This window comes from Capra hircus, chromosome 19, assembly GCF_001704415.2.
Source record: "Capra hircus breed San Clemente chromosome 19, ASM170441v1, whole genome shotgun sequence".
Lineage (NCBI taxonomy): Eukaryota > Metazoa > Chordata > Mammalia > Artiodactyla > Bovidae > Capra > Capra hircus.
The window spans coordinates 26410607-26550266 of NC_030826.1; the positions used below are offsets into that span (position 1 = coordinate 26410607).

At 47.7% G+C, this 139660-nt stretch overlaps 7 protein-coding genes and 1 pseudogene across 14 annotated transcripts; 5 read left to right on the forward strand and 3 right to left on the reverse strand.

Annotated features, from left to right (window-relative positions):
• Positions 6419-11535, reverse strand: ZMYND15 (zinc finger MYND-type containing 15). Its single transcript, XM_018064541.1, has 13 exons — positions 10928-11535; positions 10314-10548; positions 10068-10223; positions 9653-9813; positions 8988-9140; positions 8587-8667; positions 8334-8450; positions 8126-8214; positions 7940-8038; positions 7608-7761; positions 7467-7525; positions 7074-7234; positions 6419-6718 (listed from the first exon to the last, which is right to left on the reverse strand). The coding sequence occupies exons 1-13, from the start codon at positions 11508-11510 to the stop codon at positions 6547-6549; spliced, it is 2220 nt and encodes a 739-aa protein (XP_017920030.1). The 5' UTR covers positions 11511-11535; the 3' UTR covers positions 6419-6546.
• On the forward strand, positions 11494-16091 carry CXCL16 (C-X-C motif chemokine ligand 16). The gene is made up of 6 exons (XM_018064531.1): positions 11494-11562; positions 12586-12748; positions 13086-13224; positions 13535-13617; positions 14951-15370; positions 15802-16091. Exons 1-6 carry the CDS (start codon positions 11509-11511, stop codon positions 15861-15863), a joined length of 921 nt encoding a protein of 306 aa, XP_017920020.1. The 5' UTR covers positions 11494-11508; the 3' UTR covers positions 15864-16091.
• On the reverse strand, positions 16445-18247 carry MED11 (mediator complex subunit 11). The gene is made up of 3 exons (XM_005693467.3): positions 18092-18247; positions 17799-17929; positions 16445-16957 (listed from the first exon to the last, which is right to left on the reverse strand). The coding sequence occupies exons 1-3, from the start codon at positions 18174-18176 to the stop codon at positions 16820-16822; spliced, it is 354 nt and encodes a 117-aa protein (XP_005693524.1). The 5' UTR covers positions 18177-18247; the 3' UTR covers positions 16445-16819.
• Positions 18359-66704, forward strand: PELP1 (proline, glutamate and leucine rich protein 1). Of its 4 annotated transcripts, XM_018064497.1 has the most exons (19): positions 18359-18616; positions 30288-30484; positions 38213-38294; positions 53507-53571; positions 53953-54058; positions 56795-56944; positions 57176-57247; positions 61785-61844; positions 62107-62257; positions 62449-62578; positions 62659-62746; positions 63153-63241; positions 63320-63436; positions 63556-63703; positions 63808-63967; positions 64569-64624; positions 64750-64956; positions 65054-66460; positions 66558-66704. In XM_018064497.1, exons 5-19 carry the CDS (start codon positions 54005-54007, stop codon positions 66648-66650), a joined length of 2982 nt encoding a protein of 993 aa, XP_017919986.1. In that variant the 5' UTR covers positions 18359-18616; positions 30288-30484; positions 38213-38294; positions 53507-53571; positions 53953-54004; the 3' UTR covers positions 66651-66704. The 4 variants fall into 4 exon arrangements, with proteins under 4 accessions (XP_017919986.1, XP_017919985.1, XP_017919987.1 ...); XM_018064496.1 differs by lacking the exons at positions 18359-18616; positions 30288-30484 and adding an exon at positions 35241-35420; XM_018064498.1 differs by lacking the exons at positions 18359-18616; positions 30288-30484; positions 38213-38294 and adding an exon at positions 45656-45942.
• On the forward strand, positions 25576-26557 carry LOC102178566 (annotated as a pseudogene). Its single transcript, XR_001919690.1, has one exon. The product of XR_001919690.1 is annotated as a cytochrome c oxidase subunit 7C, mitochondrial pseudogene (transcript).
• On the reverse strand, positions 31847-40454 carry ARRB2 (arrestin beta 2). 2 transcript variants are annotated; one of them, XM_018064524.1, is made up of 15 exons: positions 40199-40454; positions 37098-37128; positions 36516-36576; positions 36361-36405; positions 35941-36137; positions 35615-35674; positions 35178-35245; positions 34932-35067; positions 34623-34707; positions 34260-34332; positions 33843-33980; positions 33033-33116; positions 32851-32930; positions 32685-32739; positions 31847-32406 (listed from the first exon to the last, which is right to left on the reverse strand). In XM_018064524.1, the coding sequence occupies exons 1-15, from the start codon at positions 40219-40221 to the stop codon at positions 32313-32315; spliced, it is 1230 nt and encodes a 409-aa protein (XP_017920013.1). In that variant the 5' UTR covers positions 40222-40454; the 3' UTR covers positions 31847-32312. The 2 variants fall into 2 exon arrangements, with proteins under 2 accessions (XP_017920013.1, XP_017920012.1); XM_018064523.1 differs by having other exon boundaries at positions 32685-32772.
• LOC102179132 (arachidonate 15-lipoxygenase) lies at positions 93844-103774 on the forward strand. Of its 2 annotated transcripts, XM_018064503.1 has the most exons (14): positions 93844-95340; positions 96729-96933; positions 97195-97276; positions 97362-97484; positions 97643-97746; positions 97929-98089; positions 98946-99089; positions 99249-99458; positions 101030-101116; positions 101201-101370; positions 101545-101666; positions 102214-102314; positions 102436-102603; positions 102708-103774. In XM_018064503.1, exons 1-14 carry the CDS (start codon positions 95206-95208, stop codon positions 102885-102887), a joined length of 1992 nt encoding a protein of 663 aa, XP_017919992.1. In that variant the 5' UTR covers positions 93844-95205; the 3' UTR covers positions 102888-103774. The 2 variants fall into 2 exon arrangements, with proteins under 2 accessions (XP_017919992.1, XP_017919991.1); XM_018064502.1 differs by having other exon boundaries at positions 95254-96933.
• On the forward strand, positions 122150-131351 carry LOC102178853 (arachidonate 12-lipoxygenase, epidermal-type). 2 transcript variants are annotated; one of them, XM_005693470.3, is made up of 15 exons: positions 122150-122259; positions 122490-122655; positions 123036-123237; positions 123424-123505; positions 123590-123712; positions 124226-124329; positions 124472-124632; positions 125448-125591; positions 125687-125896; positions 128731-128817; positions 129283-129452; positions 129574-129696; positions 130269-130368; positions 130476-130643; positions 130736-131351. In XM_005693470.3, the coding sequence occupies exons 1-15, from the start codon at positions 122165-122167 to the stop codon at positions 130913-130915; spliced, it is 2115 nt and encodes a 704-aa protein (XP_005693527.2). In that variant the 5' UTR covers positions 122150-122164; the 3' UTR covers positions 130916-131351. The 2 variants fall into 2 exon arrangements, with proteins under 2 accessions (XP_005693527.2, XP_017919989.1); XM_018064500.1 differs by lacking the exon at positions 122150-122259 and adding an exon at positions 122330-122389.

Here is a 139660-nt window from a genome sequence, read left to right on the forward strand (position 1 = left end):
TTATATATATATAAAACACTTACCACCCACCTCCTACCACCCACCTATATATATATGTGTATGTGTGTGTGTGCTAAGTCGTGTCCTGCTCTTGGTGAGCCCATGGACTGTAGCCCGCCAGGTTCCTCTGTCCCTGGGATTCTCTAGGCAAGAATACTGAAGTGGATTTTCATTCCCTTCTTCAGGGGATCTTCCTGACCCAGGGATCGAACCTACATCTCTTGTGTCTCTTGTGTCTTCTGCATTGGCAAGTGGATTCTTTATCACTGTGCAACCTGGGAAAACCCTTGTGTATTACTTACTTAATTAATATTAATTTATTTAGCTGCATTGAGTCTTAGTTGTGACATGTGGGAACTTATTGCCTGACCAGGGATTGAACCCCGGCCCCCCTGCCTTGGGAACATGGAGTCTTAACTCCTGGACCATCTGGAAAGTCCCCAAGTTTCTGTTTTTAAGGCCACTTCTTCTCTCTCGGGCCCTCATCCTCTCTCCTCTTTGTGTGAGTTCCCTCTCTCACATGTTAACTGCCTACCAGAATTTCTACCATGAGTTTCCACGAGCATTTCAAACTTAACATGAATTTATTACCTTTGTCTCCTTCTCCTTCCAACCTCTCTAGCTCCACCGTTCCACCTCCTTCCATCTAGTTGCCCTGACTAGGAACCTACAGCTCTTTCTCTGCCCCCCACCTTGTTCCAATATGATTGCTCACCACCTGTTATTTCTACCTCCTCATTAGCCCCAGGATTTACCTGTCTCCAGCATCAAGGCACTGCCAGCTCTTGCCTATATTATTACCCAAAACTCCTAGCTCATCTGTCTCAAGTCTTATTCTTTCATAGTCAATTTTCCCTCCAGTATAGCAGGAATAGCTTTCTAAAATTCCTCTGGAAGAACTTTCCAGTGGTCCAGTGGCTAAGACTCCACACTTCCAAGGCAGGGAGACCAGGTTCTATTCCTCGTCAGGGAACTAGATTCCACATGCTGCAACTGAAAAGATCTGTGCCCCAGTCCAGCCAAGAAAAAAAATACTTTTAGTAAATGCTAAGTGTCTACTACGTCTCAGGCACTGTGCAAGGGCATAGTTACAATCAGACTGGCAAGGTTTCCCCTTTTATGGAATTTGGTTTTTAGTGTGTATTGGAGGAGGAGGGGTAATAAACATAAATGAATGACACGATAAAATAACTGTGACACAAGCTCAAAGAAAATGCAAGAGTAGAGTGATGGGGGTAAGAGGTCCTTGTAAATTTCACGGAGGCAAGGACCAATCTTTTGTGTTTTTTCCCCTTTGCATCTCTAACACAAAACCGTGTGTGCATTCAATCAGTATTTAGTAAGTGAATTATCAAAGTAGGCAGTTTGTAATCTAAACATTTTTATTACGAAAGTACTGTGTGTTCATGCAGGAAAAATGAGCAGGACAGCAAAACGAAACATAACGCTACCGCTTGGAGATAACAATATGCTTTGGTACTTCTATGTAGGACAGCACAGGAACTTAGCGAGAGATTATTTTTCTGGCCAAGGGAGTGACGAAAGTTCTATTTCCCCTCAATCCATCAGGGACCTAGGCTGCCCTTTTATGGCATTAGGAGACACACAAGGTACTAGGGAAGGGGTTCTACCCTCATCTGGGGTCAAGGAAGGCTAGCCTTCTAAGGAAGTGACCTTTAAGCTGTAAAGAAATTTGTTGTGCAGGAAAATGGGAAAGTTCACACTGAGAAATGTCTTCATTTAGAGCTTCTGGCTCCAGGGTAGAGATGGGGGCAGGAAGTGGAGTGAAATTGCCTTTGAAGGTTCGCAGGGACCGCATTAAAAGAGCATGTTTATCTAGCTCTAACTGCCAGTTTTCAGGAACTAAAGAATACAGATGCACAGATTAAAAAAAAAAAAAAAAAAAAAAAAAAACCTCCCAGAAGAAGTAATCAGCCCGATCCAGAATGAGGAACATTCTACAGGACAAATGATTTAGTTACTCATTTAGTTACTCATTGACTCAGCGTGAATGTAAAAAAAGGGAAGGAGGCTTGTTATAGGAAATAAAACAAAACACCCAAACTTAAGAGACATAACAACAAAAAGCCACCTGTAGATATTCTTTATTTCTTTGTTTTAAAATTTTAATTTATTTATTTATGGATGTGGTGGGTCTTCATTGCAGAGCTCGGGCTTCTCATTGTGGTGGCTTCCCTTGCTGGGCTACAGGACACTAGAGCATGGGCTTCCGTAGTTGCAGTACATGGGCTAAATAGTTGAGGTTCTCAGGCTCTAGAGCACAGGCTCAATAGTTGCGGTGTGAGGAGCAACAAATCTGTTGCTCCATGGTATGTGGGGTCTTCCTGGACCAGGGATCGAATCCATGCCTCCTGCATCGGCAGGCGGATTCTTTACTGCTGAGCCACCCTTATTTATTTCTTGACTGTAACACACCAACTGTAAAAGGCAGGTTGGAGACAACTGAAGAAACGTGAACATGAACTGGGTACTATGATAAGATACTAAAGAATAATCGTTAATTTTATTGGGTATGATAATGGCATGGTGGTTACACTTTTTTAAAAAGGCCTTATTTGTTGTAGATGCATGTGAGACAACTGATGTCTGCGGGTGTGTTTTACAACCCTCTGGGGAAAAGCTGGGGGTGTGTGATATTTTGATATAAACAATATATATTTGGGGGACCTCCTTGGTGGTCCAGTGGTTAAGGATCCACCTTCCAATGCAGGGAACTCAAATTCTATCCCTGGTTGGGGAACTACAATCCCACAAGCCTCTGGACAACTAAACCCGCTTGCGTTAACTACTGAGCCTGAATTTCCCAACAAAGACCCATCACAGCCAAAAAGAAAGAAATACCTTTTGGCCTTTGTCTCATATTCCTAGCTCAAAATTGTACGAAACCCTTGAAATTTTCCTAAGTGATTGAGAGGAATGTCTTCTGCTATTCATTATAGACCCCTTTCGACTATACCTTAGTTTATGCTAATGAGGTGACTCAATGGTTCCCTGGTTATTCCTCAGGAATAACCTCCTGTGTGTCTGGATGGTGTAGAGCCATCTGTGATTGTTTAACAGGGACTTGTGGGTCCTATATCAACCCAAACATACTCTTCTGCACTGCTGCATTTACAGCCAATGATGTTGCCCCTAAATTAGTCACTCTCACAATCCATTTTAGTAAAGGTCCTTCAGGAAGCTGATGATACCAGTCTGAAAAATGAAGCAGCTAACTCCTTCACAACTATATTCCTGCTTTCAGGAGTTTCTTGGTTTTTGCCCTCCTCACCCATGCTAACTTCCCAGGTGGCTCAGTGGCAAAGAATCTGCTTGCCAATGCAAGAGATTTGGGGTTTGATCCCTAGGTTGGGAAGATCTCCTGGAGGAGGAAGTGGCAACCCACTCCCAATATTCTTGCCTGGAAAACCCCATGGACAGAGGAACCTGGCAGGCTACAGTCCATGTGGTTGCAAAGAGTCAGCATGCATGAGCATGCACGCTAATTGCCTTCTTGGTGACCAGGAGACTTAGAGGTACTTTCTGTTGTCCCAGCCTAATTTTTTACTTAGTGGATAACTTTGAGGCTAGCGGCCAAAATTCAGGCCGACCCAAATCTGAACTTAGTCTAGCATCAAAATCCGAACCAGAACTCATGTTTAAGTTTCATTATAGCTATTGCAAATAATCACCAAGGGATGCGTACTTCATTTTTTTTTTCTTATTGGTTTGCACTTCTTTATGCTCTTCCCTGGTGGCTCAAACGGTAAAGAATCCACCTGCAATGCAGGAGACCCGGCTTCGATCCCTGGGTCGGGAAGATACCCTGGAGAAGGAAATGGCAACCGACTATAATGTTCTTGCCTGGAGAATTCCATGGACAGAAGAGCCTGGCAATCCCAGTTCATGGGGTCGCAAGGAGCTGGACAGACTATGTGACTAACACACACACATGCCTCTAGTGAAACAACTTCCTGGGGTTGACTCCAACTCTAAATTCTATTTCCATTCGTAACTTTTGTTCACAGAACTCAGAATTAGTAATAATACTAATTATTACTGATTTACTATAAAGGATACAACTCACATAGTTGGTTGCTCTGGTATCTAACCTCCATCCTGAAGCTAAACACTCAACCAGAGTCACCTTATTAGAATAAACTCAGGTATGGTTGTAAAGGGCTTATTACGAATAACAAAAGAGGCTCCTCTCAGCTCTATCACTCAGGTCATAGAAGCTCTCCTGCCAAGAGCGGAGGATGCAGACCAAATATATATTTCTTATATTATCACATCATCACAAGGAATAATAATAAAACTGAAAAATGCTGGTGATTGTCCAAGCTGGGTGATGGGTGCATAGAGATTCATTCTGCCAAGTCTTCCAGGGTTTTTGTGGATTTGGAAATTTAGATAATAAAATATGTAGAAAAAACAGGATAATGGAAACAGAGGTACTTTATAAGCCATACTAAAGAGTCTGATCTTCTAAACATTTTATTTTGAAATAATTTTAGATTTATAGGTAGATTGCAGAGACACTCAGTAGTTCACTTGCTCAGTCGTATCCGACTCTTTACAACCCCATGGACTGCAGCACGCCAGGCTTCCCTGTCCATCACCAACTCCCTACTTTGAGCCTACTCAAACTCATGTCCATTGTGTTAGTGATGCCATCCAATCATCTCATCCTCTATCATCCCCTTCTCCTTTCACCTTCTATCTTTCCCAGTGTCAGGGTCTTTTCCAATGAGTAGGTTTTTTGCATCAGGTGGTCAAACTATTGGAGTTTCAGCTTCAGCAAAGTCCTTCCAATGAATATTTAGGACTGGTTTCCTTTAGGATTGACTGGTTGGATCTCCTTGCAGTCTAAGCAACTCTTAACAGTCTTCTCCAACACCACAGTTCAAAAGCATCAATTCTTCAGTGCTCAGCTTTCTTTATAGTCCAACTATCATATCCATAACATGACCATGGGAAAAACCATAGCTTTGACTAGATGGACCTTTGTTGGTAAAGTAGTGTCTCTGCTTTTTATATTCTGTCTAGGTTGGTCATAGCTTTTCTTCCAAGAAACAAGCGTCTTTTAATTTCATGGCTGCAGTCACCATCTGCAGTGATTTTGGCAAAGACACTAGAGTGTTCCCAAATACTGCTCATCCATCTTCCTTTAATGTTGCTTCTTCTATGACCATGATAGGTTTACCATAACTAAGAAGTTAACATTGATACAATTCCACTAGCTAAATAGCAGACTATTCAAATTTCTTGTTTTCCCATTCTTCTTTTTTTCCATTCAAGATCCAATCCAGGATACTATATCCTATTTAATTGTCATGTCTCTTTAGTCCCTTCCAATCTGTCGATCTTTCTTGGTCTTTCCTTGCTTTTTATGACTTATACTTTTGAAAATAGTGGTCACGTGTTTTGTAGACTGTCCCAGGAATTTTTTTTTTCCTGATGTGTTCTTGTGATTAGTCTAAAGTTACGGATTTGGGGGAAAATACTACAGAGGGGATGGGAGTGTGGCCTTGTCATTGCATCAGGTCAGGGAGCATGATGTCAGCATGACTTCTTATTTCTCATAAATATTAGTTGATTCAGGTGGTGTCTGCCAGGTTTCTCCACTATTTTTTCCTTTTTTATACTTTGTGACAAGCATCTTTAGGCCCAGCTTATGCTTATGGGGATTTTAAAATCAGAAGAAAGTCACTGAAGGGATTTAAGCAGAGAATAATGTTTTGAATGTCTGTTTTGGAAGGAATAGGAGATACGGGGGGCATTTGCAGTGGGACTGGACATAAACTCCTGGAGGCTGAGTGACCAGCAGTCTCATTCAGTTGGTTCTTACGGGACATGAAAGATGAGAGAAGGTGGAGTCAAGGATGGCCATGAGGTTTCTAAGCGGGACAGGTGGGTGGCCTGGGGCTTTCACTGACTCTAAACCAAGGCTGTGCAGCCCCTAGGAGGCTGTATGCCTCCCCTGGCCCCGCACCCCCTCCATCCCCCCCTTCCACAGAGAAGTCACTTTCCGTTTCTTGGTCTTATCTTGACTTGGATCCGGTCCCTGAATGTTCCTGGGGCCGGAAAGTGTCTTATCAACACTTCTTCTTATTAGAAGTTTGGGGCCGGGAAGATCCCCTGCAGGAGGAAATGACAACCCACTCCAGTATCTTTGCCTGGAGAATCCCATGGACAGAGGAGCCTAGCGGGCTACAATCCATGGGGTAGCCAAGAGTCGGACAAGACTGAAGCGATTTAGCACGCACGCACGGGATTACCCAGGAAGGTTAGAATCCCAAGCAAAGAGAGAGGAGATAGCGGTCGAGGAACTGAAGAAAGCTGGAGGAAAATGTCGTCCTTAAATCCTTTTTCTCCTCTCTCCATTTAAGGACCCAACGATGAGCATTTGACTCAGTGGTTTCAAACAAGTTATTTTATTTAGCTTTTCGTGTTCCGCCAACTGGCCCCGCCCTCGGCCTCCCCTGTTTCGCGTTCCTTTCTGAGGCGTGTAGGGGGAGACGGTAGACTGCTGTCTCTCGGCCCTCACCTGCGCCGGCGGGACCCCCGCCCAGGTTTCTTTTCTCCTCGGCGCCTACGGGCGGGGGCGGGAGGGGCTGTAGGAGTTGGGGCCGGAGTCACCGGCCCGGGCGCCGGGCGGGCCCCGCTTCCGTGCGAGGGCTTGTAGACCAAGTGGAAGATGAAAGCGTTGCAGTACCTGAGGGGGCGTGGCTCCATCAGGGGCGGGGCCAAGAGGCTGGGCTATCCCAAGGGGCGGGGCTTATAAATTCTGCGTTCCCGGGGGGTGGGGCTAGGCTTAGGGCTCCGTGGGTGAGCCAGGGTGTAATCAGGGCTATGTTTTGGTGGGTAGACGACCAGGGGTTGGAGAGATTTTGTGAGCTGGTTCTATAGAGGGGTGTGTGGGCGTTGTCGAGACCCTCCAGTGGGGGTCGTGAGGAGTGCGGGCGGAGGAAGCAGAGGGTAGGGCTTGGCCAGGAGGGTCCCAGGACCATAGAGACGAGGGTTGAGGTGGGCTTTTCAGGATGAGCAGCCAGAGAGTACGAAGGCCTTACCAGGGCATGCAATTGTCTGCCGCTCTGAGGCGAAAGGGGGAGCGGAAAGGGTTGGGCTGTGGAGGGCTGGTCCCCCCTCCTGTGGCCACCGCCATGGTCTGGTCGTCCATCACACAGCCATACTCGCTGCTCTCGGTGAAGAACGCCGGCACTCGGAGGGACTGGGGTGGGAGCGGGGCCTCAGACACTCACAGAAAACCTCCCACCCCCATATACCTCCTGGGGACCCAGAGGACTGGGATGGGGAGACGCATGAGGCAGACACAGGGGCCAGGAGGACCCGTGGGTGCACCCTCTGTCTGTGGAGTAGATGATGGGGAAGAAGACACTTTTAGAAAATGGGGGACCGGGAGGCAGGTTAGAGAAGGTCTCCCATTTTGCCCCATCCCCCACCTGTAACCGGGGCAGCGAGCTCAGCCAAGTGTCCTTTAGTCCAAAGCCAGAGTTAAATCCTGCGGAGGGAAGGAGAGCAGGGAGAAGCTAGCTTCCATGGCCTCCTCCCACCTTCTCCACCCTCCCACCCCCGGCTCTTACCGATGACCAAGTCAGGCTTGGGCCCCTGGAGCAGGTGGTATGGCCTTGCAGACACCTTGATCTGCAGGTCTCTGCGGCCCCCCTTCTCCTTAGTCCCAGAGCTGAGCCGTGCTGATATGCCAGAACCAGGGCGGACAGATACTTCAGGGCCATCCTGGAGAGTCAGAAGTGGGAGAGAGGCCAGTGGAAGTGATGGTGCTGGAAGATGTGTCAGGTAAGACAGGGGAGAGAAGGCAGGGATCAGAAGGGCACTGCCCAACCAGGATGATAACAGAGAGACCAGGTCTGGAGATTAGGGTGGGGGACAGGGGGAGGGGGTACTCAAGCCTCACCCTCTGCAGAGTAAAGTGCTGCTGGTCACTTTCAGGGGGCAGGCCATCACCCACAAACTGCAGCTCCAGGGCCACATGGGGGAGCAAGACCAAGAGTTCCTGAAGGGCAGAGAGGACGAATCTGGATCCCACCCTGTGTTCACCTCCATACCCAGATGCCCACCCTTCAGGCCTGGAGGGACTTACCCAAAACACCATGACAAGGTCAAACTCCTTCCCGGCCTCCACCACGTGGATTTTCAGTGACTGTTTGTTCTGGATATTGAGCTCAGGGACTGGGTGATAAGCTAGCCACTTAAGAATGTGGTCTCCTCCTCCCCTCCCTCCTGTCCCCTACCAGCCCCCTGGCCCCTCTGCTCCACGCAGTCCTCCCCCCTGCCTCAGCTCTCCTTACAGGACTGGGGCACCAGGTGGGTGATGACGTAGTACACAGTCAGTGGGTAGGTGAGGAGCACGGCCATGGGGGAGTCCAAGCTGAGGCCCCGCCAAATGTAGTAATCCTGCCACGAGCCTGGGGAGAGTGGGCTACTGGGGACCTGACCTCAGGCCCCCTCCAGTCTAACAGCCTCCTTTCTCAGCCACCCAAGACCCCTGGCCCTGCAGATCATATCCCCACCCCTAGCTCCCTCAGGGCCCCTCTGGCTCACCAAAGAGGCCCCTGGGTGAATCTGGGGGCACTGGAGGCATCAGAGCAGGCCCATCCCCCTGGAGAGGCTGGTAAGGATCTCCTGTGAGGATGAAAGATGATGAGCCTGGTGTCAGGGAGATCCCCACCTGGCTGCTTCCTTCTTCCAAAGGAGCTGTGTTCCCTGAGAGGACCTGGAGCTGCAGCAGGGGGCTGGGAAACTGCCTAGGGATGGGGCTTCTGGAGAGGGTGGGCAGGGGTGACTTTTCCGAGGGCTGGGGAGGGGCAGGCAGTGCCCTGGTGCTGGGGGTGGGAGTGTCTGCTGTGTATGTGGAGGGGTTTTCGAGGATCTGGACAACTTTTTGATCTCCCCTCCTGCTTTCTAGTCTGAGCGACTCATGCCTGGAGAGAGGCCCCACGCACCATGGAGAAGAAGGCTGAGGGAGGGTGTGCTGCCCCTTGGGTGCCTGGGGGCGCCAGGGCCTGGAATCAGCATGCTGAGCTGGGTCCAGTAGCCACGAGTGAGGCCGCGGGAGGCCAGGAAGGCCTCCTTGTTAAAGGTTTCACTGGTCACCTCTGGAGAAGGATGAGGGGAGGGGTTGAGGGCCCAGTGGCCAGGATTCCAGACTTGGGCTCACCTCAGCCTCTCCCCAGGACCCTGGGTCTGAGTCTGCTTCTAGTCAGGCAGAGAACTAACATTCCTGAGTGGCTACAGCATAGTCCACAGAAGCCATATAACAATTCCATGGGTTTTAACATTTGCTAATCTGCCTGTTTTACCGGTGAGGAAAAACTCTAAAAAGTAAAGTGATTTGTTTCAGGTTGCCAGCTTGTGAAACTGGGAAGCAAGTATTTGTATCTCTACTCCTGAATCCCCTAAGTTCTCTCAGGAACCTGGGAACTCAGTCCTCAGCTCCAGAGAGGCTATCTTCAGCCCCAGGGGTCTAGCTCCCAGCCCCACACACCCAGTGCTCAGCTGTTACTCCAGGGATCAAGACTCTGAAATAACAGGCACTTAACCTTCAAGCCCAGGACCCTGTTCCAAGGACCTAGTTCTGCTTCCCCCATCCATCTTGACCTTATGGTACCTGCGGTGTAGGTAAAAGGCAGGGTTGCCAGTTCTCCAGCCCGCTCCATGAAGGCTGCAAGCCTTGGGCACCAAAATCGGTGGCTTACGTCATCAGGGCATCGCTTCCAGTCCGCACGGAGACAAGCCTCTCCACAGTACAAGACAGCACCGCACTGGGGGCTGGGGTTATAGGAGGTGGTGGGGTATCCAGTGTTAGTGTATGTAGGTCCCCTGTCTGCTGTCCATCTGTCCTGCAGCTGCCCATACGTCACTCAGTCTATGTGTACTCTCTTTGCCTATAACGGCATGGTATTTTTCCATCTTCTTGTTTCTCTGGTCCTCATTCTGTCTGTCCACAGTGTCCCCCACTAGCCTGCTTCCTCTCTGTTTGCCAGACTTTCCTCCCCCTCACTCTGTCTTTGCAGGTTGCTCACCAGGGTGTCAGTTTCACTTCAAAGCTGTGCCTGTGACAAACATGGCAGGTTCGAGCCCGAAGGGAGGCAAAGGTGAAGCCTGGCCGGGGACCCCATGTCCGCATCGGGGTCTTGGATAACTTCACTCCCAGCCTTGGGACCAGACTCTCCAGCTCCCTGAATGAGGGTGGAGACAGCATCAGGTTGGGGGTGGAGCTCAGAAGCCCAGGCCCCCAGGCTTCCCCACCCTCTACCAGCTTTCTGTACCAATGCAGCTGGGCATCTCCCACAGTAAGCTGTCGGGGCTTTCGGGGGTCTCCGGAGCCCATGGGGCAGACCATGCTGTGGCAGAGGAGAGCATAGGCTCGAGGAGCCAGGTTCTCAGCCCCTGAGCCCCTGCTGGTGCTCCCCTGTGCTCCTTCCATCAGCAGGTCAATGCCCAGGATGATGCCATGCTCATCCGTCACCAGTAGGAGACAGGAAAGGTGCAAGGGGGCAGCATCTGCAGAAGACAGGAAAAGTCGGGGGTGGAGGGGGAAGATTGTTAGGGGCAGGGTACCAAATCAGATACTCCTGGGGCCAGGAGAGGGGACTAGGTAGAGAGGGCAGGCCTTTTTGGAAGGGGACAGCGGCTCCACAGAACGAGCATTTGCTGCCAGGCAGAAATGTGGGGGTGTGCTGTGGGAACTTCACATTTTTCTTGAGGTGTTAACTCTCGACTTCTGGAATTGTTTTTTTCTTTTACCATTTAAATGCTGGTGAAACTTAAAAAAGAATGTGGATCAATGAAAACACCTTTTCAGGCCAGCTTGGCCTGAGGCCCACCCATGTGTGACTCCTAACTGCGCTCTGAGGGGGCCAGCGGTGTCCCGGGTTCTTACCACCTCTCCGCCCCGTCCTCCTCTCAGGCCCCGGCCCGTCTTCTGCCCTGTCTTCTTTGCCATCCTCGCCACCTCCAGCCTCCTGCTGGGCCTCCTCTGGCTCCCCTGGAGGGGTGGCTTCCCGGGGGGTCTCCCTGCTGCCAGGGGCCGGCTCCCCATCCTCGTCCGTTTCTACCTTTTTGGTGCCAGCACCCTCCTCCTTTCCATTCTCTTCTTCTTCCTCCTCCTCCTCCTCCTCTCCTTGCTCCCCTTCCTCCAGGCTGACAAAGCTGACATAGGGACTTAGGTCTCGCAGGTGGAGTGGGGGCTCATCTCCCAGCAGCCGGGCAGCCCCCAGGCCTGGTCCAGGGCCTGGCTCTGCCCCTTGCCCCAGGCTGATGCCCACACTGCGGTTGGGCAAGACATGGAGCACCCAAAGGGCCGGGTCCTGGGGCAACCTTCTGATCTGAGCCTCCAGCTGCCGCCAGCGACCCTCAAGGCTGGTCCCTACAGCCCCGCGCTCTGCCACGAACTTGTGGAACCAGCCAAAGAGGAGGGCAGCAAAATCAAGGAATTCATCCCGGTATCCAGACACAAACTCCATGTCTTCAGGGGCACAGGGCCTGAGCCAGACTGAGAAGAGGAAGGGATGTATGGTGAGGGAGAGGCACCGGGGACAGTGTGGGTTGGAGGGGTCCCTTAGGGTGGAATCTATGGATGGATGTTGGGAGCTAGAAAGGAGGTTTTAAGGCTGAGGATGCGAGTTCAAGATGAGAATGGGGGCCAGACTTGAAAGTGGGTGATTAGGGTTAAAAGTGAGTAGTCAGGAGGGAGATAATATTTGGGGCTCCAAATCTGAGGCTCAAACCCTCAAACGTAGGGGTTGAATTAAATCGAGGATCGAAGTGGGAGAGGGTTAATCCTATGGGGAAGAGTTCTGGACTCTTCTGTGGGGTGTGGGAAGAGGGCATCAGAGGCAGGGCCTCCCTTCGCCTTGGACGGGGTTAGGGTTGGCGGTGAACCCCAGTACACCTAGCCCCGCCCCGGCCGCTCCACTACTCCGGTACCTGCAGCCGCCACCACTTTTCGAAGGTAAATACCTCGGGGTGCGGTGTGACGTCAGGCTGCCCGAGCCCTTGGCCGGCTGCTCGGGTGGCCACGCCCCAAAGTCTGGTGCCGCGCGGAGGCGCCCGGGTCAGTGTCTGCGCGGGCGGAGCGCGCGGACTGGCGCTGACAGTCACTTCGCCCACGTGACTGGAGCCGGGTCAAAACGTGAAAGCCTCTCTAAGGAGCAGGTCACAGAGACTGAGCTGCGGAGGGCAGGCGGGCGGTGCTGGCATCTCTGGGCCGGACGAATCGGCCCAGGGGGCAGGGCTGCCATCCAGCCGCGCCTAGCCGTGCACCTCGGGCTTCCTTTCGCTTTCTCTCGCCTTCTTCCCTCATTCCTGGTTATCCCTCGACGAGGCTCTGGGCTGGGTGCGGGGGTGCTGGCGGAGAAACTCCACCTCCCGGAGTTTCCCCGCCGCCCGCAAGCCTGCGATCACGCGGTTGCGACGGTACTGACCACACTGTCGATTTGAGACGGTGAGGACGCCGGGAGGGACGCGCCGCCCCCCTCGCGACCTGCCTCGGCCGGCCGGGCCCAGCGCCGACGACCGCCGTGTCCCTCGGAATCACAGGCGAAGCGGGAGAAGGAAGCGAAAGCCATTGAGAAACCGGCTGGTCGTCAGGCTCCGGAGAACGTTGGGGAGTCAGACAGAACGCGGCGGGCAGAGATGATGCTGGGCCGGGCATCCCGGTTACTCTTGGTCCTACTGTTTGTAGCTTGTCTCACTCCTTCAGGTTTGTCAGAGGCCCGGAGCCCCGAATCCGGGGAAGGAAACGGGCGGGAGGCACTGGCGCCGCGGGGTTGAGTTAAGTGGGGAGCCAGGGTCCCCAAGGCAGCTGGGGCAGGGGGAGGGCCAGCTGCTTGGGCTTGGGGATGGGCTGGGGAACACCTGGGTCCAGATGTGATTATGGACATATTTGGGGAGAGTGAAGCGTGGGTCGAGCCGGGGTCGGGGCTCAGATCCTGGGGTCTACGGGAGACACTGTAGCGAGGCTGTGGGTTGAAGTCTTAGTAGCAGCTGCATGAGCCCCTTGAACCGGGGCCTGTGCGAGCCACTTCCATCCCTCTCAGGCAATGGCAACGAAGGCAGCAAGGTTGGGAGGTGTCCCTGCAATCGTACAATCCCTTCCCGTTCCCCTCCAAAGGAGAGTGAAATGAGTCATCTCCGAAAATACCTGACAGCATATCAGCGCTGTTTTTCCTACATCAGGTAATCTCACCACCCACCCCTGGGAGGGCTGCGCGGCGCGCCCCGACCCCAGCCCTTCAGGATCCTCTGGTCAAACTCGATCTCCTTCTGGGAGGACGTCTAGCCCCTGCCCCATTCCTCCCGGTCACGTTCGCCCTAATTCGTTGCACCTTCAGTTTCCCTTTTCCCCTGTCCCACCTACCTGGAATTTCCTAGTCCCAGCAGAAAACTGCTCGGGAGTGACCTCACTTCCTTGGAACCAGGAGAGAGCTGAGAATAGTGGGGGTGGGACAGAGAGTGGGGACACATCTGAAACCAGGTCGTTCCTCAGGTTCCAGCTACCCCGCGGAACTGTGTGTGGAGGCAGCACTGACCGCTGGGTTCAGGAACTGATGCGCTGCTTTGACAGCGGAGGTGAGAGCTTCCCCCTCCTCCCTAGGCCCTGTCCCCAGGGCTCCTGTGCGGCCACCTTACACCCTTCTTTGCCTCAGCCCTTTCTTCTTCAGTACACTTTGACTTAAGTTCCTCTTTACCATATACCCTTCACCATCACTTTCATGATTTTTGCCAATACTTCCTATCACTGTGCATTTACTTAATGTTGTTCTTGAAATCAAGGCACTATTTTTATGTTCCGGTATTTTGTGGTGGCGGCTTCCCCAGTGGCTCAGGGGTAAAGAATCTACCTGCCAGTGGAGGAGATAGTGGGTTCTATCCTTGGGTTGGAAGGATCCCCTGGAGAAGGAGATGTCACTCTTGACTGGGAAATCCCATGGACAGAGGAGCCTTATGGGCTATAGTCCATGGAGCTGCAAAAGAGTCAGACATTACTTGATGACTAAACAACAAGAACAATTTTATTATGGAAATTTGAAGACATGTACAAAAGTTGAGAGATTTGTCCAGTGAACATCCATATAACCACCACCTAATTCTATAATGTTTGATTTTTATATTTGATGTATTTTATATACATCCATAATAAAGCAAATATATTTTATATTTTACAGTATCGAGTTTAAGGCATTGTAACTATATTTGCTTTATTGCCCACCCATCTATCTATGCATCCCTCTATCCCTCATTGATCTGCCTAATATCTTTTTTGTACACTTCCAAGTAAGTTGCAGGTTTGACTATACTTTATTCCCAGACATTTCACCATGTATATTATTAAGGAGAGTTCTGTATTTTATTGTTCCTTTGAGGTGAAATTTTAAAACAATGAAATGAATAAATAAGTGTATACAGCTACTTTTGAAAAACTTAATGGCAACTTGTCCTAAGCAGGAACACCTGTGAAGTCACAAATTTGATATGCTGGTTGTATGTTACTCCTAAAATAAATACACAACCATTAAGACACCAGGTGTTCTTCCAGGTCCCAGCACCTATCTGATTTCGTCTACTCTTCCTTGCTACTCTGGCCCTTGTTAATAAAATTATCCCTAAGTTACAGCTAAAAGAAATGAACCCCAGAGAGATTAGGCAACAAGGGGCAAGGTCACAGCTATTTTGTAGCAGAGTCTGGGTTCCAACCCGGGTGTCCTGACTTTCCAGGACATGATTGCCCCAGGGGTTCCATGTTGTAGTTGCTCACTTCCATCTCTCCATATTTTCCCTCTACCCTCCTTTCCTGGCCTTCAGCTGTTCCCTTGGTGTTTTCCTTGACCCACTACCCTGCCCTCTGTCTAGTTCTTCACCTTGTCACCTCGTAGCCCTGATTCCTCACTTCTTGCTTCTTCAGAATGTAGACATGCTCAACCTAGGGTGGTGACCCACCAGGCGGGTGCACCTCTTCACAGCACCCAGCTTCCTGAGCCCACAGAAGCAGCACCTTCAGACACAGCCACCACTTCCCAGATGTACCTGCCATCCACTTTGCAGCGTACCCAGCAACCCACTCCTCTGGAAGGAGCACTGTCCTTGGACAGCAAGCTCATCCCCACCCATGAAACTACCACTTACGCTTCGGGCCACAGTCTGGGGGCAGAGCCTGAGGCTAGGGAGAACCAGAAGCAGCTGAAAGAAAACATGGGTCCTGCGGCTGGGACATTAGCCATGGTGCCTGTGTTGTCCCTCTTGGCCATCGTTTTCATCCTCACTGGAGTCCTACTCTACGTGGTGTGCAAGCGGAGGAGGAAGCAGCCTCTACAGCATCCCCCAGGTAAACTGGGCTTCTGAACCCCTCCTCCAGGGACCCAGAGCCTCCCTGGCAGGGATTCTGCCAGCAGCAGCTCCCAGGCAGACCCAGAGACAAATACAGGCGATGAGTGAAGAGTCAGCCCGACTACAGAGTGGAGAGGGAGGGACGCCATCATAGGCCCAGGGACCAGCCCTCGAAGTCAGGCAGTGCTTGGAGCAACATCAAGGTGGCAGCTAGAGCAGACTAGTGGGAGATGAAGCTGTGGAGGAAGGTGGGAGCCCTTCATTCAATTCACAGATCTTTACTGTTGAGCACCTGCTGTGTACCTGGTCTACAGCTAATGTTTTGGACTCTGATTCCCCAGTTTAAGCTGTCACCCCTTGCCCCCCTGATACCCTGCCCAACTTCCCTTGATCTCAGAGCTCATCTGTTAATTTCTTTATCTTTTCCAGATCTTGCAGCTTCATTATATACCTGCAGCAGAAGAACCAGTGCACAGAATGGAATCTTGTGAGGGCAGACTGTGATTTATTCAGCATCAATTAATATACGAGAACAATCTCTGGCACATGGTAGACACTCTACTTATTGGTCAGTGTTTAATTCACAACTAACCGACCACTGACCTCCCTTAGACCTTTCCTCTTTTATTTTGGATTTCTCCTATACTGTGATATAAAATTTACTGTTTATGTCTTGTATAAATTCCATATTTTTTAACTACTAAAACTTATTTTTATAATTTTTGGCTCTTCTTTCTGCAGACATGGGTCTTATGCCCTTGCCCCCTAATCATGCCTGGTTCTTGGCTTCAGCTTCTCTGCTGATGGCCACCTAGCATCTTCCCCCTCAACATCTCCTCCCAACCCCCACCAGCCTCCATGTCCCATGACCCATATATTTTGCTCTTTTCACTTCACACACCAGTGTTCCTCCCTAGCTTCTACCCTCTCCTGCTTCACGCCCTGAACCCACAGTAAAGGCCTGGGCTTTTCCACCCTCCCTCCTCAGCAGCTGCCATGCAGCCTGGTTTTACTTCCTCAACCCCTTACATCACCATATATGCCCCAATTAGAGTCTAAGCTCCTTGTTTTAGTGTTATTATTTTTATTAGCAAAACCCTTCGTTCTCATTTTGTCTTTTTCAGTGAACCAAAAATGTGTCTTCCTTGGTCCAAGTCTGCGGGAAGCCTAGGGCAGGGACATGAGGAAGTGGGTTGGGTGTCTAAGTCTCCACCTTCTGTCTGAGCTTGTCCATACTCAGTGAAGTGCATGGCAGGAGCAACCTGCTGGAGGAGCCAGGGCACAGCTGTGCACAGGCTTGGTCTCTTAAGTGTCTTCCTTCCCACCTTCTGCACCCTTGTCCTCATGGCCTCTGACCAGTACGGCAGGTACAGGGTAGCCCACACTCTCCAGATTCGGTTCTGGGGTATATGTGGAGCTCTCCCTCCAAGCTGTTCACCTGCTTGGCCTAGTTCTCCAGCATCTGCTCACAGGTTCGGGCCACCTCACTGAGCTTGAGGCGAGCATAGTCCACTCGCTTCAGGGCCATTTGACAGTCCTTCCTTGAAGAGTAGCTGGAGCCCTCGTGGGGCTGCCCTGTGGCCACCTATAGGACATTCAGATTGATCAGTGAAGCACCCCTTCCCTCACCCATCTCCCCAACAAGTCATCAGGTCTTTTGCTGCATTTCTTTCCTGAGTTTGAATCTGCTATGCCAGATGGTTAGCTGGATTACCTAGAGCACATCAATGAACTTCTATTAAAAACCTCTGTAAAGTGGGGATGACTGTAACTACTTCCTAGAGTTGTTATGGGCTTCCCTGATGGCTCACATGGTAAAGAATCTGCTTGCAATGCAGGAGACCCGGGTTCAATCCCTGGGTCGGGAAGATCCCCTGGAGAATGGAATGGCTACCCATTCCAGTATTCTTGCCTGAGAAATTCCATGGACAGAGGAGCCTGGCGGGCTACAGTCCACAGGGTCACAGAGAGTCGGACACGGCTGAGAGACTAACAGTTTCACTTTTCAGAGTTGTTATAGGATTAGATAATGCAGAATGTCTAGCACACTGTACACGTTTAGTAAATGGTGCTTCCTGTTGTAATAACCTCAGAGCCCTTTCAGTCCTGTTCCTTTTCTCGTGAGGTAGCTGTCTGGAGCGCTGTACACTTGAGGTCAGGTCAAATGTCTACAGGCAAATCCTATAGCTTTCCTATTGTTTAGATGCCCTCTCCCAGGGCTTTCCCACCCACTGGCTCATGCGATGCAACTCAGTGACACAGGAAACCTGTCCTGGAAGGGAAGGATGCTGCCAGGATCGACGGGCTTGCTGGGTAGGGCTGGTTTTGCTTGGCTCCGGGGGTCCAAAGCTGTGCCCCGGACTCTTGAAGAATAAGGCTAAGGCAGAGAGCTGGGGTGGGAGCGTAGCACGTTCCACCACACACACCTGAGTGAGATAGCGAATCTGAGCCGACAGCTCTGCTTCCACGTGCTGCACCGACGCGGTGAAGGCCGCTGCCTGTCGGTCTAAGAGCCTCTCGTTGGTTTTTTCCTTGGACAGTTCCAAGATCACGGTACCTGCCGGAGCGGAGAGCGGGCGGGGCTATCCGAAGACCGCCAGTATAGCCCCGCCCCAGGGCCAGCCCCACCCACCCCTAAACCCAGTTAGGATCCCTTCCAACCCAACTTGGTCCGCGCATGTGCAAGCGGTCGCGCCCCTCTTGTCTTCGTATCCCGAACCTGCATTCTGAAGAATGGCTCCAATTTCTCTTTCGATGTCTTCCAGGGCGCGTAGTCGCTCGTTCGCCAGGCTGTAGGTAGCCATCGTTACCCTCGGGTTTTCTTTTGCGAAATACTACGGAAAAACGCCCGGAAGTAACTGTCGGTGTGCGCCTGCGCAGAGGGCGCACCTTAGCCAACACCACAGTTCCCAGGACGCTCAGCGTGGTCTTTCCCTTCCGGTTTCACCGGGTGAACTACAACTCCCAGGGTCTCGTGCGCATGCCCGCTGCGAGACCCCACCGCGTGACCACCTGTGGTAAGACGGAGTATCGAAAATTTCTCCAGTCTAAGGCCATTCAGACCTGTCCACCTTCACGACACTGTTGTGGTCTGTTTAATTTCTTCTACAAGAATTTCTTGAGCGTCTTCGGGGTGCTGGGTGATGATGGTAGGACCTTTGGGGTATTACAGACTGGACAGCCATGGACCCTCTGTCTGCCTATCCCACTCCGCCACCTATCGGGGCCCTGGGAAAACGACTTGGTGAGTGTGACATTCGCCGTAGCGCTTCCCTCTGACCGGGAGCTGCGCTAAAACACGGACTGTCAATATATTCTGAGGCGCTCGCTCCTGTCAGCCGTTTCCCTCTCTGATTGCTTATTATGTGGTTGCCTCTGGGGATACAAAGGTGAGTGAGGTGGACTCTCACGTGAGAATGGATAGGTGCTTTATTAGGGATACGCCCAGGGTGTATCTCTAGGAATAGAGAAAGGATTCTAGGAGGAAATGTTGCTTTAACTGAATCTGGGGGTTAACCAGGTGACTGAGAGGTTGGAGTGGAAAAGGGAAGGGCACAGCAAGCGCGTAGTGCTGTGAGGGGCCGACGCATTGGAAGTCCAGTAAGTTTGACTGGAGTGAACGCAGTGTGGTTGGTGGCTAGGTGTGACTGGGGAGACCGCAGTGGGGAGCCAGACCAGAAAATGGCTTGCAAGCTAAGGAATTTGAACTTTATTTTGAGGGCATTTGGGAACGGTTGAAAGGTTTTCAAGAAGTGGATTCTGACCAGCTATATCTTTCAGGAAAGATCAATCTTGACAGTTTATGGAAGGTTGAGAATGAAGCCAGTTTGCCCAGGGTTAGCAAGCGAGTGGAGGGTTTTAGTTAAGTTTGAGGTATCTAGCATTTAACTTCACTCTTTTTCTAAATCCTAAGAAGATAACAATAAGGGGATTTAAGGAAGGGGTCAAGGAAAGGAGTTATTAATAATAGCAAAACTTTCAATAGAAACTGGAAAACAGAAGGTCATATGGTTAACTAAACCAGCAGTGAAGAAAGCTTAGAAGCAACTTAATTTACCCCTAAATCAATGGGATTACAGTACAGCTGGGCTGTCAGTCAGTTCAGTTGCTCAGTCCTGTCCAACTCTTCCACCCCATGGACTGCAGTGCGCCAGGCCTCTCTGTCCATCACCAACTCCCGGGGTTTACTCAAACTCATGTCTGTTTAGTCGGTGATGCCATCCAACCATCTCATCTTCTATCGTCCCCTTCTTCTGCCTTCAGTCTTTCCCAGTGTCAGGGTCTTTTCCAGTGAGTCAGTTCTTCACATCAGGCGGCCAGAGTATTGGAGTTTCAGCTTCAGCATCAGTGCTTCCAATGAATATTCAGTGCTGATTTCCTTTAGGATGGACTGGTTGGATCTCCTTGGTGTCCATGGGACTCTCAAGAGTCTTCTCTGACACCACAGTTCAAAAGCATCAATTCTGTATTCAGCTTTCTTTATAGTCCAACTCTCACATCCATAGATGACTATTGGAAAAACCATAGCTTTGACTAGACAGACCTTTGTTGGCAAAGTAACGTCTCTGCTTTTTAATAAGCTGTTAAGGCTGGTCATACTTTTTTTTTCCAAGGAGCAAGGGTCTTTTAATTTCATGGCTTCAGTCACCATCTGCAGTGATTTTGGAGCCCCCAAAAAGAAAGTCTGCGACTGTATCCATTGTTTTTCCATCTATTTGCCATGGAGTGATGGGACCAGATGCCATTATCTTAGTTTTCTGAATGTTGAGTTTTAAGCCAGCTTTTTCACTCTTCTCTTTCACTTTCATCAAGAGGCTCTTTAGTTCTTTTTTGCTTTCTGCCATCAGTGTGGTGTCATCTGCATATCTGAGGTTATTGATATTTCTCCCAGCAATCTTGATTCTAGCTTGGGCTTCATCCAGTCCAGCATTTCTCATGATGTACTCTGCATATAAGTTAAATAAACAGGGTGACAATATACAGCCTTGACTTACTGCTTTCCCAATTTGGAACCAGTCTGTTGTTCCATGACCAGTTGTAACTCATTTCTTGACCTGCATACAGATTTTTCAGGAGGCAGATAAGGTGGTCTGATATTCCTATCTCTTGAAGAATTTTTCACAGTTCGTTGTGATCCACAATAAACTTTGGCTTTGGCATAATCAGTAAAGCAGAAATAGATTTTTTTCTGGAACTTTCTTGCTTTTTGATGATCCAGTGGATGTTGGCAATTTGATCTCTGGTTCCTCTTGCCTTTTTAAAATCCAGCTTGAACATCTGGAAGTTCACGGTTCATGTATTGTTGAAGCCTGGCTTGGAGAATTTTGAACATTACTTTGCCATCGTGTGAGATGAGTGCAATTGTTGGGTAGTTTGAGTATTCTTTGGCATTGCCTTTCTTTGGGATTGGAATGAAAACTGACCTTTTCCAGTCCTGTGGCCACTGCTGAGTTTTCCAAATTTGCTGGCATATTGAATGCAGCACTTTCACAGCATCATCTTTTAGGATTTGAAATAGCTCAACTGGAATGCCATCACCTTCACTAGCTTTGTTCATAGTGATGCTTCCTAAGGCCCACTTGACTTCACATTCTAGGATGTCTGGCTCTAGGTGAATGATGACACCATTGTGATTATCTGGGTCATGAAGATCTTTTTTGTACAGTTCTTCTGTGCATTCTTGCCACCTCTTCTTAATATTGTCTGCCTCTGTTAGGTCCATACTGTTTCTGTCCTTTATTGTGCCCATCTTTGCATGAAATATCCCCTTGGGATCTCTAATTTTCTTGAAGAGATCTCTAGTTTTTCCCATTCTATTGTATTCCTCTATTTTCTTTTTGCCTTGATCACTGAGGAAGGCTTTCTTATCTCTCCTTGCTGTTCTTTGGAACTCTGCATTCAAATGAGTATATCTTTCCTTTTCTTCTTTGCCTTTTTCCTCTCTTCTTGTCATAGCTGTTTGTAAGGCCTCCTTAGACAACCATTTTGCCTTTTTGCATTTGTTTTTCTTGGGGATGGTCTTGCTTCTTGCACAGTGTCACAAACCTCCATCCTTAGTTCTTCAGGCAGTCTGTCTGTTAGATCTAATCCCTTGAATCTATTCGTCACTTCCACTGTATAGTTGTAAGGGATTTGATTTAGGTCATATCTGAATGGTCTACTGGTTTTCCGTACTTTCTTCAATTTAAGTCTGAATTTGTCAACAGGCGTTCATGATCTGAGCCACAGTCAGCTCCCAGTCTTGTTTTTGCTGACTGTATAGAGTGTCTCCATCTTTGGCTGCAAAGAATATACTCAATCTGATTTTAGTATTGACCATCTGGTGATGGCCATGTGTAGAGTCTTCTCTTGTGATGTTGGAATAGAGTGTTTGCTATGACCAGTGTGTTTTCTTTGCAAAAGTCTGTTAGCCTTTGCCCTGCTTCATTCTGTACTCCAAGGCCAAATTTGCCCTTTACTCCAGGTCTCTCTTGACTTCCTACTTTTGCCTTCCAGTCCCCTGTAATGAAAAGACATCTTTTTTGGGTATTAGTTCTAGAAGGTCTTGAACTGTTCAACTTCAGCTTCTTCAGCATTATTGGTCAGGGCATAGACTTGGATTACTGTGATATTGAATGGCTTGCTTTGGAAACGAACAGAGATCATTCTGTTGTGTTTTTTTTTTTTTTTTTTTAACAGACATACCACTCTGTTGTTTTTGAGATTGCGTCCAAGTACTGCATTTCGGACTCTTTTGTTGACTATGATGGCTACTCTATTTCTTCTAAGGGATTCTTGCCTACAGTAGTAGATATAATAGTCATCTGAGTTAAATTCACCCATTCCAGTCCATTTTAGCTGGAATGTAGGTAATACTAAAATTAGGAGGATTATTTGAAGTAACAAGGCTGTATATTGTCACCCTGCTTATTTAACTTCTATGCAGAGTACATCATGAGAAGCGCTGGGCTGGAAGAAGCACAAGCTGGAATCAAGATTGCCGGGAGAAATATCAATAATCTCAGATATGCAGATGACACCACCCTTATGGCAGAAAGTGAAGAGGAACTAAAGAGTCTCTTGATGAAAGTGAAAGAGAAGAGTGAAAAAGTTGGCTTAAAGCTCAACATTCAGAAAATGAAGATCATGGCATCTGGTCCCATCACTTCATGGGAAATAGATGGAGAAACAGTGGAAACAGTGGCAGACTATTTTTTGGGGCTCCAAAATCACTGCAGATGGTGATTGCAGCCATGAAATTAAAAGATGCTTACTCCTTGGAAGGAAAGTTATGACCAACCTAGATAGCATATTCAAAAGCAGAGACATTACTTTGCCAACAAACGTCCGTCTAGTCAAGGCTATGGTTTTTCCAGTGGTCATGTATGGATGCGAGAGTTAAGACTGTGAAGAAAGCTGAGTGCCGAAGAATTGATGCTTTTGAACTGTGGTGTTGGAGAAGACTCTTGAGAGTCCCTTGGACTGCAAGGAGATCCAACCAGTCCATTCTAAAGATCAATCCAATGATGCTAAAGCTGAAACTCCAATACTTTGGCCACCTCATGCGAAGAGTTGACTCATTTGATAAGACTGATGCTGGGAGGGATTGGGGGCAGGAGGAGAAGGAGACGACAGAGGATGAGATGGCTGGATGACATCACCGACTCAATGGACATGAGTTTGAGTGAACTCCGGGAGTTGGTGATGGACAGGGAGGCCTGGCGTGCTGCTGTTCATGGGGTCGCAAAGAGTTGGACACGACTGAGCGACTGAACGACTGAACTGAACTGAACTGAACTGACCCCCCCCCCCCCATCTCCTTCTTTATTTAATGTGTCTCAGCAACTACTTACCCTCAACTCATCAGATTGCTGGAGGTTTCTTTGTTAGTGATGGAAAACAGAGTCTTTCTCATGGAGGGTACCTGGGTATGATTGTATTGAAGACAGAGATTGAGTGAAAGTTATTTACTGGGTGGTGGCTTCTAGAACTCTGGTAACTAGGCTTATACCTTCAAGGTCAGAGGCTGGAAGACTCTTACCTGGGGAATTTGACTATTCAGAGAAAAGACCTAAGGGTATTAATGTCAGGGGTTCTTCAACAGAGCAGTTAGCTGGATCACCCGCCAGTAAAACCCACAGTTGTAAGTCCCAACTGTATCCTCAGATCTTCTAGTCATCTTCTTAGTATGTCCCCCGAAAGATGAGCAGACAGGGACTTCCCTGGTGGTCCAGTGGTGAAGAATCACCCTTCTGGTACTGAGGGCATGGGTTCAATTCCTGATCTGGAACTAAGAGCCCACGTGTCATGGGGCAACTAAGCCTGTGTGCTGCAACTCCTGAGCCCATGAGCTCTGTAGCTCCGTGCTGCAATGAAATGCCCACGCACCATGATGAACTATCCCATATGCCCAACTCAGTAAGGCCTGATGCAGCCAGATAAATACTAAAACAAGAATATGCATTTTTTAAAAGAAAGATGAAAGATCTAAAACAAAGGATTTCCAGATGTTTGCTGAAACTTTCTAACTTCAGGTTAGAGAGAGACCAAATATACTGGGGGGGAAAAAAAGCACCTTAGATAACAAAGAGTAAAACTTAAGGAAAAAAACATTGATCCTATTAGGTGAGAGATTGGGGCTTCCCATGTGGCACTAGTGGTAAAGAATCTGCCTGCCAATTTGGGAGATTTAAGAAACTCAGGTTCCATCTCCTGGAGGAGGGCATGGCAACCAGTATTCTTGTCCTGGAGAAACCCATGGACAGACGAGCCTGGCAGGCTGCAGTCCATAGGGTCACAAAGAGTCGGACACGACTGAAGCAACTTGCAAGTTAGCACACACACATTATAATAGAGGATTGAATGGAAGAAAACGCAGTTTAAAATAAAACCACAAGGGAAGGAATACATTGAGCAAAAGGGTTGAAGAGCAAGTGACAAAATTAGAGAATCAGTCCAGGGACTTAAATTCTGTAAGAGAACAAGGTAAAGGGGAGGAACAGACGTGTGTTTCCAGATGAAAAGTGCTCATTAAGTGACTAGCATCAAGGCACATCATAAAATGTCAGATCACTAGTCTCAGAAAAGGAGGTCTTGCAAAAGCTTCCGGAGAAAAAACAGATCAGCAATCAGAATGGCACTGAGCCTCTGAATAGTAACAGTCTGCACCAGTGGAGTAGTGCCTTCAACATTTTAGGGGAAAGTGGTTTCCAGCCTCCAGTTCTCTACTGAAGCTGTGCTTTGGGCAGGCTAAAAATGCAGTGGTTCAACCAAACAGAACTTAATTTTTTCTCAGAAAACAGTTCATTGTGGGTAGTTCAGTATTTTCCACAAATCAGACAGAGACCAAGGCTAGCAGTGCAGCTCTGCCATCCTTTAGGCTCTTATGCTCAAAAGTATGGTCTTCATGAAACTTTCCTGGTGGTCTAGTAGCTAAGTAGTCCTTACTCCCAATTTAGGGGGCCAGGGTTTGATCCCTGGTCAGGGAACTAGATCCCACATGCCTCAACTAAGAGTTCACATGCCACAACTAAAGAGCCCACATGCTGCAACTAAGACACGGCATAGTCAAATAAATATATTAATTAAAAAATCTGTTTTTTCAGGCCATAGGATTGGCATTACATAGATGCTTGTTAGAAAAGCAGACTCTCAGGCCCTGCTAAGACCCACTGCATCAGCATCTGTTTGAAGATCCCCAGATGCTCTGTGTGCACAGTAAACATTGAGAAACACTGCTCTGGGGCACTGCTGTCTGCAGTGTCATAACTGGATTGCTGCCATCCATGGGTCGCAGCTGGCAGGAAGGCAGAAGAGAAAGTATGGAGGAGGCACACCTGTCTCAGGCACAGGCACACCTGTCTCTCTGGCTAGGGAGAGGCCCATGTAATTTTTACTCACATTCCTTCGAAGAAAACTCAGTCATGTGGTCTCACATCAGCTCCAGGGTTTGGAGAAATCCAGTCCTTACTTAGCTGGTTGACTATCAATATTTTTCTAGCACCATGGGAGAATAGATTAGATTTTGGGGGATATCTAGACTGTCACAACAGCACAACTGTCAATAACAAAGACAGAATAAGGACATTTTGATATGTACAGGGTCTCAAGTTTGTCTCCCAAGTATGCTTCTCAGGAGGTGATTAGAGTTAGACCCAAGTTAGACGGCTAATTGGAGAGATTTTTTTTTCAAGGAGACAGAGATCACATCTGTTTTGTTTTGAATTAATTGAGAGGATACATAGATTCTTTTTGGAGAAGAATATAGTGCAGAATTAATGATAAATTCAGAGAATAAGCAACTTTTAAAAATGACAGTTGTTCAGGGGAAACAGTTGCACAAGTAGAGAAGGGTAATCAGAATATACCACATAGTGCAGCTCAAGGTAACATTTGCAATAAATCCTGAATGTTGACAGAGTGCTCTTGAGAGAGTATCCCATGCTGGAGCAGTGGGGATGGTGAAAGGGACTCAGACTACCTTACATGGCAGGAAGCATGAAGAAGTAGCAAAATAAACTTGTTTGGAGATACAGAGTAAATACCAAAAGAAACATCTAGATGAGGTGAGAGTGGTTGCCTGTGAGAAGAAGGAAATTGTAGAGAGGGTAGGGGCTTACTTTTTATTGTGATAGGCCTCGTAGTTATATCTGACTCCTTCCACTGTGTGGGTATACACCTTTGAAAGTAAAAATTAAATCAACATGAAAAGTGAGAGAGAGATTTCCCATCTTCCCTTTCGATCCTTGCAGTTAGAGGAGCAAGGTCGTGAGGCAAGGAGCCGTAGGTTTGTAGCCGCCATTTCTTCTGCCTCCGGTCTCTAGATCTTTTGTAGAGCGTCCAACAGCGCTATGTTGGGACAGAGCATCCAGAGGTTCACAACCTCTGTGGTTCGTCGGAGCCACTATGAGGAGGGTCCAGGGAAGAATATACCATTTTCAGTGGAAAACAAGTGGAGGTTACTAGCTGTGATGACTTTGTACTTTGAGTCTCGATTTGCTGCACCTTTCTTTATAGTAAGACACCAACTGCTTAAAAAGTAATCCATGAGACAGATAGGAAGAGGAGCATAGTAAGAGGTGCAGTCTCTTAAAAGGATCAGTCCCTTGAACTCAGCATCCTAGATATGTTTGTAAATAAACTTATGGCATAAATCCTTAATGCCTCTTCTCTGAAATATGGAACATGATAATTGAACATGTGCTTACATTTTGTTTGGGTAATATTGCATTATTAGTTTCTTAATTAAATATGTATTTGATTAAAAAAAAAAAGAAAAGTGAGAGAAGAAAAACTTGAGAAATACTTTACTGTGAAAGAGCCCCAAGTATGGAGGAATGCTTTTTTCTTTGGTTTTCTTTCTTTCTCTCCCTTCTTTCCGTCCTTCCTTCTTCTCTCCCTTTCTTCCTTTAATGAAAGAGACCTGTGCAGGTTTACTTACCATGGAGGAAGAATCAGTAGAGAGAGAGGCAGAGGTTGAAGAGCTGGGGCCGTTTTGCTGAATCTGTGTCTCAGAGGAGTTGGGAGGGGAGTGATCTGAGCACAGATGGAGGGATTAGCCTGGCCCGGGAAGAGGCATGTGGTGTAGGAGAAACAGTGTCAGTGCTTGTTGGTAGGAGATGGGATTCATTTATCCCTTAGAGTCTAATCTCTGTGAAGAGTGGGGGAGAAATCACTCTGAAGGTGAGAAAGGTTTGGAAAATTAGTGAGTAGGGTGGGAGAAGGAGAAAGGAGGTGACCAGGGACATGGAGGGGAGGGGGACTGGTAGTTATCAGGTATTGAGGGTCCCAGCTGAGGTTAGAAGCCAAAAGTTTGTAGTGGCCCAGATCCATACCCATTGCTTAGCATGGTGTTGGCACCTAGGATGTGTTAAAAATATTTCTTGAGGGACTTGTGGTTCAGTCCCCGGTCCAGTGGTTAAGACTCTGGGCTTCCAGCACAGGGGGCTCTGGTGAGAAGAACTAAGATCCCACATGCTGCTCAGCATGGCCAAAAAAATGTGATGAATGAACAAGTAACTGGTTGTGCGATTTTTCTCTGGCAGTGCCTCAGCAACCCCGTGCTGGAGCGGAGAAGGGTGAGGTGTTGCTTAGGCAGAGCCAAGGGTGGGGTTTGAGAGTAGGTTTTGTGAAAGGAGGAACATTTGAAGCTGCTGAGATGGTGGTTGATGTGATGATCTTGAAGTTTCATCTGGAAAGAAAAGAAAGTGTTAAATTGTGAGAAAGCCAAAGGGGCAAGTTTTGTGACAAAAAACCAAGAAGCTATTTTAAAAAAATGATTGTACCTGACTACATATTACAATTTAAAATTCATGGGTTTTTAAACTGTAATATGTAGTCAACAATTTTGTTGTTGTTCTTTAGTTGGTAAAGTTGTGTCTGACTCCTTGCAACCCCAGGGACTGTAGCCCACCAGGCTCCTCTGTCCATGGGATTCTCCAGGCACGAATACTGGACTTGGTTGCCACTTCCTTCTCCAGGGAAGCTTCTTGACCCAAGGGTCGAAAAGATGCTCACCCTTTATTCTCTCATTAAAAAAAATTTTTTTTTAATAGGAGTGTAGTTGATTTATAATGTGTTAGTTTCAGGTGTACAGAAAAGTGATTCAATTATATATGTATATACTTTAAATACATATATACTTTTTTGTATGTATACTTTTGGGGGGCTACTTCCTGCACCACAAGAGAAGTTCTTATATCCTTGTTGTTTAGTTGCTAAGTCATGTCTGACTTTTTTTGCAACCCCATGGACTATAATGCTCCAGGCTCCTCTGTCCGTGGGATTTTCCAGGCAAGAGTGCTGGAGCAGGTTGCTGTTTCCTTCTCCAGGGGATCTTCCCAACCTAGGGATTGAACCTATATCTCCTGCATTGGCAGGTGGATTCTTTACCACTGTGTCACCTACGAAGCCTCTATATACTTGTTCAGATTCTTTGCCTTTATATTAGGTTATTACAAGATACTGAATGTGTTCCTTGTGCTATACATTAGGTCCTTGTTGGGTATCTCTTTTATATATAGTATTGATGCTCACCCTCTTTGACCCAGCAATTCTACTTTTTCTTTTTGGTCGTGTTTTGCGGCTTGTGGGATCTTAGTTCCCCCACCAGGGATTGAAAGCGGACCCTTAGCAGTGAAAGCGCGAGGAGTCTTAACCACTGGACACCCAGGGAATTCCCCCACCAATTCTACTTTTAACAGTTTGTTCTACATATGCACTTTGCATGTGAAAAAAGACATATCTTCAAGGATAATTATTGTAATAGTGTTTGAATTAGTAAGAGTGGACATCCTTCATGTTCACTGATAGACAACTGAAAAGTAAATGACATCTAGGCAATGGAAGCCAGGCGACTCTTTAAAGCAATGAGGGAGATCTAGGGACTTCCATGGTGGCCCAATGGTTAAGAATCTGTTTTCCAGTGTAGGGGGCGCAAGTTTGATCCCTGGTCAGGGAACTAAGATCCCACATACTACAGGGCAACTAAACCCCATGTATTGCAACTAAGAGCCCGTGTGCCACAACTAAGGCTTGATGCAACCAAACTATAAAGAAATGAGATAAAGAATGAGATAGGTGTATATGGGTTGCTAAAGGAATGTTCTTCTAGTTGCATGATTAAGGGAAAAAAGCCAGGGGTAGAAGAGTGCATAGTATGCTGTTCAGTTCAGTTCAGTCTCTCAGTCATGTCCGACTCTTTGAGACCCCATGAACCGCAGCACGCCAGGCCTCCCTGTCCATCACCGACTCCCAGAATCCAACCAAACTCATGGCCATTGAGTCGGTGATGCCATCCAGCCATCTCATCCTCTGTCATCCCTTTCTCCTCCTGCCCTCAATCTTTCCCAGCATCAGGGTCTTTTCAGATGAGTCAGCTCTTCACATCAGGTGGCCAAAGTATTGGAGTCTCAGCTTCAACATCAGTCCTTCCAATGAACACCCAGGACTGATCTCCTTTAGGATGGACTGATTGGATCTCCTTGAAGGGACTCTCAAGAGTCTTCTCCAACACCACAATTCAAAAGCATCAATTCTTCTGTGCTCAGCTTTCTTTATAGTCCAACTCTCACATCCATACATGACCACTGGAAAAACCATAACCTTGACTAGATGGATCTTTGTTGGCAAAGTAATGTCTCTGCTATTTAATATGCTGTCTAGGTTGGTCATAACTTTTCTTCCAAGGAGTAAGCATCTTTTAATTTCATGGCTGCAATCACTATCTACCCTGATTTTGGAGCCCCCCAAAATAAAGTCAGCTGCTGTTTCCACTGTTTCCCCATCTATTTGCCATGAAGTGATGGGACCGGATGCCATGATCTTCATTTTCTGAATGTTGAGCTTTAAGCCAACTTTTTCACTCTCCTCTTTCACTTTCATCAGAGGCTCTTTAGTTCCTCTTCACTTTCTGCCATAAGGGTGGTGTCATCTGCATATCTGAGGTTATTGATATTTCTCCCGGCAATCTTGATTCCAGCTTGTGCTTCCTCTAGCCCAGCGTTTCTCATGATGTATTCTGCATAGAAGTTAAATAAGCAGGGTGACAATATATAGCCTTGACATACTCCTTTTCCTATTTGGAGCCAGTCTGTTGTTCCATGTCCAGTTCTAACTGTTTGCTGTTATCTGTATTTAAAATAAGGGAGAAATATAGGTTATATGGGTATGACTGTGTCTGAAGAATGTCTTTGGAAGAATAATCAAGGAACTGGTGATACTGGCTGCCTCTGGGAATGAGGAATGGGAGGCTGGGGGTCAAGGGCAGGAGGGAGGCTTCTCTTCCCTGCAGATTTTTTTTTAACTATGTGCATGTTTCACTTTCTTAAAAGCATTAGAAATGTTTTTAAGCTAAAAGGAAAAAGGCCTTGTTTCTCAAACTGTGTTCTAATTCAAAATCCTGATTCATGGATTCTTCCTGGGACCAAATGAATCAGAATCGGGAAAGGTGGAAGCCTAGGACTCTGTGTCTTTATCGTGCACCCCAGAGGATTCGGATTCACCTGAAAAGCTGTGAGGTCCACAGGCCAAGAGCTCCGAGGTCAAGGAGCAGGTTTCTGGAGTCAGAGGGATGGTGGCGGTTCCTCCGTGTGAAGAAGACCAGGGTGTGCAAATAGACTGCTCCTGTGGAGAGGTAAGAAAGGTCCCTGGCATTCTGGGGGCATGAAAAGCCTGTGGGTAAGCCGTGACTTGATTCGGCTCCATGAGCCTGTGCATGCCTGCATGCTCTGCCGTTGTCTGACTCTGTGACTGACTGACCCCGTGAGCTGCGGCCCGCCAGGCTCCTCTGTCCATGGAATTTTCCAGGCAAGAGTACTGGAATGGGTTGCCATTTCCTCCTCCAGAGGGATCATCCCAACCCGGGGATTGAACCCGCATCTCCTGCATTGGCAGGCGGATTCTTTACCACTGAGCCACTAAATGCTGGTAGGAGGGGCCCCATTGCCTCACCGGCCTCATCTGGAACTGCTTTGCCCCTGGATGTCTCTGTCCCAGTCCCTCTGGCCTCTTTCAGCCTCTGAAATGTGCTCTGTTCCCGCTGCCCTCACACATGGTGTTGCTGTTGCCTGGGATACTGGCTTCCTCCTCATCTTCCAGGGCTCTGTTCCAAGGTCACCACCACCTCCAGGGAGAGCAGTCTCCAGCCCTCGCCTCAGTCAGAGCTTCCTAGCTGCTGTGTTTCTGCTTTGGAGCAGATACTGTAATGATTTCAAGTTTGTTTTGATCACTGCCATCCCTGTGCTATGCTTAGCACCTGATGGGGATTTAAATCAAGATGGTTCATGGCACGAATGAATGAGCCTTAAGAGAAAAAGGAAGGTTGGACTGCAGGAGTGGGAGTGGGTGGTGGGGGTGAGGGATGTCAGGAGTATCACTGCCTCCCTCCAGCCCAGCCAGGGCCTTGGGCCCAGCCTCTGGGAGTCCCCGACGAGCGTCAGAGGGACAGTGGTGGGCTGTAGCTTCTTGGGACTTGTCCACAGCAGCATGACTGCCTTTGGCTGCCTGAAGCCTCAGCTTCTGTGTGACAGTGTAAGTACCAGGCTCCACAGAGATGTCAGTCGTGTGGCTTCTGCCTGCAGCTGTGGCCCCGCCAAGCCCCAGGAACAGACAGTGGGAGCAGCCACACGGAGCAGTGGAAACAGCTCAGTCACAACAGGTCACCCCGTGGTCGTGTATGTTAGCCCCGACAGGGACAGGGCTGCCCTGCCCACCTCCCACAAGCATCTAGTCTGCGGGAAAGTGAGTTGCTATTCCCTCTGTAAATGAGAGAGTTTGCTCTGTGGTTTTATCAAACTGCCTTTGAGTCGGGACTGACCAAGTTTCTGTGTTCACCTTGGGGCACAGGTACAGTTCAGCCATTCCATAAATGTTTATTGACAGCCTGTGGGCCAGGTGCCACGTGGGTGCAGAGAAGGGACTGAGTCTCACCCACAGCTGACAGTCACGGATGAGCACACGATGCACTCCTTAAACGCTGCTCAGAAAACACACGCACTCTGGCCTATTAAAAGGTTTATTTTCTTCTTTATGCTCAGAAACAATGAAGTGGTCTTGCCCCCCAAAGGGTCTCATCCTGAAGGAATGGGAGGCAGAGAGAGTGACAGGAGGGGGTGTAGGTGTGAGGTTGAATGTGGGAGTGCTTTCCCCCTCTTTTCCTATTGTCACTCCTCTTCGGCTCCCCCTCCAAAAAATTGAGGTGTGAACACAGCTTGCCACCCACTGGGGGATTGGGGAAGCACAGCTGAAGTCAAAAAATTAATGCCCATGTTCCACAAGAGCTGGGTCCAGTGCGTATCTGGTGGGGGGTGGGGGAGTGGGGCGGGGCGTTGGTCGAGGAAGCCGCTGGGTGGAGGGGAAGGGAAGAGGGACTGGGATCCCCCTCAGTGACAGTGGGGGTCTTGGTCCTGCCTCCACCTGCCCCCCCGCCCCTGCCATCCACTCCCTTCTTCCAGCCTCCCTTCCTAGCAGAACTGGTCGTCGTAGTCCTCGTCCTTCAGCCCCTTGAGCCGCAGTCGGGCAAAGTCCTCAAACACAATGTCGTCGTCTGTGGCATAGCTTGGTGGTAGAGAGGAGGGGGTGAGGTGGGGGCCCTAAGCCTCCTCCACCTCCCAGTCCCCTCCCCTCCCAGAGACAGAGGCACCGGCCAGAGCAGCCTTGGGACTGGAGATGTTTGCAGAAGGGACAGAGAAGGGGTGGTAGTTGGCAGCTCAGCCTAAGTCCTCTCAATTGGATGCTTCAACCATCCCGCCTCCCAAAGGGAAAAATAGGGTAGATCTGAATGTTACAGGAATCTGTCCAGAGAGTCAACGCTTGAAGGGGTGGGGCACTCTTACTTGGTATCGAATTCAATGAGGTTGGTGTCCACAGGGGCATCTGTTTCAGGAGCAGCTGAGGGGAGGAGAGCCGAGGGGTGGGTGGGTACTAAAAGGACCAGCTTTCCTCTCCGCTGGCCTTGCTTCAGACCCTCCCTTTGTGGGCTTGGGTGGGTGGCAGGCTCACCTGACTGGGGCCTGGGAAGGGCGATGTGATCATGGGGCTTGGGGTGCATGAGAACAAAAGGTAGCTCCACTGAGACGTCCCTGGGATTGGGGGAGAGGTGGCAAGAAGAGATGATAGTGCAGAGCCAGAGGAAACCCCTGCGCCCCACCCCACCCCCAGGCTCCCCCCAGCCCAGCACTCACCCGCCTCGAGATACCACCAGCTTCACCTTGACCCTGTAGGACACCAGGATCCCCAGCACCTCCTTGTTGGCACCCTCCTTCACGCTGCAGTTGGGGGAAGGGGTTGGACCAGAGCCCACTGCTCTGCCCACTGCCCACCCCGGGGCCCCCATGAGGAGGCAGGACTACAGATACCAGCATGGTCATGTCACGTATAGTACCCTGCTGTGGTCCTTCTCATCGCTCTCTCAGTAAAAGCCCAAGTCCTTACAGCCCAGCCACCCTGCACTGTCCTGCTCTCCATCAGCCCTCTGACCCCACTTCCAGCTCTCAGGCTGGCCTCCAAGGCTTGCTGTGTGTGGTCGTGTACAGAGGGGTGGGGAGGGGTGAAATCCAGCCCCTACTTTATGAAGCTGTTGCCCCTAGAGGGCCTGCCTCAGACACCTGGGTGGTCCACCTCAGGGTCTTTGTGCCTGCGGTACCCTCTGCCTGGAGCGCTCCTGCCCTGTACATCCACATGACATACTCCCTTGGCGTCTTCACCCAGAATCCACCTCTGGATCAGGCCTCCCCATCCCTCCTACCACCCTCCCCTTTATATCTCCCATGTCGGCCTTGCTTTTTCTCCTTAACACCTGTCACTAAACACACTACACATTCTGTCCTATATCTGATTTGTCTGGCCTCCCTCTGAGAACGGGAGAGGTGTTTGGGATCTGTTCAGTGATAGAGCCCTGGCCCCGGGGACAGAACCTGGCACACAGCCGCACAGAATGGGTGTCTAGTTTCCTGCGCTGCAGCCAGCCCCCCTCCCTGCCGACTCCCCCTCACATGGTGCTGGACGCCAGGTTGGTGTCCTCGTGCTTGAGCTTCCCATCCAGGGCGAGGCCGCGCTTCTCCCGGTTGTTGCTGAGCAGGGGGGTTATGGTGTACACCTTACAGAACGTGGAACTGGGTGACACCTGGTCACTGCAGGGTGGGGACAAGAGAGGGAGACTCTGAGGGGGCAGGCGGGGCAAGGGGGCAGTTCCCACCCCCAGCGACCTCTCCCGCATCACCAGCCCCTCCTCTCTGTGGGCACGGGTCACAAGGAGTAGGTTTTGGCTCAAGCTGCTCAAGAAAACGGGCAGCTCAGAGCCACCCTCAGACTGGAGGGAATGCCCTTGTAAGTTGAAACAGTTTGAGAAGAACCACCCACGTCTCCATGTTCCCAGGGCCCACCCTTCCCAGGGCTGTTCTGCTACTCACTCTTGTTCGACCTGAGCCACGGGACACTTGTACTGGGCAGTGCTGAAGAGGCAGATGTCGGCGTACTGTCTCACTGTGGGGGGAAGGGGCCGGGTGCCAAGCCGGGGCATGGGGTACAGACAACCCCCTACTTAGCTCCAGACCTAGGCCCCAGGCCATCACTGCCCCGGCCCCTCGGAGGACCCTCACTGCCCCTCCATTTCATCCCGGGACAGACAACCTGAGGTCTTTGAGCCCTGTGGGTCTCCCAAACTGGGCTCTGTCCTGGGGCTGAGCTGATGCTTGAGGCCACGTTGGCAGAAACCGCCCACCCCACCGCCTCGCCGACCACCATAAGGCCCCCTTCCAACCCCCACCTCCTACCAGAGACTTTGATCTTCTTGACAGTCTTGGTGGAGTTATTGGTGACGTGGACATTGACATTGAGGGGCTCCCCATGGTAGTACAGCTTTTGAGGGGAGGGGGTCAGGTTAATTGGGTGTTTTCACTGGTCCTGTTATTAGCATGCCTCCCTCCTCACCCCGGCCACACACACACAGGGTTGGGCCTCCTCCCAGCCTGTACCCAAGCCCACCCTCAGCTAAGGTGGCCTCCTTTGAAAACATCATCCTGCCCTGTGGTTCCAGCCCTCCCCCCAGGGCCTGCACTGCAGCACGTGCATCACCACCCCACCTCCTTGTCCAGCGAAGCCTCAAGGTGCAGGGACCGGTCAGACATGAGGAAGTGGCGTGTGGTTTCGGCTGAAGGCTGGGGGCCGGGTTTCTCTGGGGCAAACTGCACCTTTCGGATCACCAGACGCACAGAGTTCCTGGGGGCAGGGGGTGAGCGGTGAGAGGGTCAGTCTTCAGAGGGTCAGACACTGGTTCCCACCTTCCACAGGGGTCCGGGTCAGGCCCAAGGGGAGGTTGCTTCCCTCACCGTTTGTGGCTTTTCTCTTCTAGTGATTTGGCGCAGAAGGCTCGAATCTCAAAGTCTACCCCGCAGGCCTCAAGGGGGTAGAAAAGGTCACATCTTACACAAGGTCCCTGCCACCACTCCCTTCCTTCCTGCTTCCCTGGCCTTGGGCAAGGACTCTTGGTCTGAGGAGCCTAGGGCCTGGGTCTCCCGCCTCTGCCTCCCTGAGGCCTGGCTCCTGCCTGGGCTCGGTCTTGGCTGTGCAAGGTGAGCCCTTCTACCCTTATGAGCAGGTCAAGAGCAGGAGGCAGTATTGCACGGGCACAGGGGACAGCACCCATTCCATAGGGCCACCACCACGGGGCATATTTCCCTGCCCTGAGTCCCCCCCTGATGTCTCCTCAGCACCCCAGCCCGCCTCAGGTGTGCCCCTGGCTCCTGCTGGACTCTTCCTCCCGTACCTTTCCTGTGTCCTCTGGGCCTGGCTGCAGGGTGACGGAGCAGGGCAGGTTCTGGGGTATCTGTGGCAGAGGAAAAGAGTTCAGTTCTTCCAGAAAGTCCCCAGATCTTCCCCTCAACTTAAGAGGCTGGAGGACTCCTGGGGATGAGAAAGGAAAACAGAGGGGGCCCCAGGGAGGAGGCAGAGAGGCTAGGAGTGCAGGGTGACCCTGAAGGGATCTGGGGGTCCCACAGTGTTACTCCCAGACCTTCTTGTAACAGGTGCCTCACCCCTGCCCCCAACACAGTCCCGGACCCCTTGCTCTGCAGAGGGTGGGGGCATCCTCACTGTGAAAAAAAAGGGGTGGGCATGCTGGCCCAGCTTCCTCAGCAGCCGCTCCTGCAGGCGGGTGGGGGGCCGGGGTGGGTTTGGCGTTGGGGGGAAGGCCTGGTAGTTGGCGATGAACAGGTCTTTGCGGAAGGACAAGCCCAGCACGTCCAGGTCTTCACGGCCATAGCGAAAGGCGCAGGTGAGGGTCACAAACACTAGCAAGGGAGGGCAAGGCGGGGTGGTCAGGAGCCCCCCTCCCAAAGTCCCCCCAGTTCGTAGCAGCAGCTGCTCCTTTCTCAGCAGCATAGCACGAGCCTGAATCTCACCCCGCTCCTGGCTTTCGCCTCAGCTCCCCACCTGTCTCCTTGGGGCGCATCTCAGTGCCAACCCCACCTTCCTGACTCCCTTCCCTCAGGCCCTTGGCCTCAGGGCCGGTACCTTTGCGGTCCTTCAAGTAGTCCGGGTCCACTAGCACCACGCCATCTGGGGAAGGGGACACAGGAGTGCAGTTCCTGTCAGGGCCCCTCCATTCCTGGGCCCAGGAACTGCCTCCCATCTCGGGGGACATGATGCTCCCTTCTGGGCACTCTTACCTACAGGATCCACTTTGTCCAGGTGGTCCACAAAGTCCCGCTTGCCCAGGTACACCGTGAGCTAAGGACGCAGAAGGGTCACAGGAAGACTGGGTAGGGGGCTGGCAGGGCTTCAGAGCCCTCAAAAGTGACTGACCTGCCCCTGGGCCTCCCAGGCTGGGGGTCTCTGAAGGAGTTTCTCTGGGTTTTTATAGGGTTGCAAGAGGAGAGTGGTGGGCTTTCCCCTGACTAGCTGAACTTGAGGCTTTTAAACTGCTCCCTAATACAGGTTCCAGGTGGGTGGGTGTGTTTGTGTGTCCAAGAGAACCTGGCCCTAGGCAGGCAGTTAGAGAGCCTTACCAGATGCCTCCAGGCCTGGGCTTCTGGCCCCTCCCCCTGAGTCTCACTTAGGACCCCAGCCTGTCCCCACCCAGCCCTGTGGCTGGCTTAGGCCTTTGCGGCCAGGGGCTTCAGGAGGGAAGGAAGTCGGCTCTTAGCTGTCACAGGAAGTGGGGAGCTTGGGGTTGGGGATCGTCTAGGGGCAGGCCGGGCCTTGTGAGGGCCCAGGGAGGGTCGGGAGGGGAAGCGCTGTGGGAGACTCACCTTGCAGTTAGGACTCGACTTCTTGAAGACCCTAACAAAACAGAAAGGGAAACCCACTGCCTGCCTCAGACTCAGCAGGGACCCCGGTGCCAGGACCTCGTCCCTCCCTTGCCCGAGAAGGCAGAGCTCACCCGAGATTCCCACCTGTAGGCTTTGGGGCTTTACCCAGCCCTACCCCGTCCCACTTCTCCCCAGAAGGACAGGTAACCACAAGTCCTTAATACTACCAGCATGGCAGCCCCCTTGCTCCACCCTCAGTAGTTTCCCTCCTCCCCTGGTAATGGCCTCCAGCTGCCAGAGGAACTGCTCAGGCTCTTCCCAGAGGATCTCCTCCAGGGGGACCTGAATGGGCAGGCTGCAGGTTGTCTGTATAAGACCTCTCCCTCTTTCCATCTCTGGTCTCCACCTCCCACAAGAGCTGGAATACTGGAAAGAGCAGTGGCTCTAAATTGGTTTCTATTATGGGAGGTTTCTAAGTGTGACCCTACTCTCCATTAACCTCCAACTGTCCCTGTCTCTGATCTCAGCAGCTTAAAATGTTATTTGTCTTTCAAGGCCCAGCTCAGATGTCACCTCCTTTAGAAAGTAGATCCAGCCCCACTCTAGTCACTCCCTTTTTTGGGGTTTCTGTCACACCTTGTTTATGCTTTACCTGTACTGTGATAGGGCTTCCCAAGTGGTGCTAGTGGTCAAGAACCCGCCTGCCAATGCAGGAGATGTAAGAGACAAGGGTTCGATCCCTGGGCCGGGAAGATCCCCTGGAGGAGGGCATGGCAACCCATTCCAGTATTCTTGCCTGGAGAATCCCATGGACAGAGGAGCCAGGTGGGCTGCAGTCCATGGGGTCACAAAGAACTGGACTTAGCACACATGTAGTGTGATAATGTGCAGTTAGCTGTGTATCATCTATTTCACTAGACTGTGAGCAACAGAGGCCTTACTGATTCAGGCATCCCCAGCATAGTTGCAGCCATAAGCCAGACGCCGTGATGCTTCCTAACATTTATTGGGTGAATGGTTCATGCCCTGTGGTGTGCCAAGTGTTTCAGGTGTGTGATTGCATTTAATGCTCTCAGCAACCCAGTGATGGAGGTCCTAATATTCCTATTTTACAGGTGAGGAAACTGAAGCCCAGGAGAGGTCAAGTATTTTGCCTGAGGTCACGGAGAGTGTAAATGGTGGAATTCGGGTACAGAGGTACTCTGGCTCTTCATCACTAAATGATTGTACTATCCTGCCTCTGTTCTTGGCATTATGTTTGTTGGAGTAAAGGAGATTCCGCTTTCTGGTTGCTGAAATGGTCTAAGCCTGGACTCCACCCACTGCTGGGAGGATAGGGAGATGTCTGGGAACCCCTGTGCCCTGGCCACTTGTGGGCCTGTTCTTTGCTGCCCCACCTTACTCCTACCAATCCACTCTGCCTCAGCAGTGATACCCGGGAAGGGTCCCCAGGTAGTAGAAACTGAAATCCTGCCACCTGGCCCATCCACTGTAACAAAGTCACATGCCCCTTCTTCCCAGAAGGCCAAGCTATCCAAAGACCATAAGGCATAGGGTACAGAGGCCCCCAGGTACCCCCATCGAGGAAAGGAGGGCAGACACTGGTATGGTGGGAACTAGGATAAGCACCCTATCTCTTGTCCCCACCTGGGGGCTGACTGCTGTGGCAGCCTTCAGCTCTCCCTCCCCTTTGCTTCTGGTTTTCCTCTCTGTCCCAGTGTTTCTTCCTATTAGGAGTCCTTGGCAGAGGGTTGGGACAGCCACAGTCTGTTGGACAACTGGAGTGTGGTTCTGGAGTAATTGCCCTGAAGCAGCTGCAGGGCACCTGCCCTTTGGATCCTAACCCAGCCAACCTCCTGCCTGCTAGGGAGGAGCAAGCATGTGTATAGTGAGGCTGGCCAAGAAGGTGGAGTTTTGGGGTGACCTGAGAGGTGCCGAGTGGGTGAGGGGGCAGCAGAAGCAGATGCCCCTTCACACTTCCTGCTATTCTCTCCATTTCCTGTGGCCCAGAATTTGATGGAGGTGGGAGGAATTGTGCCAAGTCAGCAGTCCCTGTGTGGTCCATCCGTCCCCCTCCCTGAACCACATAACGGAAATCTGGGGCCTCCCTCAAGTCAGCGACTTCCCCTTTTGCTGTGTTTAACCCCTAATCCAGGACACCAGTCCTCCTTCTGATCACCTCTCCAGTATCAATCGACTGGGTGTTCGGGAACCTGTGATTTCCTATTCTATGGGTGGGGAGCTGTGGGGCTGGTAAAATGTTTTGCAGAACAAGTGACAGCTCAGAACCAGGCCCCCATTCCTGATCCTCTCTGGAGAGAAGCAAATAGCCCTAATCTTTTCCCTCTCTTGCTCCTGCTCCCCAGAGACTCAGGCATTCACCCCCGGAGGTGTTGGGTCACAACAGGAAGTGGATTTTGCTAGAGACCAAAAAAGAGAACTCGGGGTGTCAGTGGAAGGAAGGAGCCTCGATTGCACAGAAAACATCCGGGGAGTGGATGGCGTGCCCTGGGCAGATACAGCCTCCCCTCACTCACGGGAAGAGGGATAAGGCCCAGAATTGGGGAGGGTCGTCAAGCACTCTTTGCTCCCCCAAAATGAAGCTGTTGCTCCTAGCAACCCGGGGGAAAGCAGAAGTTTGGAAGCAGAGCCACCCGGCCCTTGGGGCCGGTGGGGGCAGTCTGACTGCCTGTGGGGTACTGGATAGGAGGCTTTCAAGTGGCTGGGCACGAGTCTTCGGGGGATCCCGCCCCTGGCACCTAGTCTGCCCACACCCGTCCCCTCTGGGCCGGCCACCTGCTCCTTCCTCCGCCCCTGCAACGCAGGCTGCACCGGAGAACCCAGTCGTCCGGCCCCCTACATCTCTGCGAGAAGCCCGATGCAGGTTTCTTGATCTTCAGCCCTCGCTTTCTGCAGGGACTGTGGCATGCCTTCCCCTCATTATCCTCGAGGACCTAGGCGTGCGGCCCCGGATGGCTGTCCCCTAGGGACCCAGGCGTCCGGCCCCCGAATTTTCTCCCTGGTGTTCCTGTCTGAGGACCGTCCCGGCACCCGCCCGGTGCCGCCGTCCACGTCCCGCCGAATGGCCCCACCTCTCTTACCTGGTCCCGGGTTTCTCCCCCATGGTGCGCGCGCCCGCCGCCCGCCCGGTTCGCGGATAGCTCACAGCCTCCTAGCCCGCTGCCAGGTCCCTGCTCCTCCCCGCGCCACTGCGCACGCGCGCCCCCGCGCTCTCTCCACTACCCCCGCCTCTCCTTCCCCCCTCCCAACTTGGATCTGGAGAACGGAGTCCAGATGCGTCAGCCCGTATTGCGCGCGCCACGGCACTGCCCTCCCTCTCCTTACAGGCACGCGCGGTGATTGGCTCCGCCCGCCCCCCTCCGCCCTCCACTCACCCCTGCGGAGGGATCCCTCCCCGCGCGCGGTCTCTACACCCTGCTACTCCCGCCCATCTCTCCGCCCCTCCGCACCCGTTTAGGAACTGACTGGGCCCCCTCAAAAGGAGGCGCCCGCCTTCCAAGAGATTAAAGCATTCTGATTGGCTCCCTGCATCAAGCACCCTGCAGGGGTTTCCTCCCCTTTGTTTGCTTTCTCGGTGGCGTTGGAGGCTAGGGGGGTGGTGGGGGCAGTGGGTGAGCTCGAACACAGTCTAGGAAGGAGGATAAGGGGATGCACAGGTGGTGAGCGGTTCCAGTTGCGAGATGCTCGCCTATTGCGCGCCGCTCACCCAAGAGCCTGTAGCCGTCTTTGGCCCTCCCTCCCACTTCTTTATTGTGGTGTGTCAGCTCCCTCTGGTGTCTCTCTTTGATCTTCGCAGGGTTACTTCGAAATTCTCTTACTACTCTTCTCCATCCATTCATCGAAGTTAACATCCATTCATGCATACATCCGTCCATACATCTATCCATGTCTATTTTGTGCTAATTACTATACTAGGCAATGGGAACTCAGACATGAATTAACATCACCCCTGCCTTCCTCGTATGGTTGAGGAGACATATGAAGAGATATTATGATTCCAGGAATGCTATAATAGAGGTATGACTCAGAAGACAAAGTGACTCCCAGAGCTTGGCTGGGGAGGGATGGAGGCAGAGCAGGCTGTCCAGAGGAGGGCACGTTTGAGGATAATCTTTCTGAAGTGTGGGCAGAAGTTAAGAAAGGGTATTCCAAAGACAGAGAAAAGCAAGGCATATCCTATAATGAGGTGTTTGTGGGAGTAGAGGGCAGGAGAGAGAAGGCTGGAGAGGATGACTGGAACAGGGTGTGAAGGATTTTGTATAGCAGGTAAAGGAATGAGGCTTCCCAGGTGATGGAGTGGTAAAGAATCCACTTACCAATGCAGGAGATGTGGGTTCGATCCCTGTGTCGGGAAGATCCCCTGGAGTAGGAAATGACAACCCACTCTGGTAGTCTTGCCTGGAAAATCCCATGGACAGAGGAGCCTGGCAGGCTACAGTCCATGAGATCATAAAAGAGTCGGACATGACTGAGCAGGAGCAGCTCAGCAGCTAAAGAAATGAGCCAGGAGCCTCCCCTGGAGGAGGACACGTGGATCCAGTAGTGGATCCGCTCTCTAAGGCAAGGAGTGGAGTGGCATGATGAGACTTCTCCTTTAGGAAGACAATTCTGGGCAGTGTGGAGGGTGAAGGGAGTGGGGCACACTGTCATAGACTGAAACTAATCAAGGAGAGAGATGAACAATAGAATGGAAGGGAGAAGGGGAACCAGGCTGAAGAGTCATTTCTAGGGCAAAATTGAGCAGACTGGGGGAGGATGATGAATGATGGACATTTTGGACTTAAGAAGCTAAGGTATTCTCCTCCTTCCATCTGTTTTCCCATATTCCCTCATCTTCCCCAAATGAACTGACTTCATTCTTCTCCACTTTTCTTTGCAACAAAAAGTAATGTACACAAGTCTCTGAGATCATCTTTAAGGTCAAATGCATGCCTTACCCGGAGAAGGCAATGGCACCCCACTCCAGTGTTCTTGCCTGGAGAATCCCAGGGACAGAGGAGCCTGGTGGGCTTCCGTCTATGGGGTCGCACAGAGTCTGACACGACTGATGCGACTTAGCAGCAGCAGCAGCAGCAGCAGGCCTTATCAGCTGCCACCTCCCACCTCCAGTTCTCCTACCCTTCTAAACTCACCCTTCACCCTTTTCAAGCTTTAGCTGGTACATTTCTTTTGGACTCATGAATCATTTATGTCAAAGGGTCATGACCAGAAGATAATGAGATCTATATTGCTATATATCTAAGGTGATTTTGGAACTGAAAGGCTGTGACTGGCATGGCATTACAGCTACTGTGTTAAAAAAATACGAATGTAAAGACAACTTTCAGTTCAGTTCAGTCGCTCAGTCATGTCCGACTCTGCGATGTGGTGGACTGTAGCTCACCAGGCCTCCCTGTCCATCACCACCTTCCAGAGTTTACTCAAACTCATGTCCATTGAGTCAGTGATGCCATCCAACTATCTCATACTCTGTCATCCCTTTCTCCTCCTGCCTTCAATCTTTCCCAGCATCAGGGTCTTTTCAAATGAGTCAGCTCTTCACATCAGGTGGCCAAAGTATTGGAGTTTCAGCTTCAACATCAGTCCTTCCAGTGAATATTCAGGACTGATTTCCTTTAGGATGGACTGATTGGATCTCCTTGCAGTCCAAGGGACTCTCAAGAGTCTTCTCCAACACCACAGTTCAAAAGCATCAGTTCTTTGGCACTCAGCTTTCTTTATAGTCCAACTCTCACATCCATACATGACCACAGGAAAAACCATAGCCTTGACTAGACGGACCTTAGTCGGCAAAGTAATGTCTCTGCTTTTTAATATGCTGTCTAAGTTGGTCATAACTTTTCTCCCAAGGAGTAAGCATATTTTAATTTTATGGCTTCAGTCACCATCTTCAGTGATTTTGGAGCCCCCCCAAATAAAGTCTGCTACTGTTTCCACTGCTTCTCCATCTATTTGCCATGAAGTGATGGGACTGGATGCCATGATCTTCGTTTTCTGAATGTTGAGCTTTAAGCCAACTTTTTCACTCTTCTCTTTCACTTTCATCAAGAGGCTCTTTAGTTCCTCTTCACTTTCTGCCATAAGGGTGGTGTCATCTGCGTATCTGAGGTTATTGATATTTCTCCCGGCAATCTTGATTCCAGCTTGTGCTTCCTCCAGCCCAGCGTTTCTCATGATGTACTCTCCATAGAAGTTAAACAAATAAGGGTGACAGTATACAGCCTTTACATACTCCTTTTCCTATTTGGAACCAGTCTGTTGTTCCATGTGCAGTTCTAACTGTTGCTTCCTGATCTGCATACAGATTTCTCAAGAGGCAGGTCACGTGGTCTGGTATTCCCATCTCTTGAAGAATTTTCCACAGTTTATTGAGATCCACAATAAACTTTGGCTTTGGCATAGTCAAGAAAGCAGAAATAGATGTTTTTCTGGAACTCTCTTGCTTTTTCGATGATCCAACGGTTGTTGGCAGTTTGATCTCTGGTTTCTCCGCCTTTTCTAAATCCAGCTTGAACATCTGGAAGTTCATGGTTCACATACTATCGAAGCCCAGCTTGGAGAATTTTGAGCATTACTTTACTAGCCTGTAAGATAAGTGCAGCTGTGTGGTAGTTTGAGCATTCTTTAGCATTGCCTCTCTTTGGGATTGGAATGAAAACTGACGTTTTTCAGTCCTGTGGCCACTGCTGAGTTTTCCAAATTTGCTGGCACATTGAGTGCAGTACTTTCACAGCATCATCTTTCAGGATTTGAAATAGCTCAACTGGAATGCCATCACCTCCACTAGCTTTGTTCGTACTGATGCTTCCTAAGGCCCACTTGACTTTGCATTCCAGGATGTCTGGCTCTAGGTGAGTGATCACACCTTTGTGATTATCTGGGTCATGAAGATCTTTTTTGTACAGTTCTTCTGTGTATTCTTGCCACCTCTTCTTAATATTGTCTGCTTCTGTTAGGTCCATACCATTTCTGTCTTTTACTGAGCCCATCTTTGCATGACATGCTCCCTTTAGGAGGATATTAAAGAAGGCCAGAAAGAATGAAAGAGTTATACCATATAATGGTGGTGGGAAAAACCATCATTTTATAAAGACATCATTTCTCCTCATATTGTCTGTAAGTTTAATGCCATATCAAAATAGCAATGAGACTTTTTTGGAAGGGAACCAAATTTTAAACATAATAAAAAGAATCAACTTTCAAGTGTAGTGAGGAAAATTCTGAAAAACTGGAGTAGAGTGGGCATTTATCTTACCAGTTTATTATAATGAAAATAGTGTTATGGGTGCAACCATAATAAATGTAGCAGTGAAGCAGAATCGTGTCCAGATATAGACCCACGTGGGGGCTTCCTCCGCTGCTCAGGGGTAAAGAACCCGCCTGTAGTGCAGGGACTCAGGTTGTATCCTTGGGTGGGGAAGATCCCCTGGAGGAGAGCATGGCAATCTATTCCAGTATTCTTGCTGGGAAAATTCCATGGATAGAGGAGCCTGGCTGGCTGTGGTCCCTGGGGTCACAAAGAGTGCACGACTGGAAGGACTGAAGCGACTGAGCATGCACACACAGTCTAACGTGGTGTTACTTCAAGCCCATGGAGAACTAATGGCAGATTCACTAGATAGAGTTGGGACAATTGGCTATCCATTTAGGGAAGAACATTAGATACTTCACATACCTTAAATTCTAAGCAGCTTAAGGCCTAAATGCACGGAATGAAAATAAACTCTGTATTTATGTGTTTGTGCATAGGCTAATATTAGGAAAGTATGTCCATTACTGGGGTAAAGACTTAGGTGGAGGGTTCATTTCAGTTCAGTTCAGTTCAGTCGCTCAGTCGTGTCAGACTCTTTGCAACCCCATGAACCACAGCACGCCAGGCCTCCTTGTCCATCACCAACTCCTGGAGTCCACCCAAACCCATGTCCATCGAGTCGGTGATGCCATCCAATTATCTTATCCTCTGTCGTCCCCTTCTCCTGCCCTCAATCTTTCCCAGCATCAGAGTCTTTTCAAATGAGTCAGTTCTTTGCATCAGGTGGCCAAAGTGGTCCACTGGAGAAGGGAATGGCACACCACTTCAGTATTCTTGCCTTGAGAACCCCATGAACAGTATGAAAAGGTGGAGGGTGAGTTCCTATTTTTTAACTTTATGCCCTCTTTCTTTGAATTTGTTTTGCAAGGCGAGTGTATTGTATCATTTCTCTCGTTGTGAATGTAGTTAACAATGTCTATGATTTCAGACAAGGAGACTAGTTCCTTAGGTAGCAGTGATGTCTGGATGGAAAGTGTCCAGGAGCTCCGTTACATTAAAGGTTAGCTTTTGGATTCTGGCGCCTTTAGTCCTGACCACGTGTTCTTTAAGCCCCACCGGGCCCGCCCCCAGCCGGTCCTCGACCCGGCCCGTCCGCCCGGCCTTGAGTCCCGGCACTTCCACACCGCGCATGCTCACTCTCAGCAGGCGCGCGGAGTCCAAAGCGCAGGACCAGGGCCCCCTCCTCACGACCCGTCCCCTCGAGACATCCGTCGCGGTGTGTTTGCGTCATCGCGCCACGCCACCACTAGAGCCCAGTTGAAGATGGCGGCAGCCGTTCTCAGCGGGCCCTCTGCGGGTTCCGCGGCTGCGGTTCCCGGCGGGGCCGGCGGTCTCTCGGCGGTGGGCTCCGGTCCCCGTCTCCGCCTGATGCTGCTGGAGAGCGTGTCGGGGTTGCTGCAGCCGCGAACGGGGTCCGCTGTTGCTCCCGTGCATCCCCCAGCCCGCTCGGCCCCACATTTGCCGGGGCTCATGTGCTTATTGCGGCTACATGGGACGGTGGGCGGGGCCCAGGTGAGTCTGTAGCCCGCAGGTCTGCGGCCCTGTTGGTAGGTTGGCTCAGCTTGTTTTGCGCCGGGGTATCATAGCTGCATGCAGTGGCGGGTAGAGGGAAGGAGAGCTGCAGTCAGAAGGCGGATCCAGGTATCTGGACGAGATTCACTCACTTCTTTATCAGCCGTGAGTAGAAGAAACTCAAGGAAGAGGAAGGACCTCGTTTTCTCTGTTGCTAGGCTATCGGTAGACGCTTATGAATGGGTTCGATCCCAGGCCCGCTCACGTACCAGATGTATAATCTTTAGCTTCTTTTTCCTTCGGCAGTATCTGTTTTGGGGATTGTTTCGACTGAGTGAATGGATGTATTCAGCAAATATTTACCGAGCTCTTACTGAGGGCCACATCCTGGGCGCTCCAGTTATAGATACGATGGCGATGAACAAAATGTTATGAAACACTGTGAGAATTGTATAGTGGTATACAATAATTCCATACAATTGTATAGAATTGTATAGCCCTCTAATCTAATCTGGAACACCGAGAGATTTTTCTGAGGTACCAGAGTTTAAGCTGAGATCCGCAAGGATGAGTAGGGGTTTGGTAGGGGAAGAAAATGGAAGAGGCAGTTCGGTCAGCGTAAAGCTTCCGTGGGAAGTTCCTCTGGTAGGAACTGAAAAGAAGGGCGTGGTGCTTGGGGTTAGAGATGGAGAGGAAGAGAGTGGGTGCGATGAGGTGGGTAGGCTGTGGACAAGTCATGCAGCACTTTGTAGACTAGCTTAGAAGAGTTCTTTGGATTGTACAGAGTAGAATCTAACATCCATTCAGTCCTGTAAGCTTGAAACACAGATGTCATTCTAGACACTTTCGTCTTGCTCACACACCTCTTTATGCAGTCTGTTAAGTCCTTTTGATTTTATCTTTTATGTAGCTTTCCATATCCTTTCCATATTTTTCCCATTGCCCCCATACTGGCTTAACCCCCCCATTATCTGACCGAGATACTAATAAGACGTAACTGTCTAACCTATGATAGGTTCACTTTTAATATTATCTGCTGTGCTTCATCTTTCTCCCCCTTACCCTCCCCCAAATTCTACCCATCCTTTAAGACCCAGGTACATGAGGTCTTCCTTGTCCCACCTTTGTTACTTGGACCTTCCCAGCTCTGTGCTTCCTTCCACGAAGAGGGTTGTCACAGCCTGCTGGGTGTTTCAGTAATCTTTGAAATAATAATCTAGCCCCAAATTTATCAGCGATGACCTCATTTATTTATATTAACATTAGTCCTCTTTGAGGACTAACCCTAACCCTAACCCTAACCCTAACCCGTGATTCATGTGGTTCCTAAGTGTTCCTGAAATATTATCATCTCTTCTGCCTGTAAATGTGTGATTTCCTTCATCATCTCTTTCAAGTCTTCCCTTTCTCTCTCAGGGTGAGCTACATGAACTTAATGTCTTGCTTATATTCTTTTAAGTGTCTGAAGTCTAGAAACATTGATTTTTAATTGAAGTATAGTTGATTTACAATGTATCAATTTATGCTGTACAGCAGAGTGACTCAGTTACATATACATACTTTTTTATATTCTTTTCCATTATGATTTATCCCAGAATGTTCAATATGGTTTCCCGTGCTACACAGTGGTGGGTGGTGGGTTAGTCACCTAGTCGTGTCTGACTCTTTGCAACCCCACGAACTGTAGCCCGTCAGGCTCCTCTGTCCATGGGATTCTCCAGGCAAGAATACTGGAGTGGATTGCCAGTCCCTTCTCCAGAGGATCTTCCTGACCCAGGGATCGAACCCAGGTCTCCTGCATTGCAGGCAGATTCTTTACCATCTGAGCTACAGGGACCTTGTCTATCCAGCTTATATGTAATAGTTTGCATCTACTAGTCCCAAACTCCTGGCCCATCCCGTCCCTACCCTCCGTTCCCTTAGAAGTATTTTGAGTGAAGAAGCTAAGGGTGTTGTTGAACACCCCTTTATTATTGCCTGTATTATATTTTTGGGTATATCTTGCCTTGAATTTTTTTATACTTGTGTTGTGTTATATTGCATTCTCAGTATGGGGAACCATGTGGTGGGTTTTCTTCACTTCCCTGTAGATTTTCATTCAACAGACATTTACTGTTATGTAGCTACTTATCCAGGTAGATAAGTAAGATACTGTCGTTTTCCTTGGAGAATTTCTAGTTGCGATGAGAATTGAGGGTAAGTAAATAGGCCTGGAGCTTGAGAGACAAAGAGATCCATTGATTGCCGCCTCCGTCTAAGCTTAAATCACCAACTTTGCTTTCCCGCAGGTACTGTAAACTCAGTAGTTCCAGAATGGAACTAACCTTAGAACAGTTCACAATTTCTGGCTTGCGTCCTAGCAACTGGTCTCCTAACTGGTCTTGCTCTGTCTTGTTCTTTTAATCCATTTCCCACAGCTGATCCTGTTTCTTGCCTCTTAAAAATCTTTAAGCACCTGGACTTTCCTGACTCCGCCTTTGCACTTACTGTCCTCTGCTTTGAAACCCTCCCTGAGCTGCTGCTCCATTCCCCACCCCACCCCCCCCACATCTTTTCAACTTAATGTTTGTCACTGCCTTTGGGAAACCTTTCCAACCTATGATTGGCTATTCTTTATTACACCATATTGAAATTATATATTCATTTTTCATATACACTTAGTACCCACACAGCTGGGCTTTGATTTGTTTTTGTGGTGGTGTTTTTTTAAAAAGAAGTTTTATATCGACAGATGAATGGATAAAGAAGTTGTACATATGCACAATGGAGTATTATTCAGCCATAAAAAGGAACGCATTTGAGTCAATTCTAATGAGGTGGATGAACCTAAAACCTATTATACTGGGTGAAGTAAGTCAGAAAGAGAAAAATATTGCATTCTAATGCATATATATGGAATCTAGAAAAATGGTACTGAAGAATTTATTTACAAGGCAGCAATGGAGAAGCAGAGAATAGACTTATGGACAGGAGGCCGAGGGAAGGGGAAGGAGAGATGTATGGAAACTTACATTACCATATGTAAAATAGATAGCCAACGGGGAATTTGCTGCAAGGCTCAGGAAACTCAACCTAGGCCCGGAATCAACCTGGAGGAGTGGGGTGGGGAGAGAGATGGGAGGGAGTGTCACTCACTGTTACCTCTTCACTGTTTCACTCTCTTGTCAGCTTTTCTTACGAAGTTCGAAAGGGACGGGATATATGTAATAGCTACGGCTGATTCATGTTGCGGTTTGACAGAAAACAAAATTCTGTAAAGCAGTTGTCCTTCAATTAAAAAATAAGTTAATTTAAAAAACAATTTATGGAAAATTTCAGATGACACAAAAATAGAGAAAATGGTGTTTTAAAAACTTAATTATTTTTGGCTTCACTGGGTCTTCTCTGGGTCCTTGTTGCTGCGTTCGTGCTTTCTCTAGCTATGGCAAACAGACTACTCTCTGGTTGTGATGAGCAGGCTTCTTTTATTGCGGAGCATGGGCTCTAGAGCTCACGGGCTTTAGTAGTTGTGGCACACGGGCTTAGTTGCCCTGTGGCACGTCGGGGCATGTGAAATCTTGCCGGAGCAGGGATCGAACCCATGTCCCCTACATTGATTGGCAGATTCTTAATCACTGGACCACCGTAGAAGTTCAAGAAAATTGTATCTTGAACCACCCCTACCTTTGCTGTCTCTGTCACCCAGATCTAACAGCGAACATTTTGCTCATCTTGTTTCATTCTCACTTTCCCAGCTGCCTCCAACCTCCCCTTCCCTTGGAGCATTTTAAAGCACATCCCACATCTCATTTCCCTTACAATTGCACATACTTCAAAGGATAGAGTGTCTGGTTCCACCTTGTATCCCTGGGCCTTTGTATTGTCCCATTCTCTAGCCAGTAGCCAATGATCTTTTTGAAAATATCGCCAAGATTATAGCATTGTCCTGCTTAAAACCATGCAGTTACTTATTGCACCAAGCCTCTTGACCTCCTTTCACATGACTCCTGGCCTGTCTTCACTAGACTTCAGCCACCGAGGCCGACCTTATTTCTGCAGCAGCTGAGGCCACGGCTCCTCACATCCTTCACCCTGCTGGGAATCTCCTGGGGAAGTGAGTTGCGTGTTTAGGTCCCAACCTCCCTGCCACCATTTCAGAGGAGTCATTCCTGAGCACCGAGCATATGGTGGTCTGTCTTATTTCCATCATTTTCTGTCACATTGTTCTGTTTTGATTATTTTGTAGTGTTTATCACTATTTTAAATAATTTATTATCTGCCATGTTCTCTCTTCTTACCCTGTTTAAATTCCGTTGTACTTATTTCTTTGCCCTTCTCCCTTCATTGTACTTGCCTGACAACACCCCGACTGTGTTAAATCCAACTCTGTTTATTTGGTGCCTGCACTGCACAGCTCAGTGTAGCTGAAAAAGAGCACATATCCTGATTGGCTGGTCTCATTTTAAATTCAAGGCCACCATCATCTCAAGTAAACTCTTGCTGTTGTCGACCAGTCCTGTTACATTTCTTTCCTCTGCAACCTCTGATGACTTCTCTCCATCCTCGCGCTTAGCTGATGATGTCACTTCCTGTTTCACTGAGAAAAGAACAGCGGGATGGGAATTTGCATAGGTGCTGCCACCACATCTGCCAGCTTACCGTTGTCTGTGCCCTGTGCTCGGCTGTCCCTGCCGTTATTAGGGGTGAGCTGGTCCATGGCCGTACTAAGGCCAGGCCTCTGCTTGTACACGACGTCTATCCCCTCTCCACTTAGGCAAGTTCACTTCATCATCAGCTTTTCCCTTTGTTAGGTTGTTTTCATCAGCGTATAGCTCAAAACTGCTTTTAAAAAAGTCCCCCTCCAGCTCCTGCCCCATTTCTTTACTTCTCTTTATGGCAAAACTCCTCAGAAGAGTTGTTTGTACTTGTACTTTCTCCATTCTTTTCTTTAAAACAAAAAATTGCTTTGAAAATGACTTGCGATTTATAGAGAATTTGAGGGAATATACACTCCACCCAGATCCCTTGAATGTCAACATTTTAAATGCATGTTTGTTTTATCATTCTCTGTGCATATTTTTTTCTAGGACCATAAAGGAGGAAGTTGGAGATTGGATGCCCTTCTGTTTCCTTAAAAACAACATTCCCTTACCTGACCACATTCCATCATGAAACTCAGAAAATCAACGTTGATACAATCTTATTCCAGTTTTCTCAGTTGTGCTAAATGTGTCCTTTATAGTAAGAGAAACATTTCTTACGATCTTAACATTTAGAATTTTAGTTATTTTATAGGATGTCCCTCAGGTTGGTTCGTCTGCTGTTTTCTGATGATTTTTGGCAGGAATACTGCAGAAATGATATGTGACATTCCTGTTACATTTTATCAGGCAGCACATAATGTCTCTTTGTCCCATTACTGGTGGTGTTAACTTTGATCATGGTTTAAGGTGATAGTTGCCATGTATCTTCATTATGAAGTTATGATTTATTCCTGTGGGAAGATTATATATTTTTGTGTCTTGTTACCCTTTCACCCACTTGTCCATTAAAGGTAGTTGCTCCCTGTTTCCCCCCACTGAACACCTCTCTGCCCTTCAGCCCTGCTGCTGCTGCTAAGTCGCTTTAGTCATGTCCGACTCTGTGCGACCCCATAGACGGCAGCCCACCAGGCTCTACTGTCCCTGGGATTCTCCAGGCAAGAATACTGGAGAGGGTTGCCATTTCCTTCTCCAGTGCGTGAAAGTGAAGTCACTCAGTTGTGTCCAACTCTTCACAACCCCATGGACTGCAGCCTCCCAGGCTCCTCCACCCATGGGATTTTCCAAGCAAGAGTACTGGGGTGGGTTGCTATTGCCTTCTCTGGCCCTTCAGCCCTAGGCAACTGCAAATCTACTTTTTTTTTTTTCCTATAGAAACCTATAGAAAAGGCCTACTCTGACCATTTCATAGATGTGAATCATAGAACATGTGGCTTTTGGGGTCTGACTTCTTTCCCTTAGCATAATGTTTTTAAGGTTCATTCCTATCTCAGAACTTCATTCCTTTTTATGACCAAGTAATATTCCATTGTGTCGATATACTTCATTTTGTTTATCCAGTCATGGTTGATGGACATTTAGGTTTTTTCCATTTTCTGGCTGTTACGAGTAATGCTGCTGTGAATGTTCATGTACGAGTTCTTTTTTTTTTTTTTTTTTTTATTTTTGGCTGTGCTAGGTCTTTGCTGTGTGGGCTTTCTTTTTAGTTCCAGAAAGCAGGGGCTACTCTTGAGTTAGGGTGTGCAGGCTTCTCCTTGCAGGGGTTTCTTTTGTTGCAGAGCACAGACTCTAGGGTGGGTGGGCTTCGGTAGTCGCTGTTTCTGGGCTTTAAAACGCAGGCTCAATACTTTTGGCACATGGGCTTAGTTGCTCCGAGGCATGTGTGATCTTCCTGGATCAGGGATTGAACCTGTGTCCCCTGCCCTGGCAGGTGGTTTCTTTACCATTGAGCCACCAGGGAAGCCCCATGTATGAGTTCTGATGAGAATATGTGTTTTCGTTTCTCTTGGGCATATACTTCAGAGTGGAATTGTTGGGTCATACGTAAAAGATGTTTAACCTTTGAGGAGCTGCTTGACTGTTTTCTGAAGTGGCTACACCATTTTCTATTCCCATCAGTGCTTGTGAGTATATCAGTACATCTTGCTCTCAACTTTCCTCTGCTCAGGTGGCCTCCTGACGGAAGGCCCCGGTCCTGCGCCACATGAAGTGCCGTCTGCCTACCCTGCTCCAGGCTTTCCTTTCCTTCCTCAGTCGACTTTATTTTCCTCTTAGCAACTAGAGTATAAGCTCACTAGCACCTCAAGCAATGTCTCACATGAAATAGGTAAATAAATATTGTTAAGTGAATCAACACTTGCCCTTCATGAGAACCAGGGACATTATTTCTTTTACTCAGCTCTGGATTCCTTCATCTGACTCAGTGTATAAGATGTGTTTGTTGAGAGAATGAAGGTAATGGTTAGGAAGATAGCAGGCCCTCAGAGGAGGCTGGCCCTTCAGAGGGTGGAGAGGTTACTTGTGGGGGCCCTGAAGAGGGGACCTCTTTCAGGGCTCCCAGAATGTGCGGGAAGGAAGTTCCGGCTGACTTGTCTGTGTGGGCATTAGCAGCTTGAAGGAAGCCAGACCAGGAGGAGGATTTGGAGTGAAGGAGTGAGGGGTTGTGAGTTCCTTGTCCAGTCAGCGCGCATTTAGGGATGCCCCTTTGAGCTCAGCACTGTCCCGGGAGACACAGGAGTAGGAGCCTGTCTTTGAAGTCTGCCGACAGGCTGAGTCAGACTGACTAGCCCTCTGTGTAGCCCTGATTTGCTGGGTGGGCAGTGGGAGCGGCCTGGTGAGATGTGACTTGAGGAAAGCCCACGGGACAGGCTGCTGTGTGCCCCCTACTGAAAATAGGGCAGAGGCTGAAGGTGTCGAGGGGAATGGTCTCGGGGCTTCACTGGAGGTGTGACTTAGAACAGGCTCTGGAAGGGCTGGGGCAGGGACGGGCTTAGAGAAATCCTATGTCTTTAGCATCCTGTTCCTGACTGTTTTCTTTCCTCCAGAACCTTTCTGCTGTTGGGGCGTTGGTGGGTCTCAGTAATGCTCGTCTCAGTTCTATCAAAACTCGGTAAGTCTCTAGCCGTGTTTTTTCTCCAGGGGGCATGTTTCTTTAGGAAGAGGGCCATCCATCTGTCCATCCATCATCACCACCCCGTGGAGCCAGGAGGTTTCTCCATGCCCAGGGTAGAGAGTTTGATTCTTTTCACGAGCTCACTTGTGTTGAACCCCACCTATGGCGGCTTCCAAGAGTCCCTCGCCCCGCCTTCTGTCCCCTTCTTCCCTTGCTGCCCATGCCTCACTCCAAGTCCTCGAGTATCTCGGGAATGAGAAGCGGCTGTGGATCTGGAGTCAGGTTTCACTCTGGCCAGTGAGAGTAAGAGGGCGTTGAATGGCTTTCTCTGCAGTCTAGCCACCTCTCCTGTGTCGTCACTCACCTATGTCTTACCAGGTTTGAGGGCCTTTGTCTGCTGTCGCTGCTGGTGGGGGAGAGCCCCACGGAGATGTTCCAGCAGCACTGTGTCTCCTGGCTTCGCAGCATCCAGCAGATCTTGCAGGTGAGTCTACTGCCTGCCACTCCCCACCTCCGCCCCAGCCACGACCTGGTCTCTATTCAGACGCAGCTTGACATCTTTGTGGGGGAGACTTTGAGTTCCGAGGGCAGTTTCTTTCTAGCAGGATAAGCTACAAATAGATACATGCTTTTAAAGATTTTGTTATTTTTATCCACTGGGTTATTTTAATTCACCTGACCTTACACACACTCACTGTGACCTCTGACTGTTTCACTTCCTTGTGAGCTCTTCTAATGAGTGACATCTCTGAAGCTCCTTTCTCCAGGTGTTGGATTTTTAGAATTTATTTGTTCAAATTATTTTTATTTTTTTGGCTGTGCACCATGTGGCTCACGGGAATCTTAGTTCCCCAGGCAGGGACTGAACCCACACCCTCGGCGGTGAAAGCTGAGTCCTAAACACTGGACTGCCAGAGAATTCCCCAATTTTTTTTTTCTACTTCTCTCTTCCTCTTTTTTTAAAAAATTAATTAATTTATTTTAATTGGATACTAATTACTTTACAGTATTATGGTGGTTTTTGCCATATGTCGACATGAATCAGCCATGGATCTCTTCCTCTTTTAAGATTTAAATTTGTTTCTACTTTTACATCCTTTGATGACATCCCCACTTAGTTCTTCCACAAGTGTGTTCTGGGCACACATGGCAGGCTGTGTGCTGAGTTCTGGAGAGATGGTAGGGAGATGCAGTTGGACCCTGCTTTCATGGTGTTTAGAGTCTCCTGCAGGGGTTGGGAACCTTTGTAGGTGTTTCCAGATAGTAAAATGTTGTAGGTTTTACAAACCATATATGGTTTCTGGTTGGTTTTTTTTTTTTTTTTTTTTGGCTGTGCTGCATAGGCTGTGAGATCTTAGTTCCCTGACCTGGGGTCAAACCTGAGCCCCCTACAGCAGAAGTGAGCAGTCCTTCCACTGGACAGCCAGAAATTCCCATGGTTTCTATTGCTGAGTGTTTCTCTGTTGGTTTGTTTTACAACCCTTTAAAAAATGTAATAACCATTCTTAGCCTGTGGGCTGTGCAAAAACAGGCACCCACAGACCAGAGTTTGCTGACCTGTGTTCAAGTGGAAGAGAATAATTATATAGTGAGTGTGAAGAACTAAACTGTGGTAGATGCTCTGGAGGTAAAAAATATATATATAGTTCTCTGAAAGCATGTTAACGAGAGACTGAGCCAGACCAGGGTGGTGTGTGTATAGCGATCAGGGTCAGTGGTTCAGGGAGGGCTTTTCTGCTCTGATGAGTAGGAGTACATTGGGCTGAGAAAGCTTTCAAAGTGTTCTACGTGTGCAAAAGCCTTGAGTGAAAAGGCATTTGACTCATTTGAAGAATTGTAAGCAAGTGGGTGTGGCAGGGGTTGCTGAGATGCAACTCGGGACGTAGGTAGATGGGGCCTAGGCCGTGGGTGGTGGTGCAGGCATATTAAGAAGCTCGGCGTTTATTTTTGGAACAGCAGGGATTCATGGAAGGTTTTGAGCAGGGGGAAGGAGGTGGTGGTGGTGGTGGTAGTGATGTGAGCAAATTTTCATTTGGAAATGCCACTCTGGCCACTGTGTGGAGACAGGATTAGAACTGACCCAGAATGGCAGCAGAAAGCGGAGCAGTGGACACTGAAGCCTGGGGTGAACAGTGAGTGGGAAAAGGCATGGGGTTGCGGAAGATGAGACAGTCCTGTCAAGACCTCTGGCTTCACTGGTAGGGCAGGGAAGCTCGGTAACACCTGAAATCGGGCACATGGAGTACAGGCTCAGGCAAGGATTTTCAGGGTGGGAGAGATGTTTAGGATGGGAACAGGCACAAATGCCAGCAAGAGGAATCCTTTTCAGGGGGCTGGAGACAAGGGCTAGTTAACAGTGTGAGGTGGTTCTGAGAGGAAGGGGTGGGGGGGATTGTCCTCAGAGGGGGGATTGTCCTCAGATGGAGGACTGAGATGGAGTTTTCAGTTTGGTGGTGGGAAGCTGAGAGAGTTCCCATCTTTGGGCTGCAGGCTTCTCTGAAATCGTAGGTCAGGTTACACAGAAGTGACGGTGCCTGAGAAGAGCTGAGCAGCAGAGGGAGCTAACCAGTGAGAGACGCAGTAGGAGTGCCAGATGGTGTTGAGGCCCATTTGTGGCTGGTAGACCCACCGAGTCTGATTTCTCACAAGGATTCTGGTTTGTTTCATTGACATGTGGCCACTGGTCTAGCAGGAGGTAATGCACTGAACGCTTTTTCCTTAGGTATGTATTAATTTGTTAGGAAAAGTCCTCAGACTTCAAACCATTTATCCTGCATGAGTTCAGGGTAGGTTTGAGCCAGCCACATGCAAGCTTAGTGAGATGGGTAGCTCTGTTGTGGCTGAGACTTTGGGCTGGGAAGTGCTCCTCTCCATCCTAGCAGGGGATTGCAGTGTGGGAGCAGCAAGAAACTCTTGAGATTGTTTAGTGAGATTGTTAAGGTGTGGCTTCATTATTCCCCTGCCCCCCCCCCCGCCCCCTGCCGAACATTCCTAGGACCGAGACACCACAATACTAAAGTGTGCACACACATCCTTTCTCTGGATGAATGTGTGACTTGGTTGCTCCGTGTCGCTGATACACTCGTCCCCAGGGGATTTGACAGGAATGGGGCGGTCACTGTGGAGTTTGTCGGAAGCTGCACGTTGTCATGCGGGTCGCTCCTCCTCCTCTTGGTGACCTTGAGGGCTAGGTGGGAGCATGGGCTGTTGTGCTGTTTAGTCCCAGGACCCGCCCCCTACCATGGAGCTGGCTGTGACCGTGCTGAAGGACCTACTCCGCTACGCGGCCCAGCTTCCTGCAGTCTTCCGGGACATCTCCATGAACCACCTCCCCGGCCTCCTCACCTCCCTGCTGGCCCTCAGACCGGAGGTGAGCCGCCTCTCAGCTCCCTTGACCCTGGGCCCCTCCAGTGCTTGCTCTCATTCACACCCACTGGATTAGAGAACTTGATGGGAAGTGATTGGGGAATGGGATTGAAGAAGTGAGAAGAGGGAGGGGCTGAAAAAAAGTGTAAGGAGAAGAGACCCTGAGGGGTGGTGGGGTGGAGATGGATGGGTTCTGGGGGGCTGGGCTCTTCCTGACCATCTGTTCTTCCCACAGTGCGAGCTCTCCGCGCTAGAAGGAATGAAGGCATGTATGACCCATTTTCCTCGAGCGTGTGGGTCTCTCAAAGTAAGTGGTCATAGAAACTCCTCTTCCTACCAACACGGTCTCTGTCTTACTTCAGGTTCCATTGTTGAGATTTATAAGCGTCTGTCTCCACAGCTCTAATTCGTTTTCTAATGATTTCATTCATTCATTTTAGGCTGTGCTGGGTCTTCATTGCTGTGCACAGGCTTCTCCTTGCAGTGGCTTCTCTTGCTGTGGAGCACGGGCTGTAGGGTGTTTGGTCTTCAGTAGCTGTGGCACGTGGGCTCAGTAGTTTGGGCTCCCAGGTTCTGAGAACAGACAGGCCTAGCCATTCCGTGGCCTGTGGGGTCTTCCCAGTGTAGGGACCTGTGTCTCTTGCATTGGCAGGCAGATTCTTCACCACTGAGCCACCAGGGAAGCCCTCACCTCATAGCTTTAAATGCATTCTCATTGACTCTCACAGGTGAAGACACCGAAATTAGATAACTTGCTTGAGGTCTGAGGCCAGCCCAGGCTCTCCCTGGCCTCCTCTCTGCCTGGCCCTCTCTGCGCCTCTTGGGCGCTCTGCCCGTTTTCCTACCGTCCTGGTTACTCTGTTCCCAACACTCTGTAACTGCCTCCAGGAAGCCTTCCTGCCTTATATTTTCCCTCCGTTAGCCTCCCCAGCGCTTTCCTCTCCTGTTGACCGTGTGAGGGGGGCACTGAGCAGCATGGCCGTGCTTGGTCAAATAGGCAGGGTGGACGTGGGTCAGGGCAGGAGGAAGGAGGCCAGTGAAAGAATTAGAGTTTTATTTTTAAGGAGATAAAAACAAATACAAATGGTCATCCGATTTGGCCAAAGCAGTAACAGTTAAAGGGCCTCTGGAATTGGTACACTTGTTGTCTGCAGAATAATTCTGATGCCAACTCGTACCTAAGAACAAATAGGTGTTCCTCTCCTGATTAAACGCTCTCTCTTGCTTTGGTATACTCACCATTGCTCGCCAAACCACTGGGTTATCTCAGATGGAAGCACAGGTCTGTGGAGAACTGGAATTAGTGGCAAATTAATAACATTTTTGTGTAACTCGTGATTAATCACAGTAATTTGTATTACTATACTCGGTATTGCTAGTTAAGGGGGAGTTTGCCATTCAGCTTTTCTTGAAAGTCAAATCACATAGTTCTATGACCCAGTCAAAAAAGTAAAAAGAAATAGAAAGGGGACTGGTATCCACTACATGCCAGGCTGTCTGCTGTGTGTCTGCCATGTGTCATCTCATTTTACAGTAATTCTGTGGAGTTGCTGTCACCAAATGAAACAGGAGATGGGCCCAGAATGGTTTGACTAACCCAAGCCTATGTATCTGGAGTTGTCAAACCAGGGTGTGAGCAGGAATTGCTTGCCCTTCGAGCCTGTTTTTTTTTTTTTCACCAAACTGAGCTCCACAGGTGGTTTTAAGAATGTGGACAGGATTGGCAGCTAGGCTTCTACACTGATGGCAGCTCTGCTCCATCGTTGGTGGCATGGGAAGGATTGTGAGCGTGTCATGGGCACCTGTGCTATGGTCTGGGAGTGTCCTTACTGAGGCTTTACTGACTGGTTACTTGCAGTATTTGAAAAGCCCCAGAGCACATGGTGTTTCTCAGGGAACGTGGGGTCATGTCCTTATTGATGTTTTGTTTTCGCAGGAATGCCACTCCTGGCAGGTGATAGAATCTTTGGTTAGCAGGGCAGGACTTGGTCAAGGCATTTGGAGTAACTCAGGGATTTTACTGAATTTGTTTTGTTTTTTCACTAGAGTTTACTAAGTTTAGTAAAAACTGCCCATCTTCTAAAACTGTAAATTAACGTCTCAAATTACACAGGCTACCTCTGTGTCTTTGACTCTTACTGGTGACAGTTTGTGAGATTTTACTGCATAAGCCTGTTTCTGTTGAGCTTGGTTTGGGGTTATCTGTGTTTCCTTGCTGGAGAAGGAAATGGCGACCCACTCCAGTATTCTTGCATGGAGAATCCCAGGGACAGAGGAGCCTGGTGGGCTGCCATCTATGGGGTCGCACACGGCTGAAGCGACTTAGCAGCAGCATCAGTGTCTCTCTGCATCCCCCACAGAAAGTGGAAGGAGAACTGAGTGTTACCTGTGGGATCAGGATTTGAGTAGTCGTACTAGACTGTCTCTGAGTCCTCTGCTTGTTGTTGTTGAGTCACTCAGTCGTGTCTGACTCCTTTGCAACCTGTGGACTGTAGCCCACCAGGCTCCTCTGTCCATAGGTTTTCCAGGCAAGAACACTGGAGTGGGTTTCCATTTCATTCTCCAAAGGATCTTCCCGACCCAGGGATCGAACCCAAGTTTCCTGCCTTGGCAGATGGATTCTTTACCATTAAGCCACCAGGGAAGCCAGGGCCTTTAATTTTCATTGTGAGTGGTCAGGAGAAGTGATCTGGAACTCACAGCCTCTTGTCAGATGGCATTTTTGAAGGCATGGCCTTTTGAGTGCCCTCTGCAAACTGAGCAACAGAACGCACGCTGTTGCAGCGTGTGTCAGCCTGTGCTTCTCTGAGGACACAGCGTCATCTGGAGAATGCCCTCTGGTAGGAGTTCGGCTTTGTCTGTTGCCAGTGTGGCAGACACGAGTCTGTCGTGCACAGATGCACCAGGGGCAGTTTCTACTGGAACATCTTGCAGACCAGTGCTTGGGAAGTGGATAGCTAGAGTGTGTATCTGCTCTCTGTTCCTCCCCCTAGAAGCTCCCAGGGCAGCTGCTGTCTCCAAGTTCAGGACTCCTCCCAAATGAGGCATCTCAGCATTCTGGGTCCATGAAGTCAGTCTGTCCAGGCTTCACCTCTCCTCCTCCTCAACACATTGATTATTTGTTCTGGAATGAGTGGGAAAACTCACCCTCGTCTTGAGGGACACCATGTACGCACACATGCTTTCGTTCCTGATGAAATGTCCCAAGTGAGCCATTATTTTGGTTTGCACTGCAGGTCATTTCAGGTGGAACTGTGTGATCAGGGCTGTGTCCCTGCACTCTGCTTGACTGCAGTCACATAAGCAGACCTCTGTTGGCCTCAGCAATCTGGCTTCCTGGGTCTCAGGGAAAGAGTAAGCAGGAAGTTGGTCCAAAGGGCTGAGCACCAGTGTGGATAAGGCTTTGGCGACTTTTAAGAAATAACATCCCTGGAGAAGCTGGTCAGGAACCCAGAGGGTGGTTGCTGCTTTTGGTTTGAAGTGTTCAGAGCCCTGCCCCACCAGATGTGAAAGTGCTGTCCCGGTCGTTCTAGGCCTTCTACCCTGGGATCAGCCATCACAGTGCTGTCTCTCTCCCACTGAGAGTCCTGCTCTGGACCCTGGGAAACCAGGGCAGCAGCAGGGAGGGAGCCCTGGAGGGCTCCTGATTCACTCTGATGGGCTCTGCACCTGCTTTCCCTTGCTGTCTGCCTTGTTTTCTGGAAGTTGACTTTTGACCCCGGTGGGGTCCATACACACTCGCCTGGGATTTAAGGCCCAGCCTGCTTCTCCATGGGCCCCGTGGGAGACTGTCGCTCTCCTCACTGTGTTGGCTCTCCCGTCTCCTTACCTGGCTCCTCCAATTTCTCCCAAGCCCGGCTCAGTCCTGCCTCCCAGCTCAGTCCCTCCAGAGCCACCATCTTTGGTTCCAGGTCATGATTTTTCATAATTTGTCTTCCTGTTATACCCACTGAAGGTGGAAATCTTTTTCTGCTTTAGTGTTCTTTTTGTGCCATGGATCTCTTCTCCGGGTGTTTTTCAATTAGTAAAATACATGGAATTGCAGGGAGAGTGTGATAGAATGCACATCTTTGTTAACATATCAAGTAACAGAATCCAGCAGCAGGTCTGATGAGTCCTGAAGTTTCATGATAGTGATGCCCGTGAGTGAGATGCCTGTTGACAGCTGTAATGTGAAGGGAAAGTGAATGATCTCTGCTGGTGACAAAGGGACTGCTAATACTACTATGGCTTTTTGTCTCCATTTCTAGTTGAAAGAAAAATTTACATTTTATTTACAGGCAAGTGAAAATGATTTTTAAAAAAAACTTCCCGTCCATGTTCACAGGTCCCTTTGATTCTGCCCCCAGATACGTGGGGCCCCAGTTACATGTTGCCTCATGGGTGCTGCCCGGCAGCAGGCGGGTCCTGGTGACTGATCAGTCACTGCTCTCAGCTCACTGCGCCTGTCTTGCTGGTCTACCTTCCCTTCTCTGTCGACTTCGTGCTGCTCTCACCGCTCCCAGCCGGGGCCCTGTGCTCCTGGTCTGAGCTGGCAGGCAGCTGGGGTTGGAGGCGCCTGCTGTTCAGTGCTGTGTCCTTTTGGCCTGAGGGTGCTGTCACTCTGCAAACATTGGAGGAGGGGCCCCGTGGTCTGTGGGACACAGCCCCAGAGCAGGGAGGCTGAGGACAGGGGCGTCTGCCCCTAGGCACAGCACCCCTGAGGGTGCGCTGCTTCCTCGTCTGCAGGAAAGAGAAGGGCCTGAGATCCTGGGCCTGGACCCTGCTGCTGGGATGGCCGGGGCTCTGTCTCTGGCCCTGGAAGCTGACTCCCCAGCCTCCTGCTCTCTCTCCCCATGATCCAGGGCAAGCTGGCCTCGTTTTTCCTCTCGCGGGTGGATGCCTTGAGCCCTCAACTCCAGCAGGTAAGGAGAAGGAGGGAGACAGCGGGGAGCCTGGGCTCTGAGCTGGTGCTTCCCCCACCTCTGTTTTCTATTGCCGCTTTTCTCTGCATTCTCCTTCCCCTCCCTGTCAATGCGCAGTACACACCAGTAGGGGCTTCTGCCTCTTCTTCCATTGCATCTCCCCTCCGAGCGCACTGACCTCCGTCTTCCTGGACGCTGGTGGGGTTGGGATCCACAGCTGGGCTGATTGCCACCTGATCGGGTGCCCCCCTCTCTCCGGCAGTTGGCCTGCGAGTGTTACTCCCGGCTGCCGTCTCTGGGGGCTGGCTTCTCCCAGGGCCTGAAGCACACGGACAGCTGGGAACAGGAGCTGCGCAGCCTGCTGGCCTCTCTGCACAGTCTGCTCGGGGGCCTATACGAGGGCGCGGAAGCGGGTAGGGCCCGCCCGGCTGACGCTCTTGGGCAAGGGGTGAGGGAGCCCCGGGGGGCAGTGAGGGGACCAGGGGACTGGTCCAGAGAAGTGGGGCCGCTGATTTCTAGGCAAAAGCCAGTAGGTAGAATATGGGTGGGTCCTCCACCTAAATGGATGCAGGGCTGAAGAGTAAAGGTGGCTGTGTCTGTCTAGCGCCCATGCAGTATGAGAGCCCTGGGGCAGAAACATTGCTGTCCCCCTCAGAAGACGCGGACGCCCACACCCTTCTCCGGCTTCGGCAGAGGTTTTCGGGGCTGGCCCGCTGCCTGGGGCTCATGCTCAGGTGAGTGAGGGAGTGAGGAGGGAGGCGGAGAACCACACTGGGGACCCCGCACTGAGGGTCTCCCTGCTGATCCTCTCCAGCTCCGAGTTCGGGGCGCCCGTGTCCGTCCCCGTGCAGGACATCTTGGATCTCATCTGCCGGACCCTCAGCGTCAGCGCCAAGAATGTTGTGAGTGGAGCCGGCCCTGCTGGCGGCCCCTTCCAGGGACCCTTGGCAGCCGGGCAGGCAGGCAGGGGCTCCCACAGCGCGTGGTTCCCTCCCCTGTCCAGCTGCTCTTACGCCTGCGCTCCTGCCCCACGCCTGCCAGCGTGGATGGGCTCCCGTGCTGCGGGAGCGCTTGGAGCAGGTGCTTCCCCAGCCGACAGTGAGCTGGGTGTCCACTGAGTCACCGCCGAGGGGTTCGGCTCCTTCCCCACTCTGTTGAGGGCGGTGGTTTCATCCTGTCGGAGGAGCTGGGCCGGGGCGGCTTCCTTCCTTGTGTGTGTGCAGGCTTTCGCCTCCACCCTGTCTCTGCTTCCAAACTCGCAGTCTCTCTCTCTTCCTCCACTCCTTATTTGCTGGTTTTTTCGCACAGAGTCTGCTGGGAGATGGTCCCCTGCGGTTGCTGCTGCTGCCCTCTCTCCACCTTGAAGCCCTGGACCTGCTCTCGGCGCTCATCCTCGCGTGAGTGGGGTGAGAGGAAGTGGTGCAGGCTTTGGGACGTGCTGGGAGCGGGGGTCACCATTCTGTCTTTGCCCCCAGGTGTGGAGCACGGCTCTTGCGCTTCGGGGCCCTGATCAGCCGCCTGCTTCCCCAGGTCCTCAGTGCCTGGAGCATTGGGAGGGAGAACCTCGGACCGGGCCAGGAGAGGCCCTACAGGTGACCATCCAGGAAGGGAGTAAAGAGGAGAGGGTGGGTGGTGGTGGTGACTCGGTGCTGCCAGGCTGGGAATGGGGACGTGGCCTCCCTCTCACAGGCACCCTCTGTGCTCCCTGCAGCACCGTGCGGACCAAGGTATACGCCGTCCTGGAGCTCTGGGTGCAGGTGTGCGGGGCCTCAGCGGGGGTGCTGCAGGGGGGCGCCTCGGGGGAAGCCCTCCTCTCCCACCTGCTCAGCGACATCTCCCCGCCGGCAGACGCCCTCAGGGTGAGAGAGGCCTCCCAGCACCCCTGGTCCTCACCCGATCCAGCCTCCCGACCATTCTGCCTTCCTGCTGGCTGGTGTGTGATCTGTGTTCCCTCCCCTGCCAGCTGCGCAGCCCCCGGGGGAGCCCTGACGCGGGTTTGCAGACTGGGAAGCCCAGTGCCCCCAAGAAGCTGAAGCTGGACGTGGGGGAGGCCATCGCTCCGCCCAGCCACCGGAAAGGGGACAGCAATGCCAACAGCGACGTGTGTGCAGCTGCGCTGAGAGGTGGGTGAGGACTGTGCCCTGCACCTCGGGGCTGGGAGGGTCTGGGGACACCTGGAGGGACTGGGTGTCCTGGTGGAGGGGTTAGGAAACACGCAGAGCCAGCTAAGAGCCTGCCGAAGGGCTGCGCTCCCCCCAGGGCTGCAGGTGGGGCCTTGGGTCCTGCTGTTGGATGGGGTGCTGGTGTTGACCCGCCCGGGTCAACAGGTGTCGTCTTTGCACATCCTTTGTCCATGGTGAGTGCTCGTGTGTCCTGGAGGGCAGGGGAGGAAGAGGATGAGACCCCTGCCCTGCGGAGCTTGCACGCCCCAGGCCCGCTGCTGGAAGCAGAAGTGACTTTCCATTGGGGTCCACATGTGCACTGCCCTCCAGCCTCCTGTGTGGGGCAGCGTCAGCGCTCCCATGTATAAATGCACATTTATAATGTATCTCCATCTGAATTACATAACGTTCACAGCTTTATGTAGTAGAGGTCCACTCATGAGCCCCATTTTATAGTTACAAAAACAGGAGTCACGTGACTTGCCTGAGGTAGGCCGGCCAGAGTGGGCGCTCCCCTGGGCCGCCCATCATGTCAGCCACTCACACTCATCTCCTTCCCCAGGCCTCAGCCGGACCATCCTGATGTGCGGGCCTCTCATCAAGGAGGAGACTCACAGGGTGAGGGGAGCCTGGTCCCCACTGGAAAGGGGTACTGGTGGGGGTTCATTTGGACCTGGGCGCAGGCCCTGGACGACGGCCGGGTCGTCTGGCGGTATCTCCAGGTGTGTGCTCTGTCCTTCCAGCGACTGCACGAGCTGGTGCTCCCCCTGGTCATGGGTGTTCAGCAGGGTGAGGCGCTCTGCAGCTCCCCGTACACCAGCTCCCACTGCCGCCGGGAGCTCTACCGCCTGCTGCTGGCTCTGCTGCTGGCCCCCTCTCCTCGCTGCCCACCGCCCCTCGCCTGTGCGCTGCGGGCCTTCTCCATGGGCCAGCGGGAGGACAGCCTGGAGGTAACTGCTGCGCGGGCCGCGTGTCCACCACTGTGTTCCCCGCCCAGTACCGTGACAGCCCGTGTCCTGATCCTTTCTCGCCCCCTTCTTCCCCCAGGTCTCCTCTTTCTGCTCAGAAGCGCTGGTGACCTGTGCGGCTCTGACCCACCCCCGAGTTCCTCCCTTGCAGTCTGTGGGCCCCACCTGCCCTGCCCCGGCCCCAGTCCCGCCTCCCGAGGCTCCAGCTCCCTTCAGGGCTCCAGCCTTCCATGCCCCGGGCCCCCTGCCCTCAGCGGGCCCGATGCCTTCTGCAGGCCCCATGCCCCCGGCGGGCCCCTTGCCCACCACACGCCCTGGACCTCCAGCCACAGCCAACCACTTGGGCCTGTCTGTGCCAGGCCTGGTGTCTGTACCCCCCCGGCTCCTTCCTGGCCCTGAAAACCACCGGGCAGGCTCCAGTGAGGACCCTGTCCTGGCCCCTAGTGGCAGTCCCCCACCTACCGTCCCCCCAGATGAGACTTTTGGGGGGCGAGTGCCCAGACCAGCCTTTGTCCACTATGACAAGGAGGAGGCGTCAGACGTGGAAATCTCCTTGGAGAGCGACTCTGATGACAGTGTGGTAATTGTGCCTGAGGGGCTGCCGCCCCCGCCCCCGCCCCCCTCAGGCACCACACCCCCTCCAGTAGCCCCTGCTGGGCCTCCTGCAGCTTCCCCTCCTGTGCCAGCCAAGGATGAGCCAGAAGAGCTGCCTGCAGCCCCGGGGCCGCTCCCGCCCCCTCCCCCGCCTCCTGTTCCCGGCCCGGTGACGCTGCCGCCACCCCAGCTGGTGCCGGAAGGGACGCCTGGTGGGGGAGGCCCCCCAGCCCTGGAAGAAGACCTGACGGTCATTAACATCAACAGCAGTGATGAGGAGGAGGAGGAAGAGGAGGAGGAGGAGGAGGAAGATGAAGAGGAGGACGAGGAGGAGGATTTTGAGGAGGACGAGGAGGAGGAAGAGTACTTTGAGGAGGAGGAAGAGGAGGAAGAAGAGTTTGAGGAGGAGTTTGAGGAGGAGGAAGGTGAGCTGGAGGATGAGGAGGATGAGGAGGAAGACGAGGAGCTGGAAGAGCTGGAAGAGGTGGAGTTCGGCCCGGCAGGTGGGGAGGTGGAAGGAGGAGGGCCTGCGCCCCCGAGCCTGCCTCCGGTGCTGCCTCCTACCGAGTCTCCCAAGGGGCCTCCAGAGCCAGGACTGGAACCCGGGCTGCTGTTGGAAGTGGAGGAGCCGGGGACCGAGGAGGCGCCTGGGCCTGAGATGGCCCCCATGCTGGCCCCTGAGGTGCTCCCCTCCCAGGGGGAGGTGGAGAGGGAAGGGGGGAGCCCCCCTGCAGGGCCACCGCCTCAGGAGCTTGTGGAGGAGGAGCCCTCTGGGCCACCAACTCTGCTGGAAGAGGGGGCTGAGGGTGGGGGTGACAAGCTATCACCCCCCCCAGAGGCATCTGCGGTGGAAGAGATGGAGGTGGAGGCGGCAGCTCTCCCCCCGGAAAAGGTGAGGGGGCCCAGCGGGGAGGAGGGGCGGGAGCGACATGCATCCTGACCTGGTCTGTGTCTGCGACTGTTCTGAACTTTTTGTTTGTCCCTGGAAGGAGCAGGGTGACACTGCTGCCATGCTGGCCGACTTCATTGACTGCCCCCCGGACGACGAGAAGCCGCCCCCTGTCTCAGAGCCTGACTCCTAGCCCGCCCCACTTCCCCCCCTTCTTTTCCAATAAATTCACATCCTTCGATAGCAACGGCTGCTGCTGCCTTTTGCCACCATGCTGTCCCCAGGCAGAAGCCCAGGTGTCTGCTGGGCTTGGCCTGTACCCACAGTGTTTCCCAGGCAGCCTGTGAGCCCCGCTGTCCATAGAGGAGCCATTGACCTACAGGGGTCGCTCTGCAAGCCAGTGTCAGAAGTTGAGCGCGTTGGCCCGCTGCTCCTGCTACACTAAGCGTGTGCTCGGTTGCCTGGAGAAGCAAGCAGCCCTGCTTCTGTTAGTCTGGGCGGTGCTGTGATGGGATGTATGGAACTGAGTATCCTAGTGAGTGAACCTGTTACAGCACACACACTGCCTTGGTCTAAAAGTGCAGGCTGAGTGATAGAAGTTTAGAAAGTTATGATAAGGTACAGAGTTTAGTCAGGGGCTCCTGTGAATTGGAACCTGGGGCATCCTAAATTAACAGGGGCATCCACCATGGGTATGGATGATGCATTCTAGGCCTGGTCCTTGCAGTGACAGTACCCCTGGCAGGAATCTGACAAACTCACTGTCGGCCTTCCTACCTGCTCTTGAGGTTTGGACGTTTCCCAGCCAGGTTCTGATCCCTTTGAGCATTGGGAGACTACAGATCCTAGGACTTGGGGTGCCTATGTGAGCATCAATGCAGCGGTGTGTATGTGAGACGGTTTTGAGGCTTAGGGGCTTGAGGTAGGTGTTTCATGGGTTTTTTCAGTCTGTGAACATAAGTGCCTTGGAAGTGCAGAAAACGGAGTGACTTCCTAGCTGCACGTGTCCTGAACAGCCTCTCTGAGAAGTGACATCTGAGCTAATTTGTGGAATATTAAGTAGATGTTTAAAAAATATTCATGCCCTCCCTCCCTTAACCTCCCAGAAGGGAGGAGATATGATGGCATAGAAGGCCTGGAGCTTACTTCCTTTCATGAAAACAACAAAATTACTGCTCACTGTTGAACAACCATTGACAAACTTAAAAACAATGCCGTATATGCAAAGAAGAAAACAAGATGGTGGGCGGGGTGCTTTCATGACACCAAATCGTGTGTATGCCGGGTGGATGACCCACAAACTGGGAGATAATTATACATCTCAGACCCACAGGAGAGTTCTGAGCCCCATGTCAGGCTCCCCAGCCTGGGGGTCTGGTATTGTGAGGAGGAGCCCCCAGAGCATTTGGCTTTGAAGGCCAGCGGGGCTTGAGTGCAGCAGCTGCACGGGACTTAGGGAGCACACAAGTTCTCACGTGCACTGCAACCCAGGGCACAGGCTGTAACTCCATAGGAGCCTGGGCAAGACCTACCTGTGGGTCTTGGAGGATCTCCTGGGGAGATGGGGGTCGGCTGTGGCTCACTGTGGGGACAAGGACATGGGTAGCGGAGGCCCTAGGGAATGTTCATTGATGGGAGCTCTCTCAGGATCAATGGAAAAGGATAGAAAGCCTGGAAATAAACCCACACACCTATTGTCAGTTAATCTATGACAATGGAAGCAAGAATATACAATGGAGAAAAGACAGTTCTCTTCAAAAAGTGCTGGGAAGACTGGACAGCTGGACGTCAAAGAATGAAACTAGAACATTAGTGTCACACACAAATGCATTAAAGACCTAAATGTAACATCGGATACTGTAAAACGGGTCCCCAACCTCCGGGATCTAATGCCTGATGATCTGAGGTGGAGCCAATGTAATAATAGCAGAAATAAAGTGCACAATAAACGTAATATGCTTGAATCATTCTGAAACCGCTCCCCACCCCCAGTCCGTGGAAAAACTGTCTTCCACAAAACTGGTCCCTGGTGCCAAAAAGGTTGGGGGCCGCTGCTGTGAAACTGAGAAAAGCAGAGGCAGAACAATCTTTGACATAAATCACAGCAAGATCTTTTTGGATCTGACTCCTAGAGTAATGGAAATAGAAACCAATGGGACCCAATGAAGCTTAAAAGCTTTTGCACAGCAAAGGAAATCATAAACAGAAAACGCTTGCCATGGGAGAAAATATTTGCAAACGAAACAACTGACAAAGGATAAATATTCACAATATTCAAACAACTCAATGTAGCTCAATATCAAAAACAAAAAAACCCCAAACCAACCCAGTCAAAAAATGGGCAGAGGATCTAAACAGACATTTCTCCCAGGGAGACATACAGATGGCCAAGAGGTACGTGAAAGTAATGTCTTGCCACATTTGTTACATTCTGAATTCCTGTATGTTTTTATTTGGGTCTATTTCTTGACCTTGTGTTCTATTCCATTGATCGCCCTGTGCATGCTTATTTATTGTGGCTTTATGAGATGTTCCAATATCTGGTAGAAAGGGTAGGTTATTAAATTGGTGTTAAGCAGGGTAGCAATGCCAAAAAATGTCAAACTGCTGCACAACTGCACCCATCTCACACGTTAGCAAAGTAATGCTCAAAATTCTCCAATCTAGGCTTCAACAGTACATGAACCAAGAAATTCCAGATGTTCAAGCTGGCTTTAGAAAAGGCAGAGGAGCCAGAGATCAAATTGCCAACATCTGTTGGATCATCAAAAAAGGAAAATAATTCCAGAAAAACATCTACTGCTTTATTGACTACACCAAAGCCTTTGACTGTGTGGATCACCACAAACTGGAAAATTCTTGAAGAGATGGGAATACCAGACTACCTAACCTGCCTCCTGAGAAATCTGTAGCAGGTCAAGAAGCAGCAGAACTGGACACAGACTGGTTCCAGATTGGGAAAGGAGTATGTCAAGGCTGTATATTGTCACCCTTATGTTATGCTTATTTAACTTATATGCAAAGTACATGATGCAAAATGCCAGGCTGGATGAAGCACAAGCTGGAATCAAGATTGCCAGGAGAAATATCCATAACCTCAGATATGCAGATGACACTACCCTTGTGGCAGAAAGCCAAGAAGAACTAAAGAGCCTCTTGATGAAAGTGAAAGGAGAGTGAAAAAGCTGGATTAAAACTCAACATTGAAAAAAACAAAGATCAAGGCATCCAGTCCCATCACTTCACAGGGAATAGATGGGGAAATAACGCAAACAGACTATTTTCTTGGGCTCCAAAATCACTGCGGATGGTGACTGCAGCCATGAAATTAAAAGACGCTTACTCCTTGGAAAAAAAGCTATGACCAACCTAGAAAGCATATTTAAAAGCAGAGACATTACTTTGCCAACAAAGGTCCGTCTGGTCAAAGCTATGGTTTTTCCAGTAGTCATGTATGGATGTGAAAGTTGGACTATAAAGAAGTCTGAGCGCTGAAGAATTGATGTTTTTGAACCGTGCTATTGGAGAAGACTCTTGAGAGTCCCTTGGACAGCAAGGAGATCAAACCAGTCAAACCTAAAGGAAATCAGTCCTGAATATTCTTTGGAAGGACTGATACTGAAGCTGCAATACTTTGGCCACCTGATGTTAAGAGCTGACTTACTAGAAAAGACCCTGATGCTGGGAAAGATTAAAGACAGGAGAAGGGGACGATAGAGGATGAGATGGTTGGATGGCATCACCTACTTGATGGACATGAGTTTGGGCAAGCTCCAGGAGTTGGTGATGGACAGGGAAGTCTGGCGTGCTGCAGTCCATGGGGTTGCAAAGAGTCGGACACAACTGAGTGACTGAACTGAACTAAGCAGGGTAGCAGGCACTGGAGAAATCAATAGTACATTATTCAAGATCTTTCTCTAAAGGGATTCACAATCTGGCAATAATCAGAACACTGAATAAGGGTTCCTCTAGGATAGCCAGCAGCTGGATATGTGGGGTTTGGAGCTGAGGAGGGGGGTGGGGGCTGCTGAGAGATTTGGGGGGCAAGTCACTCTGAGGACAACTGGAGGGAAAAAAGTGGGCTGCATATGGAACTCAGAACACCAACATTTTAGGAGCAAGAGGAGCCTTGAAGGGAACTTGGAGAGGGTGATGTCCCAGAAAATGAGAGAAGAGCTTCAAACAGGAGGGGGAAAACATCAGAGTCCATGGGACTTTTCAGTCATCAGCAGGTTTGGGCAAAGCAGTCTCAGAAGCTTGGTGGGGGTGGATCTCAGGGATAGTTGGGAGGTGAAAAAAAAGGGACAGTGAGATTCTGCTGGGAAGAAGATGAGAGAAAATAGGGCAGTGGGGGCCCTGGGGCGGGCATACTCCATGCCGCCTCCCTCCACCCAGGGACTGTCCACTGTGCAGCCCACTGCCTGGCCCGCCCCGCTCCTGTGCTGTCCTCCGCACCGTTCCATCTCTCGGGACAGCACTCCTCAACCCAGCCCGTGGTTCCCGCCACACCCTCCAGGGAGAGGCACAGCTCCCCTGGCCTCCCCTAACCGAGGCGGAAAGCCGCCGTGTTCTGAGGGGCTTTGGACATGCCTCGTAAAGTCACTGCTCCAGGGAGTCCCTTGGCAGTCCAGTGACCAGTGCTGCACTTCCACTCTAGGGAGTGCGGGTTCAGTCCCTGATCAGGGCACTAAGATCCCGTATACCATGTGGTGCAAACAAAAAAATAAAACCATCCCACCTGTCCCCATCTCCCATCACCCAGCCCTCCCCCTGCTTCCCTACTCTCCACTCTAGCACTTACCACCGTGTGACATATATGATCTATATGAATGTATATGGCCTTGTCTGCTCCCAATAGAACGTAAGCACCATCAGAGCAGAGACTGTTTCGTTTCAGTCTGTCCACTGAAGTAACTCCGTCTCAGATTCCTGGTCTGAGGTGGGGGTTTGGCAACCACTGAACGAGTGAAGACAAGTGAATGAGTCACGGAGGCAGAATCTCTGTGGGGCCCTGGGAGTATCATGACACGGGTCACTGAGGTCCTGTCGGAGCTGAAAGTGCGGTCCGAGCCAGCCTCACCCACAACTTGATATGCTCTGCAGGGGCCCATGAGGCTCCCTCCCCACTGACGGGTATGTTTGTAGAGAGAGAGTTTAGCAGAGTTTATCCTGTCAAGCTGAGGTTGCCAAGCTGTTCTTCCCTTGCTCGTCTGAAGAGGTCACCCCGTATTCAGCTCACACAGTGATTGTCCCTTTTAAAAGGCTGAAGGCAGTGTTGAACAAAGCCTGGGCTGGGCTATAGGGCCCCTGGGACCGCTCTGCCCCTGCCAGCCAAGGGGACCTTTCCAGAGGCACCTCTCAGAGCACCGGTCCTGCAGAGCCCTCCTGGGGTCACACTGATCTCCTGACCGTGGGCCTGGTGCAGTCTCCCGGGCTCATGTGAAGCTGCTTGCTGATACTAGATGCTGCACCTACCCTGGTGTGTGTGTGTGAGTCAGCTGCTCCGCTGGTGGCCAACTCTTTGCCACCCCATGGACTGTAGACCACCAGGCTCCTCTGCCTGTGGGGTTTCCCAGGCAAGAATAGTGGAGTGAGTTGCCATGCCCTCCTCCAGGGGATGTTGCTCACCCAGGGATCTGCCGGGAGCCAGCACGGGCCGATCCCACCCATGACAAGGTCATGTGGAGAGACCTGACGAGCAAGGCAGATCAGGACTTGAAGGACCCCCTGGACCTGCTCGAGCATCTACCCCAAAACCAGAATCTGTCTGTCTTACTATTTTATGCCTTTCACCAACTCTTCTGACATTAACAGGGGGCTATCCCCAACCACCTTTCTCTGGGAAAAAAAGTCAACTTAGGGCTCTAGTTGATAAATCTCTTGGGCATGAAAGGAGTATTTCAAACCCCCTGTTAGCACTCTAGCTTACTGGGCAGGTTTATCCAGACTCTTGCAACATTGTTGAGGCAATGCTTGCTGCCAAGTTCTCACATCCCTTATCCATTGTGTTTCTGGAAGTACATATAGTTAGGATGTAGAAACAACATGCAGTGGCCTTAGCATTAGCAACATTAGACTTTGAGTTAATAAGTTCATTCTTTGCCGTAACCCACTAGATCTTTGCTCCATAAAAATGTAACTCTATGTTTTAAGGTTGACGCAGGCTAGGAATTTAAGAAAACACTTCAGGGGAAAATTATTGTTCTGGCTGACCAACCTTTATAAAAAAGAGGTCATAAAATATCAACAGGCCTCCGGGCCAGAAGATAATGTACAAAAAAATAAGACTTGCAAGAAGGAACCTGGTATCGATAAAAGTTAATACTGATGGAATGTTGAGTTGACTCTGCATTTTTCACTTTGCTCAATGTACAGCTCAGGGTATAAAAGCCCTCTCTGAAAATAAAGTGACGGGCCTCGCTCACTGAAGCTTGGTCACCCCGTGTCATTCATTCATTCATTCGCCAACGTCGTCCATCCTGAGGGTGTCCCTGGACTCTGCTGAGGCTGGACCCCGGCAGGGATCCAACTGGGGTTTCCTGCATTGCAGGCAGATTCTTTACCGTCTGAGCCACCAAGGCATGGTATCTTAATTCCCAGATCAGGGATTGAACCCATGCTCCCTGCAGTGGAAACTTGGAGTCTTAACTACTGGATCACCAGGGAAGTCCGTTGATCCACATTTTTGAGCCTCAAGACACCAAGAATCTGCATCCATTTACATGTTGATCATTTAGTCCCTATCAACCTGCCTGGAGGTTACTTGCTTTCATGTGTCACACTCCACCTACCTTTCTCTCTCCATCCCTCAAGTCGTTCTCTCCCTCACTGCTTCCACAGCAGCAGTACACCTGTAGCATACCTCCTGGAGGCCACACATGATGCCACATGCTGCGGGAACACACATGAGAACTACTCAGGCACTGCCTCAAGGACAGCTCAGACTCCTGGGGAAGAGGAAGCTAAACAGAGGAGTGCAGGAAGAGGATCTGTGTGATGACAGAGCACAGTGGGAGCCCTGGAGGAGAGACGCTGGGTCCACGAAGGGGCAGGGAGGGAGGGGAGAACTATGAGTATCAGGGCGTTGGAGAGCAGTGCCCCTTGTCTGGGAGTGCCCCTTGTCTGGGGACATTCAGGATAGAAGGTTGGGGAACTCCAGCAATCCTAAGTGACTAGAGCCAAGAGGAAGGACATTTCACAGTAAAATTTTAAAAAATTCATAACTGTAGAAAAGTAGACAATAGCAATACAATAGTCCCCCATATAGCTTTCACTTAGATTAATAAAATATTAACATTTTGTCTCATTTACTTTTTCTGTATCTTGAACCCTTTGAGAGTAAGTTGTAATATCGTGATACTTTCAATACTCCCACACCTCTAAATATTAATACAGTATTTCGTAAGATTAAGGATGTTCTCTGATACAGTCATGATATGATTATCAGTCAAGATATTTAACAGTTCAGTTCAGTCACTCAGTCATGTCCAACTCTTTGCCACCCCATGAACTGCAGCACACCAGGCTTCCTTGTCCAACATCAACTCCTAGAGCTTGCTCAAACTCATGTCCTTCAAGTCAGTAATGCCATCCAACCATTGACAATTACATTTAACAATTGAGAGAGTACTATTACCTAATGCGTGAGTGAGTGCGTGCTAAGTCACTTCAGTCATGTCTGACTCTTGGCGACCCCATGGACTGTAGCCTGCCAGGCTCTTCTGTCCATGGGATTCTCTAGGCAAGAATACTGGAATGGGTTGCCATGCCCTCCTCCAGGGGATTGTCCCAACCCAAGGATCAAACCCTCGTCTCTTATGTCTCCTGCACTGGCACTGGTCCTTTACCTAATAATATGCTGTGCATATTCAAAATTCAATTGTCCCAGTAGTTTCCATTATAGCTGTTAGTGAATTTCAGCTTTTTATGTCACTAAGTCATGGCACCCTTGCCCCATCTGTGAACTGAACTCTCTACCTCATCCTGTTCCTGAGTCTCCTCCCTTCCCTGACCTATATCCATATACATATAGGTCACCTATCTCATTCACAGCCCTTAGTTGAATCTCTGTAGCATGGGCTACCTCTGCTAACCCCTGCTTTGTTGTTAAATCATTCGAGTCTAGAATTAGGATTTACTTCTCCCTTTCTCTCTGATCAAAAGCCTAAATAATCCCAACTAACAAGAGAGTCATAACTTTCTACTAAAAAGAAGCCTGTCAGACAAAAATGCCATACATATCAGACAAAGGTAAGGTCCAGGTTATGGGCAGGACTGATAGACCATCAAGCTCCTGCCAACCATCTCTCTTTCATCTGCTCACACAGTCATGAAAGGTGAGGCTCCTGACTGCTGGGATGAGACACACACAAACATCTAACCTAGACTCACCACTTGCATCACTTCTTCAGTTTTCCCAGAACACGGAGGTTGGTGCTCAAAAACCCCTCTGAATTTGGCTGTCAGGCTGACTAGGTGATACAACTGCTCTTGTGATAACACAGGAGGCATTCATATTTTGGTGGGACAAATAAAACATAAAACGGAAGGGATGGGGGAGCCGGGAATTGACTGGACAACAGGCGGCAGGAAAAGGAAGCCTGGGATTGGTGTGAGCCATTCCATTATTTTATTTCCCTTCCAGTTTTGTTGAGATATAACTGACATACAGTACTGGATAAATTTCAGGTGGAGAGCATAGTGATTTGACTTTCATATATCATGAAATGATTATCACAGTAAGTTTAGTGAACACTGGTCATCTCATGTAGTTACAAAATTAAAGAAATGGAAACTATCTTTCCTTGTGATGAGAACACTTAGGATTTACTCTTGAAAGTGAAAGTCACCTAGTCATGTCAGACTCTTTGGGACCCCATGGACTATACAGTCTGTGGAATTCTCCAGGCCAGAATACTGGAGTGGGTAGCCCTTCCTTTCTCCAGGGGATCTTCCCAACCCAGGGATCAAACCCACGTCTCCCACATTGCAGGTGGATTCTTTACCAGCTGAGCTATGAGGGAGATTTACTCTTAACTTTCATATATAATATACAGCAGTATTACTTATCATGTATGTCACATTCCTATTATTTAATCTTATAACTGGAAGTTTGTACTCTTTGATTGCCTTCATCTAGTTCCTACCTGCCTCAGTGACCACAAATTTTATCTTTTTTTCCTGTAAATTATTTTTGAAGTACAGTTGCTCTACAATACTATGATAGTTCCTGTTATACAACATCAGTTAAGTTCAGTTCAGTCACTCAGTCGTGTCCAACTCTTTGCGACCCCATGAATCGTAGCACACCAGGCCTCCCTGTCCATCACCAACTCCTGGAGTTCACTCAGAGTTGCGTCCATCGAGTCCGTGATGCCATCCAGCCATCTCATCCTCTGTCGTCCCATTCTCCTCCTGCCCCCAATCCCTCCCAGCATCAAAGTCTTCTCCAATGAGTCAACTCTTTGCATGAGGTGGCCAAAGTACTGGAGTTTCAGCTTTAGCATCATTCCTTCCAAAGAAATCCCAGGGTTGATCTCCTTCAGAATTGATTGGTTGGATCTCCTTGCAATCCAAGGGTCTTCTCCAACACCACAGTTCAAAAGCATCAATACTTCGGTACTCAGCCTTCTTCACAGTCCAACTCTCACATCCATACATGACCACAGGAAAAACCATAGCCTTGACTAGACGGACCTTAGTTGGCAAAGTAATGTCTCTGCTTTTTAATGTGCTGTCTAGGTTGGTCATAACTTTCCTTCCAAGGAGTAAGCATCTTTTAATTTCATGGCTGCAGTCACCATCTGCAGTGATTTTGGAGCCCCCAAAAATAAAGTCAACCACTGTTTCTACTGTTTCTCCATTTATTTCCCATGGAGTGATGGGACCGGATGCCATGATCTTCGTTTTCTGAATGTTGAGCTTTAAGCCAACTTTTTCACTCTCCTCTTTCACTTTCCTCAAGAGGCTTTTTAGTTCCTCATCACTTTCTGCCATAAGGGTGGTGTCATCTGCACGTCTGAGTTTATTGATATTTCTCCCGGCGATCTTGATTCCAGCTTGTGTTTCTTCCAGTCCAGCGTTTCTCATGATGTACTCTGCGTAGAAGTTAAATAAGCAGGGTGACAATATACAGCCTTGACGTCCTCCTTTTCCTATTTGGAACCAGTCTGTTGTTCCATGTGCAGTTCTAACTATTGCTTCCTGGCCTGCATACAGATTTCTCAAGAGGCAGGTTAGGTGGTCTGGTATTCCCATCTCTTTCAGAATTTTCCACAGCTTATTGTGATCCACACAGTCAAAACATAGTTATTTGATATTTCTATACATTTCAAACAGATCACCATGATAAGACTAGTTCTAATATGTCACCAAACAAAGATATTATATAGATGTTGAGTGTATTTCCTGTGCTGTACATTTCATACCTGTTATCATTTTACTTTGCACCTGGAATTTGTACCTCTAAATCTCCCTCAGCTATTTCTTTCCTTCCCTCACCTCTTTCCCCTCCAGTAACCAACTGTTCATTCTCTGCATTTACAACTGTCTCTGCTTTGTTATAGATGTTATATATGAAGTGTGGGCTTAATAGTCATGGTGTACAGGCTCAGTTGCCCCATGGCATGTGGGATCTTCATATCTGGATCAGGGATCAAACCCATGTCCCCTGCATTCGCAGCTGGATTCTTAACCACTGGACCACCAGGGAAGTTCCTGTTTTGCTTTTCTTAATCTTGTCTCTTGGAGTCTTATGGCTCAAGTTACCTATATTGAATCTGAGATGTTTCTAAAATTTCACAGTCATATATTCATGACGCATAGATGGGTTTGGGTGGTCCAAGCTTCTTAATCCTTCACGTTTAAATCTACACCCTAAATTACTCCCAAAGTAAACCAACTGAACAACAACCAACATCTGATTTCTTTGAAAATTGTTTGTAAGATTTCACTGGAAAAAGTATCGTTTTTCCAGTGACACCATACCACTTGGAATTTCACTAGAAAAATTTCCAGCTGCCATTTCTTCTTCTGGGTCCTGGAGTTCGTGAAAAATGACATCTCCTTTTCCAAGTCCTTGACCTAAGTCTCTCAGAAACGTCCTTTGTTTCTTAATACACTGTAGCCAAGTTTAAACTTATTATATTATCACTTTCAAATGACAAAAACACCAATAACCTCATTCTGAGAACATCCATAGTTTGAGCCAATTTTACAAATAATTCTTGCTTCCAATGGTTTGGATTATACCCAGAATATAACTGATCACACACATACACACATAGATTTTATCCATTAGATAGAGCCAGATAGAAATCTTGGAGAAGGCAATGGCACTCCACTCCAGTACTTTTGCCTGGGAAATCCCATGGACAGAGCCTGGTGGGCTGCAGTCCATGGGATTGCTGGGAGTCGGACATGACTGAAGCGACTTAGCAGCAGCAGCAGCAGATAGAAATCTAATTTATTGAATTCTCTATATTTAGCTATTCCATTTTAAGACAAAATTAGGAAGGCAAAACCAAAATAAAATGAATCTGTCTCACTTGCTGCTCTCCTTCTTTGTGGAATTTAATGTTTTATTCAATCTATTTCCATAATGTGAAGTACTACTGCTTATTGATTTAGCCAATCCATCTATTGGTGCTTTTAATTTAAAATCATTTAAGAGTTTTCTACAAGGCATTTTTCTTTTATAATCACCTCTTAGACTTTACTCCCATATAAACACTTGGGATTTAAAATTCCCAAGTGGGCGTTCTTGCTGGAGTCTAGCCCCCGCAGGATCCAGGGGAACCCTCAGGAGAAACGGCGTTGGAGAATGATTTAGAGAGATAAAGAAAGAATGTTGTAGATAAGAACATTCCTTGGTTTACACAGAAAGCCAATAAAGCCCCAAGACAAGGAGCTTGCCCTGTTCACAGAGGCCGCAGGTGCCCTCCTGGTCTGCCAAGGGAGTAAAGATGCAGAACGCCTTTCCATTGAGGTCTTAGAAACCCAGACAGATAAGTGAACGCAGAGAGCCTCTATGCTCCAAGGGATCAACCTGAAAGAGAGAGTGAGAGAGAGAAAGAAAGACAAAAAAAAAGAAGAAAGACATGGAATGACCAAGCTTCGGTGAGTGAGGCCCCTAACTTTATTTGCAAAAGGGACTTTTATACTTTGACTTGTACACAGAGGGAAATGAAAGATGCAAGGTCATGTAGAATCAGCCCAAACACTCCAGCAGTTTTGCCCTTATCAAAGCCAGGATTTTTTTTGCATACCTTTCCCACAAATGATGTTGTGTATATTATCTTCTGGCCTTGAAGGCCTGTGGACATTTTATGGCCCTCTTTTGATAAAGGCTGTTCAACCAGAAAACTTATTTTCCCTCAAAGTGCTTTTTCTTTATATTTCTAATCTATGTCAGCCTCAGAAAATGCTAAACAGAGTTACATTTCTCATGGAGCAAAGGTGCAATGAGTTATAAGAAAGAACCAATTAGCTCAAAGGTCTGATGTGGTTAATTTCAAGGCTACACTTGTTTTTCTTACATTCCAACTATGTTAGCTAATGCACTCCCAGGTGCACAGTGGATAAGAGATATGGGAACTTGGCAGCAAGCATCGGCCCAATAATGAAATCCTACACCAGCACTACTCTAATAATTTTTTAGCTCTTTGAAAGGCTCTATGTTTTAGGCTTCCGGTGCCTCTCACAGTTGGGAGGCTGTGAATAATCACATGCATAGCTGCAAGAGTCTGGATAAACCTGCCAAGCAAGCTAGAATGCTAACAGAGGGGGTTTGATTGGAAATATTCCTCTCATGTCCAGGAGACTTATTAGCTAGAGCCCTAGGTTGATTTTCTCCAGAGAAAGGTGGTCGGGGATAGCCCCCAGTTAATGTCAGGAGAGTTGGTGAAAGGCACAAAATAATAAGACAGACAGATTCTGGTTTTGGGGTAGATGCTCGAGCTGGTCTAGGGAGCCCCTCAAGTCCTGAAGCCTTGCTTATCAGGTCTCTTCCACATGACCTTGTCATGGGTAGGATGGCCCGTGCTGGCTCCCAGCATGTTCTGACATTTAAAATGTCGTTTTCCTCAGCCACATCATCAGCTGGGTCCACATACACATGGAGGAGCAACTAGACCCCACCATTCAATCAATGAGAGGAATATCTATTACAAAAAACACTGCAGATGTTTTTATAATTGTGGGGCATCCTAGGGAGCTGGCTCCTTATTGCCAAATTCAGACTGAAATTGAACAAAGTAGGGAAAACCACTAGACCATTCAGGTATGACCTAAATCAAATCAAATGACTATACAGTGGAAGTGAGAAATAGATTAAAGGGACTAGATCTGATAGACAAAGTGCCTGATGAACTATGGATGGAGGTTAGTGACATCGTACAGGAGACAGGAATCAAGACCATCCCCAAGAAAAAGAAATGCAAAAAAGCAAAATGGCTGTCTGAGGAGGCCTTATAAATAGCTGAGAAAAGAAGGGAAAAGAAAAGCAAAGGAGAAAAGGAAAGATATACCCATTTGCATGCAGAGTTCCAAAGAATAGCAAGGAGAGATAAGAAAGCCTTCCTCAGTGATCAATGCAAAGAAATAGAGGAAAACAATAGAATGGGAAAGACTAGAGATCTCTTCAAGAAAATTAGAGATACCAACGGAACATTTCATGCAAAGATGGGCACAATAAAGGACAGAAATAAGCAGAAGACATTAAGAGGTGGCAAGAATACACTGAAGAACTGTACAAAAAATATCTTCACGACCCAGATAATCATGATGGTGTGATCACTCACCTAGAGCCAGACATCCTGGAATGTGAAGTCAAGTGGGCCTTAGGAAGCATCACTACAAACAAAGCTAGTGGAGGTGATGGAATTCCAGTTGAGCTATTTCAAATCCTGAAAGATGATGCTGTGAAAGTGCTGCACTCAATGTGCCAGCAAATTTGGAAAACTCAGCAGTGGCCACAGGACTGGAAAAGGTCAGTTTTCATTCCAATCCCAAAGAAAGGCAATGCCAAAGAATGCTCAAACTACCGCACAATTGCACTCATCTCACACGCTAGTAAAGTAATGCTTAAAATTCTCCAAGCCAGGCTTCAGCAATACATGAACTGTGAACTTCCAGATGTTCAAGCTGGTTTTAGAAAAGGCAGAGGAACCAGAGATCAAATTGCCAACATCCGCTGGATCATCAAAAGAGCAAGAGAGTTCCAGAAAAACATCTATTTCTGCTTTCTTGACTATGCCAAAGGCTTTGACTGTGTGGATCACAATCAACTGTCGAAAATTCTGAAAGAGATGGGAATACCAGACCACTTGATCTACCTCTTGAGAAACCTGTATGCAGATCAGGAAACAACAGTTAGAACTGGACATGGAACAACAGACTAGTTCCAAATAGGAAAAGGAGTATGTCAAGGCTGTGTATTGTCACCCTGCTTATTTAACTTCTATGCAGAGTACATCGTGAGAAATGCTGGGCTGGAGGAAGCACAAGCTGGAATCAAGATTGCCAGGAGAAATATCAATAACCTCACATATGCAGATGACACCACCTTTATGGCAGAAAGTGAAGAGGAACTAAAAAGTCTCTTGAGGAAAGTGAAAGAGGAGAGTGAAAAAGTTGGCTTAAAGCTCAACATTCAGAAAATAAGATCATGGCATCCAGTCCCATCACTTCATGGCAAATAGATGGGGAAACAGTGGCTGACTTTATTTTTGGGGGTTCCAAAATCACTGCAGATGGTGACTGCAGCCATGAAATTAAAAGATGCTTACTCCTTGGAAGAAAAGTTATGACCAACCTAGACAGTATATTAAAAAGCAGAGACATTACTTTGCCAACAAAGGTCCATCTAGTCAAGGCTATGGTTTTTCCAGTGGTCATGTATGGATGTGAGAGTTGGACTATAAAGAAAGCTGAGCACAGAAGAATTGATGCTTTTGAACTGTGGTCTTGGAGAAGACTCTTGAGAGTCCCTTGGACTGCAAGGAGATCCAACCAGTCCATCCTAAAGGAGATCAGTCCTGGGTGATCATTGGAAAGACTGATGTTGAAGCTGAAACTCCAATACTTTGGCCACCTGATGAGAAGAGCTGACTCATTTGAAAAGATCCTGATGCTGGGAAAGATTGAGGGCAGGAGGTGAAGGGAGGATGAGATGATTGGATTGGGCATCACCGACTCGATGGACATGAGTTTGGGTGAACTCCAGGAGCTGGTGATGGACAGGGAGGCCTGGTGTGCTGTGGTTCACGGGGTCGCAAAGAGTCGGACACGACTGAGCAACTAAACTGAACTGAACTAGGTGGCACTAGTAAAGAACCTGCCTGCCAACGCAGGAGACATAAGAAACTCAGGTTGGATCCCTGGGTTGGGAAGATCTCCTGGAGGAGGATATTTGCAAAACACAATTGGTCACAGTCCACCCTCTGACCACAAGTCACATCCCTTCCATGTGCAGGTGAAACCATGTAACTCAAATTGGGGTTTCAACCCATGAGCTGGGACTTGAATTCAGCCAAAACCCAGAGTGGGATTTGAACGTACAGTCTTTTAACTAAGATCACACCTGATCTCAGGACTTAATGCAGCTGAGGTTCTTAATGTCTCATTGCAGAAAGAATTCAGTGAGAGACAAAGTGATAGGTAAGAAGTGGATTTATTTAAAGAAAAACACACTCACAGACACAGTGTGAGTCATCTCACAAGGCAAGAGCAGGCGCCCCATGGTATGGAGTTGTCAGTTTTTATAGGAGTGGGTTGTTTCATAGGCTAATGAGTTGTAGTATTCTAACTATTTTGGTGGGGTGGGGATTTCCAGGAATTAGGCCAGACCCATTTTTTTTTATCTTTATGGTTGGCCTGGACTTCTCTGGTGGCTCCAGATGGTAAAGAATCTGCCTACAATGCAGGAGTCCTGGGTTCAGTCCTTGGGTTGGGAAGATCCCCTGGAGAAGGGAATGACAACCCACTCCATGGGGGTCAAAAAGAGCCAGACACGACTGAGCAACTTTCACTTCACTCACTTGGAACTGTCATGGCACCTGTGGGTGTGTCATTTAGCTTGCTGATATGTTACAATGAGCGTATACTGAGGCTCACGGTCTACTGGAAATCAACTCATCCGCCATCTTGGACCTCTTTGGTTTTATCAGTTTCTGTTGCGTCCTTGGCTTTGTCGTTCTTTTAAAGGTTGTGCCCTGCCCCCTTCCCTCCTGTTTCACAGGTACACTCAGTACCTCCCTCAAGTTGCATCTCATTTATGGTGTGTAAGCTATGGTTTTTCCAGTAGTCATGCATAGATGTGAGAGTTGGACCATAAAGAAGGCTGAGAGCTGAAAAACTGATGCTTTCAAATTGTGGTGCTGGAGAAGATTCTTGAGAGTCCCTTGGATGGCAAGGAGATCAAACCAGTCAATCCTAAAGGAAATCAACCCTGAATACTCATTGGAAGGACTGATGCTGAAGCTCCAATACTTTGGCCACCTGATGTGAAGAGCCAACTCATTGGAAAAGACCCTGATGGTTGGAAAGGTTGAAGACTGAAGGCAGGAGAAGAAGGGGATGACAGAGGATGAGACGAGTTTGAACAAACTCTGAGAGTTAGTGAAAGACAGGGAACCCTGGCGTGCTGCAGTCCATGGGGTTGCAGAGTCAGACACGACTGAGCAACTGAACAACAACAATGGCCTCAGCTTACAGCCCAGGGTCTCACCCAGATGTGGATGAAGGGTTTGGGTGTGGTTTCTCAGGTATAGATACTTAATCAGGGCTCAGTTCTATTTCCTGCAAGTCAGCTGTGGCTCTAGGCATTACCCCTAGGATCTTTGTTTCTTCTTCTAAGTCCTCCTTCCTTTTCTGTACAGTAGCCTCTGTTTGCAGGTGAGTAGTTTTCTTAGCCTAATCCTAGCCTATAGAATTTCTGGGTCCAAATCATTTTTCTGTTTGTATTTTTCCTTTCAGTTCTAATGCATATAATTTTTTTTAAAAAAACAAAACTTGTGGGTATTACATGCAATTATAATCCAATTTGTCAGACAAAAACCATACACAAATCTCTTCCTGATAATTCCTGCTCTAGTATTTGCCCTTACAATTCTTAGAAACCTATTGTCCTATTAGAGAAAATTTTCCAGTCATACCCTTACTATCTGTAAAAGGCCTTTATTTGTGTGTGGTTTTTTTTTTTTTTTAGTTTTTTATTTTTTTAATTTTAAAATCTTTAATTCTTACATGTGTTCCCAAACATGAACCCCCCTCCCACCTCCCAAAAGGCCTTTATTTGAAACACCACCTTAAATCTTTCTGAGGCTTTAACAAAAGTCTTCTATTACATTTTTGGCTTAATCTTTAGAACATGTTTTCCTGAGAAATACCCTGGATTTGACCTCTGCCTATGAGCCATTTCTTAATTTTGGCATTGCTAATCATCTAGAGTGGCTAAGAAACAGCTTTATTTCTGAGCTCAGCAAATCCTGAATCATTCACATGTAATATTTGATCTTTTAACTTCACTCTCTTATTTTCAATCTCAGGTAGCGAGAAGTCAAGTGGTACTTTCAGCATTTTGCCTAGAAATTGCCTCAGCTACTTAGCTACATTTCCCACTTTTCATCTAATACAGGGGACAAGATTCCACTATTTCATAAAGATACTGCACATATAACAAAGTTTCCCTTGCATACATCATTCTTTTCTTCTAGTTTCCAGTAACATTTTTATTTTCTTTATGTCCTTACCAATATCCTCCTTAAAGTACTTTAGACTTCTGCTCAGCATCTGATCCTAAAGCCAGCACCACACATTTCAGGCTTTTGTTTCAGCAGCACCCCACTCACAGTCCCAAAATCTGTTCTGGGTGCCTCCTGCTAGTAACAAATCACTCCAAAACTTGGAGGCTTAAAAGACAGACAATTTCATCATCTCTAGTGGTTCTGAGGGTCACCAGAGCTAGGTGGGTCTCACTTGGAATCCCAGGTGACTACACTCAGGCTGTGACTGGAAGTGAAGTTGTCTTGAAGGATTCCTTAGGCAGACATTCGTCTCTGATGCTTGGTATCAGTTGGGACACCTACATGTGGTCTCGCCGAGTAGCTTGGGCTTCCTCACAACATGGTAGCTGGGCTCCAAGAGAATAAGGTGGAGGGGATGCATAAATTTTTATGACCTAGCCTTGGGAGTCAGAACACCATTCCTATTGTATTCTCTTGGTCAAGGCTGTCACCAGGGTCCACTCGAAAGCAAGGTGACCGAACATAAAAAGCATCTCTCAATGGGAAGAAAGCAGTAAGGCAGCCATGTTTGGAAAATGCAATCCATCTTAATGTCCCAGGTTAAGTTTTAATCACAAGTGCCATTTTTGCTACAATAGAAACGGGGGTAGCTGTATACCTAGCTTATTTGATACCCAAAACTGATAAGCATATTAAAAATTATGTTTTAGTAGTCATATGTGAAAATAATTATAATAATTATGGCTAGAAAATGGAAGATAATGAAGCATTTCTTTTATTGAACTCAAGTCTGTATCATGTAAGGGTTTTAAGTGAATTTAAAATTATAAAAATAAAATTATATAAATTATGAATATAAATTTTATTATTTAATTATATAATGTAAATTATATATAAAAATTATATAAATAGTAGAAAAGTTATGGATCCCTACTTTTTTAAAAAATGCATTACTTCTTTGCCATTTGGTTTTTTACTATGTAAATACCTATTTTCTTAACATTTTGCTGTTGGATAGTTAATGACCTCCACAATTTCTGTGGCCTGTCTTCAAAGAACCGTTTAGAGCTTGGTGCTTCACTATGAGTTGCTTAAGGTTAATTTCAGTTGATTGCAACTATTTTTGCACCTGGTCAATTACATTAACTTCACAGCAGAAAAAAGGTAACTCAGGATAGAAAAACTGCATACAGCCGAGGGCACCATCCCGGCCAATTCTCTTTAAAAAATTCATTCATTTGGCCACGCTGGATCTTAGTTATAGGCAGCATGAGGGATCTTCAGTTGTGACATTGATCTAGTTCCCTGATCAGGGATCAAACCTTGCCCCCACTCCTGCCCTGGGAGTGGGGAGTCTTAGCTGCTGGACCACCAGGGAAGTCCCAGCACTGACCCTCTTGTGTCTGCATTTTTAAAAAACACAAGTGTACTTCAGAGATTTAAGTTGGAAAAATATCATCTTTGCTGTTTGCACAACTTCACTATAGACTCTACTCATTAAAAGACTAATAAGGGAATATTATAAACAGTTCCACCACATATCTGACAGCGCAGATGAAATGGACTAACTACTTGAAAGACGTGTGTGTTAAGTTGGTTTAGTCATGTCTGACTCTTTGCAACTCCATGGACTGTAGCCTGAGAGGCTCCTCTGTCCATGGGGATTCTCCAGGCAAGAATACTGGAGTGGGTTGCCTTTCCCTTCTCCAGGGGATCTTTCCAACCCAGGGATTGAACCCAGGTCTCCAGCATTGCAGGCAGATTCTTTACTGTCTGAGCCACCAGGGAAGCCCTGTGCTGCTGCTGCTGCTGCTAAGTCACTTCAGTCATGTCCGACTCTGTGCAACCCCAGAGACGGAAGCCCACCAGGCTCCCCTATCCCTGAGATTCTCCAGGCAAGAACACTGGAATGGGTTGCCATTTCCTTCTCCAATGTATGAAAGTGAAAAGTGAAACTGAAGTCGCTTAGTCGCGTCTGACTCTTCGTGACTCCATGGACTGCATCCTACCAGGCTCCTTCGTCCACAGGCTTTTCCCGGCAAGAGTACTAGAGTGGGTTGCCATTGCCTTCTCTGGGGAAGCCCTATAATTCAACACAATTCTCACTCTTATGTACCTGGAGATAGCACCAGATCTCACATGTTAAGAGTTCAGTCTTGGACTTTCTGGGTGGTGCAATGGGTAAGAATCTGCCTGCTAATGCAGAGTTCAATCCCTAGTCCAGGAAGATCCTACATGCCTCAGAGCAACTAGGCCCATGCAGCACAGATTCCGAGCATGCATGGCACAACTACTGAAGCCAATGAACCCTAAGGTCCGTGAGCTACAACTACTGAGCCTGTGCTCTCAACAAGAGAAGCCACCGCAGTGAGAAGCCTGAGCATCACAACAAAGAGTAATTCCTGCTCACTGCAACTAAAAACAAATATTGAAAAAGAAAGCTTCAGTTTTTTTTCTTTTTTGGCCACACTGCACAGCTTGTGGGATCTTAGTTTCCTCACCAGGGACTGAACCCAGATGCCCCATAGCAGTGAAAACACAGAGTCCTAACCACTGCACCACCAGGGAAGTCCCCAAAGTTCAGTCTTACAAGACTGCCTCTCCCTTCCTCGGCCCCCACGCACGCACACACGAGCGTGTGTGCACACATGTCAGATGCCAACTGTGAGTCCAAGTTATCAATTGTGCTTCTAACAACTGGCTATAGATGGGAGGTTCCAGCAAACCGCTGCCCCCCCCTCACAAATTGGGTTCAGTTAACTTGCTAGAGAGCCTCATAGAACTCAGAGCAACATTTTACTTACTAGACCACTGGTCTGCTGTAAAAGGACCTAACTCAGGAATAGCTAGATAGAAGAGATGCATAGGGGAAGGTATGAGGAAGGGCTCAGAGCTCCCAGGCTCTCCCTAAATCTTCATGTGCTCGCTAATGCAGACACTCAGTCATTTTGGGTTTTTATGGAGGCTTCATACATTGTCATGGGGCTTCCAAGGTGGCACTAGCAGTAAAGAGACCACCTGACAATGCAGGCGATATAAGCGACGCAGGTTCGATCCCTGGGTCGGGAATATCTCCTGGAGGAAGAAATGGCAACCCACTTCAGTATTCTTGCCTGGAGAATCCCATGGATGGAGGAGCCTGGTGGGCTGCGGTCCATGGGGTCACCAAGAGTCAGACACGACTGAGCGACTAACACACAAACACATCGTTATGAAGCAGAGTTCCTCAAAAAACCAAGTTCCTCACTCAAATTTATGATTAACCTCTCTATCCAAAGCTTTACTCATTTTCTTGTCCCATACATGATCCCCCTCAAGACTGAGAAGGATCAGAGAAAAGGGGGGATTGTGACTGAGCAGGACCCTATGAGGGACTCCCAGGACAGATTCCCCACTCTCCTGCCTGCCACCTGCCTTGTTTGTCGAAAGCCTTTAGCCTCTGAGGCCTTCTCAGAGCTTGAAAGAACAAATTTAATGGGAAGAGAGAAAAATGCAGAAACAAAGGAAAACAGTTAAGCAAAACGAAGTAATAATAGCTTACCCATTAAACAAAGCCAAAGGCCTTTAGTACCTCCTCAAGGGCTACAGAAAATATTCTGAGTCATATCCGTTGAGCTGTTTTGCAGATACTGAGACCCCCACTAGGTGAAAGTAGTTACCTGGATGCTGACCACAAGCACAGAGACCCCAGATAGGTTGGAACCAGAAATCTGATGCTGCTGATCCCCAGTTCCCTCACCACCAACCAGTCAGAAGAATGTCCACGAGCTGACCATGCACCCCACAACCCTCTCCACTGCAGCTTCAAAAACCGTTCTTTTGAGTACTAGCTGCCTAGAGAACTTGCTTGGCTTTAGAGCAAACACTGCACTTCCCTTCACTACAACCTTGTGTCAGTAGATTGACTTTATTGCACCCAGGTGAGCAGACCCAAGCTTGGTTTGGTAACGGTCACAATGGATTAAATCATTGGTGACTGATCCAACCTCCAGCTGCTCTCCTCTCCCCAAAAGTCAGGTCAATTGGATGGAAATTCCAACCATCTAATTACTTTGAAAACTTCTGCTCTGCTGAAAACACCGATAAGAGATGAAAAGATATCCTCACTTCCTGAGACCTTGCTTGTTGAGAGAAAGTATTTGCAAATCACATATCTTAGAAAGGTCTTATATATAGAATATATAAAACACTTTCAAAACAACGAGAAGCAACGCAATTAAAAAAATGGGCAAAAGATACTTCCCCAAGAAAGATATACAAAGCTCAAAGAAGGACATGAACAGATGCTCATAGTCATTAGCAAAGTGTAAACTAAAACCATGATGGTATATACTTCTATATACCTACTAGGATGGCCAATACTCCCCACCACCAGTCACTCCATCTCTGCCAGCTGTATTGGCGGGGATATATCGAAACTGGAACCCTCCTCAAAAAAAAAAAAAAAAAAAAAAAAATCAGGAACTGGAACTGCTTGTGAGAGACTGCTGCTGCTGCTAAGTCGCTTTAGTCATGTCTGACTCCGTGCGACCCCATAGACGGCAGCCCACCAGGCTCCCCCGTCCCTGGGATTCTCCAAGCAAGAACACTGGAGTGGGTTGCCATTTCTTTCTCCAATGCATGAAAGTGAAAAGGGAAAGTGAATTCGCTCAGTTGTGTCCGACTCTGCGACCCCATGGACTGCAGCCCATCAGGCTCCTCCATCCATGGGATTTTTCCAGGCAACAGTACTGGAGTGGGGTGCCATTGCCTTCTCCGAGTGAGAGACTGTATCAACACAAAGGCAATGACCAGAATTGTATAAAGAAACAGAGCCATGACCTACAACCTCTGAAGCAACCAGTCAGAGAAGTCAAACCACAACCTCTGTAGCAACTGGACCCAAACGGTCAAGACTTGGTCAGTAACTGCCAGCTTCCCTATTTTGCCCCTGTTTCCAATTTCTTATGAACCAGAGAAAGACATACTTGCTCCCCTAACCAATCACATAGGATGCCCCACTTCTTTTCAACTGGCCTACAATCTTTCCATGCTAACAGCTTCCAATCAAGAAATACCTAAAATCTTCCCTTTTTTCCTACCATAAAGCTTTTGAACTACCCTGCTTGCCAAACGCGAGTGATAACGGCTGGTTCCCCTGCTATATAGTAAGCTCTGAGTAAACAGCCTGTTTGTTCTCATTTGGGCAATCTTTGTTTATTTCCTCATTGGTGGCAATGCAAAATGATAACCACTATTTGTAACTGTTGGGGGGTTTCTTATAAACACACACTTACCGTATGATCCAGCAATCTCACTCCTAGGTATTTATCCATGAGGAAACAAGTTCCTGTGTGCAAATCTTTATAGTAGTCTTATTTATAATCACCCAGAATATAAACAACCCAATGTTCTTCAGGTGGATAATGGAACCCTGTTTCAGCAAAGAAACAGGATAGAGGATGATAATTTCAAGCATGTCATAAGTTTCCTGAAAAAAACTGACGCTCCTAAGGAATGGGATGTCTACGGAAGCTGGTGAACACCAGTTGCTGAGGTGTTCTGCCACTACTTATTTCACCAGAGCATTTCTTAGGCCCCGGTGGCTCTAAGTTCACATAAAGCTTCCTGTCGAAACATCCAATTCGAGATTGTACATTCATTCTCTGAAAACTATATGGGTGATTTTAAAGTAACACAACTTCCCTTTATCTTTGAAGTGGATTCCCTGGGACCATAGAGGGTTCTGTGGAATTAGCATCAGTATCCTGGCATCAACCATCTAAGAGTTGGCAGTAGTGGGGAGGGTGTACTCTTTGCTCAGGATCAACGTATAGCTGGTTATATGCACCACCTGAGTTCATTGTGTTGCGTGTGTGTGTGTTTACCCCACCTTAGTTCAAACTATCCTGGATAGGTCCTCAAAATGTAGCATGATGATCAATTAGGAACACCCCCGTTCCTTATATTCTAGAGGAAATCTCCTTATACTCCTCAAACTTTAAAGGCCTAGAGAAATCCAAAAGGTCCCCTAAATTTCTGGGGACATCTTCCACAGAAGACTCGGTTTCGTCTCAGTATAACTCTGGTGTCTGACCCCAACTCCCAACACGGGGATGGCTCCTGAACAAACTTAGATGCAAAATTCGGTTCACATCAGATCACATCACACCAAGTATTTCAGAACATTTATGGAAGGTCTGGAAGGTTTACTGGAGGAACCACACCACGCAGCACAGAATACTCAGCAATCTCTTTGACCTCTGCCCCCTCCTACGCTTCTCCCATGACTGTTAGGAGCAATATTTATAATCAGTTAAGTTACATAACTGGGTCCCACTTTGATGTAATAATACTTGTAAAATACAATGGAAACATAGGTTAAGGTCCTGATACTTTCTTCCACAATTTCAGCTGGCCCTACTCTACTTGAGCCTTAGTTTTGGATTTCTGAGCTGCAAAGCCTAGGATTGGAAAAGACTCCCGTGCGTAGATAATGGCTGTGGGAAAAGACAAGCCATGCCTGTCCCTTTGATTGTGGCCAATGCGTCACCTGTTGACTGTTTGCCCTAAAACCCTGCTTAGCCCCTGTCTGAATTATCTCAGGTGGGTGACCCTTCTTACTGTGTATGTGTGTTAGTTGTTCAGTTGTGTCCGAATCTGAGACCCCATGGACAATAGCTCACCAGGCTCCTCTGTCCATGGAATTCTCCAGGCAAGAATACTAGATCAGGTTGCTGTTTCCTTCTCTGGGGGATCTTCCCAACACAGGGACTGAACCCAGGTCTCCCTCATTGCAGGCAGATTCTTTACCATCTGAGCCACCAGAGAAGTCCATCCTTCTTACTACATCCATGTTATTTGTTAACGCTTCGCTGATTGATCAGTTTTCTAATAGCACTTCCATGGACTTGGTTCAGTCTTCTCTTTTTCAACATTTGGAGTTTCATTCTGCAACCAAAGAAATAAGCAAGGTTGGTAACTGGTACCAATAAGGGAGAAATAGCTGAGTAAGGGGCTTCCTGGGTAGTTCAACTGGTAAAGAGTCCATCTGCAATGCAGGACATGCAGAAGACATCTTTTAGGACCTAGCTTCAGAAGTCATATGCCATCACTTCTGCCATACTCCACTGGTTACAAAGACCAACTCTGATACAATTTGGGAGGAGACAATGCAAAGGCATGAATACCCTGAGGTATGGGCCCCTGGGGGCTGCTCTGGAACCTGGCTACCACTGTATGCCCTCTGGCCCCCAATAATTCATATTCTTCCCACATGCCAAATACACCCATCCCCTCTCAAGGCACCCCAAAATCTAATCCCATTATTGTATCAGCCTGAAGCCCAGTGACATGAAATTCACTCGGTTGTGTCCGACTCTTTGCAACCCCATGGACTATACAGTCCATGGAATTCTCCAGGCCAGAATACTGGAGCAGGTACCATTTCCTTTCTCCAGGGGATTTTCCCAACCCAAGGATTGAACCCAGGTCTCCCACATTGTGGGTGGATCTTTTACCAGCTGAGCCACAAGGGAAGCTCAAGAATCCTAGAGTGGGTAGCCTATCCCTTCTCCAGGGGATCTTCCCACCCCAGGAATAGAACCGGGGTCTTAACTGCATTGCACACAGATTCTTTACCAACTGAGCTATCAGGGAAGCCCTGAATTCCAGAATTCCATCATCTAAATCAGGTTCAGGCATAGATGAGGCTTCTCAAGTATATATCCTTAAGCATTGTTTCTCCAGTGAAATTCCTCTCCTTCTGAAGATCTGTGAACTAAAGAGGAAGTCAACTGCCTCCCCACCTCCCCATCCCCTATATGAGGGTGGAAAAGGCATAGGGTAACCTAGTCATATGCAGAGTATATCATGAGAAACTCTGGGCTGGAAGAAGCACAAGCTGGAATCAAGATTTCCGGGAGAAATATCAATAACCTCAGATATGCAGATGACACCACCCTTATGGCAGAAAGTGAAGAGGAACTAAAAAGCCTCTTGATGAAAGTGAAAGAGGAAAAAGTTGGCTTAAAGCTCAACATTCAGAAAACGAAGATCATGGCATTTGGTCCCATCACTTCATGGGAAATAGATGGGGAAACAGTGAAAACAGTGGCAGACTTTATTTTGGGGGGCTCCAAAATCACTGCAGATGGTGACTGCAGCCATGAAATTAAAAGACGCTTACTCCTTGGAAGGAAAGTTATGACCAACCTAGATAGCATATTCAAAAGCAGAGACATTACTTTGCCAATAAAGGTCCATCTAGTCAAGGCTATGGTTTTTCCTGTGGTCATGTATGGATGTGAGAGTTGGACTGTAAAGAAAGCTGAGTGCCGAAGAATTGATGCTTTTGAATTGTGGTGTTGGAGAAGACTCTTGAGAGTCCCTTGGACTGCAAGGAGAGCCAACCAGTCCATTCTAAAGGAGGTCAGTCCTGGGTGTTCTTTGGAAGGGATGATGCTAAAGCTGAAACTCCAGTACTTTGGCCACTTCATGCAAAGTGTTGACTCATTGGAAAAGACTCTGGTGCTGGGAGGGATTGGGTGCAGGAGGAGAAGGGGACGACCGAGGATGAGATGGCTGGATGGCATCACCGACTCGATGGACGTGAGTCTGGGTGAACTCCAGGAGTTGGTGATGGACAGGGAGGCCTGGCATGCTGCAATTCATGGGGTCGCAAAGAGTCAGGCACAAGTGACCGACTGAACTGAACTGAACTTAGTCATTCGTATTCAAAGGGGGAGGGAAGGATCTCCCTGGTGGTCCAGTGGTTAAGACATCCTTGATCAGGCAATTAGATCCCACATGCAGCAACTAGGTTCATTTTTTAAATTCTGAAAAGAAAAACAAAACAAATAAAAAACCAAAAGTAGGGGAAATGTCCTGGGTTTGCTTTATTTTTTTCTAGCTGCGCGGTGCTGCGTATGGGATCTTAGTTCTCGCCATCTCTACAGTGGAAGTTCGGAGTCCGAACCACTGGACTGCCAGGGAAGTCCCTCAATCACACTTTTAACCTGAAGAAAAGTATTATGTTCGTCCTATTGCTACAGGTAGTGACTTTTATCCACTATATTTCAATTTTTCTGAATTTCATTTAGAAAAGAAAACTTGAACTTCGGTTTTGGGGCTTCCTTTTTAGTCACACTTGATTATAGTTACTGCATTTATGATAGCCTTTCTCTTATAGCCTTGAATCTTATTCAAGATTAAATTTTTGAGATTATGAAAATAACTCATGCTTCTCTAAACATCTGAAAAATTCTAAAGTATGTAAAAAATGAAAGTCTCTTCTCCACCTTTTCCCACTCCATAGAAATAATCCTTGCTAATACTTTGATGTCCACTCTTTCAGCTATTTTTCTATGCTTATTGTGGACAGATATTATGCTCCTTGTTGACAGAGTTTTTAAAGTTTGAAGAAAATTTTTGTCATTGGAGAGGACACCCCACAAATATCCATATTTTACTTAACGCCTGACTTACTAAACATATATCTATAAACAGAACTTTGAAAAATACATTTAATTTTTTTATTTTTTTTATTGAAGGATCATTGCTTTACAGAATTTTGTTGTTTTCTGTCAAACTTCAACATGAATCAGTGATAGGTATACATATATTCACTCCCTTTTGAACCTCCCTCCCATCTGCCACCCCATCCCATCCACATTTTAATACTTAAACACTGATTGCAGAGTTTATTAAATTTCCTTAAAAAACTCTAAACTGCGATTACAAATTTAATATGATTTTTTGGAATACACTTTAAACAGTACAGGAAAGAATCACAAAGGCAATGATTAAAAGATTTGCTGTCGTTATATCTGTTTTTGAGCACCGATATGGATTTAATTACTTCGTTGATTTTCTTTGTTCTTGTTTTCTTCTAGGAATAAGATACTTTCTTAAGGTTGTTAAAATACTTCAGATATTTTCTTGGTGTTACCTAAATTTTGCCAGATTCCCTCATTCCCTCCAAAGAATATTGTCTCAGATCCTCAAATGCACTGAAGCTACAGAATCTCAGGCTTCGAAGCAGGTTGATTCATGCTTGGGCATCCGAGGCTTGTTTCTCCCAAGGAGCTATATTTGCTCCAGTAAAACTTCTCCTGTTACCTCAAAATTTCATTTTCTACATAACTTTTTAATTTCCGCAATCTCTCTTTCTCCTCTGAAATGATGGATTCCTTTAGTTTCACTTGGCCAGAGTCTGGAATTCCTGATTTGGTCATAATGACAAATTGACTTATGTATGCATTGCTAATACCTTGTTATGGTTAAGAGCGCGTCTAGCACATCCATCTACTGGAAGAGGAGAGCAGTGTTTGCTTCTCTTTAGGGCATGCGGCTAACTCAGCATCTCAGGACCCTCTTTCCCCTCGGTCACAGAGTGTGAGTGCCAGTGTTGGTTAACTGGTTGGACCTCCTCTCTGCCTGGTTATCCTGGGCAGCCAGATGGGCTGCTCCGTCTTTCCTGTTCTTGGAACAGTTCTTATTCTTTTCCTGGGACTACTTGGCACACAAATGCTGTGATGACCACATCTCCTTGCCCTTTCCATCTTCCCTTGCAACCTTAAGCGCGACCCCTAGTAGAGGTGAGCCAACTTGGGAGGCACGCGTGTTCCTGAGTGAGTTTGCGTGTGTGTGTGTTTAGATGGAGGGGCTTCCAGCCACATCATCTGTCTGCTGGGCCATACATCGATTCCTTCTTGCATGTTTTCTGCCCAGATCCTCATCTGCTTGCGCCTACCATCTTCCTCCCACCAAGATACTGGTTTGCGCGCCCTACACTCCCCTCACCCGCCGCCAGGGCCCCGCCTTGCAGCGATCAGGGCTTAGCTCTGCGAGGCGCGGAGCCGGGGTTGGGGGGCGGGGGGGCAGAGAGGTCCAAATCGGGTTGGGTGGAGATCCGCTACCCACACCCTGAACTTCGCAAGGCTTTGGAGGGGCGGGGTCTCGCGCCCGGTTATTTGGCGTCCTCTCTGCTTCCCCCGCAGTAGATGGGAAACGTCTTTGGGCAAGATGGGTCTCTACCGCGTCCGCGTGTCCACCGGGTCCTCGCTCTGCGCAGGCTCCAATAACCAGGTGCACCTGTGGCTGGTCGGCGAGCACGGGGAGGCGGCGCTCGGGGGGCGCCTGCGGCCGGCGAGGGGCAAGGTGAGCTGGCCAGGGCCGGGCGGGGTGCGCGGCGCCCCTGGCCCCCAGGCCCACGAGTACTCGAGAAGAGCCGCGCCACAGATGGCCTAAGCTTTCCCGGGCGGCTCCTGGCGCACGCCCCCAGCCCGGAGATCGCTCGGAGGCCGCTGGGTAAAGCGCTTTAGGGCGGGACGCGGCACACAGCAAGTGCTCAATAAGTGTTCTTGCTGCCCGGCCTGCTTGGAATTGGGATAGTCTCGTGGTTCTCGGTCTTTTCCGGAAACTCCGGGGTCCTTGGAGCGGACATCGGTCTCCTGTTTCCTCTTCTTAGAAGCTGCTATTTCACATCTTCTGTAAGGTTGCTAGATCTCCGACCTTGCGGGCTTTATCTCCGGGATGGAGCGGGAATGGGGACGCGGGATGCGGGGGAGAACGGAAGAAGCCGCCTGGTGAGAGCACTCATTTCCCGGCCCACCCTGTTTCCCATCGCGTCTACCTGGTATTCGCCCCTGGCTCCTGTTACTTTTTGCCTCCGCCGAGTCCCAGATTTCCATCTCCCATCCGGCTCTCCCCAAGAGCCCCAGACCCGACGTTTATCCCACGGACGCTTCAGAGAACCGTGCTCACGTGAGGTCCTCCCCTCTTTCCACCTCCCAAACCGGTCCTCTTTTCTCCCAGGTGCACTCGCGCCTCCGCCTCTTTTCGCCTGCGTCTAACCAAAAATCCGGTGTAGTCCAGTTCATCTCTTAGACATTTCTCTCACCCTTGCCCTGATGTCCATCCCACTCTGACAACCAGTGTCCCCTCGAGCCTACTACATCACCTTCTTCCTCTTCGCCCGCCTCATTGTTCCAGCTCCAAGCCCTTCTGCAGCCAGCGATTCCTTCCCAATACATTCCCACCCTTAAAACATCCCCCCAGGGCTTCCCTGGGGGCCCAGTGGTAAAGAATCCACTTGCTAATGCAGGAGCCTTGGCTTCCATCCTTGGTCTGGGAAGATCCCACATGCCCCCGAGCAACTAAGGCCCTGCGCCACATTTATGGAGTCTGTGCTCCAGAGCCGGGGAGCCACAAGTGCTGAGCCCATGGCCCTCGTAACAGGGTAGGAGGCCGCGGTAACTGTCTGGTCACCAGTGAGCTCGCCCAGGGTGCAGCCCAGTTCTCCACACAATCAGGGACTTCGGGGAGTCATGCCCCTCTCCATCTTCTGTCCCCCACCTCACCTGGGGCTGAGGAATTCTATGACCGAGGACGGGGTCGTGGAGCCAACTGCTTGGTGCGTGCGCCCGCTTCCTCTCTGGCTCTTTTTGCGCCGCTTTGCCAGAGGCCCAGAGGGAAGGGCGTCCAGGGCTCATCCGAGGACCCCTTCCAGAGAGCCCCGCTTGCTGATCCTCTTTTGTCGCCGGCAGGAGGTGGAATTCCAGGTGGACGTGTCCGAGTACCTGGGGCGGCTGCTGTTCGTGAAATTGCGCAAACGGCACTTCCTCTCGGAAGATGCGTGGTTCTGCAATTGGATCTCCGTGCAGGGACCCGGGGCCAGTGGGAACGAGTTCAGGTTCCCGTGCTATCGCTGGGTGGAGGGCGATGGCATCCTGAGCCTGCCCGAGGGCACCGGTGAGCCGCGGGGGGCTTGGGAGTGTAAGAGGCCTGGGGCTGGAGAGAAGTTAAGGGGGAGGGGAGAAGGGAGCGTGGCCTTTGGGGTCACAGAAGAGGCAGGACGCAGCAGCTGGCACAGGGCAGTGGAGGCTGGGAGAGGGCAGAGATGCTGAAGGGTCAGGGGCCAGCCACAGGGGTGGGCCGAGGGTCCCCTGGTAGGGACAGGGGAGAGGCTCTCAGGAGGAGCCTTATAGCCAGTGCCCTTCTCCCCACTTTCAGGTCGCACCGTGGTCGATGACCCTCAAGGTCTGTTCAAGAAACACAGGGAAGAGGAGCTGGTAGAGAGAAGGAAGCTGTACCGGTCAGCCCCACCCCTGCCTCCTGGCCCCACCGGGGAGCTGCCAACCCTTTCCCAGTACCAATGCCTGGTTTCTTTTCCACTGCAGGTGGGGTAACTGGAAGGACGGGTTAATTCTGAATATTGCTGGGGCCACAATAAATGACCTTCCTGTAGATGAGAGATTTCTAGAGGACAAAAGAATTGACTTTGAGGCCTCACTGACCAAGGGGTAAGAACAAGGCAGGCTGGGTAACAGGGATATTTCCTGGTCCAGTGGTCAGTCCAGGCTTATGGATTTCACAGGGCTGGACCAGCCCAAGAGGGATGCACGGGGTTGTAAAGTTTGATTCTGAGAATAACAGACTCTTCACCCATCCTTCCTCAAAGGCTGGCAGACCTAGCCATCAAAGACTCTTTAAACATTCTGACTTGCTGGAAAAGTCTGGATGACTTCAACAGGATTTTCTGGTGTGGCCAGAGCAAGCTGGCTGGTTAGTACCCCTACCCCAGTATTTATCCCAAGACCCTTACTGCCAGATCCTACCCATTCTAGGGAACCAGGGATGGGAGACCAGAGGCCCGGTAGGCTGGGATCAAGTGGGGATGGTTCAGTGGGGGTTGGAAGGACCAGGAGCTCAGATCCCACAGCAAGCTCCACAAATGCCATCCCCAGAGCGGGTGCGGGACTCCTGGAAGGAGGATGCCTTATTTGGGTACCAGTTTCTCAACGGCACCAACCCCATGTTGCTGAGACGCTCTGTTCGCCTTCCTGCCCGCCTGGAGTTTCCTCCAGGGATGGGGGAGCTGCAGGCCGAGCTGGAGAAGGAGCTCCAGGTGAGCACAGAAGAGCCCTCAGGAGGCACAGAGGAATGGGGGTGGGGTCAGCGTTTGTGCTGCTGCCGGGTCCACTGTGGACCCAGCCTGCTGCCAGATGGCAAGACGGAATTCCACAGTAGAAATCTTGACTGATCCTGGGGTGACCCTCCATGACTCTCCTCTCCTGATGAGAATAGCATGCTGTGGAGGGAGAATATGTGATGGGTGACAGAGTCAAAATGAGGAGCTATAACTGGGGATTTAGGGAGAGTGTGGAGTAAGAGAATCAGGATCAGGGCTGGGGCTTTTGATGGGGTCAGCACGGAGCAATTCAGAGAGAAAACTCAGGCGACTTTACTAGTGGTCCAGTGGTAAAGAATCCTCCTTCCAATGCAGGGGATGTGTGTTCGAACCTTGGTAGGGGAACTAAGAAATCACTTGCTGTGATGCAACTAAGCCCGCATGCTGCAACTAGAGAAAGCCCGGGTGCTGCAAGGGAGGGCCTTAGTGTTGATGAGTATGAAGAGCTTTAGAGTCACCCAGCACAGCTCCCCCCAGATAACAGTACATTTGAAAAACAGAAAACTCATGAGATTTTGGTGAGACAGACTTGAGCTTGAATCTTGGCTCTGCTGTTTTATAAGCTGTGTGACTTCAGGCAACATATCTATCCTCTCTGACCATCGGTTTCCTCTTTCATAAACCTGGGGCTAATTCAAGGGCACCTAAGAATTATATGAGGCCATAAGTACAGGAACCATTACCCAGTATTAAATAGGTGATGGAAACAAGTTAGTTCTTTCTTCCTTCGGGGAATCAAGGCAGGAAGAGATGCCTTATGTTGATGTAGCCCTTGCCCTCTGCCCCCATTCAGCAAGGCACGCTATTTGAAGCCGACTTCTCCTTGCTGGATGGGATCAAGGCCAACGTCATCCTGTGTACCCAGCAGTATGTGGCTGCCCCTCTGGTTATGCTGAAACTGCAGCCCGATGGGAAACTCTTACCCATGGTCATCCAGGTGAGAGGACCCGGGCTGTAGGGGAGCGGTAGTGGTCAGATAGAGAATGCTAAGTGACTTTGAAGAGAGAGGGAAGCGTTTAAACATGCAAGGGGCGCGGGAGTCTGCTGTGCACTGGCCCTCACCCCTCCCTCCCCCTCACTCTTGTCCTTGCTCCAGCTCCAACTGCCACACAAGGGGTCCCCACCACCCCCGCTTTTCCTGCCCACGGATCCCCCGATGACCTGGCTCCTGGCCAAATGCTGGGTCCGGAGCTCTGACTTCCAGCTTCACGAGCTGCACTCTCATCTCCTGAGGGGACACTTGATGGCTGAGGTCATCGCTGTGGCCACCAGGAGGTGCCTTCCGTCTATACATCCTATGTTCAAGGTAACACTTTAAACCACTTCCCCCTCGCCCCCAAACTCTCTACCCCACAGTGAGGTTCCATCTCTGGAGGCACCTTCTCCGTGGAATCTCAGTGTTTGGGGAGAAAATCAATAAAAGACAAGTGAGCAAGACGTGAGAGCGTGGCTTGCTCTGCATTTTTAACGTTGATATCACTTGCTGAGGAGATAAAAGTGACTCCCTAATGGGGTGGGGAGTGGTGGGAGGGTGAAGGGTGGGGAGTGAGAAATCTTACACTTTTTATGTATAAAGCACAGTTACATATACAGTATATACACAGAATACACAAATGACTGAGGATTCCCTCAACAAGAGGGGACCGTGCAAATAATAGAAGACTTTTCCAGTCAGTTTTGAAGGGTTCTCAAATAGAATCCTTCACAAAGGCCAGTTACAGGGGCTCAGGTCAACAAGAGCAGCCTGGCTTATTACAGTGAGAACAGAGTGTTCATCCATTAACTTTTCTTGAGAGTCTCTGACATGGCAAAAAAAAAAAAAAAATGCCATTCTAGATGCCAGTGCTAAGCAAGACAGGCAAGGTCCTAGTCTTTGGGGGTTGTCATTTCCATTAAGGGCTACCAGACAGCATTATAATGGATCAGCTGTGATGAGTCCACTGCAGAGAATCAGAGCAGGGTGATGTGACAGTGAGCTTAGACTGGGTGGTTGGGAAATGCTCCTTTAAGGAGGTGGAAGAGAGAATGAAATTATATGGTGGACTTCCCTGGTGGTCCAGTGATTAAGAATCCCTCTGCCAGTGCAGGGGACATGGGTTCAATTCTCGGTTCAGGAAGATGCTGAGGAGTAAGCCCGTGGAGCACAGATACTGAGACCACATGCCCAGAGCCCATGCCCCACAACAAGAGAAGCCATCACAATGAGAAGTCGCTGCTCCCCAAGAGAGAATAGCTCCCCCTTGCCTCAACTAGTGAAAGCCCAAGTACAGCCAGGAAGACCTAGTGCGGCCAAAAACCAATAAATAATAAAAAGAAATTACAGGGAGCCAGTCATAGGATGAGGAAGGGGCATATTGCTTTAGGCAGAGGGAACAAACAGTGCCAAGGTCCTGAGGCAGGAACAAGCTTGGTGTGTCTGAAGGACAGAAAGAAAGTGAGTGTAATGGAGAAAGGGGAGGGAACTGGGTGAAGTTCTGGAGGTAGTGGATTAGATCATGTTCTGGGGAAGGCAAAAAAATCTGTTTGTTTTTTTGTATACAGGACATATGTACATAGAGAACATTACAGATGGCATATCTGTAGCACTAAATGTCATGGGGCAGGTGAGAGTACAAAAAAAAAATCTAAGAAGCCTCCTTAGAGAAGTGATAATTAAAAAAGGTGGAGAAACATTGAGCTAGACCTTGGTCTTACACGCAGAGAAAAGGAGAATGGCTTCCTTCAGTTATCAAAGAACATTATTGTCGAGAGGCCACTGGTCTTCAGTCTGCTTTTCCTGAGGACTTGGCACTTTTCCTGCTTTTCAGCCCATATTTCCTTCAGGGACCAGCCACAGCTGTCTTCTGACCCTGTCCTTCCCTGTTTCTCTCCCTCCAGCTTCTCATTCCACACCTGCGATACACCATGGAAATTAACATCCGGGCCAGGACTGGGCTGGTCGCTGACAAGGGAGTCTTCGACCAGGTACCAGGAGAGGAAGTGGGATTCACGCTCCCTCTGGCCTGAGGGCAGGTGGATTTGCCTGACCACGCTGTCTTTGCCCCTCAGGTGGTGAGCACAGGTGGGGGCGGCCACGTGGAGCTGCTCCAGAGAGCAGGAGCCTTTCTAACCTATAGCTCCTTCTGTCCCCCTGATGACCTGGCTGACCGGGGGCTCCTGGGAGTCAAGTCTTCTTTCTATGCCCAAGATGCCCTGAGGCTCTGGGAAATTCTCTCTCGGTGAGGTGGGAGGAAGGCAGGGCTGGTGGTGGGGGGAGGCTGGGAGAAGAGGAGGTCTGTGCCCCAGCCAGGGGTCTGCAGGCCCTGGCCTGACCACGTGGGTAAGGAGTAGAGGGCCTGAGGGCTCCGTGTTTGTCAGCCTCCACTCTCCCACCCTGACCCCTCCGCTGGCAGCTACGTGGAGGGGATTGTGAGTATCCACTATAAGACGGACGAGTCTGTGAGAGACGATGTTGAGCTGCAGGCCTGGTGTCGAGAGATCACTGAGATTGGGCTGCTGGGTGCCCAGGACCGAGGTAGGATGAGCCCCAAGACTCCAACATGTGACTCTTCCCTAGAACTTCCCCAGAATCTTTTCTACTTCTTATGGAACCTTCCAGAAGCATTTCCAACTCCTATGAACACACCCAAAGCTTTCCCAGACTCCTTTTCCTCTCAGCTAGAGGCAGGTCTCCATCCTGTGCAGGGGGAGCCCCTCTAGGTCCCAGATGCAGTGGGACCAGTGGTTGCTCTCCAAGAAAAAAACAACAAAACAAATCCCTGATTTGTAGCATTTGCCCATCCCCATGATGTAAATAGTCCCATCGTGGCTACCAGGGTAATGTCATTTGGTTTGCTAAATACTTGAACATTTGACATCCTTGGTCCCTGTGAGCCAGTGTGAGCTGCACCAGCACCCCACTGAGTGGGACCCTCCCAAAAATTTCCCTGCTTCCACCACCCCAGCCCACACTCAGTCACTCCCCACCATGCTTACTGAGAGCCCTTGGTCTCCTCCTCAGTTCCTACGAGCTCTGCCTCTAGCCTCGGCCTCCCAGCTTCTAACTCTCCTTTCCACTGCAGGGTTTCCCGTCACCCTGCAGTCCAAGGGCCAGCTGTGCCACTTCGTGACCATGTGTATCTTCACCTGCACTGGTCAGCACTCCTCCACTCACCTGGGCCAGGTACTCATCACAGAGGGCCAGCTGAGCATCTGTGCCTGGAGTGGGGAGGGGGCCATGTGCAGGTGGGCTAAGGGATTCTCCTGCTTAGCAGACAGTGAGTTTAGATACCTGCCCTTTGTAGCTGGACTGGTACACTTGGGTCCCTAACGCACCCTGCACAATGCGGCTGCCCCCACCGACCACCAAAGATGTGACCCTGGAGAAAGTGATGGCGACACTGCCGAACTTCCATCAGGCTTCTCTCCAGATGTCCATCACTTGGCAACTGGGCAGACGCCAGCCCATCATGGTGAGAGCTGGGCGCGGGTCCCGAGGAAGGGGACAGGCACAGGGAGGTGTGGCACTCCAAACTGCGGGGCTAAAGCTCTCAGCTGCCTTTTCTCTCCGTCCCAGGTGGCTCTGGGTCAGCATAAGGAAGAGTACTTCTCAGGTCCTGAGCCCAAGGCTGTGCTGAAGAAGTTCAGGGAGGAGCTGGCTGCCCTGGAAAAAGACATCGAGATCCGGAATGCCCAGCTGGACTGGCCCTATGAATACCTGCGGCCCAGCCTGGTGGAAAACAGCGTGGCCATATGAGTACCCCCAGCCGTGGGTTGTTTCAGCCCTCTTCCACCAACCACATCCTCTTCCCAACTTCCATCTTCCCCCAAATCACCTTTCCACTGTCCACACCCACCGTAAACAAATCTGACTTTAGATACACCACCTAGGGAAGTCATTCCCATTTCTTCCTCTCTGCCCCCGCCCTTCCTCCTTGATCATTCAGATCTCCCATTGAGCAGTAATAGCCACATTTATACAAACAGTTTCAAGAATAGAATAGGGTATCATACATATTACTCCATACCTTTAGAATCAAGTATGACTTTGAACCTAAGTTGAGTTTAATGACAAGAAAAATGGCATTTTAGACTAAGGAAAGAAAAGAATTTAGTCCAGACTCCTAAATCAAGGACTTCCCTGGTGGCTCAGTGGCAAAGAATCCACCTGCAATGCAGGAGATGCAGGTTTGGTCCCTGGGAGGGGAAGATCCCCTGGAGGAGGGCATGGCAACCTACTCCAGTAGTCTTGCCTGGAGAATCCCACTGACAGAGCCTGGAGGGCTATGGTCCATTGGGTCACAAAGAGTTGAACACAACTGTAGTGACTAAGCATGCACACACGCATCCTAAGTCAAATACTGGCAGAAGAATATACAGCATAACTTTCTAACCGGGTGGGATTCACCACTTGTCCTGAAACCAGACACAACACAAAGCAATTAACACAGCAGTTCTCACAATTTTTATTTCATGACTCACTCAGTTAGAAAATGATCAATGGAAGGAAACTGGTTAAACGACAGAAACTGCTCTCAGCTGGAGATATCTGGCCTCAGTGTTTTCCCCAAAGGATCCTTGTCTGTAACCCATTGGCACTTCATCAGTTGGGAAGCACCAAATAAAAATGATTAGCTGGAAAAGTACTAAAAATCTCATTATTTTAACAAGTAACAACAAAGGAGTCAGTAAAATCCAACTTCTGTATCTGATTAAAATTTCGGAAAAATAAACTAGGAAGTTTGATTTCTTAATATGATTGTCTGTGGATATTTTAAAATAGAAACTAACAGTAAACACAAGCCATAAGTGTTTCCTTTACAGTACGATCAAAGTTGCTTCTTGCTTCTGATTCTGTTTAGTTTGGCAGAAGACATATGGGTGATGCTTGGTCTGATCCTTGAAGGAAGAATAGGAAATAAACAAGAGAGGTGGGAGTAGAATTTAATGATGGGGTCTATCTCAGTTCAGCGCAGTTGCTCAGTTGTGTCTGACTCTTTGTAACCTCATGGACTGCAGCATGCCAGGCTTCCCTGCCCATCACCAACTCCTGGAGCTTGCTTAAACTTATGTCCATCAAGTAGGTGATGCCATCCAACCATCTCATCCTCTGTCATCCCCTTCTCCTCCTGCCTTCAATCTTTCCCAGCATCAGGGTCTTTTCCAAGGGGTCTGTCTGCTGCTGCTGCTAAGTTGCTTCAGTCGTGTCCAACTCTGTGCGACCCCATAGACGGCAGCCCACCAGGCTCCACCATCCCTGGGATTCTCCAGGCAAGAACACTGCAGTGGGTTGCCATTTCCTTCTCCAATGCATGCAAGTGAAAAGTGAAAGTGAAGTCGCTCAGTCGTGTTCAACTCTTGGCAACCCCATGGACTGCAGCCTACCAGGCTCCTCCGTCCATGGGATTTTCCAGGCAGGAGCACTGGAGTGGGGTGCCATTGCCTTCTCCGAAGGGGTCTATCTAGGAGAACCCAAAGGGGCTTCCCTGGTGGCTCATATGGTAAAGAATCTGCCTGCAGTGCAGGACATCTAGGTTTGATCCGTGAGTCAGGAAGATCCCTTGGAGAAGGGAATGGCTACCCACTCCAGTATTCTTGCCTGGAAAGAGTGGCAGTCTCCAGAACAATGTGGTTCATTTCAGGAAATTAGGCTTGACCCTTAGGAAACAGCCACAGAAGAACTATAAGTAAGGCGTATGACAGGGTCCTGGAAGTCACACCCACAGAGGCATCCCTTCTCCTTGGAGGCTACACCCCCTTCTCCATAGAGGCCAGAGGGAGGTGGGGGAGACAGATTAGGAGTATAGGATTAAAATACAGAAACTACTATCCACAAAATAGATAACAAGGACTTACTGTATAGCACTGGGTATTACACCAAATATCTTGTAATAACCAGTAATGTAATATAACCTACAACCCCCCCCCAAAAAACCTGGAATCACTCTGCTGTACACCTGAAACTAACACAATATTGTAAATCAACTATACTTTAATCAAAAAAAAAATAGTATGCTTGCCAAAGTTGTCAATCCTCCAAGGATTGGCACTATACATACTTCAAGGATAACAAAGAAAAATAATTTCCTTCAGAAAGGAGTATCTTTGAATTTGAGATATTATAAAGGTCATTGACACAAGCTGGAGTCAAGATTGCCAGGAGAAATATCAATAACCTCAGATATGCAGATGACATCACCCTTAAGGCAGAAAGTGAAAAGGAACTAAAAAGCCTCTTGAGGAAAGTGAAAGAGGAGAGTGAAAAAGCTGGCTTAAAGCTCAACATTCAGAAAACGAAGATCATGGCATCCGGTCCCATCACTTCATGGGAAATAGATGGGGAAACAGTGAAAACAGTGGCAGACTTTATTTTGGGGGGCTCCAAAATCACTGCAGATGGTGACTGCAGCCATGAAATTAAAAGACGCTTACTCCTTGGAAGAAAAGTTATGACCAACCTAGATAGTATATTCAAAAGCAGAGACATTACTTTGCCGACTAAGGTCTGTCTAGCCAAGGCTATGGTTTTTCCAGTGGTCACATATGGATGTGAGAGTTGGACTGTGAAGAAGGCTGAGCATCGAAGAATTGATGCGTTTGAACTGTGGTGTTGGAGAAGACTCTTGAGAGTCCCTTGGACTGCAAGGAGATCCAACCAGTCCATTCTGAAGGAGATCAACCCTGGGATTTCTTTGGAAGGAATGATGCTAAAGCTGAAGCTCCAGTACTTTGGCCACCTCATGCAAAGAGTTGACTCATTGGAAAAGACTCTGATGCTGGGAGGGATTGGGGGCAGGAGGAGAAGGGTACGACCGAGGATGAGATGGCTGGATGGCATCAAGGACTCGATGGACGCAACTCTGAGTGAACTCTGGGAGTTGGTGATGGACAGGGAGGCCTGGTGTGCTGCGATTCATGGGGTCACAAAGAGTCGGACACGACTGAGCGACTGAACTGAACTGAACTGAACTGATAAAGGTCATGAAATCTTCCAAGTTAAACAGAGTGTCTATTTTGTTTAATTATAAGAAATCAGTGAGCACTTGTAAAAACCTAAGATGACGAAGTGGCAAGAGGACTTCCTGGTGGTCAAGTGGCTAAGACCCCAAGCTCTCAACCTAGGGGCCCTGGTTCAGTCCCTGGTCAGGAACAAGATCCCTCATGCCCACGGGGCAAGAATTCACATGCCTCAAGGGAAAAAAAAAAGGTCCTGCATGCTGTAACGAAGATGGAAGACCCCTTGTGCTGAAACTAAGACCCAGCATAGCAAATAAATGAATATTTTTTTAAAAAAAGGAAAAGTGCAAAGAGCGTTAGATAGAGATAATACCAAATTGACAGTGTTCTATTTGTTAAGTTTTTAAAAAATTTTTGGCCATGCTGTGCAGCATGTGGGATCTTGGTTCCTCAAGCAGGGATGGAACCCACATCCCCTGCAGTGCAAGGCAGATTCTTAACCACTGGACCACCAGGGAAGTCCCCTAGATATGTCTTTTTAAAAGGCTAAAACAAATGTCACTTTCTAAATTCCCTATACTTGCTTTATAAGTCAGAAAAGTTACACCACACTATTATTTAAAAACATATAAAAGTGAGAAGGAAATGGCAACCTACTCCAGTATTCTTGCCTGGAGAATCCCATGGACAGAGGAGCCTGGAGGGCTACAGTCCATGGGGTTGCAAGAGTCGGACACAACTTAGTGACTAAACCATACATGTGTTCAACTAAATTGGTACATTTAAAAAATCTTTATAAACTAGCTCTTACAAGTATTAGATAAAATTGAAAAATATGTGTAGCTATGAGTTATTCTATCTATACTATCTGGGTAGAAAGTTTTAAGATGGCATATATTTCTGACCCTGCCACTGGGAAAGGCTGAAGGCAAAAGAAGAAGGAGCCAGCAGAGGAGGAGATTGTTAGAGAGCAGCACCAACTCCATCAACTTGAATTTGAGCAAACTCTGGGAGATGGTGGAGGACAGAGGAGGCTGGTGTGCTACAGTCCATGGGGTTACAAAGTGTCGGACACAGCTTAGCAACTGAAGGCCAACAATTTTTCTGAGGAATGCTTATTCTCAATAATGATTATGTTTTATGGTATTAGTTTTATGGTATTATTATATACTTTCTAAAATTCTTTTTTTAGTTTTATTTATTGATTTATTTGCCTTGCCAAGTTTCAGTTGTGGCATTTGAGATCTTTACTTGTGGCCTGTGAATTCTTAGTGGTGGCATGTGGGATCTAGTTCCCTGAGCAGGGATAGAACCTGGGCCCCCTGCATTGGGAGCATGGAGTCTTAGCCACTGGACCACCAGGGAAGTCCTAGTACTTTCTAGAATTCTTAATTGCTTATGAGACCTTAATCTAAATCAAAGTTGAGGTAACTGAGTGGGTAGTTTTATTTTATATGGAGGCTACTAGTGAAAATAAAAATTACAGAGCAGAGGAAATAAAGCATGGTCATTGTACAGCTTCCAGCTATCTTCTTGAGTAACTTTTTTTTTTTTAGGAGAACCAGTAAAACTTATTTAAAAGAACCAGTGTTTCCCACGCGCTTCCCATGCGTGCAGTCAAAGAATCCGCCTGCCAATGCAGGAGACTTGGGAGACTGGGGTTTGATCCCTGGGTCAGGGAGATCTTCTGGAGGAGGAGATGGCACCCCACTCCAGTATTCTTGCCTGGAAAATCCCATGGACCAAGGAGCCTGGTGGGCTACAGTCCTTGGGGTTGCAAAGAGTCTGACACGACGGAGCACACGCACACACACACAATGCTTCTCATACTGATGGATTTCTTAGTCTCAGTGAGTTGAGAAAATTCTGGATCCTATAAGGGGACATAGCGTGCGAATGGGAGGGACATATATTGGAACTAACGCAGCATTCTTATGTCTCTGGGTCTTAGTTTCTTCCTGTGCAAAATGCCCAGGTTTTATGGCATCTAAACTTCCTTTATATCACCCAGAACTGTACCTGGCAATTTACTGCTCAATCTATCAAGCTGTGAGAATCACACCCACATGTGACAAAACACACTGAACTCAGAATCTCTGTTAAGCCCACCTATACCAACAGTTTCAGCTTGATGTAAAATAATGCTCCTCTTCTCTTGGCTGGCTGCCCTCAAAATCTGCTTCCCAGAAAAGTCCTTGGAATTGTGTTGACAGTAATAAACAAAATCTCTGATCTTCTCAATATGCAAACTTTCTCTTCCAGATCTGGTATCTTACTTATGTGTGGTTTACATTTACATGTCACTGGCCCCTTTCTGAGGACTGGCTCTTGTGGAGGAGTGGGTACTGAGGGGAGTCGTTGGTTGGTTTTCTTGCACGGGATCTGCCTCTAGTGAGGTGGCTCCATCGTGTCTAAGCCAGTGAAGAGGAGTGGAGGGGAGGTTCATCTCTAACAGGACAAATGCCAGGAGCCTGACTCCCTTTCTTAGACATCCACTTAACTATGGAATTTCACCTAACGGGGAGAGTAGAAAATAAAATTCCTATGAACTTTCTTTCCAGGCAATAACCCAACTGACTAAGTAATACAAGATAACATGCAATGATAACATCACTGTTTTGGGTACGAATAAACGTTCTATTACATAAGAGTGTTTGAAGCAAAGCATTTGGAGCTTGGCTAGCAGTTTCTTATCTTCATAAAAATTATTTATTTCTTTTTGGTTGTGCTGGGTCTTCACTGCTATGTGCAGGCTTTCTCTAGTTGTAGCGAGCGAGGACTACTCTTTGATGCGAAACACGGGCTTCTCAATATGGTGTCCTCTCTTGGGGCGGAGCCCAGGCTCTAGGGTGAGTGGGCTTCAGTAGCTGCAGCTCAAGGGTCCCCCGCATTGGCAGGTAGATTCTTATTCACTGGGCCACCAGGGAAGTCCGCTAGCAGCTTTTTAAATGCAACATTAGGTGGTGGTTAACTCTAAAAGAGCAGAGGAAGGAGAGTAGTGACTCTCCACATTTGGTGAGGCTCCCCGATTTCTAACCTATCGTGTGACGGGGAGTGAGTCTGAGGGAGAATTATTATCTTGTTGTAAATCCGGGTCTTCCCCTAGTGAGGTGGTAGCACCATGTCTAAGCCAGGGAGGAGCAGCATCTTCAGGAAAAGGTTAATAAGGACTTTAAATCCACTTCCTCTTGCCAATTGGAGGCAGACCAGTCATTCAAAATTCACAGCTCTCACTGGGGAAGCAGGGTGCTTAGAAAGTTGAAGCACTAGTGTTTCCCTGAGGGTGAGAAGCAGTCTGGGCTGGTGGAGAGCATTCAGACATTTCTTTTTCCACCCAGGATCTGCCCTCCTGACCTAAACTGTTAGAACCTATGTCAGGGAACCAAGCTAAGATACTCAATCAATTGGCCATGGTGGTGCAATTCCAGTCATGACCCCAGAATGGATGTTGGGGCTCGGGGCACCCAGCTTGGCTCTGATAGGCATGATCTGGTAACACTGTGTGAAACACAGATACCTGGGGACCAAGCTCAGAACAAAGTCCAGAAGGAGAGACTAGGAGCCAGAGAAACGTGGTACTGAGCCAGGGCCAGGATCTGAGAGGGAGAGAGGGGGCCACTGGGCATCGTGGACCAGAGACGCCGCATCCCAGGGCACAATGTTGGTCTTTGTAAAGGGAGATCCACCCTTAACTACAAGCTGAAGGGCAGCATTTGTGACTGGGGAGGAGCAGTGTGTGTGTTCGTCACTTAGTGGTGTCTGACTCTTTGTGGCCCCATAGACTGTAGGCTCCTCTGTCCATGGGATTCTCCAGGCAAGAGTACTGGAGTGGATTGCCATTTCCCTCTCCAGGGGATCTTCCTGACCCAGGGATTGAACCCAGGTCTCCTGCATTGCAAGCAGATTCTTTACCGTCTGAGCTATAGGGAAGCTGAAGAGAGGCATTTGTGACGGGGAGGAACAGTAAAGCCAACAAGTGGGGCTAGTCCTCTCCACCTCATCTCTCCTGCTCACCCTGACCTTGGGCCATAGATGCGCATACTCCTGATGCCTGAATTTCCACCATTACTTGGACTTTGAGCTGCTTTCTTCTCAGTTAAGAAGCAGTTCCTGGGGTTTCCCACTGATTGAGAATTCGCCTGCCAACGCAGGGGACGTGGGTTTGATCCCTGGTCTGGGAAGATCCCATATGCTGCGACGCAACTAAGCCCGTCCACCACAAGAACTGAACCAGTGCTCTAGAGCCCACAGAGCCGGTGAGCTGCAACTATGGAAACCTGAGCTCTGGAGCCCACGCTCCGAAACAAGGGAAGCCACCGCAATGAGAAGCCTGCACACCGAAACTAGTAGCCCCTGCTCCCTGCATGCTAAAAAAAAAAAAAAAGCAAGCAAGCCCATGCAGCAACAAAGGCTGATCACAGTCAAAAGAAATAAATACATCTTAAGGGGGAAAAAAAGAAGCAATGCCTCCATCAGTGATGGACAATGTGCTTCATCTATGAGAAGTGAACCTGACTGCTCGAGTCCCAGGGCATTTAACTATCCTTGAATTATCTGCTCTATATCACCCTGTCCCCACTTTATTTTCTTGGGTTCCAAAATCACTGTGGACAGTGACTATAAAAATGAAATTAAAAGATGCTTGCTCCTTGGAAGAAAAGCTATGACAAACCCAGAGAGCACATTAAAAAAGCAAAGACATCACTTTGCTGACAAAGATTTGTCCTGTCAAAGTTATGGTTTTTCTAGTAGTCATGTATGGATGTGAGAGTTGGACCACAAAGAAGGCTAAGGGCTGAAGATCTGATGCTTTCAAACTGTTGTGTTGGAGAAGACTCTTAGGAATTCCTTGGACAGCAAGAAGATCAAACCAGTCAATCCTAAAGGAAATTAACCCTGAATATTCATTGGAAGGACTGTATCACTGGATGCTGAAGCTGAAGCTCCAACACTTTGGCCAGCTGATGCAAAGGACTGACTCACTAGAAAAGACCCTGATGCTGGGAAAGATTGAAGGCAGGAGGAGAAGGGGATGATAGAGGATGAGATGGTTGGATGGCATCATTGACTCCATGGACGTGAGTTTGAGCAAACTCCGGGAAATGGTGAATGACAGGGAAGCCTGGTGTGCTGCAGTCCCTGTGGTCACAGTCACACAGGACCGAGTGACTGACAAACACCTGGGAAGCCCCCATCTTCAAAAGATAACTGACAAATCCAGGAAGGCTCTTTAGCCTACTTTGAGCTTTGTGCGCCACCTGCTGACTGCCAAGCAGTACTAGATGCAGGAACCTCAGGGTGCCCACAAAGCCAAGAAAAACAGGCCAGCTGTGGGGGCTTCAGAGCTGGCCTAGGAACTCTGAACACTTCCTGCCTCCCTGCGAATAAAACAAGAGTGGCCAGGAGGGCCTGAACTTTCCTTCTGCAGTTTCTGGATGGCCTGGGGACTCTTATATACTGATCACAATCCTGGGGCAAAATGACAACACCAGCATTGTGCATTTATTTTATACATACATTTTTACATTAAAAAAAATAGATTTCATTTTTCAAAAATTGAGTGACTGAATAGATACTTGAAATCCCAGAAGGAGGAATAGAGTCCCTGATGGGCTCAGAGGCTCCCGCTTCCGACAGTCTCTCCATCACAGGATTTCAGAAGAGTGGTGGTTAAGAACACAGGCTCTGGGCTTGCACTGCTTAGGTTCCAGTCCTGGAAGAAGGAAGATTGAACGTGTGTGCTTAGTCGTGTCCAACTCTTTGTGAACCCATGGACTGTAGCCGGCTCCTCTGTCCAATCCTGGATCCACACAGCACTTATCAGCTGTGTGGCCCTCAGCAAGATTATACTATGTCCCTAGACATCCTTGCCTACTGGCTGGGCTGATTAGACAAGCATGCTAAAAAAAGAAAAAGCAACAGGTTTCTGTTCAATGAAACTGTGAACAAACGAGGCATACTTCCTTGACAGACAAAAGAAATACAAACCCAATCACATGTTCACTCACTTAATATATATGTATTGAGCGTTTATTACTAACTGTCCCTGCGCTCTGGGAGGTGAAGATGAGTTGACATGTGGCCTCTGCCACCACTGAGGTGCTTATAATCAAGTAGATGTCACCCTAATGTTTGACCAAAACAGGACAAACCAACCTTGATCACAACTTCTTCCTCCCCACATACGTTTCTCTCAAAAGTAACTAACATACTGACTTTTATAGCCATCATTTCATTGCACTTCTTCTTGGTTCTATCGCTCAAGTGTGCATGTGTAAACACTGTAGTATTGGTTATTAATTAAACATGATATGTCTTTTACATCTCCTTTATTCCATAGTTTCTCCTTCCCTCTTTTCCCTTACCCTTATAATTTATGTTGGAGAACCCAGGCTGTTTGACCAGTGGAGTTACTGGAGTTTGCTGATTGCCTATTCATGGTCAGTTCAACACCTCTGTCCCATGTATTTTCCACAGCCAAGCAGCTAGATCAAGAGACTTGATCTGATCCAGATTTAATCCTTTTTGCAAGCCTACATTAATGTTGTCATCATTCCTTTTGCCAGGAAAGAAAGAGTGGAGTAAACAAGCAGGTTCCCCAGACTTTGGGGGCACCTTAGGAAGGTCATGCATATATTTTATCCCATCTAGGCCAGCAAAGCTAACACATATGGATACGGTTAGGAACAAGAAAAGGAGCAGGGTCTGCTAATAGTAATGATACAGTAGGAATGACTGTGGTCAGTGACCAGCTACCCTCGAAATAAACTCAGCAGCTTTAGATACTGAAATAGGAGCCAATGACCAGCACAGCTACTTTGAAACTCCTGCAGTTTATCAGCTTTCATCCCATAGGTATAATCTTTGCATTTGCTAATGCCAAGATTAGCATTGTGAGTCTCTTTGAGTCTCTCCCCTTCCCTCTCCACCCAGCCTGGAACAGTACCTGTAGCCCACCCAGAACTCTACGGCTGTACAAATGTAAGACACTAACCTACATGAAAAGATGCTTAACTGCTAACTATTAGAGAAATGCAAATCAAAACCATAATGAGGTATCACTCACACCAGTCAGAACAGCCATCATTTAAACGTCTACAAATAATAAACGCTGGAGAGGGTGTAGAGAAAAGGGAACCTTCCTACACTGTTGGTGGGAATATAAGTTGGTGCAGCCACTGTGGGAAACCGTATGGAGATTCCTTAAAAAACTGAAAATAGAGCTACCTTGTGATCCTGCAATCTCATTCCTGGGCATGTATCTGATAAAGATGAAAACTCTAATGCGAAAAGATATATGCACATCATATTCATCACAGCGCTATATACAACAGCCAAGACATGGAAGCAACCTAAATGTCCATCAACAGATGAATGGATGAAGAAGATGTGGGACATATATACAATGTTATACTATTCAGCCATAAAAAGAATAAAATAATAAATACCATATGAAGCAGCATGGATGGACCTCGAAATTATCACACTAACTGAAAAGTAAGCCAAACAGAGAAAGAGATCAAATATACGATATCACTTATATGTAGAATATAAAAAATGATACAAATGAACGTATTTATAAGACAGAAACAGACTCACAGATGGTTACCAAAGGGGAAAGGGGTGGTGGGATAAATTGGGAATTGGGGATTAACAGATACACATTACTACATATAAAATAGATAAACAACAAGAATTAACTGCAAAGCACAGGGACCTATTTCAGTGTCTTGTGAACGTGAACATGAAAGTTGCTCAGTCGTGTCTGACCCTTTGCAACCCCATAGACTGTAGCGCACCCAGCTCCTCTGACCATGGGATTCACCAGGCAAGAATACTGGAGTGGGTTGCCTTTCCCTTCTCCAGGGGGATTTTCCAAACCCAGGGATCGAACCTGGGTCTCCTGCATTGCAGGCCGATTCTTTACCAACTGAGCCACCAGGGAAGCCCAATAATATCTTGCAGCAATAATTAAAAGAATTTGAAAAAGTATATAGAGATGTGTATCACTGGGTCACTTTGCGGTACACTTGAATAATTGTAAGTCAACTCTACTTCAGTTAAAAATCTAAAACATCCTCCTTTTAATCCTTATTTTGTTCTACAAGTAACAATCAGTTCAATGCTTATCACCAGTTCTGACTCTCCAGCAATTTTGTTTCAGTTTTGTCTCAAGGTCATTTTCTAGTACGGGATAGCTTAGGAAGGACTCGTAGGAACAGTATTCTCTATCTTCTTGCATTTTGATAACAGTCTGTCTAGACCTTTTATATTTGAAAACCAGTTTTGTTAGATCTAAAATCCCTAACACATTTTCTTTCTATGAGCATCTTAAATATATCTCTTCATTTCCTTGTGGTACAAAGTATCGGTTGTATCAGTCAGCATTCAGTCAGAGAAGCAGAATCCAGTGACTGATACAAAATTAGGGATTAATACAGGAATTAGACCTTACACAATTGAAGGAGCTGTTGGAGAGGACTATGTGTGTCTGCTGCCTCTGCGACTAGCATAGAGACTAAAGTCTCTAAAAGCCAGCTCAGCTAGCAGATGGAAAGTTAGATGTGAAGTGGAAGAGAGAAAGGACAAATTGGAACTTGTGAGGACAAACTGGAACCTGTATATATCTCTTCCTACCGTCAATGGTGTGAAGCCCCCCAAGAGAATTTAGTGCATTCATCATGGAGCTCTGTATGCTGTTGGCCCAGGACTTAAAGATCTGAAGGAAGTGATCTGGTGGGAATTTGAAGAAGCTGTGGTCCCAGGTGGTATCCCATGTTGATAAGGTGAGCCAGCAGACAAGCGGCAACGTGCTTGAGTTGGCACAGTGCCTGGGGCCCTCCTCCAACCCTGCAAGTGTGAAAACAACAACAAATAGCTGCCCTTTCTCTTAAGCGTTCCAAATCTTATGCAAATTTCTCTCTTGATCAACCCTCATCCAGAACCACAGAGGGAAGGCAATTCTGATAAATTTGAGTTTAACTAAAATGACATAGTACATTACTATGCTGTTAAATAGGTCTGATGACAATTTAATTATATTTCCCTAATAAGTAATATGCCTTTTGTCTAGATGCATCAAATATCTTTTTTTCTATTTCTTTAAAGGTCAGTGATTTCATCAGATCATGTCTTAGTGCCGGTCATTCTAGGTTGATTTTCTTAGGTATATATTATACTCATAATATATTACATCATACTTGCTCATTTTTATTTCAGGAATATTTTCTTGATTATAAGTTTTAATATTTGTTCTGAGCCCTTGCTCTGGTTTTTGATCATCTTTCTGTTATGCTTTCATTTTCTGTAATGATGTTATTTTGTACTTTTTTTTAAAAGATAATTTTTTAAGAGTAGTCTTAGATTCACAGCAACATTGAGAGGAAAGTAGAGATTTCCCATAGACCCCCACCCCTACACAAGCACACTTCCCCCATTATCAGCAGCCCCCACTGGAGTGGTACTTTTGTTAAAACTGAGGAACCTACACTGACACATCGAAGTCACCCAAAGCCCACCGTTTACACTAGGGCTCACACTTGGCATTATATTCTGTGGGTTTGAACAGACGTATAATGACATGTATCCATCATTACAGTATCATACAGAGTTTTCTCACTGTCCTAAAAACCCTCTGTGATCCACCTATCCATTCCTTCCTCTTTCCTAATCCCTGGCAACTATGACATTTTTATATCATAACCTGTCTCCACCTTTTTTGAAATGTTATGTAGCCTTTTCAGATTGGCTTCTTTCACTTAGTGAAAGTATTTGGGGTTCCTCCATGTCTTTTCCTGGCTTGATAGCTCATTTGTCTTTAGTGCTGAATAATATTCCACTGTCTGAATGTACCACAGTTTATGGCAACTTGGTTGCTTCAAAGTTTTGGTAATTACGAATAAAGATGCTATAAACATCTGTGTGTGTATTCTTTTGGTTTTGTTCTTTATTCTCTCTTTTCCTTATAGTACCTTTGCATGGCATTTCACCTTACTCCCTTTGTATTGCCGTTTCTATGTGAATTTAGTTTTCCTGTGTTATTGGAAGAGGCTCTGCTCAGCTAGCATTTCTAACTTTCTGGATCTCCTTCTATATTTTTTTCTTGTAATGTTCACAACCATGGTGTCTTGATTGTTGAGATTTCCTGGGTCTGTTCCCCTTCCCTACTTTTCTTGGGATCTTTTCTTTCCTTCATCTTTGTTAAATTGTCCAAGGAGTTTCTCCTCAGTGTGAAGCTTTGTCCTGGCCTTAGTTGGTCGCTTTCAAGAGTTCATGGACTGTTCTAGTTCCTTTAGGCCTAATCACAGGCCCGAGCACCTACCTGCTATTAGAGTAGGGGGAAAAAAATCCCTCTCTAGTTTCAATCGCTGTTCCCAAAGTGGCCTGCTCCCGTCTATCCTCTGTCAGGCTTCCTGTTGCTTCCTTCTGTGTTCTCTCGCCAGATGAGATGCTGAAAACTCATAGTTCTTGTGGCTCTTGGTGGTTTGTCCCAATTCACTTGTATTACAGGATTTGTGGGACAACTTGCTGTCCAAATTTTAGTAAATATAAGTGTAAAAATCAATGGATTTTGGGGACTTCCCTGTCAGTCCAGTGGTTAGGAGTCTGCATTTTCACTGCAAGGGGCACAGGTTCAACCCCTGGCTAGGGAACTAAGATCTTGCATACAGCACAGCCAAAAAAGGAAAAAAAAAATCAATGGGTTTTTGGTTTTGATATGTAGTTGTCTGTTTTTATGTGAATATTCAGGAAAATCCAAAATCTATTGCTGCCTCTGCTGATATCATCTTCCAGAATCTCTATGCACTACGTTTTATAGTAAAAAAAAAAAAAACTGAGGTATAGGAAGATTCATTGGTAATTAGCTTGTAGTGGGATTTTCTGAGGTTGCAGTGATGGCAGGGAGCCAGTGTTCATTGCTGAGTATGGGAGTGTCATTATCAGATCAGCTCATTTGAAAGATCAACTTGGCAGAGGTTTAGTGACTAGAGAAAGATACTGGAGTGGGAAGACCAGTTATGACAGTATTTCCCTATTCCTAATAGGGGATTATAATAAGGGAGAGGTGAGGGGGAATGGCAAGAAATAGACATGAGAAATACAAAGGAGGCTAAATCAAGTGGCTCGATGACTAAGGAGAGTTAGAGAGGAGTCAGAGCCAATTGAAAATTCCCAGGATGAATGTTGAGGGCAGTGGCATTGCCCCAGACATCAGGAGAGATGAGCATGGGGATCTGGTGCCAGTGAGAGTGAGGGGGCTGAGGGAGAGGAGTGAGTAATTTTTCGAAAACTTGAGTTTGATGCAAGATAGAGATGTTGTATATGAATGTATGGAGCTCAGCAAAAGATCCATGCTAGACACACATTTGGGAGTCATCCACATTTTTAAATTTAAGCAATACCAATTTAGCTGAATACATGTATACTTTTATATGGGCTTCCCAGGTGGTGCTAGTGGTAAAGAACCTGCCTGCCAATGCAGGAGATGTAAAAGGTGCGAGTTCAATCCCTGGGTGGGGAAGATTCCCTAGAGGAGGGCATGGCAATCCACGGCAATATTCTTGCCTGGAGAATCCCATGGACAGAGGAGCCTGGTGGGCTACAGTCCATATGGTTGCAAAGAGTTGGACACGACTGAGTGACTGAACTGAACTGAACTGAACAGTTATTTTGGCTGCAGTCTCTGTGCTGTACAATATATCCTTGTAGCTTATTTATTTTATATATAGTAGTTTTTATCTCTTTAAAATTTTTATTTATTTATTTTTGGCTGTGCTGGGTCTTTGCTGCTGCACAGGCCTTTCTCTGGTTGCAGTGAGTGGGGACTACCCTTTAGTTGAGGTGCACTGGTTTCTCGCTGCAGTGGCTTCTGAAGCACTGGCTCTGGGGTGCGTGAGCTCAGTAGTTGCGGCTCCCTGGCTCTAGAGAGCACGCTCAGCAGCTGTGCCACATGGACTTAGTTGCTCCACGGCAAGTGAGATTTCCCAGATCAGGGATGAAAACCATGTCTCCAACATTAGCAGCTGGATGCTTCACCACTGAGCCACCAGGGTAGCCCTCCAGAAATTTTAAATGGTTGTTATTTAAAAATAATTTGCATTAGTTTCACTAGAGATTGGGTCCACTGAACTCACAGTGTCATGCCAGGAGAGGAACTCCCCTCCTACATTTTCTATTCCATCTTCTTTAGTTCCGTCTTTTTGTGCACAAGAGTACTCACTCTATTTCTTTCCCTTTCAATAGATATTTACAGCCCATCAGAAAGTGTTTCATTTCCACGAGCAAGAATCATACCCTAACAAACTATTTACTCAATCAAAAAAAAAAAAAAGATTTTCTGATTGGATATGAAGAACTGAGGGCTCTTTTTCTCCTTTTCTTCCCAGTTCAGTTTAGTTCAGTTCAGTCGCTCAGTCATGTCCGACTCTTTGCGACCCCATGAATTGCAGCACGCCAGGCCTCCCTGTCCATCACCACCAACTCCCGAAGTTTACTCAAACTCATGTCCATTGAGTTAGTGATGCCATCCAGCCGTCTCATCCTCTGTTGTCTCCTTCTCCTCCTGCCCCCAATCCCCCCCAGCATCAGAGTCTTTGCCAATGAGTCAACTCCTCCCATGAGGTGGCCAAAGTACTGGAGTTTCAGCTTTAGCATCATTCCTTCCAAAGAACACCCAGGGCTGATCTCCTTTAGAATGGCCTGGTTGGATCTCCTTGCAGTCCAAGGGATTTTCAAGAGTCTTCTCCAACACCACAGTTCAAAAGCATCAGTTCTTTGGCACTCAGCTTTCTTCACAGTCCTACTCTCACATCCATACGTGACCACTGGAAAAACCATAGCCTTGACTAGATGGACCTTTGTTGGCAAAGTAATGTCTCTGCTTTTGAATATGCTATCTAGGTTGGCCATAACTTTCCTTCCAAGGAGTAAGCGTCTTTTAATTTCATGGCTGCAATCACCATCTGCAGTGATTTTGGAGCCCCCCCAAATAAAGTCTGCCACTGTTTCCACTGTTTCCCCATCTATTTCCCATGGAGTGATGGGGCCGGATGCCATGATCTTAGTTTTCTTCCCAAGATGCTATTAAAATGATTATAAAGGAACAAGGAAGGACCCATACTGAAAAGGGCTGGAGAAGGTCCGAAGTGAATGGAAAATTCCAACAACTTTTAGATGGAAAGGAGATGCGGGGTTGAATGATGAAGTGGGGTAAACGAAGCTGCAGACTTGAAAAGGTGAGAAGCTTATATTGTGGATGAGCTGATCCTTTTTTCAGATCCTTAGATAGGATCATGCATTCCAGGTACAAAGTATGATGAAAGAGAACTGAGAAGCAGGGTTAAAAATAGATATTAATTTGAATATTGTGTTCAAAATGGTTGATTTCTTCTACTCCCATTCACAGAATACTCAGCACCCAGGTGTTCCTAGACAAAAACCCCAGCAGTTTTGTCCCAAAAATGGAAAATTACTTCTCTATCCAAAATGGAAAACTGTCTGGAAAGTACTTGAAAAAGTGAAGGTGTTGTTTCCCCAGAGTAAATTTCTGTATTAAGGTGTTTCTATTTGAGGTGTGCATGTGTGCTAAGTCGATTCAGTCCTGTCTACCTCTCTGCAACTCCATGGACTGTAGCCCACCAGCTCCTCTGTCCATGGGATTCTCCAGGCAAGAATACTAGAGTGGGTTGCCATTTCCTTCTCTATTTGAGGCAGAGACTGCTAACTGCTCTCCAATATCCACTGTCCTTTTTAGGAGGGAACATACCTGCATGGAAAACACCAAGTGCCATGGAGTGAGATGGTGGAGCAGACAGACCCCTCCTGCACCGATGGTCGGAGTATAAATTGGTACAACTACTTTGGAAAACTATTTGGCAGTATTTACTAAAAATGAACATATACATACCCCATATTCCAGCAATTCCACTCCTAATTATACAGCCAATAGATGTGTGTATATATGTTTGCTAAAATTCACTAGAATGTTCATAGCAGTACTATTCACAATATCCCCAAACTGGAAACTACCCAAATGCCAGTCAACAAGGCAAGAAATATATTAGTTGTAGTGTATTTGCACAAAGATTTTGCAATAAAAAAATAAATGAATGAGACCTAATCAAACATAAAAGCTTCTGCACAGTAAAGGAAACCATCAACAAAACAAACAAACAACCTACTGACTGGGAGAAAATATTCGCAAACGCTGCAACCAACAAGGGGCTAATTTCTAAAATATACAAACAGCTCATACAACTCGGCATCAAAAAAATTCAAACAATCCAATAAAAAAATGGGTATAAGACTGAAATAAAATATTTCTTCAAACAAGATATACAGATGACCAGGAAGCATACAAAAAGATATTTAATATCACTAATTATTAGAGAAATGAAAATCAAAACCATAATGAGGTATCATCTTACATTGGTCAGAATGGCCATCATCAAAAAGTCCATAAATAATAAATGCTGGAGAAGCTGTGGAGAAAAGGAAACCCTCCCACAATCTTGGTGGGAATGTAAATTAGTGCAGCCACTATGGAAAACAGTAGGGAGGATCCTTAAAATAGAGCTACCATGTGATCCAGCAATTCCACTCCTGGGCTTATGTTCAGAAAAGATGAAAACTTTAATTCAAAAAGATATGTGCACCTATTTATAATAGCCAAGACATGGAAGCAATCTAAGTGCAAGTGAATGAATAAAGAAAACATGGTATATATAGAATGGAATATTACTTGGCCATAAGAAGAATGAAATATTGCTATACACACTACTATATATAAAATAGACAAACAACAGGACCTACTGTACAGCACAGGGAAATATTTTCAGTATTTTGTAATGACCTATAAGGGAAAAAAATCTGGAAAAGAATATATATATGTATAAACTGAATCACTGTGTTGTATATCTAAAACTAGCATGACACTGTAAATCAACTACTTCCATGCAAAAATCAAATAAAAAATAAATGTCAACTCACTTGGGTGTGGTATATGTAAGAAAGACTGAAAAAATCTCTTATTTTGGACCTACTCTTGAAAACTCCCTGCCCTATACAAAAACATTGACCAGTAGCTAGCTATGAAAGGGTAAGTTGCAAAGGGAAAGTTGCCCAGTCATGCCTGAGTCTTTGTGACCCCAAGTAATGTATAGTCTCCAGGACAGAATACTGGAGTGGGTAGCCTTTCCCTTCTACAGGGTATCTTCCCAACCCAGGGAATGAACCCAGGTCTCCCACACTGTAGGCAGATTCTTTACCAGCTGAGCCACAAGGGAAGCCCAAGAATACTGGAGTGGGTAGCTCATCCCTTCTCCAGGGGATCTTCCCAACCCAAGAATCAAACTGGGGTCTCCTGCATTGCAGGCAGTTTCCTTACCAACTGACCTATGGGGGAAGCTCACCAGTAGCTATACATTTATGATTTCATTTAAAAATGTTTACATATGTCTGTATATTTTTTGATTCTCACTTGATCCAACTATTCGATTAACTGTTGCAGCAGAGGAGATAGAAGCTTAAAAGCAAAAAGTGGATTCAAAACATTTTTGTTCACAATGGAACAGGACGTCCAGGGAAGAGGCAAGTGGACTGGAGAGATGAAGTACCTTAGACGGGTGGGTAGAAATGAACATCCAGAAGGAATCTGGAAGGGATTTGTACCTGGGACAGCAGTGGTCCCTAAAGAGGCTTCGGAGAGCCAAGATTAGGAGGGGTGGGGGGTGGGGTGGAAAACTGGATGCAAAGGGAGTGTGTTGACCGGGTACATTACTGGTGCTCCATCCATGGTGCTGGCCCCAAGGAGCTCATTTCAGGGGAAGTCCAAAGGAAGTTTCAGGACTGGACTTGAAGGGGAATTCCAAACTCTCTCCTCTTGGTTGAGGAGTCTGGACAACAAACTCCTCTGTTTCACCTGTCTGGTATTATCTCATCCTCGAAAAAATGCCAAGATGGTTAACTCACTCTTCATTGAAAACACCCCCACACTTCAAATGGTCCCACCCCTCCTTATCTCTCTTGCCTGTTGCTATTTATTCACCAAAATTGGGTGGGCATGACAGGCAGACAGTGATGGCACTGTTTAGCTGGCATCATCCGCAAGCTGGCGTGTGTGTTCAACTCCTAGCTGGGAGTGGAATTAGCATCACGAAGTGCTTGCCAAATGCGTAAGGGTGGGTGGGTTTTGCTCTCTTTTGCTCACCTGCCTGAGCTTCTGTGAGAAACCCTGCGGACACAGAGCAGCTGACAAGACAGGGACCTGCACATCTGAGGGCGAGATGAACCAGTGGGTGTTAGGTGGGGACCCTGAAACCAGACACAACAGAGACAGTGGTCTGGGTGTGGTTTCCTCGGGGGCTGGGCCTCAGATTCCCATAAAAGGCTTATTTTCCTTCAGGTCCCCTACCCCAGGTCCAAGTCCGGGCAAGATGGGCAAATACAGGATTCGCGTCGCCACTGGAGACTCGCTCTTGGCTGGCTCCAGCAACCTGGTGCAGCTGTGGCTGGTGGGCGAGCACGGGGAGAAGGACTTGGGGAAGATACTGCGGCCGATACGGACCAGGGTTAGTGGAGAAGGTGGTGACTGCGGCGGTCGCGGAGGGGCGCACATGGCGGGCGCTGGGGCCTCGGCAGCGAGGGACCCCTGGGCATCTGGGGAAGGAGATCGGACACGGGTGGGGTGCCAAGTAGCAAAAGAGAAGGCGAGAGGTCTGGGAGAGAAGCGCTGCACTTACTTGCCCGGGTGGAGTGGCAGAGAAAAGGAGACGCCTGCCGGCCTGAGTTCCCCTCGGAGTGGCTTGCTCTTCCTCGCCTCCAACCCGGATTCAGGTCTCTTTCGGGGAGCGGTCGGAGGGGAAAAGGAAGCCCGGCTTCTCGGAGGGTTCTCTGATCCGCCCTCTCCGAGAACCCTGCATCCCATGTCTGAGCGCGTCCTGTGCTGCAGGAGGTGCAGCTCGAGGTCGAAGTCTCCCTATATCTGGGGCGCCTCCTGCTGGTGAAGCTGCGCAAGCACAAAAGCTTGGTGGGTTTCGACTGGTTCTGCAAGTGGATCGCGGTCCAGGGTCCCGGCACCCAAGGCGAGGCCTTTTTCCCCTGCTACCGCTGGGTGCAGGGCAACGAGATCATCTGCTTGCCCGAGGGCACCGGTGAGAGCAGTGGGAAAACAGGAGGCGGCACCTGGTGGGCTGGATGTTATGATGTAAGAGGGAAAGAAGAGAGATGGAGGGAAAGGGAGAAGGGAAAGGATGGGGCTGAGCAGCTCAGTTGTGGAAGGGGTCCGAGAACTAAGCTATGTTAATGGAGACCCTGTTCTATTGCGACCCCTTCCCCAGCCCGGACCGTGAGGGATGATCCCCAGAACCAGTTTAAGAAACATCGGGAGCAAGAGCTTGAGGAAAGAAGGAAGGTGTACCGGTGAGCCCCAGTAAGTCTTTGATCCCTAACAGATCCTAAGAAACCCACCACCATACTTATACCAATTCCATCTTCTTCCTCCAGATGGGGTTTCTGGAAAGAGGGATTAATCCTGCCTATAGCAGGGAATTCGCAATGGGATCTTCCCAGAAACGAGAGATTTCTTGAAGATAAGGATTTAGACTTCAGTCTCTCTCTGGCAAAAGTGTGAGTGCCAGGTTGTTGCTGTTCAGTTGCTAAGTCATGTCCAACTCTTTGCGACCCCATGGACTGTACGTAGCACATGAGGAGTCCCTGTCCTTGATTAATTTCCCAAGTTTGCCCAAACTTTTGTCCACTGAGTTGATGATGCCATCCAAACATCTCATCCTCTGTCACCCTCTTCCTCTCCTGCCCCCAATCCTTCCCAGCATCAGGGTATTTTCCAATGAGTCAGTTCTTTGCATCAGGTGGCCAAAGTACTAGAGCTTCAGCTTCAGCATCAGTCCTTCCAATGAATACTCAGGGTTGATTTCCTTTAAGACGGACTGGTTTGATCTCCTTGATGTCCAAGCGACCCTTGAGTCTTCCCCAGCACCACAATTCGAGAGCATCAGTTCTTCGGCATTCAGCCTTCTTTATGGTCCAACTCTCGAGTGCCAGGTTAAGGCTGACACCTTCATCCCAGGATGCAAGGTGGGATTCTTTCCTGAACTTCTTGCACTTGCCTTCTCTGCACAGGTTGAAGGACTTGGCCTTAAAGGGGACATTAGATCTCACAAATTCTGTAAGAAGACTGGAAGACTTCAGTAAAGTATTCCCACGAGGAAAAACTCCTCTGGCTGGTCAGTTACCTTAACCTCCCCAGACCTACCCACATATTTCTAACTCAGGGATCTGAAAGGAGAGGGGAGAGGGTCAGGGAGTAATAGGGCTGTGACATCAGGAGCTCGGAGCTCACAGCATCCTCCCACCTGTTGTCCCTAGAGCGGGTCCGCAATTCCTGGAAGGATGATGCCCTATTTGGGTACCAGTTCCTCAACGGGGCAAACCCCATGCTCCTGAGACGCTCCACGAGTCTCCCGTCACGGTTGGTGCTGCCTCCGGAAATGGAAGACTTGAAGACACAGCTGGAGAAAGAACTCCAGGTGCTGTGCTTCATCTGCTCACCCATCACCCAGCCGTCATTCCAGTCTCCTTCTCTTTGCCTCATTCTTCTCTTCCCCTTCCCTCATTTCCTCCATCAGCACCTGTTTAATCTACACCCTCCTCCATCTATACTTCAGGGTTTCTCAACTTTGGCACTGATATTTTTGGGTCAGATAACTCTGTTCTGGGAGGCTGTCCTGTGCATTGTAGAATGCTTAGTGGCATCTCTGGCTACAACCCACTAGCTGCCAGCAGCATCCCCCAGGTGTCTTCAGGCATTGCCAAATATCTTCTAGGGGGTAACATCTTGGGTTGAGACCCACTGATCTACACCAACTCGTTATCTCCTTCTGCTAACTCTTCTTTCCATCTCCATTTTCATCTCTTCTTTCTTCATTAGCTATTTCTCAGCCTTAGGGAAGAGCCCAAACTTTTGGAGGGAAATAGCAAGGGAGACTAAACAAAGCCCTGGAGACAGTTGGGGCTATGTTTTTTGGGGGAGGGGAATTCAGATCAAAGAAATGTGCCACATTTGGCTAAAGCCTGAAGGAGGGTGATAAGGGAAGAGTTTTGTTGTGGGCTAAGGGGGTAGAAGGAAAACCACAAAATTCACATCGGAGAGCTCCAACTCTGATGAAAGATACTGGACATGGAAACTGTGCATTTAGGGCTTTGGTTATCGGAGAAGTGATTGGCATTTAAGTAAAAGACTTGATGGATAGGGAAAGGAATCAGCCTGACCAATGAGAGAAGGGCAGGTCAGGTCCAGAACTAACCTCAACCCCTTTATCTATCCCTGCTCCCCACCCCCTAGACTGGATCTCTGTTTGAAGCTGACTTCTCCCTGCTGGATGGGGTCAAGCCTAATGTCATCATTTTTAAGCAACAGTATGTAGCAGCCCCTCTGGTCATGCTGAAGCTCCAGCCCGATGGAAGACTCTTACCTATGGTCATCCAGGTGAGAGGACCCAGGTGTCCTGCCCCCAGTCATTGATCTTCTTTAGGGACTTGGACACCCAGGTCCTTAGCCCTCAACTCTCTCTCCTGCTCTAGCTCCAGCCACCTCGGAATGGATGCCCCCCCCCTGTGTTGTTCCTGCCTTCAGATCCCCCCATGGCCTGGCTCCTTGCCAAGACCTGGGTCCGGAGCTCTGATTTCCAGCTGCATCAGCTACAGTCACACCTGCTGAGGGGCCACCTGATAGCTGAGGTTATTTCTGTGGCCACCATGAGGAGCCTGCCCAGCCTGCATCCTATCTACAAGGTATTTCGTGCGTGCGTGCTAAGTCGCTTCAGACGTGTCCAACTCTGTGAGATTCTATGGACTGTAGCCCGCCAGGCTCCTCTGTCCAGGGGATTCTCCAGAATACTGGAGTTTGGTTGCCATTTCCGCCTCCAGGGGATCTTCCCGACCCAGGGATAGAACCTGTGTCTCTTATGCCTCCTGCATTGGCAGGCAGGTTCTTTACCACTGGTGCCACCTTTCAGCATCTCTTAATTCTGCATCTGACTGCCCTTCAGATTTCACACTCCTAGACTCTGGAGATGTTTACACATGAGCTTGTGGCATGTTTAGTAGTAATCTCAGTTTACACAGACACACGTTTACACAGACACACTTGTACACAGTGCTATGGAAATGCCTAGGATTAAAGAAAGAGTGAGAATGGGTTTTACAAAGAAATTGAAATTTGGGCTGAGGATGTTGTCAGTTGGATAGTAAGGGGCGGGACATTCCAGTCAGAGATCTGTGGAGGTCTGTGGATGATGACTGATATCAGGTGTGACTGGAGAGAAGGGTGTGAGTGATCGAAGTGCTGGGTAGGAGGAAAGGGAGGTGGGAGAAGATGAGGGGGAAAGCACTGTTACTTGGTGGGGAGAAGAATCAAGGGCTCTGCTTGAAATGTCAGGAAAGGGAGTTCCCTGGTGGCCTAGTGGTTAGGATTCAAGCTTATACTGCCAAGGCCTGAGTTCATTCCTTGGTTGGGAAACTGAAATCCCACAAGTCATGTGGTGTGGCCAAAAAAAAAAAAAGGAAAGAAAAGAAAAAGAAAAAGTCAGGAAGGCAGTTAGATATATGAGCCTGGAGTTCTTGGAATGGGTCAGGATTAAAGATATAGATTTCTTTATGTATTTTTTTTTAGGTAAGAAGTGGATTTATTTTGAGAGAAACACACTCCACAGAGTGTGGGCCATCTTAGAAGGCAAGTGTGGCTGAAGGTATAGATTTTAAAGTTATCAGAAAACAGACATATCTAAAGTCATTATGAAGACTAGATGAAGCTGTCTAGTGTTTGTAGCTACAGCAGAGAATTTGGCCCAGATATAACTCTAGGGTGTCACAACCCTTATAAATTGAAAGGAGGGAATTAAGAGAAGGAGCAGGAGGAGAGCTATCTACTGAGGAAGGAAGGAAACAAGAAATGTGATACCAGGGCAGCCGAAAGGAAAAAGTGTTTCAAGAGAGAGGTGTGATTGTGTCACATGCTGTCGAGAAGCAAACACAGTTACAAACAGAGAAGTGACATTTGGATTTGTTGATATGGAAGTCATTGGTTAATCCACTGGTTAATCCTATCTCAGGGGAGTGGAGGTGGCAGAAGCCTGATCAGTGTGGGCTGAGCAGAAAAATATCATGTGGGGAAGTAGAGACAATACTAGGTGACTCCTTTAAGACTTGCTATGAGAAGCAGATGTACAGACTGACAGAACGAACTTATGGTTACCGGGGCAGGGGAGGGGGGAAGGAATGGTTAGGGAGCTTGGGATTGACATGTGCACACTGCTATATTAAAGGTGTCCATTGGCAGATGAATGGATAAGGAAGTTGTGGTACATAGACATAATGGAATATTACTCAGCTATAAAAAAAGAACGCATTTGAGTCAGTTCTAATGAGGTGAATGAAACCGGAGCCTATTATACAGAGTGAAGTAAGTCAGAAAGAGAAACACCAATACAGTATATTATTAATGCATATATATGGAATTTAGAAAGATGGTAATGATGACCCTATATGCAAGACAGAAAAAGAGACACAGATGTAAAGAACAGACTTTTGGACTATGTGGGAAAAGGAGAGGACGGCACAATTTGAGAAAATCGCATTGAGATATGTATATTACCATATGTAACACAGATGACCAGTGCAAGTTTGATACATGAAGCAGGGCACTCAAAGCTGGTGCTGTGGGACAGCCCAGAGGGATGGGGTAGGGAGGGAGGTGGGAGGGGGTTCAGGATAGGGGGACACATGCACCCTGTGGCTGATTCATGTCGATGTGTGGCAAAAACCACCACAATACGGTAAAGTAATTAGCTTCCAATTAAAATACACAAATTAATTTAAAACAAAGCAAACAACAAAAAGAGATGGACAATCAACAAAGGCCTACTGTATAGCACAGGGAACTCTGTTCATTATTATGTAACAACCTAAATGGGAAAAGATTTTGAAAAAGAATAGATACATGTATATGTACAACTGAATCACTTTGTTGTACACTTGAAACTAATACTTTATTAATCAACTATACTCCAATATAAAATAAAAAGTTTTTTTAAAAAAGACTTGCTATGAAAGGGGAAGCAAGCAATGAGGATGCTGCTAGAGAGTGGTTTAAGTTTAAGCCAAGGGTTTTTCTTCTTTAGAGTATCAAATACTAAGTAAGAGAGAGAACGAGCAGGAGTGACATCCTAGGGAAGGCAAAGAGGAGGTGAAGAGTTTGCATTGGAAACCAGTGGAGATACTTTACTGACAGGAATAAGACACAGGTATAAGACAGAATTTCACTTGTAGGAAACTTTCTAGTTTTTTGTGATGTGAGACAAAGGACTCCTAAAATTCTTATATATTACATAAAACTGTGCAAATAAGTGAACTTTGACCTTGGGTGACCCCAAGAAGACAGTTTCTCATCTTCCCTCTTCCAAATATTAACCTGACCCAATACAATCCAACAGGCACGCTCTTCTTTTCATGAAGACCCATCCTCTCCCCTGTTTATTTCCTCTCTCTGGTCCTCTAATCTCCTTTCCACTCATGGGTCCTGGGACCCCTCTTATTTGACTGTGTCCCAATTGTTTCTTCCATATCAGCTCCTGATTCCACACTTTCGCTACACCATGGAGATCAACGTGCTGGCCCGGAGTAATCTTGTCTCTGAATGGGGAATTTTTGATCTGGTATGGAGAGGGATGGGTAAAGAGGGAGGAGGGTACAAGGATGAAGAAATTCACTTTCCCATTCCTCCCTGAAGCTCTGTGTCCTCTACCAAAGGCCGGCCCTGATCTGCCTCACACCTGAGTAGCTTCCTTCATAAAGGGACCTGAGTAGGGCCACTGGGCTTGAATCTCCTGACCCTGAATGCCATCCCCCTCAGCTGACATGTGCTGTGTGCTTAGTTACTCAGTCATGTCCTGCTCTTTGCATCCCCATGGACTGTAGCCCTCCAGGCTCCTCTGTCCATGGAATTCTCCAGGCAAGAATACTGAAGAGGGTTGCCATGCTCTTCTCCAGGGGATCTTCCCAACCCAGGGATCAAATCCAGGTCTCCCACATTGCAGGCGGATTCTATATGCTCTGAGCCACCAGGTAAGCCCTCAGCTGACATGGCAAACACTAATTTATCTGCTGTGGGTTGCCCTCAGGTGGTGAGCACTGGGAATGGCGGCCACGTAGACATTCTCCAGAGAGCCATAGCTGGTCTGACGTATCGCTCCTTCTGCCCTCCTGATGACCTGGCAGACCGTGGGCTCCTGGATGTGAAGTCTTCTCTCTATGGCCAAGACGCGCTCAGGCTCTGGGGAGCCATCAGCCGGTGAGAGCCACACCGACAGGGAAGACCCTGTGGGCCCCCTGGTGAGAACAAGGGGGACTGCAGATCCAGAAGGTCCTAGGCTGGCCATCTGAGACCCAGTGTCTTCTTCCCTGGGGAGCAGGTATGTAGAGAAGATGGTCAGTCTTTTCTACAAGAGTGATGGAGCTGTGAAAGATGATCCAGAACTGCAGGCCTGGTGTAGAGAGATCACTGAGACTGGACTGCAGGGGGCGCAGGACCGGGGGTAAGGCCCAGATCCCTCCCCACTGACCCTGTCAACAATCCACACCTTTTCGCAATACTGTAAGTCACCCTAGGGGAGTTTGGGGGGAATTGGATACATGTATATGCACCACTGAATCCTTTTGCTGTTCACCTGAAACTCACAAGCTTGTTAACTGGCCATATCTCAGTGCAAAAAAAAAAAAAAAAAAGTTTAAAGCCAAAAAAAAAAAATTTAAGACACCCTACACTCAGAGCTTCCTCCAGAAATTCTAATTCTAGTCACTCCCGATTCCCCAGCCCCTTTCCTTTCTCATCTTCTCATATAGCATTCCCCATCCTTATGCAACTTGCTAAGAGCTTCCTCTAGAACCAAATACATTTCCCTTAGTTATTTTCCCTCACCTTTTCCTACCCTTTCTCCCTAATGCCAACGTTCATCCAAGCCCATAAACATGTGAATACACACTATGTGTGTACTAGAGGCACAACCACACACAGGAATTCTTTTCCATATCCCCAGATATCTTTCACTGCCTGAGATCAACTGTCTCCTGTCCTGGTCTCAAAGCCTCAAACTCTTACCCCACACAGGTTCCCCATCTCCTTAGAGTCCCGAGCTCAGCTCTGCCACTTCATCACCACGTGCATCTTCACGTGCACTGGTCAGCACGCTTCCACCCACCACGGCCAGGTAACCTGTTCTGATCCTCACCCCCTGGGGCTCCCGGGAGGTAGAAGATAGGGGACCAAACGCCTGGGTCATCAGCCTGGGTTTCTGAGAGGCTCTCCCACCTGCAGCTGGACTGGTACTCCTGGATCCCGAATGGTCCATGCACCATGCGGAAGCCTCCGCCCATCTCCAAGGACGTGACAGAGAAGGATATAGTAGACGCACTGCCCGGTCTGCACCAGGCCCGAACACAGAAGACCTTCATAAAATTCCTTGGCCGACGCCAGCCTGTCATGGTTAGAGATGGATGCCTACACCCTAGGGGAGAAGGAGCAGTGTTCTTGGCTGCAGCGTCCATGGGCTGAGCCTTTTTGTTCTCCCCTGTCAGGTGGCCTTGGGGCAGCACAAAGAAAACTATTTCTCTGACCCTGGGCCTCAAGCTGTGCTGAAGCAATTCCAGGAGGAGTTGGCTGCCCTGGACAAGGAGATTGAGGTCCGGAATGCAGGCCTGGACCTGCCCTATGAGTATCTTCGACCCAGCATGGTAGAGAACAGTGTGACCATCTGATGCCTTGCACACATCATTCCCAAACTCTGCCCTCCCTAAGTACCCTTTGAATACCCCACCCTCCTTGGCCACAGCCTCTGGTGAACAGATTGTCCCCTAAGCTGTGTGGTCAGTGCTCAGGGATGCTACATCACCCAACTCTAGGGAATACATAATGAAGGGTTCCCACTGAATTTTGGAGCCCATCCCTACCCACAGCTGCCCTACCTTAATGTCCACCTAGCCCTACACTTCTTTGTCCTTTGTCCCCGTCTCCTCTTTCTCAAAGAATCTAGTTTGTATATAAATGAAATGAAAAGACATGTAAAATAAATGAAAAGATCTAATTGAATAATAAAGTTGGTTATGCATGGTGAAGGAAAGAGGTGGGAAAAAAGATCTTTGTTTCCTGTTCTCTCATTCAGATTTCAAGGAAGGAAAATAAAGATGCTTTCCTGGAACAAAAATTTCTTCCTGTAATAAATACATCCTTCAAGGGCTTTCTTAAACCTTTTAAACCTAAATTAGGGAAGTTCTGATTGATTGCCCAAAGCATTGAATACCAGCAAAGCTGTATAGGAAACTGTATAAATCACGGTTGAGAGCAGCGTGGAAGAAAGGAGAAGGCAAGGAGGGCCTATTGGTAGAACTGAGAAATCACCAGGGAAAATATACATGTGAAATGTCAAGGGGTTACCCTGGATGACTAGGTCTGTACCTTTGACAGGGGCCAGTGAAATACTTAGGGACATGTAGGATTTAGAATAGAATCCATCTGAATTCTCCTTCTAGTTGTAGGAAAACACATTTTTAAAAAACAGTCCTTAAAAACAGGAGTTGCACACTCTGGAAGATTCTTCTTGTTCTTTTCCACCTGCATCTGTACAGAGACACATGTGGGAAAGAACAAAAAAATCTTCAGTATGAAGAGGACTCTCACCAGAAACATACTCCTAGGGAGCAGATCAAAATTATACTTCCAATGTGAGTTTAGAAAAAAACCTCATGATTTAATCACAACTGTGAAGAAATATCAAAAAGAAGGGGTAAGAAGGGAACTAGCAGAATTATTAGAGAAATGGAAATTGAAACTACAATGAGGTACCACTTCACACTGGTCAGAGTGGACATCATTAAAAACTCTACAAAAAACAAATGCTGGAGAGGGTGTGAAGAAAAGGGAACTCTCCTATACTGTTAGTGGAACGTAAGTTGATGTAGCCACCATGGAGAAAGTATGGAGGTTCCTCAGAAAACTAAAAACAGAATCATCACTTGATCCAGCAATCCCACTCCTCAGCGTATATCCAGGCAAAACCCTAATTCAGAAAAATACACTGCACTGTTCACAATAGCCAAGACATGGAGACAACCTAAGAGTCCATTAACAGATGAACGGATAAAGACGTGGCACATACATACAAGGGGATACTACCCAGCCATGAAGAGTAAATAACGCCATTTTCAGCAACATAGATGCAACTAGAGACTATCATACTAAGTGAAGTAAGTCAGAAAGAGAAAGACAAATGTCATATGATATCACTTATATGTGGAATCTAAAATACAACACGAATTAACCCACTGATGAGACAGAAACAGACTCACGGACACAGAGAACAGATTGCTACTTGCCGAAGGGGAGGGTTTTGGGGAAGGGATGTAGCGGGAGGCTGGGGTTAGCAAATGTTAGCTATTATATATAAAATGGATAAACAACAGGGTCCTACTGTACAGCATGGGGAACTATATTCAATATCCTATGATAAACCATAATGGAAAAGCTTATTACAAAAGAAGGTATATATGGACTTCCATGGTGGCTCAGTGGTAAAGAATCCACTTGCCAATGCAGGAGACACAGGGTGGGTCTCTGGTCCAGGAAGAACCCACACATTGTGGAGCAACTCAGTCCATGCACCACAACTACTGAGCCCGTGCTCTAGAGCCCGGCCCACGCGCTGCAGCTACGGAAGCCGGCATGCCCTAGAACCAGAGCTCTGCAGCAAGAGAAGTCACCACAATTAGAAGCTTGCGCACCACAACCAGAGTAGCCCCCGTTCACCACAACGAGAGAAAAGCCCGAGTGCAGCAACGAAGATCCAGCACAGCCAAAAATAAATAGACACATATTCATTCTTAAAAAACAATGCATATATAAAACTGAATCACTTTGCTATACAGCAGAAATTATTACAATATTGTAAATCAACTATACTTCAATAAAGAAAGTCAATGGAATATGAAAAAAAGAGTTAATTAAGAGAACACAGGATGGGGGAAGATCAGGAGCACAAAAAAGAAAATAAAAATATTTAAGAAATATATATATATATGTAAAGAAGGGAACAAGCAGAATTCTGGGAAGAAACATAAGGCAAAAGAAAAAAACATGGAAGAAATATAAGATAAAATTAGGAAGAGCAAAACAGAGACTAGACATACAAAGCACAGTAGAAAGGTTAGAAATTTAAAAGCTAATAAAACAAAATGCAAACCAAAATAAAGATGAACGGTTTAGAGGGAAAATACACAATGGGTATGAATGACTGAGAGTGAAGAACAGACAGATTAATTGCAATTCCTAAAAAAGAAACAATGAGATAGAACAATGGAATAGAATACATATGTTAAAATGTATATAATGGAAGAAATCTCTCTTGAAATAAAAATCTACATATTGAATAGAAAAATCAAGTACCAGTGAAAACGGACCTAGAATTGTCAACTCAGAGGTATATCCCTAAAGTTACTGGATTTTAAAGATGAGTAAACAATCCTGTAGGCAGAAGGGCAAAAAGATCAAGTCACAGTAGTCAATGCCAAACAGCAGTGGGGCCATCCCTTCAAAATATTCAAGGAAAGAGCGAGCCAAGGATTTTTCCTGTCTTTTTTCTTTTTCTCTCTTTTTTTTTATTGTGTTAAAATACACATAATATAAAATTTGCCACCTTAACCATTTTAAAGTATAGCAGTTCAGTGGCATTAAATACACTCACACTGTTGTGTAGACCTCACCATCATCCACTGCTAACTTCATCTTATAAAACTGAAACTCTATAGCCATTAAACAATAATTCTATATCCTACCCTTCCCCCAGACCCTGGAAACCACCATTATACTTTCTGTCTGCATGATTTTGATTCTTCTAAGTATTTTATATAAGTGGAACTATATAGTATCTATATTTCTGTGGCTTTGCATGAACCCTGACTTTTCCATTTATTCATCTTGAAACTGATTTTTTTTAATATGGGGACTTCTCTGGTGGTCCAGTGGTGAATAATCTGCCGGCCAGTGCAGGGGACACAGGTTTGATCCCTACTCCGGGAAGGTTCCACATGCCATGGGACAACTAAGCCCGTGCATCACGACTACTGAAGCCCACATGCCCAGAAGTTCAAGCTCCACAACAAGAGAAGCCACCACAATGAGAGGCCCGTGCACTGCAAGGAAGAGTAGTCCCCCTTGCCACAGCTAGAGAAAGCCCACCCACAGCAATAAAGACTCAGTGCAGCCAAAAATTAACTAATTAATTAAAATAAAATTTTAAGATATGGTGTGAAATAATGATCCAATTCCATTTTTTTCTCACCTGGATAATTAGTTATCCCAGCACTGTTTGCTGAGAAGTCCATCTTTCTCAACTAGGTTATAATGCTGACATAAATTAAGTTGCCATGTATGAATGGGACTATTTCTGGCTGTTTTATTTCCTTTCTCAGTTTGTCTTTCTCTGTTCCATACTAACAGAATTACTACATTTTTATGATGAACATAGCCTATTATTTGAAAATACATATTCATTTAATTTGTCCTTAAGGGTGCTTTCACTTTTCTTCAACTTGTGGCCTTCCGTATAAACATTAGATTCCGTTTGTGAAGTTCCATAAAGAAAACCTGCTGCGATTTTGTTGCTGCTGTTGCTCTGGGTCCTATGTCGCTGTGCACAGGCTTTCTCTAATTGAGGTGAGCAGGAGCTACTCTCAAGTTGCGTGTACAGGCTTCTCACTGCAGCGGCTTCTCTTGTTTCAGAACATGGGCTCTAAAGCTTTCAGGCTTCGGTAGTTGTGGCACTCAGGCTTAGTTACCTCTCAGCAAGGGGGATCTTCCCGAACCAGGAAATGTTCACTGCATTGGCAGGCAGATTCTTATCCATTGGATCACCAGGAAAGCCCAAACCTGCTGTGACTTTGACTGGCATTGTCTACATGACTTTTTAAGTCTTAAGCTAACTTTGTACATTTGATATGTATCTAACCCAGTCATTTTTTCTATTGCTGAATTCAATTTGTTAACATTTTGCCATTTTCACCTCTATGTTATTGAGAGAAAGGTCTATAATTTTCTTTTCTTAAGCAATCCTTCTCTGATTTTTATCAAGGTTTTAACTGCCCAGTAGTTATTTGGGTAGGGTTTCTCTTTTTGTTGTTATTGCTATTTTTGGAAACATCTTATCTAAGACTGGGATTATCTTTTCCTAGAATATTTTACACAACTCTTAAACTTCGAGGTCTGTTTGAGTGTGTGTATGTGTGTGATTTTTGTTGCTGTTGTTTTGTTTGCTTGTTTGTTTTGGTAGGAAGGTTTTTAACTATATGATAAAATTCTTTAATAGTTTAAAATATATTTAGGTTTTCTATTCTTGAGGAAGATTCAGTTCTACTTTGGGAACTTGTCAACACTTCATCAAATTTATTATCATTTTGTATTTACAATATTGTTTTATTTACCAATTACCCTCAGCAGCAAAGGACACAAGACCAGAAATGAGAGCGTAGACCTTCCCTATGAATACCTAAAACCCAGCTGCATAGAGAACAGCATCTGTACATTAGCCCCAATCTATCCCCTTTTCAAAGACCTCAGACTACCATGATAGTTAGAAAAAGGAGAAGAAAAAATCCATAAAATATCAGGGAACCGAAACAGTGAATTAAAAAATTTAAGATAATACATTAGGAATAAAGATACAGTTGATAGGATCAATAATGTAAAAAACTCCTTGAGAAGACCGACAAAACTGACAATCTTCTGTCAAGCCTGGTCAAACATAAAAAGGGTGAAAGTGTAAATAAATACTTCTAGCAATGAAAAGAATCATATTAACAGCGCTAAACCTGTTCTTCTTATACCAATTGACATAAACAGAGATAAACGACATGGAATATCAGTCTCTGATCTGGAGATAAAGATGAGGAGGGGTTTGGGGGGTGGGAAAGGAGAGGGGGGCCTTGCTAAGAGAGCATGAATTTCTGGGACTCTCACTTAAAACTCTGATACACACTATTCACAACAGCTCAGTGGTAAAAGAATCTGCCTGCCAATACAGGAGATGCAGGAGCCTCTGGTTCGATCCCTAAGTTGGGAAGAGTCCCTGGAGTAGGAAATGGCAACCTACTTCAGTATTCTTGCCTGGAAAATTCCATGAACAGAGGAGTTTGGTAGGCTGCAGTTCGTGGGGTCACAAAAGAGTCAGATATGACCAGGCGACTGGGCATAGCACAGCACATTTACAATAGCCAAGGCAAGGAAGCAACCCAAGTGCCCATTAACATATGGTTGGATTAAGAAATATCATATATATACTTTTTTTTTTCTTCCCAATATACTCGGCTGTAAGAAAAAAAGAATGGGGCTTCCCTGGCAGTTTAGTGGTTAAGAATCTGCCTTCCAATGCAGGGGACGTGGGTTTGATTCCTGGTGAGGGAAATAAGATCCTATATGCCATGGAACAACTAAGCCCGTGAGCTGCAACTACTGAGCTCACATGCTTTAGAGCCTGTGAGCCACAGCTAGAGAGTCCGTGTGCCACAACAAAACAACAAAAACAACATAATACAGTGAATAAGGTAGAAACAGACACATATGGCCCATTAAAAACCACCCACTGCTGCCAACCTTTCAACAACTCAGTCACCATCTCACCCAGCAGGAGGTGGAGGTTGAGCTTAGAACTTGCCTTCTCAGAAGGATTATAAAAGACAGTCTCAGAAATAAACTCTCAGAATTTTTTCACTGGTCGTAAGCTTTTCTGGAGAAACTCTGTGAGGTAAAGATTGAAAGAACTTGAAGACTTAGTTTCAGAAGAGGAGTGAATGAAGGAGGTTAAAGGACTGAGTCTGGGTTTATGAGTATGGGCACGACTGGGCTGGAGAGAAGAAAAATTGACTTACAATGGACATTTATGTGAAGAAATTAAGCAGACAATTGGACCAGGATTACTAAGACCCAAATTAAACTATCAAGACTGATTGTGGGTAGGCCAAGGACTCACGCCAGTCTTCAAATCATTTCACCATAATAAACAAGGTCCTCCAGTACAGCACAGAAAACTGTATTCAGTATCAATGATAAACCATAATGAAAAATAATATGCTAAAAATGAATGTACATATATATATATATAACTGAATCACTTTGCTGTACAGTAGAAATTAACACAATACTGTAAATAAACTATACTTTAAAAAAAAAAAAAGCCCACTATAATCTTCCAGGAGAATCTGGTACAATCACTCTTATTTTACTGACAGAATCTGCCCAGGCATCATTGGACATAAGAGGCTCTAAATCTTTGTAAATGTTGATTCCTGTAGGAACTCCACATCCCTAATTTTCCCACCAATCGTCTTTCTCCCCTCCTTTTATACCAGGCTCAAAACAGCTTCAGGAATCCTGGTCACATCCCTTTGATGTGACCTTGATCAGTTCTTGTCTCTTAATCCATCTGTACTCATGCAGGGCAGTACTGTTGCACCAATTCCAGGTGGGCACTCACACTGGATTCTCCGTGAACGGTTTACACTGCCGTATGTAACAGGGTGGCCACCTGTAAACAGTAAGAGAAAGGGTCAAGGGTTGTAATGCTAAGTGTTCTCTTTGAGCTAGAAGCTCTAGACGAGAGGTCACCATTTTGTCTCCTCTCTACAAAGGCCCAACAGCAGCTCCTGTTATTCCACTGCTGCCCCCTAGAGGGCTCTCTATTTAAACCGTGAACAATAAACTGAAGAATTAAAACGTGTGGTTCTAGAGTGTCTCATCTTCAGACCAGGTGGGTTATATTTTTCACTGTGTGGACTGGCTGAAATCGAAGCAACAATTCCGATTACTTAAAAAGAGGACCGCTGACACTTAACTGAATAGAATGTTACAGCGTAAACACCAGACATGGCAAAATGAGGGAGCTCCAGCAGCAGGCTCTGTAAGTTATTAGGGATTCCTAGAGCACTCCCTCTTCTCTATCTCTGCTACAGTTACTGTGGGTTGGTTTTTGTTTTTGCTTTTGTTTTAAACCTATATTGTATAAGTAATGTTTCTTTCATTCCTTCCTAATATGGCTTATTTTTATTCTCTCACTTTGTGGAAAAAAAAAATTAAGCTCGTTTGAGATTTGCTTATTTTATTGGTTTTATTTTTAAATGTTTTATGTGTATTCTTGTTTCTCCATTTCCTACATTATCAATTTGTGTTATTTGCTTCCTCCTATTCTCTTCATGTTTAAAGCCCTCTAATAATCTAAGATAAAAACTAGGTGTGTAGGTACATGAAAACTCTCAGTACAATCTTCATAATTTTCCTGTAACTCTAAAATTAATCTTAAAGTTTATTTTAAAGATTAAAAGATTGGCAAGGGTATACAACAAACTATTTAAAACAGAAGTCATGACCTTAATAACAGACAAGGTAGAATATGAGCCAAGAAAGCAAGGTTCCTTTAGAAAGCTAAAGGGTACAACTGGCAATGAAAATATAATAATTATGAATACTGATTTACAAAATAACATAAAAGTAACCTTCATACAGCAGAAATTACAAGATAAGCAAGGAAAAAGAAACAAAAACATGCTAATAAAAAGGAGGCTTTAGGGACTTTCCTGGTGGTCCAGTGGCTAAGATGCCATGTTCCCAGTGGAGGGGGGGGGCCTGGACTGGATCCCTGGTCAGGGAACTAGGTCACATATGCTGCAACTAAAAGATCCTGTGTGCCGCAACGAAAACCCAGCAGTCAAACAAATAAATACATTATTTTTTTAAAAAAGAGGCTTTCATTTACTTGTGTCGTCCAATTCAAAACAAGTTATAATTTTTTAAAAAGCTAAAAACAGAGTGGCCCTAAACAATGTAATTAACATAGTAGACCTTACTGCTGCTGCTGCTGCTGCTGCGTCGCTTCAGTCGTGTCCGACTCTGTGCGACCCCAGAGACGGAAGCCCACCAGGCTCCCCTGTCCCTGGGATTCTCCAGGCAAGAACACTGGAGTGGGTTACCATTTCCTTCTCCAATGCATGAAAGTGAAAGTGAAAGTGAAGTCGCTCAGTCGTGTCTGACTGTTAGCGACCCCGTGGACTGCAGCCCACCGGGCTCCTCCATCCATGGGATTTTCCAGGCAAGAGTACTGGAGTGGGGTGCCATTGCCTTCTCCGAGTAAACCTTACTAATGTATATCAAACATTGCATCCTGAAAGTGGAGGACACACCATTTTTTCAAGTGTCCAATAGTATTTATGAAAATTCATCATATTTAAGACTCAAGGACTATCGCAACACCCCACCTACAGAAATAATGCACAAACTATCCTATAATCACATTGCAACAAATGAATTTAATAAGAAAATCAAAGAGTCCTCTCTATTTGGAAGTTTAAAAATAAAACCCTCTTTCATATAATTATTGGGTCAAAAGGAAAACATACCCAAAACTAAGGAATTAATGGAAATAAAAATAACGTAAAGAATATATACCAGAATCTATGAAATGCAGT

Bases quoted from the DNA above. Each gene is read 5' to 3' on its own strand.
- ARRB2 (XM_018064523.1), bottom strand. From the start codon at position 40,221: ATGGGGGAGAAACCCGGGACCAG. The intron at 37,129-40,198 runs GTAAGAGAGGTG...CTGTTTTGTTAG, and splicing joins GGGGAGAAACCCGGGACCAG to GGTCTTCAAGAAGTCGAGTC. The intron at 36,138-36,360 runs GTACCGGCCCTG...CTCCCTTGCTAG, and splicing joins CTACTTGAAGGACCGCAAAG to TGTTTGTGACCCTCACCTGC.
- LOC102178853 (XM_005693470.3), top strand. From the start codon at position 122,165: ATGGCACTGTTTAGCTGGCATCATCCGCAAGCTGGCGTGTGTGTTCAA. The intron at 125,592-125,686 runs GTGAGAGGACCC...CTCCTGCTCTAG, and splicing joins TCTTACCTATGGTCATCCAG to CTCCAGCCACCTCGGAATGG. The intron at 129,453-129,573 runs GTGAGAGCCACA...CCTGGGGAGCAG, and splicing joins CTCTGGGGAGCCATCAGCCG to GTATGTAGAGAAGATGGTCA.
- PELP1 (XM_018064498.1), top strand. From the start codon at position 45,694: ATGGCGGCAGCCGTTCTCAGCGGGCCCTCTGCGGGTTCCGCGGCTGCG. The intron at 62,258-62,448 runs GTAGGGCCCGCC...GTGTCTGTCTAG, and splicing joins ATACGAGGGCGCGGAAGCGG to CGCCCATGCAGTATGAGAGC. The intron at 66,461-66,557 runs GTGAGGGGGCCC...TGTCCCTGGAAG, and splicing joins CAGCTCTCCCCCCGGAAAAG to GAGCAGGGTGACACTGCTGC.
- MED11 (XM_005693467.3), bottom strand. From the start codon at position 18,176: ATGGCTACCTACAGCCTGGCGAACGAGCGACTACGCGCCCTGGAAGAC. The intron at 17,930-18,091 runs GTTCGGGATACG...CCGCTCCGGCAG, and splicing joins AGCCATTCTTCAGAATGCAG to GTACCGTGATCTTGGAACTG. The intron at 16,958-17,798 runs GTGTGTGTGGTG...AATGTCCTATAG, and splicing joins AGATTCGCTATCTCACTCAG to GTGGCCACAGGGCAGCCCCA.
- LOC102179132 (XM_018064502.1), top strand. From the start codon at position 96,510: ATGCCCCTCTCCATCTTCTGTCCCCCACCTCACCTGGGGCTGAGGAAT. The intron at 97,747-97,928 runs GTTAGTACCCCT...TGCCATCCCCAG, and splicing joins TGGCCAGAGCAAGCTGGCTG to AGCGGGTGCGGGACTCCTGG. The intron at 101,371-101,544 runs GTGAGGTGGGAG...CTCCGCTGGCAG, and splicing joins CTCTGGGAAATTCTCTCTCG to CTACGTGGAGGGGATTGTGA.
- CXCL16 (XM_018064531.1), top strand. From the start codon at position 11,509: ATGTCTTCAGGGGCACAGGGCCTGAGCCAGACTGAGAAGAGGAAGGGA. The intron at 11,563-12,585 runs GTGAGGGAGAGG...TCGGAATCACAG, and splicing joins AGAAGAGGAAGGGATGTATG to GCGAAGCGGGAGAAGGAAGC. The intron at 15,371-15,801 runs GTAAACTGGGCT...TATCTTTTCCAG, and splicing joins GCCTCTACAGCATCCCCCAG to ATCTTGCAGCTTCATTATAT.
- ZMYND15 (XM_018064541.1), bottom strand. From the start codon at position 11,510: ATGGAGTTTGTGTCTGGATACCGGGATGAATTCCTTGATTTTGCTGCC. The intron at 8,039-8,125 runs GTAAGTCCCTCC...TCTGCCCTTCAG, and splicing joins ACCTTGTCATGGTGTTTTGG to GAACTCTTGGTCTTGCTCCC. The intron at 6,719-7,073 runs GTAAGGCCTTCG...ACGCCCCCTCAG, and splicing joins GCAGACAATTGCATGCCCTG to GTACTGCAACGCTTTCATCT.